A 142,851-nucleotide genomic window follows, 5' to 3' on the forward strand; every position below is an offset into this window, starting at 1 on the left:
TCTGATGTGGGCCTTGAGCTCACCAACCGTGAAACCACGACCTGAGCTGAAGTCTGACGCTTAAGGGACTGAGCCACTCAGGCGTCCCTGGGGGGAACATTTTTAGGTAGGACTTCCTTTACTTTCTTCCCTCCCTCCCTGGTCTCCTTCCTGCTCATTTATTAAGTGTCTACAATGGCTCCGGCATGGTGAATATAACAGAGGAAATTTAGATATGGTCCATGCTGTTGTGGCTTTTACATTTCCTTGGGGGAGGCAGTCAGTCATTAGCAGGTTTCCCCTGCTCTCCCCCAAAGTAGAGGACTCTTAAGCCCAAGTGGCATAAAGTGAAGCAGTGATCACCATTACTTTGTGTGGAAAAAAATTTTGAGCATTCTCAGACCCCCCCCCCCCAAAAGCCTTTCTGACACTTCAGGACACACCCTGCTAACGGATGCACAAAATAAGTTGCGGTAAAGCGCTGATGCTCCCAGACAGGTTCAAAGCTATGGCGGCTTGTGTGTGGTGTGAGGAAGGGATCAGGTTCCTTCTGCAGGTCGCTGTCCAGCTTTCCCAGCACCACTTGCTGAAGAGACGGCCTTTCCTCCGCTGGATATTCTTTCCTGCTCTGTTGAAGATCAGTTGGCCACACGTGTTTATGCGGAGATGCTGAGAGTAGTTCCCAGGGAAGGAGCTTGGCAGGGAGACTTGCGATGCATGGGGTGCGTGCTGCCTCTATCGCAGCTCGCTGAGAAACAAAAGTCGAATGCCATTTTCACTTTGTGCCTTTTTTTCCCCCCATCAAAGCAGAAATTGTCTTCAAATTTCCTTTAATTATCAAAGACAGATACCAGTGTAGGTCTTTCCTAAGAGTGAAGTGGTATAATGGAAGCTTTCGGAAAGCGGGGGATACTTGTAACATAATCCCACTAATGAATATAAGGTTCATTAAGATAAATCTGCTGAGATGGGGGGGAGGGAGTGTGGTTCCATGGGAACTTGAGCCCAACCAAGAGTACTAAGGGATCTGGCAAGGCTTCCCTGAGGAAGGGACATGCCCAAGTGGGTGTCTTCTGGTTGAGGCATAAGATGGGGGTGGGGAATGAGAAAGAGTGGTTCACGTTGAGAATCAATGTGACAAAACGTGCTGGGTTGGCAGAGAAGTCCTATGGGAGGGACGAAGGGGGAGGGGTCCTAGATGGGAATGGAGTGAGACTTTCCTCCAAGTGAAGCGGAATCAGATTTTCCCACCTTGACCTCCAGTACTGCAAGTGGCAGTGCCGGGACTCAGAGATGTGTTGTAGCTCCAAGATCACTCAAAACAAACCCAGAGAAGCCTTTCCCCAATTTGTAAGGCATTAGACTATATGCTTGGTGAGTGTCCTGATGGAGTGAACCTCTTCAGGAGTCTGTTGATAGGGGTGTCTGAGTGGCTCCATTGGGTAAGGGTCTGACTTCGGCTCAGGCCATGATCTCGCGGTTCGTGAGTTCGAGCCCTACGTCAGGCTCTGGGCTGACAGCTCAGAGCCTGGAACCTGCTTCGGATTCTGTGTCTCCCTCTCTCTCTGCGCCCCCCCCCCCCCCCCGTGCTCTGTCTCGCTCTCTCTCTGTCTCAAAAATAAACATTAAAAAAAAGAAGTTTGTTGATAAAGATTGGGTACTCAGGACGGCTGATCCTGACAGTCCTTGAACCCTCAAGTATACTGATGGACCACAGAATTTTCCATCAGCGCTAATGAGCTTCCTAATGGAAGAAAGGGACTTTCCAACAGAGACCATGTGAGGAAAACAATGAGGGATGTGCAGAAGAAGAGGGAGGTCCTAAATTAAATACGTATAAGGGACAAGGCATCTGGACCACATCCAAACAGGAATCTGATCTGTCACAATGCGTCCCTGGCTACCTCTCCGGCCTCGACCACCGCCACCCTAAAAATATTTTTCAGCTTCCTGAAAATGTACCACTTTCTTCCTCCCTCCCTCCCTCCCTGCTTCCCTTCCTTCCTCCTTCTTTCTCATGAAATGTCAGATCTTTGTTGATAAGCCTCTCCTGAAATCTAATTTTTTTCTATATGCAATATAATATTAGTTTCAGATATACCACATAGTGATTTGATATTTGTGTATACGACGAAATTATCGCTATGATAGGATTAGTTACCATTTGTCACTACACAGTTATTTCAATATTATTGACTATATTCCATACATGATACCCCTGTGGCTTATTTATTTTATAATTGGAAGTTTGCACCTCTTAATCCCTTTGCCTATTTCACCTGTCTCCCTTATCCTTCTCTCCTGTGGCAGCCACCAGTTCTCTGAATTTATGAATCTGTTTCTGTTCGGTTTTGTTTGTTCATTTGTCTTGTTTTCTAGCTTCCACACATAACTGAAATGATATGGTGTTTGTCTTTCTCTTTCTGATTTATTTCCCTCAGGATAATACCCGCTGGGGCCAGCCATATTGTCACAAATGGCAAGATTCCATTATTTTTCTATGGCTGGGTAATATTCTTTTGTTTGTACGTGTATATACCACATTTTCTATACCCACTCTTCTGTAGATACACACTTAGGCTGCTTCCATATCTTGGCTATTGTAAATAGTGCTGCAGTGAACGTGAGGGGCACATGTATCTTTTTTACTAGTGTTTTCCTTTTCTTCAGGTAACGAAAGTGGAATTGTTGGATTGCATGGTAGTTCTGTTTTGTGAGGAACCTCCATACTGTTCTCCAGCGTGGTTATACCATATATACTTTCATATATATGAAAGATCTTTGTTGATAGACTTTCATATACTTTCTTTCTTGCCCCAGGACCTTTGCCCAGACTGTTCATTCATTCTAAAACATTCTTTCTTACTTTCCTTTTTTCTTTTTAAATATGATTGATTCTTGTTCATATTTCAGGTGACAGCTTTAATGTCAGCTTCTTTAGGGCAGCCTTGCTTGACCTGACTTCTCTCCTGTAGGTAAGATCTCCTTAGTTTTATGTACCATCACAGCTTGCTCCTGTCCTCTTTATCATGCTTCTAATAACTCAGGTCAAATTTGTCCTGTCTGTTTATGGAGTGCTCACTGTGTGCCAGGTACTATCCTCAGCACTTTAAATATATCGTCTCTTTTTTAAAATAAATATTTAAAAAATTTAAAAATGTTTATTTATTTTTGAGAAAGAGAGCATGAAGTGGGGAGGGGCAGAGAGAGAGGGAGACACGGCATCCAAAGCAGGTTCCAGGCTCTGGGCTGTCAGCACAGAGTCTGATGCGGGGCTTGAACCCACAGACCAGGAGATCATGACCTGAGCTGAAGTCGGAGGCTTAACTGACTGAGCCACCCAAGTGCCCCAATATAGGATCTCTTTTAATTCTCATAGCCCTGTGAAGAAAGAACTGTTTACTATGACCAATGTATGTATGCATGTATGTATTTTTTAAGTAGGTTTCATGTCCAGCATGGACCCTAACGTGGGTCTTGAATTCACAGCCCTTGAGATGAAGATCTGAGTGGAGATCAAGAGTTGGATGCTTAACCGGCTGAGCATCCAGGAGCCCCATGACCACATTTCATGTTGGGGAAACTGAGACATGGAGAGGTTAAGTAAGTTGGCCCAGGTTTCTCAGTGAATCCTTGGCTGCACCAGGGTTTGAACTGGTATCTGATTCCAGCAACCACGTTCTTCACTACTTTTTGCAGCATAGAAGGAAGAAGGGTAAGGCTGGAGAATTATGCAGGGGCCCCTCAGAGCAAGATGAGCCTGCTTTTTCCTGGCCACCTGACCCTCAGAGCTTACCCCAGAAAACAGCATCATTAAACCTCATGCTAGAGATATGATGATTCGCAGGGACATAAGGGTTGAGTTGGTAAGCAAGTGATGAACTGGGGGAGGTGGGAGCAGATAGCTGCTCAGTGGTGGAGGGTTATGTCTCTGGAAGAAGGAGACATAGGGGCCTTGGGCTTCTCATTCTAACACAAAGTGGGAACCAAAGGCATCATATATATATATTTTTAAAAATGTATTATTTAGAAAAAAGTGTGGTTGTTGTAATTGGCTCAAGAACTACAAGGCCATTTTTTTTCTTTCAGGTAAAAATAGAAGTAGATGGTTCAGAGCTGGAATGGAAACTCAGCAACCAGGGAGCCAAACTCACTCTATTGTGCTGCTCTGCTTCCCTCAATATGCAGCCTTTGTCTTGTGGCCCAAAATGGCTCTTCCTGCTCCCATCATCACATCCTACCTTCCAGTTTGTTGGAAAGAGGAAAGGGGAAGGGGAGAGCATGTTCCTTTCCTTTAAGGGAATGAGGGAATTAGGGATATTGTGCGTATCACTTCTACTTACATTTCATTTGCCAAAATATTGTTCTATCGCCACACTGGCCTCTCTGGATTCTTCAAATCATCCTCAGCTTAGATCTTCCTTTTCAAGGATCTAGTGGTGTCCTCCTTCATACATGTCAAAGCCATAGCCTCCTGGTTTAATTCCTCAGACCACAGCTCTAGAGAATGAATGGGGATTTGAAGAGATCTCTGAGCAGGGATCCAGGGGACCTCAGTTCTAGCCCAAACCTGCTACAAGCTCAATTTGAGACCTAAATTTAATTGCTTCTCCTTTCTGGGTCTTAGCATCTCCTTTTGTAAAATGAGGCAATTGGACCCTTTCCCTCTCCTCTCCTTCTAGGTTCTAGAAAGTTCTTCACCATTTTCCACAGAATTCCATGGGGTAACAACTTTGTTAGGACTGAGATGCTTACTCCCAGACCACCTGTGGTTATTCTGATCACTCAACTGTTTATTCCATCTTTCAAGCATTCCCTCAAGAGGTGCACCTTCAGGTAAACCTTTGTTGATGGCCGGAGAGTGTCACAAAAGATTCAAGTTTCCCCCAAACCCATACCCCATTCTGAGTGCAGAGAAACATAAACGTGAGCTGGCTATATGGCCACCAATGTAGGGATTACATTGCCCAGTCCCCCTTGCAGCTAAGCGTGACCATATGAGTAAGCAGTGGCCAATGGGAATGCACAGGACTTGTAGGTATGACTTTTAGGTCATACCCTTAAAGGGGAGGAACATACCCTTTCCTTCTTCCCTCTTTCCTTCTGCTGGCCACAGGTGTGAGGAGGGGCACAAGGTGAAAGCTATAGCAAGATAATCACGAAGCCCCCCAGCCATCCTTCCTCCAGTCTTGGACTGCGTACCTGAAATTTTACCTTGCTATTCTGTTGTACTGGACTTATGTGCTTTAAAAATCACATCTGTACCCTAACAAATACAGAATTTAGTACCAGGAGAAGGATGTTACTGCAACAGAACTACAAATATATGACATGGGCTTAGCATAGTGATTTTCAATCAGGGACAATTCTATAATTCTGTCCCTTCCCCAAGGACATTTGGCAAAGTCTGGAAACATTTTAGATTGTCTTGAGTTGGAGGGAGATGTTACTGGCATCCACTGAGCCAAGGATGTTGCTAAATATCCTATAAAACACAGGGCAGCCCCATAATGCAAAGAATGATCTGGCCCAGGGGCACCTGGGTGGCTCAGTTGGTTAAGTGTCCCACTTTGACTCAGGTCATGATCTCACGGTTTGTGCGTTTGAGCCCCACATTGGGTTCCGTGCTAACCGTGCAGAGCTTGCTTGGGATTCTCCCTCCCTCTCTCTCTGCCCCTCCTCTGATCTCTTTCTTTCTCAAAAAGTAAATAAACACACTTAAAAAAAGAATGATCTGGCCCAAAATGTCAACAGCCCCACCATTGAGAAATTCTGGCCTAGCAAGAAGTGGTGAGGACACATGGGTACATGCTGAAAAGCTGGTAACTCATGTTCTGCTCTGATAAAACTTTTGATAAGGCTGTTAATTACAATGTGTGCAGAGCCTATAACTCTAGAGGAAATTGTTTTAAAATTTAGAATGTTGGAGTAGTGTGTTGACTGCTTCTCGCTGCTGTCAGCAAAGTCTTGTAAAAACAAGATGGACTCAGAATGTGCAAAAGCAGAAAGAGGAGAAAACACGACGAGTGAAAGAAGCTAGACACAGCAGGTCTCATATTGTATGATTTCTTTTACATGAAATGTCCACAACAGGCCAATCCATAGAGGCAGAAAGTAGAGTGCCAGGGGCTGGGGGAGGGGGTTGGGGAGTGACTGCTTAATGGTCATAGTGTTTTATTTTGGGGTGATAAATGTTTTGGAGCTAGACAGTGGTGATTGTTGCCAACACTGAGGATGTAGGAGATAAGGCTCTGCAGTAGGAGGGTTTGATGAGAGAGGCCGTCTAGAATCTTTACGCATATTAAGCATATTTGGATGAATTTGTTGGCTTAAGTTATTCATCACAGACGGAACTGACCAGAAATAAACAGACTGAAAGTCTACTAATTTTTTGGGAGAAACCTGTTATTGAAAAAAATTATGTGTGGCTTGTGTCAAACAGCCTATGATTGTTTAAATCCCCAAACATCTCTGGCTCTAAGTTGATACTAGCAGGAAGTAAACTTTGAAATCTGTACCCTCCTTCCCCAAGGTTCCATTTCTTATGTCCACCTAAAATGTATTTTTGGAGAAAGATAGACAAAGAAGACCCTTACTGAAGCAAAGCAAGAAATCCTGGAGACAGTGGACAAGGAAATTTCTCCAAAAAGAAGAGTGAAGGAGGAAAGTGAAACTTTCAATCTATCCTTAGCGTATCCAAATTTCCATCATGGCTAAATATGTACATCATGTCATAGCCAGAAAAACACCTTGCATCCTGAGAAAACCACCCCCAAATTGTACCTTATCTTTTCTTAAACTGTTCAATGGTTTTGCTTAACAGTCTTCAAATAGATTAAATATTGGGCCCTGCGGTAGGCACCTTCTGACATCGCTGGCAAGACTCCCTGCCTCTTGGTATTCACTTCCTCGTGTAGCTTGCTCACCTCCAGTGTGGGCTGGACCTAGTGACTTGCTTTTAATGAATAGAATATGGGCAAAGTGATGGGGTGTCATTTCTAAGATTAGGTTACAGAAAGACTGCGACTTTTGCTGTCTCTGACTGTCTCATGTGCCTTATTTTTCACACGCGAATGCCATGAGTTGCCTTGTTGGGGAGACCTATGTGGCCAACAGCCTGGGAGGGAGGGACTGAATCTTTCTACAACTTGGTGAGTTCAGTCTGGAAGCAGAGCCTCTCCCAGTGATTCACCACTTACGTATAATGCTCGGTGCTCATCCCAAGGGTTACTTCCCATCACCCATCTGGTCCATCCTTCACCCCTTTCCCTCCATCAACCCTCAGTTTGTTCTCGATCTTTAAGAGTCTCTAATGGTTTGTTTCCCCCCTCTCTTTTTTCTCCCCCTCCCATATGTTCCTCTGTTTTGTTTCTCAAATATCCCATTTTTGTGAAATGGTATGGTATTTGTCTTTCTCTGACTTATTTTGCTTAGCACAGCACACTCCAGCACCATCCGTGCTGTCGCAAATGGTAAGATTTCGTTCTTTTTGATGGCTGAGTAATATTCCACTGTATATATGCCATATCTTTATCCATTCATCAGTTGATGGACAATAGGGTACTGTTTTAGTTCTACGTGAGTCTTCCCCACGACAACATCCCTGGTAAATTCTAGCTCGTGCTTAATTGCTTCTGGGTCAAGAGACTCACTACTTCACAAAGTCTCTCCCCCTTCCATGGCTATACATCTCTGAGAAGCAGAGTAGAATGGGAATGATTGCTAATAGATATGGGCTCTCCTTTTGGGGTGATGCGGATGTTTTAGAATTAGATACAGATGGTGGTTCCGTAACACTGTTCACCAATTGCCACTGAGTTGTTCACTTAAAATGGCTAATTTTATGTTATGCGAATTTCACCTCCATAAAAAAAAACCTTGAGTTTCACCATTTATGGAGACCTTCCTATATAACAAGCACTGGGGAGGAATGGCATACAATATTGTCTCAATGAGTCCTCGTAGCAGCCTGGTGAGAGAGTGCTTCTATTATCTACAGTTTTACAGGTGAGAAAGTGGAAACTCAAAGGGGTTAGGCAGATTGCCTAAGAGGACACAGCTAGGAAGGGTTGCGACCAGGTTTTTCTCTCTTCCCAGCTTCCTCTGCCAGTCTCCTAATTACTAGGCAAACTGGAAAGAGAATAAGGAAACAAGCAAAGTTGTGGTGAGCTGGAGAAGTACCAAGGAACCTTTCCATTTCTTTTTCTTTTTTAAAAAAGTTTATTTATTTATTTTGAGAGAGAGAGAGAGAGAGAGAGACAGAGAGAGGGAGAGAGAGAGAGAAAGAGAATCCCAGACAGGCTCCACGCTGTCAGCACAGAGCCCCACGTGGGGCTCAAACTCACGAACTATGAAATCATGACCTGAGCGGAAATCAGGAGTTGGACACTCAACCGATGGAACCACCCAGGTGCCTGGAAACTTTCCATTTCTAAAACTGAAACTTCAGTAAGGCAAGGCACATAGAAACACTCTGCAAACTTTAAGTTAATCCGTTGATTTGTTCACTGTTCATGTAACAAATATTTGCCCCATGTTTGCTGTGTGCCAGGTAGTGGGGCTACAGAGGGAATCAGATAGGATCCCTCCTTGCAACAGGTGCTGTTGGTGTCCCACTCAAATCCTCCTGGCATCATTCCCAGGCACACTGCACTGGCCTTCCCAACTGCTAACGCCCGCGATTCCATGCCTGAGGGCTATCTCTGACCATTGAAGCTGGGTGGGTCTCCCCATCTTCCCAGAGCTGCCCTCAATCAATGATTGACTAGGGGTGGTGGATAAGCACCAGCTCCCTTGACCCTTGATTGGAGTAACGGAGACGCATGGTCTCCATGATTTCTGAGAGGTCCCCAGCAGGACTGAGCCTCCGTTGCTCATGGTGGTACCTTATTTGACACCTGTTACTGGCTGCTTTCTCTCCCTGCATCACTGCCCTGCTTCTAACTTAGGGCTTCTTGGGATCACCTTCTTGATAATCTTCTTACACTTGAATTCTTGCTTTGAGGTCTGCTTCTAGAGCACCACACTAAAGCAGTACCCTCAGGGAGCTTACAGTCACTAGACTGTCACACACAAAGGATTCGAGGATTATGAAGGAAAAGTGCAGGGTACCATGGGCATGTGTGACTGGGGCTTTGACCTAGTGTATAGGGCCAGAGAAACTGAAGATGTTACACAGGAGAAAGGGTAGGGAGATAACTTTCTCTTCTTTTTTTCCTCTCAGTGCAGCTTGCGAGTTGCATTCTTTCTTTCTTAAAAAATGTTTATTCATTTACTTTGAGGGAGAGAGAGCAAGTGAGCAGGGGAGGGGCAGAGAGAGGGAGAAAGACAATTCCAAGCATCCTCCATGGTATCAGTGCGGAGCCTGACTGGGGCTCAATCCCACAAACCTCGAGATCATGACCTGAGTGGAAATCAAAAGTCGAACGCTCAGCTGACTGAGCTACCCAGGTGCCCCACAAGTAGCATTCCTAGAAACATCTTTATAACAAATGTTCTTAAGCAATGAAATACATGCTTTGCACATATGTATAACATGAATGGTATAACTTCCATTCGCTGATACAACACTTAAGAGAGAATTTTCTAAGCAGAAGCAGTAACGTGTGCAAATGCTCAGAGACAGAAGAAAGTTTTGTCTGTGAAAGAAACTGATAGGCCGAATAGTGCCCCCCTCTTACCCCCAAAGATGTCCATGTCCAAATCCCTGGAACCTGTGCATGTTACCTTACATGGCAAAACGGACCCTGCAGATGCACCAAGAATTTTGAGATTGGGAGATAATTCTGGATTATCTGGGTGGGTCCAACGTAATCACAGGGCTCCTTATAAGCAGCAGCCAAGAGGGTCAGGGTCAGAGGGAGATGTGATGACACAAGTAAGGAGTCAATCAGAGGGAGATTTAAAGATGCTGCTACTGGCTGAGGATATGGAGGAAGAGCCACAAGCCAAGGATGCGGGTGCCCCTAGAAGCTGGAGAAGACAAGGAAATGGGTTCTTCCTTAGAGCCTCCAGAGGAATTGTGGCCTTGCTGACACCTTGGCTTTGGCCAAGTAAAATCCAGTTTGGACTTCTGACTTACGAAACTGTAAGATCCAAATTTGCGTTGTTTTAAGCCTCTAAGTTTGCGATGCTTTGTTACAGCAGCAACAATGAACCGATACAGAAATGAAAATGGCGGAACTGAAAAACACTGGAAGCAAAGGGTGTGGCGTGGTGGGGGAGAGTTGCCTGAGAAGGTGGTAGAGTAGGATAGGGATCAGGCAGTGAGGTCAGATGGATGTGGTCTGAATGGTTGTGTCCCCCCAGAACTCATATGTTGACCTCCAAACCCCCAAAGATAGCGGCATTAGGAGGTGGGGCCTCTGGGAGGTGATTGGGTCCTGAGATTGGAGCCCTCCTAAATGGGATTAATGTCCTTATAAAAGAGACCCCACAGAGCTCCCTTGCCCTTTCCACCACCTGAGGACGTAGTGAGAAGGAACCAGCTGTGAACCAGGAAGGGGGTCCCCGGGAATGTGACCATGCTGCTGCCTTGATCTTGGACTTCCCAGCCTCCAGAACTGTGAGAAGTAAAGTCCTGTTGTTTATAAGCCCCCCAGGTGTGCTATTTTGTTATAGCAGCCTGAGTGGATGAAGACAGTAGGACTGTGTTCTAGGAGCCATGCGTGGTGGCGGCCACATGCCATGATGTGCTCTGGAGACTAGAATGCCCACACTGGCTGAGATATAGTTTGTGCATTCCAGAGAAGACAGCACGAGCAGGACCAGTGAGGAAGTTGTCAGAAACCATCCAGGCAAGAAATGATGATGCCTTGGACTAGAAGTGGAGGAGTGTATGGGGCAGGGGATGGAGAAAAACAGACAGATTTTAAAATTATTAGGAGGAGGGCCACCCGGCCGGCTCAGTCAGAAAAGCATGTGACTCTTGATCTCGGGGTCATGAGTTTGGGCTCCACACTGAGTGTGGATATACTAATAAAAATAAACTTAAAAAAATTATTAGGAGGAAACTCAACAGCGTGTTTGATTGCACAATACATCTCCCAGGGCTCAGCGGAATCCTGGCCTCAGTTGATGCTACTGAATTACCTCGACTGAGTGACTCGGGGATGTGCCCGATATCTAAGGGAGAGGTTGAAAGGCTTTCGTGGATCTGAGGCACTTTCATCCGGGGGCCCCTCCCCTCATAAAAAGAAACTTCAAGAATTATTTGACAACGGCATTGGTGTAACTTGTGTGAAGTTCCCAGAGTAGTCAAAATTAGAGACAAAGTAGATGGTGGGAGCTAGGGGCGGGGGGAGGGGTGATAGGGAGTCAGTATTTAATGGCGACAGGGTCTTGGTTTTGCAAGATGAAAAAGTTCTGGAGATGGATGATGGTGATGGCTGAGCCCCTATGGGAATGTGTTTAATGCCACTGAGCTGGGCGCTTAAAAACGGTTAAGCCAGTAAATTTTGTGTTATGCGTATTTTACCACAATAAAAAAATTTGAAATAAAACTCTGCATTGGTATAAAGATGATATAATCCAGACTGGATTTATAGTTTCAATCATTTTAATTTTAATATTTATAATGTTATATATTATATGGTATATACTATAAACTATTGTCTATAGTATAAATAACATGTAATGTTATGCATTCTACATTCATACGTTTTTTTTTTTCTGACTTTAAAAGAAATTAAAGTGAAAACATTTTCATGGGTCTCTCCATTAGTGTCTGCTGTGGCCAATGCAGAAGTCAGCCCCGGGGAAATTGGCAGGAGGGAGAGGGTGCATTTCCAACATTGGTGTGCCGCAGGCATCCCTGGGAAACTCATTAGAAAAGCGCATCCCCAGCTTCTGCCCCCTGAGGTTCAGATTCTGGAGGTCTGGAATGTGGCCCCCCAAGGTGGCATTATTGACAGGCATTATTGACCGTAGATATTCTCATGCAGATGGTATATGGAGCTTTCTTCTGGGCAGTGGCATATCCCCTTGTAGACACATCCCCACACTTAAAAAAAAATTTTTTTAATGTTAATTTATTTTTGAGAGGGAGGGACAGAACGGGAGCAGGGGAGGGGCAGAGAGAGAGGGAGACACAGAATCTGAAATGGGCTCCAGGCTCTGAGCTGTCAGCACGGAGCCCGACGCGGGGCTCGAACTCACGAGAGCCGTGAGATCACGGCCTGAGCCGAAGTCGGGCGCCCAACCGACTGAGCCGCCCAGGCGCCCCTCCCCACACTTTTTAAAGTCCAGACTTAACCTCTTGCCCCTTCTTGGAATCTGTTTCTTCATCTCTAGCATGGGATGATGACCCCCACATTATAGTGTCCCTGAGAGCCTCGCTGGGTGCGCATGACGTGACCTGCGGCAGCAGCTGAAATCTCAGTTCTGAGGCAACCTAGGGGGTTGTGCAATCACTGTTGGGGAATAGTGGGTGAGCAGAGGTGACAAACCGGGGCTGTGTCAGGAAGGATGAGGGTGGCAGATGGCAACCCAGAGTGTGAGGCATTGTATGCAAATCAATGCTTGCATCCCTATGTAAGGTTTTGGGGTGTGGTGGACGGACAAAGCTGCAGCCAAACGGACAATTCCCAGCCCCAGGAAGGATCTGCAAGAGCCTCAAAAGTCAGCGGGGTGATGGCAGCTCTGTGTCCCGGAGCATATATGGACCGCATCAATGGGTTTCCTTTCTCACTGGCTTCAACCAGTAGGGAACCCTGGCCAAGGGAGAGAGGTGGGTAGGGGCATTTAAGTCCCCAGCATCCACAGGACAGCACTGTAAGGCTGGCTGCCTTCGACTACCTTGTCCCTTTGGATTTAGGAGTGACAAAGGCGGCTCTCCACAATTACCAGCACCTTGGTCCCCTGCTGTCTGTTGAGGTTTTCCTGTATCCTGCCTCCACCTTTGCAAATACAGTGAATTCTCATTCTTTGTGGTAGTTATATTCTATACCTGTGTGTGTGTGTGTGTGTGTGTGTGTGTAGCGTTAATAACAGCAGCAAGTGTGTGTGTGGGCGGGGGGGGGGGCCTGCATTCATCTAAGAGGGGAGGACAGAGGGGAGCTCCAAATTTTGCTCAGAGTGCAGGCTTTAGAATCAGGGCTTACAATTTCAGCTCGTCCGCTTTTCCCCGGCGTAACATTGGGCAGCTACCGTTCTCACAGGCCTCACACACGGACTCATCTATCCTTCCTACAAGCCTTTGAGATGGGTGCTGTAATCCTCTCCGTTTTACAGGTGAAGACACTGAGGCCAGAGAGGGGGGCAGGGACTTGCCCAAGGCCACACAGCTTGAGTTTGGGGGGCTGCGATTCGAATTCGCCCCGGGAAATCTGGAGCCCCAGTCCAGGCTGTTAACTCCCAGCATACACTGCCCATCAGGTGGTGTAGGGTAAGTGAGTGATATACAGTAGGTGCCTCCTACGTGGTAATCAGTGTCCTTTTTAATTATAGTTCTGCTAGAGGATGCTTAGAGGGAAGGCAGGTCAGGCGAGAGGCAGGGAGGGAGGGCCACGGAGCCGTCCAGTCTCTGCTCCGCAGGCCCCGGCAGGCAGAAACGCGCTGGATGGATGGCCGGGGCAGAGGGCCCGCCTGTCACTTGGCGGGGGCGCTGGACTCCGCGCGCGGCGGCGGCGTGCGCGGGTCCCAGTCGTTGACCAGGCGCTGCGCCTGCTGGTGGTACACGCGCGGGTGCCCCTGGCGCAGGCGCAGGCGCACCACGTTCAAGTCCACTTCGTACCCGATCCTCTTGCACTTGAGGCTTCGGGCGAGGTTCTGGCGCGTGGCTAGCAGCTCCTGCAGGTTTTCCTCCACGCGCGAGATGTGGCGCTGCAGCTTCTCAGTGCCCTGGGGGGTGCGGGGACCGAGCTGGGAGCTAGGCACTGTCTGGGGTGGGCGAACCCAACCGGGCCGGTGCGGGTGTGAAAGGAGCACACCTCTAGGAAGGGGCGGGCCTCCGAAGGGCAAGGGCACACCTGGGCCACGCGTGCCTGCGGGAGGTCCCCTCCTGGGAAGGGGCTCGAAGAGATCGGAGGGAGGGGGGCACACACTGGGGCCAGAAATGCTGGAAAGGGAATCGGAAACAGGCAGGGGATGGAGAAGGGGACGCACCCGGAGAGCGAGGGGCAGGGGCGGCCGGGACCTGGGAGGTGGGGAGCCTCTGGGCGGGCGTGCCTGAAGCAGCTAGGCTGAGAGAGGGCCTTACGGGGACTCTTGGATACTGAGAACAAACTGTGGGTTGATGAGGGGGGGGAGGGAGAGAGGAAAGTGGGCGATGGGCATTGAGGAGGGCACCTGTTGGGATGAGCACTGGGTGTTGTATGGAAACCAATTTGTCAATAAATTATATTAAAAAAAAAAGAGGGAGCGAGGCAGGCAGAGATTGAGGGCACTCTCTCTCTCTCTCTCTCTGTACACACACACACACACACACACACACACACACACACACCATACAACACCCAATGCTCAGGAGGGCACTTTTTCTGAGACAGGTGTGGGTACCGGAGGGCCTCCTCCCGGAGCTGAAGGACTGACAGCCCTGGGTGAGGGGGTCTTACCTGGGTCAGGTGTGCTTGGGGCAGCAGTACCATCGGGATGCGGCTGCACCTGCAGAGGGCGGGAAGGCGCGGAGGGGGCCACGCAGGAGCATACCTGGGCGAGGCGCGTGGCTTCGGGCAGCTGGGTGCCCACGTGTCTCTGGTACACGCGAACCAGGGGTCTGTCCAGCTTCTCTCGGGTCTCCAGGTGACGTTTTGACAGAGGACCCTGGCGGAGTGCGGTGTGCGGGGCAGTGAGGCCCCCGGGCCGGCCTGGCGAGCGACCCTGGTCCCACCCCGCACGGTCTGGCGCCAAAACCCACCTTGATGAGGCCGTGAGTGATGTACATTTCCTGGTTGAATTTCGTGCATCGCTGGATAGTTCCCCGCATTAGTCCTAAGGTCATATTCATTCTTTCCTGGGTGGGGTGGGAGCACAGGGGGATCACAGTGGCTTCCTGGCTCCTCTGCTCCCGCGCCCCTCCCCCCCTGTAGTCCCGCGTGGTCCATCCTAGCCCCCCCCCCCCCCACCAACGGGCAGTCGCATCCGCCGCGCCCACCTTCAGCTCCAAGGTCTCCCGCATCTTCTGCGCCAACAAGGCGCACACGCGATCGCTTATCTGATGTTGCTGCGCCCGGATGTCCTCCACGTTCTTTGCCATTTCCAGCAAGGTGTCCTTGGACTCCATCAACAGTCGCTTGGCTTCGTACAGCGCCGTGGCGCACTCTGCGGGCGGCGTGGGGACACTCGTTGGAGAGTCAAGGCCTTTTCCCGGACCCTGGCGACCCTGGCTCTCTGAGCCCCCCTCCTCTGTGTTCAGGTTGTGTTGGGCCCTGGGCGAGGGGACTTTATTGAAGGACCTGGACAAAGTCCAGGGGAAGAGTTCGTAGAAGTAGCGTCCCGGACTGACTGAGGGAGTGCTGGCAGGCAGGAGTGTGTGGGAAGCAGGAGTGGGTGTGAAGAGCCAATCAAGCCAATCAAGAACTTGGGCTCAGTGGAGATGAGCTCTCAGCCCCCCTCACTAGGGGGGCAATTCCCCAGGGATGGCAGTGGCTGAGCAGTGGAGGAGGAGTGGGCACCCGAGGGTACCTACTGCAGTGCACTCCTTTCTGTGGAGGCCTACCTGGGGTATAGGTGCCCACAGGGTCTGGAGGCGGCGTTTTTTGGCCCTGAGAGCTCGGGGAAGGGATGCGGGAGAGGTTCACCCAGGAGTGGCAGCCAGCCTGCTCCAGAACCTTATCCAGCGGCTGGTTCATAAGGTCCACAGCTTGGAGCCTTTCCTTACAGCAGAAGGCCAGAGTATCTCGGCAGGAGGCCAGGGCCTGGGAGCGAGGAAGCAGAGGGAGCAGAGAAAAAGGCAGAGAGTGAGCTGGGAGGTTGGGAGAGGCAGCCAGAAGCGATTTCTCCGCTGGAGGCTGCAAAGCGTTGCCACCTCCCTCCCCGCACCCCTCCCCTGTCCAGAAGCCTTCAGTGATCCCTGGGTGGAGAGGGGAAGAGCAGTAGGGGCTGGTGGTAGCTTCCCTGTCCTAGGTGTCATTTTCTTCTTGGGTTCTGTGCCTGGCTTTGCTCTGGCACCCCAAGAAAGCTCCTCCCCCCATCCACTGCCCCGTCTATAAAGAGGAGAGATCGCACTGGCTATATCTACACCAATAGTCTTCCTGTATCAGCCCTTTGCTCCCCAGCTACATTCAGGGCTGATCCCCTCCCCTAGCCTCAGGGTCTCTCCTCCTTTGCTCTAATTAGTACCAGAAGCCCTCCGCTGTCCTCAGAGTATCTCCCCCACCAACATCTATCTGAACTCCTCCTCCCATCCAAACCCTACTTCCACCATTATAAAATGAAGTATATCACATTTCTTTGATACTTGTGGTTATTTAAAAGTTATATCCATTATATAAACACCACCCTCATCAAAATATAGAATATTGCCATCATCCCAGAAATGTTCCTGGTGCCCCTATCGTCGTCCTCTCCTCTAAGCTGCCCTGCAGATTATTTTTGCCTGTTTCTTTCTTTCTTTTTTCTTTTTTCAAGTTTATTTATTTATTTTGAGAGAGACAGAGACAGCACAAGTTGGGGAGGGGCAGAGAGAGAATCCCAAGCAGGTTCCGCACTGCTACCACAGAGTTTGATGTGGGGCTTGAACCCATGAAGAAGCCGTGAGATCATGACCTCAGCTGAAACCAAGAGTTGGATGCTTAACTGACTGAGCCACCCAGGCGCCCCCTGCCTGTTTCTTAAGATGTCCATAAGCTACAGCCTATGGACTGGCTGCCTCTCTTTGTAACTAAAACTTTACTGGAATACAGCTGCACTTATTCATGTACGTGTTGTCTCTGGCTGTTTTGTGCTACACTGACCTAATTTTTTTTTTAATTTTTAATTTTAAAAAATAAATTATCCCCTTATTTATTTTAATATTTTTAATATAATTTATTGTCGAATTGGTTTCCATACAACACTCAGTGCTCATCCCAATGAGTGCCTCTTTAATGCCCTAATTTTTTTTAAAAATGTTTTTTTTTTTAATTTTTGACAGACAGAGAGAGTGCCAGTGGGGAAGAGCAGAGAGAGAGGGGGACAGAGGATTTGAAGCAGGCTCTGTGCTGACAGCAGAGAGCCCGATGCGGGGCTCGAACTCACAAACTGTGAGATCATGACCTGATCATGACCCAGGTGCCCCTACACTGGCCTAATTGAATAGTTGTGATAGAGACTGCATTTCACGCAAAACCTTAAATATTTACTATCTGGTTCTTCAAAGAAATTTGCTTTTGAAATCTAGAACTTTATATAAATGGAACCATACCATGTGTACTTTATGTCTAGCTTCTTTTTTGAATATTGTATCTTTCGGATTCAACCATTTGAGTAAAAAATAGATTTGAAAAGTCTTTCATTCATTAATTCAAATATTCATCAAGCCCCTCGTGTATGCTGGGCAGTGTATCAGGGAGTGGGGATGCAGTGGGGAAAACCAGTCCAATTCCTGCCCCCCAAAAGTGACAGGGTTGGGGTGCCTGGGTGGCTCAGTTAAGCGTCTGAGTTCGGCTCAGGTCATGATCTTGAGGTTCTTGAGTTTGAGCCCTGCATTGGGCTCTGTGCTGACAGCTCAGAGCCTGGAGCCTGCTGCTGATTCTGCCTCCTTCTCTCTGCCCCTCCCCTGCTCATTCTCTGTTTCTCTGTCTCTCTCAAAAATAAATAAACATTAAAAAAAAAAAGAAGTGACAGGATCAATATATGCAGACAAGACTGGTTAGTGAGTGGATCAGAGAAATGGGGATTACCTGGAGGGGAGCATGGGATCTAGAGGTTTTTGTTTTTGTTTTGTTTTGTATTGTGGTAAAACAGACATAACAAAATTTTCCATTTTAACCATTTAAGTGCACAGTTCAGTGACATTAATGTATAACCACCACCTCTGTCCGTTTCCAGAAATTTTTTTTTTATTATCCCAAACAGATCTGTACTTGTTAGAGAATAATTCCCCATTCGTTCACTGGTGAGAATGATCCAATGAAGATGGAAATATTGGTGATTCAGGAGAACGGGGAGAAGGTGGGTGCAGAGGTAGACGGAATTACAGCATTGGCAGAGGAATAATGAGGTTCCCTTCAGTGACTCCCATGAGTTGGGGTCATTCATTGAGAATGAAGAAAGCAGGAATGGAGAGGTCTGAAGGAAGAGAAAGAATGAAATAACTTGCCCAGTGGGACAACAAACCTTCTAGACACACGCAGTGAGATCCCTGGGAAGGTTCTGAGTGTCAATTTGAATTCATTATCTTAAGTTGAAACAGGTCTGTTTGGATGTAAGCATTTTTCTCCAGAAATATGTACATTAGGCCTCTCCAGTGGCCCTTCTCAATTTCCATCTCTGTTTTTTTTTCCCACCTCTCCATTCACCTTTCTCTCTTGCAAACCCTTCCCTACTGGGGCCAACCTCAGGGTCTTCTCCCTTGTCAGTTTCAGACTTTCTCAAAGGATTTTTCAGGACTCACCAGATTTAAAAGAATATGACCCTGGCCTGGGGGGTGTGGTGGGTGAGCACAGCTAAGGTTCAGCACCAAGGATAGTGGTGCAACCAGCTCTTAAATTTCCTCTCCCAACCTCACCCAGGACCCTGGTCTGTCCCTTATTTGAATGTTCTTGTAATGTGAACTCTGTGAGGGCAAGGCCGTCTCTGTCCTCTTCATTACTTTGTCTTCAGTGCCAAGCATGGTACCCAGACACCGGGGTACTGGATTAATAGTTGTTAAATACATGAGTCAAAAGCACACACAAGTTACTAGCTAACTTTAACTGGTCCCAAGGGTTCCATCAAACCTGGCTGCCTTTTCGTCTTCATTAGTGCCCTCATAAAGAAACCCTTGTTGCAAGAGTGAAGGATGTAGTGAGAGACCGTCTCTGGCTGGAGGTGGCAAAGATTGAGCACATATTACATGTAAAGAGCTAGGCTCAAGACATCTGAGCTGACTCACAAGGTGGTTCTCCCACTTCTGGGTATATATCCAAAGAAAATCAGGATCTCAAAGAGATATCGGCACTCCCATGTTCATTTCAGCATTACTTACAATAGCCAAGACATGAAAACAATCTAAATGTCTGTTGATAGGTTAGTGAATAAGGAACAATGTGATATATTATACTATTATCATATTAATTATATAATATTGATGTATTATAATCAAAACATTGATATCTTAATATACTATAATATATAAAATAATTATGTAATATAGAATATATTATAACATGTAATATTTTACAATATGTTGTATATTTACATATATCATATATAGAAATTATGTTATATAATATGATATAATATATAATTGTATAATATAATTATGTAAATGTAATACAATATAATATAATTATATAAACATATTATTTATTATATAATAATTATATTATATCATATGCAAGCTATATAAAATTTATAATAATTATATAATCATAATACTATATAATGATATAATCATAGTTAATATATATTAAAAAGATACTTAATAATATATATTATATATTATACATGCTATGTATTATGTATTGTATTACAGTACATAAGATATGGCATATTAATATATATAGCATATATTATATAGTTTATATGCTATAATATATAGTATATAGCATACAATGTATAATATATTGTTATAGACTATATTACTATGTAATGTAATATATAATATACATATTATAAATTATATAACATACTAACAGATAATAATCAATGTTTTATAACATTAATATCATGTTATATTAATAATATATAATAATAGTATAATACATGATAGATAATATAATATGTATATAATATTATATATGCAACAGAATATTATTCAGCCTTGAAAAAGGACATCTTGCCATTTATGACAACATAGATGAGCCTGGAGGTTCATTATTATGCTGAATGAAATAAACCAGATGCAAAAAGATCTCACTTATATGTGGAATCTAAAATAGTCAGATGCATGGCAGCAGAGCATAGAATGGTGGTTTCCGGGCCCTGGGGGGGAGGGAGAAATGGGGGAAATGGTCAAGGGGCATAAAGTTTCAGCGATGCAAGATGCTTAAGTTTGGAGATCTAATAGAGAACAATGTGACTGTAGAGAACAATATCGCATTTTATAATTGAAATTTGCTAAGAGTTTAGATCTTCAGTGTTCTCCCACACATACATAAAGGTAACTATTGAGGTGATGGATATGTTAACTACCTTGACTATGGTGATTATTTCACAATGTCTACATATATCAAATCATCAAGTTGTAAAAGGCGAAAGATTTATGCGCTCTGAAGAGAAACCAGACCATTATCAAATCATCAAGTTGTACACCTTGAATATATACAATTTTAAGTTGTCAATTAGGGGCGCCTGGGTGGCTCAGTCGGTTAAGTGTTCGACTTCAGCCCAGGTCACGATCTCACAGTTAGTGGGTTCAAGCCCCGCGTCGGGCTATGTGCTGACAGCTCAGAGCCTGGAGCCTGCTTCAGATTCTGTCTCCCTCTCTCTCTGACCCTCCCCTGTTCATGCTCTCTTTCTACCTCAAAAATAAATAAATGTTAAAAAAAAACTTTAAATAAAAAAAAATAAATTGTCAATTATATCTTGATAAAGATGGAAGCAAAAAGACCTGAGCTTGACCCACAGCCCTGCCACTGGCTAGCCCTGTGCCTTGGTTGAGTCTGTGTCTCTCTGAGCTTCAGTTTTCCTGTCTCTAATGAGGGGATCATCGTTTCTATTTCACAGGAGTGTTTTAAGATGTTAGCTCAGTGACTGCACAGGGCTCGGCTCAGAAGGGGTGTTCATTGTTATTCTGAGGCCCAACTCCATCTCTCAGAGCCTCAGTTTCCCCATTTCACAAAGTGGAAATACAGTGAATGTCAGGTTAGGGTGGGCAGGGGTGTGGATTGAGGGTTTGCTGTGGCTACGGTCCCCAAGGTCAGAGCAGTTCACCCGTTTGGATCCACCTGCAGCCCTCTTAACTTGACCTGAGGTATTCCCAACCTTGAGCAGGGCCTCGGATTTTTCCATATCTCTTTCCATCTTCCTCTTCATGCTCTTAAGCTCCTCCTTCTCCCAGGTAAGCATACTGTCAGCTTTGTCAGGGACCTAGCAGACAAGGAGAGACTCTCTCACCCCTTTGAGAGGGCTGGACGGAGATTTCTCCTTCCAGGGTAGTAGAGGGTTTGCCAAGTTCGTAAGCTCTCGGTTTGGAGAATGGAGTTGGGGGTGCTCTTGCCCATTGGGAATCTCTCTGAGAAGCCTTTATTCTTTCAGGGGGCTGTCACCGGGTGGGGTGTCTTACCCTTTAGAGGGTGGAGGTGGGAGCTTCTCCGTGGGGTCTCGTCGTCCCCTGGGGAGGCTGGAATGTTCCCCACTTTTGGGGTGAGGGTCTGCGGTTTCACTTTACGGGGAGGACGTCACCAGGGCTGAGACTAGGGGGTCTCGCTCTTTCTCTGGCTGGGGACGTGACTCCCAGGTGCAAGGACTCAGAGTTTGAGGGTCTCAACCTGTAAGCAGGACCTGTTCCTTTCTCCCCAGATGAGGCCAGAGGAGGGGTTCTCACTCTCGGAGGCTGTGGTGGGGAGGACTGGGGCTTAAAAAAAAAAACATTTTGAGGGGAGTTTCAAGGGTTGGGACCAGGACATCACCTACTGTCCTCAGTGGGGCTGGGGGGGTGGGGGTGGGGGTTTGGGGTGGGTTTACATCACCTACTCTCCTCAGCGAGGTGTGTGTGGGGCTTTGGATGTGTTTTCACTGGGCTTTGAGGGTCTCACGCCCACGGGAGGGCCTCACCTTCTGGGCTCAGAATCGAGGCACCCCGTCGTGGGGGGTGGGGGTGTCCTCACCTTCTGGTGCCCTTACTCCTGGGGTGGAGGTGGGGGTTCTCTCTACGGGGAGGGGTTTTCTCAGGCTGAGCATCTACCTGGGATCGGAGGCCTCGGGCTTTGCCACTGGGCCTGGGGTGGGGTGGGGTGGGGCGGGGGGGGGCAGCGTCCCACCTTCTCAGACTTGGGCCGGTAGCCCCGAAGCTTGCTGCTCTGCTGGTTAATAAGCAGGCCTTTGCGGACTTGGGCGAGCCCGCGGTCGGTGGCCTCGCGCTGGCGCTGCAGCAGCCACAGCTGTCCATTGACCTGGTGCTGCGCGCGGCACAGGCGGGCGGCGGCGAGGCGCGCCCCGCGCGCGTGCGCGTGCACCACCTCGGCGCTCTGCAGGGCCCGGGCGTCGCGGTGCAGGGGCAGCGGCAGGCGGGCGTGCCAGGCGGGGGGCTTCACCTTGCCCTTCCACAGCTTGACGCCCTCGCCCGGCGGCGGCTTCTCCACGGTGCCGCCGCCCGCGAGCATCTCCACGCGGAAGCGCCAGGGCAGGATGTAGGCGGCGCGGCAGAGGTGGCGCGCCACGTGCGGCTCCCGCACGCTGTCCTCGGGTTGCCACATGGTCACCGCCTCCTGCTCGCAGCGGTCGGTCAGCTGGCGCGCCTTCTGCAGGGTGGCCGTGGCCGCCTGGCGCCACGCCGGAGCCCCAACGCGCGGGTCCTGGCTGCGCTCGGCTGGGGGGATCAGCACGGGCATGGTCCCGGCTTCGTGTCTCCCCACGGGGAGAGGCAGGGACTCCCAAAGACGCGCCGCTCGCTCCTGGCCCGAACGGGGAGTGAAACAGAGTGCCCATCACCATGGCGACGGTGGCAACAGCGCGCAGTTCCGGCAGTGGGGGAGGGGAAAGGCTGGAGAGAGGCGCGGATGGAGTCTTTGCTTTGGAACTTGGCCGGGGTGGCTTGGCATCCTGGCTCCTGCGGGAAGCCGGCCTCATCTAGCGCCTCTCTCGCTGGCGCTTCTTCCCTCCAGCAACACAGGCCTCCTTCCAGCTTCTGGGACGCGCTAAGCTCTTTCCCGCCTTGTCAAAGCCTCGGATTCGCTGTTCCTTCCGAGTGGCATCCTCCTTTGCCTGTCCTTCCCTCCCAGGGCTGGCTCTTTTCCAGTCTTCAGAACCGAGCTCAAATATCACTATCTTAAAAGGCTCTTTCCTTAAAAAAATAAAAAAAAAATGTTTATTTTTGAGAGAGAGACAGAGCACAAGCGGTGGGGGCGCAGAGACAGAGGGAGACACAGAATCTGAAGCAGGTTCCAGGCTCTGAGCTGTCAGCACAGAGGCTGACCCGGGGCTCGAACTCACCAACCGTGAGAGCATGACCTGAGCTGAAGTCGGCTGCTTAACCAACGGAGCCACCCAGGTGCCCCAAAAGGCTCGTTCCGTAGTACCATATCTCAGCTCTACTCTTTCTCTACTCTACTCGCTCAGGACTTTTTGGTGCAATCCAGAGAAACAGAAAAGATGGCCATACAGTCAGAATCACAGCCCAAATCCAAACAAACAAACGGCCCCAAACCAAAACCAACCGCCTCCCCCCGTGGCGCCTACCACTGCAGAACCGTTCAGCTGTGTGGTCTATCTTGGAGGCTGCTGCTGGAGGCAGCCCCCCCCACCACTCAGTTCTCCGTGGCACCTGCGTCTCCACCTTTCTGGTTCCCAGGGTGTAAGCTGGCTGCATCTAATTGGTTGAGCCTGTGTCACGTGGCCATGCCCCAGCTGCAAGGGAAGCTAGGAGAGTGCGCCCCCCGCTGAGACTCTTGTTTCAGTGGCAGAATGGAGAACGTTAGTTCCTACGGAGACGCAGCTGATGTCGATTTCCTTCAACATAGGAAGCAGGTTCCAGTCTGGGGAAGAAAGAGACGGCTGCCCTCCACGCCTCCCCCCCAGTTCTCCATCGCGTCATCTCCTTTGTTTCTTTCTAGCAGTGGCCTGTTTACTTGAGCATTTGGTAGGCACCCCAAACTTTTGATGCATCGCCCCAATCTTTCCCTCCACTAGTTTTGCTTGACTTGATAGCTGGCCCACCAGCCACCCCAGTCGCTTATGTTAAAAACTTTGCAGCTTCCTTACTTTTTCATGTCTGCATCCAGCCCATCCACAAGTTCTGCCAGCCCTGTCTTCAAAATTTATCCCCAATGGGATCATCCTTTCTTCCGCTGCTACCGCCAACATTCTTAGTCTCACTGCCGTCATCAACCCTCATCACATGATCTCTCTGCCTATACCTGCTTCCTCAGATTCATTCTCCACACCACGGCCAGCACTATGTTTTACACTAGAGCACATCCTTTTCTTACTTAAAGCCCTTCAGTGAACCCCGTGGTACTTAGAATAAAAGTCCAAACTCTTTACTCACCAGGCTCTGCGTGATCTGGGTTTTCTCACTTCCCTGAGCTAACTCGTCTGCTACCTCCCACCCCCAGGTCCACTAACTGTGCCCCAGCCTCCCTGGCTGTCTTTGTATTCCTCCAACACATCATGCTAGTTCCTACCCCAGGGCCTTTGCATTTGCTGTTACCTTTTGGTTGGATCTCTTTCCCTTAAGATTTTGCCTGGCTTGGTTCTTGGTGTCCCTCATGGAGGTCTCACCTCTTAGGTCTTCCTGGACTACTTGCTCAAAAGTAGCTCTCTTAGGCTTACGGGCTTCATATAGTGTCACTCATCACTACCTGAAAGCCTCTTATCCATTTATTTACTTTAGAATCCGCCCCCTCCCCCAATCCTAGAAAGAACCTTCCTCTCAAGTGTCCAGCGTAGCTCATGGCATATAGTAGGTTCTCAAACGCATGTGATGAAAGAATGGATGGCAATCATAGGCTGTGATCATTTTATTTGTTTCCTTTTTTTTTTTTTTTTGGAGAGGAAATTCTCATAAATAAAACTACTGATGCTAACGTGCACAATTCAGAGGCATTTAGTAGCATATTTATGATGTTGTGTCACCGCCAGCTCTATCTAGGTCCAAAGCATTTTCATCATCCCCCACGTAAAACCCCATACCCATCAGCAGTCACTTCCCATTTGAGCTCCCCCCCCCACCCCCCACCAGCTCGGGGCAAACACTAGTCTCCTTTCTGTCTTCATGGATTTGCCTGTTCTCATATTTCATGTAAATTAATCGTACGCTGTGACCCTTTGTGTCTTTCCTCTTTCTCTTAGCACAATGATTTCAAGGTTTGTCCATGCTGTACCATGTACCAGCGTTTCATTTCTTTTTATGACCAAGTTCCATTATATTTATACGCCAGAATTTTGTCTATCCATTGATGGACATTTAATTTGTTATTTAAAAAAATTTTTTTTTAATGTTTATTTATTTCTGAGACAGAGAGAGACAGAGCATGAGTGGGGGAGGGGCAGAGAGAGAGAGGGAGACACAGAATCAGAAGCAGGATCCAGGCTCCGAGCTGTCAGCACAGAGCCCGACGCGGGGCTTGAACTCACAAACTCACTTGAATCTCACAAACTGTGAGATCATGACCTGAGCTGAAGTCGGTCGCTCAACCGACTGAGCCACCCAGGCGCCCCTGATTCTTTTCTTTTCTCCTTTTTTCATTTTGCCCATCAGGCTGTGAGTTTTAGGAGGGTAGTGACCTTGCCTCTCTCATATGCTACCGTACCCGGGATCCAGTACAGATTGTGGCTCATATTAAGCACTCAGTAAACATTTATTATTAAATGAATACATGAGTGAAGGGCTGAGTGTGTATTTTCTTGTTAAGTGATTGAGAGGCATAAGGATGAAGAAGGAATGAATGACCCTGGCTTTGCAAAAACAAAGGACACATTCAGTAATGGCGAGGAGTAAGACAGTCAACCAAAGCCTCCCAGTCCGGCCATGCTGGAGACCCAGCAGGGTCACCAGGAAGCAATGGAGGCAGGTAATCTTCAACAATGGAGGCTTGTGTCCAGGACCTACAGGAATGTGGGTTTAGCGTAGTCGCTGGGCCCAATGGTGTCTGCACAACAGATCTTCACTAGAGTCAGGATAGTGCCATGGTCAAGACTCTGGAGCTGGATGACTTGGGCTCATCTTATGATTCAGACACTTGGGCAAGTCCCTTACTTCTCTGTGCCTCCGTTTCCTCATCTGTTGACTAGGATAATAGGATCGTGGCATGGATTAAATGAGTTAATATGAGAAAAGAGCTTAGGGGCACCTGGGTGGCTCAGTCGGTCAAGCGTCTGATTCTTGATTTCAGATCAGGTCAGGATGTCAAGGTTTGTGGGATTGAGCCCCACATCGGGCTCTGCACTGCCAGTGCAGCCTCTTTGTCTGCCCCACCCCTGCCTGCCCCACCCCTGCTCTCTCTCTCTCTCTATCAAAATAAATAAATAAACATTAAAAAGGAGAGAGAGAGAAAACACCTTAAGACGGTGGCTGACAGAGAATAAGCATGATGCAATTGCTTACTTTAAAAAAATTTAACGTTCATTTATTTTGGAGAGAGAGACTGAGCACGAGTGGGGGAGGGCAGAGAGAGGGAGAGGGAGACGCAGCCTCCGAAGTAGGCTCCAGGCTCCGAGCTGTCAGCACAGAGCCCGACGCGGGGCTCGAACCCACACACCGTGAGATCATGACCTGAGCCCAAGTCGGACGCTTAACTGACAGAGCCACCCAGGCGCCCCATGCAACTGCTTACTTTTCATGTTTATTAATTGAGTGAATAGATGAATGGGCTATTGTAATACCAAGAGAGGCAGAGAGGGCTTCACAAAGACCCAGGGGGACAGTCCACTTGGGACAACATGCTGTACCCAACCTTTGCTTTGTTCATTTAGTGCTTCTGTTTTCCCAGCCAGAGGGTTGTACTGGGTTGTTTTGCTGCCTGACGTACAGAGCACTTCTGTTGGGCACTGTTCCTGCCCAACTACCTGTGGGACACCCGTGGAAGCTTTCTTGCGCCCGGCCACGTATGGAGGATTTGGGCTCTAACAAGCGCCTCTGGTGGAATTCATCAGGGCCATGAGTCGGGGTGTGGTCTGTTCCATTCTGGCTTTTTATTGGCTCAACCCATTGGGGCCAACACACTCCTAATGCATAGCATCATTGTTTCAACTTTGACATCGGTGCGTTCTGTGGTTCAGTGCTCAGTCTGCCAACTTCTCATTTTCATCCTCTGACCCGAGCGTGACTATATCAACTTCTAAAACTCATCTCTAGTTCCTGGCTCTGATGGATACTTTCCGGTAGCCCGACACATATATGCGTGTGTTTGAGAAATGAGTGAACTGTCGTCTGCTCTGCTTTCAAAGCCTGTTGGTCACAGCCTTGGTTGGGACCTGCTAATCCCAAACGGGTCTGTATGTAAAATCCTAACGCCCAACGTGATGGCATTAGGAGGTGGGGCCTTGGAGAGGTGATTAGGTAATGAGGGTGGAACTCTTATAAATGAAATTGGTGCCTTATGAAAGAGACCCCAGAGAGCTCCCTTTCTCTTTCTTCCATGTGAAGGCAAGGCGAGAATTTGGCTGTCTATGAACCAGGAAGTCCTCATGAGACAGTGAATCCAATGGCATATTGATCTTGGATTTCCTAGCCTCCAGAACCGTGAGAAATAGATTTCTGTTGCTTATAAGCCACCGTGTCTATGATATTTTGTTATAGCAGCCCGGCTGGGGTCAACTCTCAGTCTCCAAGAATTCAACTATGTGCGGCTGAGCAGAAATGATGAAAGCCAGAAAATGCCTCAGAAACATTCATATACATGACCAGAGGGGTAGGAAGAATTCTCATTACTTTTCAAACCCAAATACCTCTCTTGAGCTAACAAATAAGCCTGTTTTTATGCTATGAAAGTAACAGGTACACATTGTGTAAACGCGTGTAAAATGCAGAAAAATATAATGAAGAGAATGAGAATCATCTATAATTTTATCATCCAGAGAGATCTGTTATGAACCCGTTTTGATTCCACTCCAGTATTTCCCTCCACTCCTCCTCCCATATATATAGTTATGGTTAGACACATCTCCCTCCTCCCAACACACCAAAGTTCACATATTTCTAACTCAGCCCAATGGGGAATAATATTTGTGAAATTAACTCTCTGATTTTTATGATGAAGAACGCTTTACAGCAGCTCCGATTTTTGTAGCCATCTTTGCTGGGACCACCTGTTCTGCCTACCAAGTGCTTCCAAGTGGGGGACAGAATTTTGCCCTTGGATTAAATAGTGTGAAATTGCAGGGTGTATGAGGAAGGAGGACCTTCTAAAACTTCTGGCTTTGCGTTCTTTTTTTCCTTTGGTATTACATGGAGATGCCCTTCACTCTGAAATTTTGGCAGGTAATTATCAGAGATCCCTTTTTAGGTTCCCCGATGTCTTCCCTTCTGGGGCACCAGGTTCTACTTTTAGTAGGTGCCCCCCTTTCTCTTGGAGATAATCACATCGGTTGGTCTTTTGTTCCAGGGGGATATGACCTAGAATCAATTTTGTCTTTGAGAAATGAGGTCACTCTCCTGGGGGAGGTGTCAGGAGACAGTGGGAAGCCCCGGGGCTGGGAGAGGAGGTTCTTCCTGGTTCTTCCCAGTCACCTCCTGCAAAGGTGGTGACCATGCTTGTTGGTGAGGCATACGGACTGGTCCCTATGACTCTGGTCCCCATCAGTGCCCTGAAATGCCATCTTGCAATGGACAAATTCCAGGGTTTCTTTTCTGTCCCATTCAACTGGATCTCTAGGTAGCATTGGAAATTATCAACCACCTGAAATGTGAATCATCCCCCATACTCGTTCACACTTTCCCCTTTTGCCTCTGGTCCTGGCCCTTCACTGGCTGGTTGTCTGCCATCCACCCCTCAAGTGTAGAGTTCTTCAGGTGAGTTTGGTAGCCTTGAAGGTGGCCCCCAATGGTCTCCACATTTTGGTCTTCATGCCTTGTGTAATCTCTTCCCTTTGAGTGTGAGCTGGGCCTAGTAACTCACTTCTAATGACTAGAATATGGCAAAAATGATAGGATGCCACTTCTGAATTAGGTTATAAAGAGATCATGGCTTTTGTCTTGCTCACTTTTTCAGAAATGGAGAAGCCCACATGGCAAGGAACTGAGGGATCCTCTGGCTATCAACCAGCAGCGACCTGAAGCCCTCAGTCCAATAACCCACGAGGGATTGAATCCTGCTGAGAACCGCATGAGTGAGTCTAGAAGCACACTCTTTCCCAGTCGAGCCTTGAGCAGAGATAGCAGCCCCAGCCAACATCATGTCTGCAGGCTGGTGAGAGACTGAGCTGATGGATTCAGCTAAGCTATGCCCTGATCCACAAGAACCCATTTAATAAATATGTGTTGTCTTAAGCTGCTGAGTTTTGGGATCATTTGTTATACAACAATAGCTAACTGACACATTCGGTTTCCATCTTCCATTCACTTCTCATTCCTCATCTTCTCCCTAGGAAAGCTCATTCACATTAGTGGATTTAGGTATTACTTGTTAGGTTAGGATGACTATGGCTTTAAGTCTAAGGGGGTGGATTCGGTGAGGTGAGCCTTAAGTTCAGAATAGCCAAATTTCTTACCATGCTCTACAAAGTCCCAGTTCCTTACCATCTGGCTCCTGTCCAACTTTCCTTCCCCATATCCTGCCACTCTGCCCTTGAATCATGAAGGGTCAGCCATGCTCTGCTCAGGCTCACTGAGCTTCCGTAGTCTCGTGGTCTTTGCTCTCGCTTTCCCTCTCTCTGGAATGTTCTTCTCCCCCTGGGATGTTCTCCTGTATTTTCATACGGTTTACTCTCTCTTACCCTTTATGTCTCTGTTCAAATGCTATTTCCCAAAGGGCCCTTCCTTGACTATCTGATTGGTAGCATTACACTGTCATGCCACACTGTAGCCCTCCTCCTCTTCATAGCACTTTTGGTTTGTGATTCTCACTCACCTCCTTCTCTAGATGTTAGCTCCTTGATGAGGATCTCATCTGTCGTAGTCATAACTGAATCACGTTGCCTAGCTCATTTCCTGGCACAGAGAAGACCCCTCATGCTTGTTTGTTAAATGACTGAATGATGGTGGTCCTGCCACACTTGGAAATAATCCATGGACATTCCTGTTCTGGCTAGCCAACCCCCAAACATCCTTTGCATTTGTGGGGGAACCCAAAAAAGGGGAGGAGCAGGACCGATAAAGAGCTCTACCTACTGTTAGGGTTGAATTGCCCCCCCCCTCCCCAAAGGTATGTTGAAGTCCCTACCCCTGGTACCTGCGAACGTGACCTTACTTGGAAATAAGGTCTTTGTGGATGTAGTTAGTTAAGTACAATGAGATTATGCTGGATAGGATGGGTCCCTGTCCAATGGAAGAGGTCTTTACAGGAAGGCTATGTGAAGACACAAACACTAGGCCATGTAAAGAAGGAGGCGGAGACTGGCATGATGCATGTACAAGCTGAGGAACACCAGTGTTTGCTGGTAACCCCTAGAAACTGGAAGAAGCAAGGAAGAATCCTCTCCTAGAGCCTTGGAGGAAGCGTAACCCTGCCAACACCAACACTTTGATTTCAGACTTCTGGTCTCCAGGAGTGTGAGAGACCATTGCTGTTGATTAAATGCCCCCAGTTTGTGGTGATCTGTTAAGGCACTCTAGGAAGTTGATATCATGGTATCTGTCCTTTTCATCTGTGGTCCCCTGCCTACTCCTGATCGATCTCTGTGGCATTCCCTGTCACTTGGGCACATGGCAAGCACCTTTTCGGTGCTCCAATGACAGAGCCAGAGAGAAGTCTTTTCCTCTCCCAGCTGTGTGAGCCCACCTTCTAATTTCCAGGTTTCCCTCCCTAATCCTCTTCCGTGCTCCCATCTCCTGCTGGAGACTTCTTTAAATGGAACCTTCCAGATTTTCCAAAACAGAGAGTCTATTGATATGGTCTATAAAGATCAGCCTCCTGCAGTGCAGAGCAAGTTGGAAATAGATAGTGGACTTGGGGGTCCACCAGAAAATCTCTCTTTCCTGATGGATTGATTGATCTGACAAATATTTACTGAGCACCTGCTCTGTGTCAGGCAGTGAGCTAAGAACCACGAAAAGAGAGTGACAAGACAAAGCCCCTTCTCTCCTGGGGCTTCTCATCCAGTGGGGGAGACAGAATATGATGAACTAAAGTAAACCACTGAGATCATGGCAGATAGACGTAATCGCTTAAGGCGTATGATGAATAATAATAAAAATCCAGTAATCACTAGAGACAGGACAACAAAGAGGCAAAGTGACATGATTCTAATTCTTTTTATTGTGGCAAAATATACATGGCATAAGCATTATCATTGTAACCATTAAAATATATTTGTATATATATAATATATATATATATAAATATATATAATATATATATAAATATATATATTTAGAGAGAGAGCATGGGGGAGGGGCAGGGGGAGGTGGGGGAGAGAATCTCAAGCAGTCTCCGTGCCCAGCGCTGAGCCCAATGTGGGGCTCGATCTCACGACTGTGAGATCATGACCTGAGCTGAAATCAAGAGCTGGATGCTCCACTGACTGAGCCACCCAGGGTCCCCCCCTTTGAGACCATTTTTAAGTGCATGGTTTAGTGGCATTAAGTCCATTCACACTGTTGTGCGGCCATCACCACCATCCATGTCCAGAACGCTCTCATTTTACAAAATGGAACTCTGTCCCCATTAAATACTACCTCCCATTCCTTCCTGCCTCCCCCTCCCCCCCAAACCCCGGAAGTAGGCAAAATATCCCCACCTGGAAAGCAACCCAGCCTTATCATGGTCATGAGGGATAGGATTAGGATTCTATGTTTTCTGCATTACAGAAAGTTTTCCACAACGAGCACGCATTACCGTGATCATTAAAGAACAGTCTTTAAAGTTTCTGCTCTCCGTTCCTCCTCTCTCTCTTTCCTTCGGTGCTGCTGCCTTTCCTGTGTTCCCAGCTTTTCCCACTTCTGCTACTGCAGTCTAACTTCTCACAGCCTGCTTCTTTATATCTTATGTTTCTTGAGTGGTGATGGCCAATTGTATTAATTTGTTTTTCATGGAGACGCAATGGACATACGCTGGTCCCCGCTTTCCTGCGGCCTCGCTTCCCACGGTTTCGCTTACGCTCAGTCAGCTGAGCCCTGGAAGCAGATGGCCCTCCTTGTGACATACTGTCAGAAGTGCCCAAGGCTGTGTCACGCGCCCGCGTCATTTAGCCTCACTTCACGTCATCACGTATGAGTTTTATCATCTGGCATCACGGCAAGAGGAAGGGTGGATACAGTATACTGAGATATCTTGAGGGCGGGGCAGAGAAAGCAAGCATATTCACACAAACATTATGGCAGCACATTGTTATAATTGTTTCATTTTATGTTAGTTCTTGTTAATCTCCTTTTTTTTCAATGTTTATTTATTTTTGAGAGAGATGGAGACAGAATGCGAGTGGCTTAGGGGCAGAGAGAGAGGAAGACACAGAATCGGAAGCAGGCTCCAGGCTCCGAGCTGTCGGCACAGAGCCTGATGCGGGGCTCGAACTCACAAGCTATGAGATCATGACCTGAGCTGAAGTCGGTCGCTCAACCAACGGAGCCACCCAGGCGCCCCACTTGTTAATCTCTTAATGGGCCTGACCTACAAATTAAACTTTATCATGGGTGTGTACGTATAGGAAAAAAACATAGTGTATATAAGGTTGGGTGCTATTTGGGATTCAGGCACTGGGACTCTTGGAATGCCCAGGCAGACAAATAAATTTGATACATTTATATATTGCAATATGCTTGCATTCGCCAATGCCTCTATCATGTCACATACTTACCATTTTGTGTGTGTGTGTGTGTGTGTGTGTGGTAGGAACAATTAGGGTCTAGACTCTCAGCAAGTTCAAAGTTGATAATACAGTATTGATGTCTAACATCATTCTGCTGTGCCTTACATCCCCAGGACTTATTTATCCGTGCCTATATAGTTTGCTAGGGCTTTCCCCAAATGGCTTTCTTACAGGAAGTCTCAGCAGGAAGTAGATGCATCCTCAAACTGGGCGGTGTGGTGACAGTTTGGTGATCGTGTGGTGGGGAGCGGGTAAGGAAACCACAAGGAGGGTGCAGTAGCCTGGGGCCAGTGATGCCTGTGCAGAAGCAGAGTGAGGAGGGAGCATTTAGTGCCAGGGCCTGGAGAGGGCCACCTCCCCAGGACTGGAGGGCTGCAGTCCAGGGGCACAGCCATCTGCAGTGTGAGTATGGGGAAAGGTACCCTGGCCTCATGCTTCTCTATCGGTCTCACCTCCTGTAACGTCTCCCTTTGCCTAAACCCAACCAGAAGCCAGAGAGCAAGGGAGCCTGTTGGTGTGATCCATGACGGTCAATGTCCTAGGACACAGAACAAGGGGAGGGTAGAGAGTGTCTCAGGAGGTCATACGGAAGTTCTCCGGGGCCGTTTGTCAATCAGGCGGAGCTCTGAGGACAGGGCCGTGCTTTCCTGCCCAGTGCAATGCTGGGCACCAAGCAGATGTTCATATATGTTGAATAAATATTCATGAGCCAGAAGGAGACTCGATTAAAAAAAAAAAGGTTTTTTAACATTTATTTATTTTTGAGAGACTGAGAGAGACAGAGCATGAGCAGGGAGGGGTAGAGAGAGAAGCAGACACAGAATCCGAAGCAGGCTCCAGGCTCCGAGCTGTCGGCACAGAGCCCGACGCGGGGTTCGAACCCACGAACCGTGAGATCATGACCTGAGCCGAAGTCGGACGCTTCACCGACTGAGCCACCCGGGCGCCCTGAGACTCAGTTTTTTTTTTTAATTTAATTTTTAATTTTTTTAAATTTACATCCAAATTAGTTAGCATACAGTGCAACAATGATTTCAGGAGTAGATTCCTTAGTGACCCTTCCCCATTTAGCCCATCCCCCCAACCCCTCCAGTAACCCTCAGTTTGTTCTCCATACTTATGAGAGACTCAATTTTTTAATTGTAAACGACACATAACATCCCCTGCAGCCATTTCCCCAGCTTTACTGAGATATAATTGACACGTAACTTTGTGTAAGTGTATCCTGTACAACGTGCTGATTTGATACATGTATACATTGCAAAAATGATTATCGGCATAGCCCTTGTAACCACTGCAAAGTCACAGTTCAGTGGTATTGAGTTCATTCACCATGCGGTGCAACCACCACCGCTATCTACCTCCAGAACATTCCCATCTCCCCAAAAAGAAAATCGTGCACACCTTAGCTGTCACTTTCCATCACTCCTCTGCCCAGCCGCAGGCAACCACTAATCTGTTTTCCGTCTTTCTGGATTTACCTATTCTGAAGATCTCATCCCAACATAAGTGCAGACTTAATTGGGAGGGGGGAAGAAAACTCATTCCCTCCTGTCTTTCTTCTTCTTTCCCCCACTGTAATTCTGCTCGGGGTTTGCATATCAGGCCACTCTGGTGGTAACAAGGGTGGGTTTCGGAGAAGGAGGACCTGACCTTCCTCTCCCTTTTCCTTGGCTCCCCCCGGGGCCCTGGGAATGATGGGGAAGCTGCTAGCTGATAATGAGACCCCCTCTTCCTTAATGACTCTGGGGGCTGCGGGGATGCCGCAGGCCAGCTCTGCCCTAATTAATTAATAGGGAGCGCTTCCCACAGAGGAATTAGCCTCGATTCCTCCATCTCAGGCTCTTCTTGGCTCATCCCCTGCACAGGCCCCACCCGACAGCCAGGCAGTCATCTGGGACAGCCTGGGGATGCTCCCCCGGCTGGCCTGCCCTCCTCACCCTATAGAACCAGAGCTGGAGCCGGTGGTCAGAGTGGACCTGGGGTGAGCTCACCCTCTGACCCCGCCATGTCTTAACAATGTGGGCTGTGACTTAACCTCGTTGAGCCCCTTTTACATCTATAAAAGGGAGCCAGTAGCCTTTCCCTTGTTGAGAAAACAAGAGTCATCTCAGGGCCAGGGTGAGGACTGTGAGAGACACTTGTTGGGGGTGTGAAATCTACAGGAGTGCCCAAACACTCTGTGGTTAAGAGAAGTGGTGTTGGGATGTTATTATTGGAAGATCATTGGAATATTAGCTTTGAGAGGTGACGGATATGTTTATGGCCTTAACGGTGGTGATGGCTTCAGGGCTGTATACTTAATCCCAAGCTCATCGAGTTGTATACATTAAACACATTCAGCTTTTTACGTGTCAAGTGTATCTCAATAAAATCGTTTTAAAAAAAGAAACGAAGAGGGCAATGAGGTAGATAGTGACTCTGTGTTTACCTAAATTTCATCGCAGCAAAAGATATCAGGTTTCTTTTTTTCTTTGTGTGTTATTCTCTGGGCAGTAGTTATGTTATCTTTATCCATTCAGAGGTAGTAAAGATATTCTCCTATAAAAAGGATAAATAATATTCCAATGTCGACAATTCACCCCCATCTCTCCCCCCACCAAAATTAGTGCAAAAATCCAGTGAGCAAATGTAAAAAAAGACAGCATCTGTAAGAGTGTTGAGCCAAGCCATATGGGGGCCCGAGAAGGAGTAAAAATCAGGAATTCTGATCCTGTCTCTATTTGGAAAGTTGCTATTTCGTTTATGGTGCATTTTGCATTCACTTGGGTTTTTTAAAATGTTGTGTTGAAACGTTATTTATCTTAAATACTGGGGTTTTGGTACCACTATTCTTTCTATTGAGGTGGAACAGCATAAACTTTGTACAACATAGGGGGCGCCTGGGTGGTTCAGTCGTTTAAGCATCTGACTTCGGCTCAGGTCCTGATCTCACGGTCTATGAGTTCAAGCCCCGTGTCGGGCTCTGTGCTGACAGCTCAGAGCCTGGAGCCTGCTTCGGATTCTGTGTCTCCCTCTCTCTCTGCCCCTCCCCTGCTCATGCTCTGTTTCTCTCTGTCTCAAAAATAAATAAAAACATTAAACAAATTATTATTTTTTTAAAACTTTTTTTTTTCAACGTTTATTTATTTTTGGGACAGAGAGAGACAGAGCATGAACGGGAGAGGGGCAGAGAGAGAGGGAGACACAGAATTGGAAACAGGCTCCAGGCTCCGAGCCATCAGCCCAGAGCCTGACGCGGGGCTCGAACTCACGGACCGCGAGATCGTGACCTGGCTGAAGTCGGATGCTTAACCGACTGCGCCACCCAGGCACCCCAAAAAACATTAAACAAATTAAACAAAAATTCATGCAACATACAATTCAGCATTTCTTTTTTAAAAAAAAAATTTTTTTAACGTTTATTTATTTTTGAGACAGAGAGAGACAGAGCATGAACGGGAGAGGGGCAGAGAGGGAGGGAGACACAGAATCGGAAGCAGGCTCCAGGCTCCGAGCCATCAGCCCAGAGCCTGAAGAGGGGCTCGAACTCACGAACCGCGAGATCGTGACCTGAGCTGAAGTCGGAGGCTCAACCGACTGAGCCACCCAGGCGCCCCCAATTCAGCATTTCAAAGAGTACGATTCAGTGGCCCTTTGCACATTCACAATGTCGTGCGGCCATTATCTTTATCCCATCCAGTTCCAGGACATTTTCATCCCCCCAGAGGACATCAGCGCCCATCAGCGGCCACTGCCCACTCCCCCCAGCCCTGTGTTGGCCTAGCCTGTGCTCTCACGGTTCGAAAGCAATGGTGAGTAAAACAGCCGCTAGCACCTTCGCGGGAATCAAGCTGGCGACCCCACGCTGTGCAGAGACCTCATATTCTTCACCACCACACTCACGGCTCAAAAACCAAAAGCCAGTTTTCCTGTAGTGTGTCCTCGATGAAGCAATAAAAATTGTGTGTTTCATTCGGCCTCAACTCTAGAGTTCAGTTGTTTCTTGATTTTAATGGAGTGTTTTGTTTTTTTTTTTAAAGACTTTTGTCTTAAAGAACCGTTTTAGATTCACAGCCACGTAGAGCAGAAGGTACAGTGGTTTCTCAGATGCCCCTGCCCCCCCCCCCCCTCCAGGCGCAGCCTTGACCACCATCAACGTCCCGACCAGAGCGGATCACTCGCTACAACTGATGGGCCTGCACAGACACAGCGTCCTCACCCAGAGTCCACAGTTCGCATTAAGGATCACCCTTGGGGTTGTGTATTCTGTGGGTTTGGACAAATGTAGAATGACATGTACCCATCCTTACAGTCTCAGACGGAGTAATTTCGCTCCTCTGTGCTCCCCTTACTCTTCCCTTCCCTTCCCCAACCCCTGCCACACACGGATCCTTTCCCTGGCTCTCTGGTTTTGCCTTTTCCCAGCACATCATACAGTTGGGATCATACAACATGTAGCCTTTTCAGATGGGCTTCTCTCAGTAATACGCTTTTAAGTTTCCTCTGTGCCTTTTCATGCCTCGAGAGCTCATTTATTTTTTATTTATTATTATCATTATTTTTAAGAATGTTTTTATTTCTTTTTGAGACAGAGAGAGAGCACAAAGTAGGGGAGGGACAGAGAGAGAGAGAGGGAGACACAGAATCTGAAGCAGGTTCCAGGCTCCGAGCTGCCAGCACAGAGCCCGATGTGGGGCTTGAAGCCACGGACTGTGAGATCATGACCTGAGCCGCTGGTTACAACATTTTTTACAAGCAATCATCAACCAATCAATACTTCACTCTGTTTTATGTGTGTTTCTGTTTAAAGACACCTTATGGGGGCACCTGGGTGGCTCAGCCGGTTAAGCTTCTGAACTCTCGGTTTTGGCTCAGGCCGTGATCTCAAGGTTTGTGAGTTGGAGCCCCGTGTTGGCCTCTGTGCTGACAAAGTGGAGCCTGCTTGGGATTCTCTCTGTCTCGCTCTCTACCGCACTGTCTCATGCTCTCTCTCTCTCTCTCAAAAATAAATAAACTTAAAAAAAAAAGACACCTTATGCAATATAAATTCTTGATTCATTAACATTGAATTCACAACCAACAGCCCTGCAACTCCTGTCTGAGTAAAACTCATCAAGCACACGTATTTTCTCAGTGAGGCACAACACAGACTTCTCTTGCTAACCAACCTTGGACGGCGCCCAGCCTCATGCCTGAGGCCATTTTAAACAGTCAAATCAACAAAAAGCACCCAAAGTGAAAAACATGGCACTAACTAGACCGTGAGAGGGATGTCTTTTACAGCGGAACATCTCAAACGAGTAGGCAGAACATAGCCTTGTTCAGCATCAGTGGGGAACACGCACCCCAGCCAGCTCAACCTTTGCATCGCTCTGACTATGTTTGCCAAGGGCCGCAGAAGTGCCACACGTATTGATTTGGGGGTTACACGTAAGTTTGGGTGAGTGAGCTCATCAATATGGAATCCTCACATAATCAGGATCAACTGTATGAGAATCCCACTTTCTTTTTTTTTAGTTTTTAATGTTTATTTATTTTTGAGAGGGGGAGAGAGAGAGAGAGAGAGAGAGAGAATCTGAAGCAGGCTCCAGGCTCTGAGCTGTCAACACAGAGCCTGAAACGGGGCTTGAACTCACGGACCGGGAGATCATGACCTGAGCCGAAGTCGGACGCTTAACCCACTGAGCCACCCAGGTGCCCCAAAGCTTTCTCCGGCTTGACTTCGAATTCAATAAAGATCGATACATATCATCTACATGGATGAAAGCTTGCAGAGTCTCCCATGATCTTTTTCATCAACAGACACAATTTCCTAGAATAGTTTTACATCTACAGAAAAACTGAAGAGATGTTACAGGGAGTTGCCATACTCCCCCCAATAACTTCCCCTCTCTTCCATTAGTACAATACGTTTGTTTCAATTAAGCAGCCAATACTGACACATCATTACTAAAGTCCACACTCGGTTGAGATGGCCTCAGTTTTTTCCCTAATGTCCTTTTTCTGTTCTGGGACCCCCTGTGGGATCTCCCATTATATTAGGCTACTCTTTGCTGTGATAGTTTCTCAGACTTCCCTTGTGTTTGATGGCTTGCCAGTTTAGACGAGTACTAGCTCAGTATATCCTAGGAACCTCTCTATGGGAATTTGATTTCTTAAAATCACGATTATTCTGGGGTTTTGGGTTTTGGAGGGGCCACTCTAATTGTTAGAAAGCGTAGGGGCACCTGGGTGGCTCAGTCGGTTAAGTGTCTGACCTCAGCTCAGGTCATGAACTCCTGGTTGGTGGGTTCGAGCCCCGTGTCGGGCTCTGTGCTGTGGACTCAGAGCCCGGAGCCTGCTTCCAATTCTGTGTCTCCCTCTCTCTCTGCTCCCCCCTTGTTTGCGCTCTGTCTCTGTCTCTCTCTCAAAAATAAATATTTTAAAGAAGTGTAAAGGGGTTCTGAGACCCAATCATTTCATTTTACTTACTTATTATTTTGTGTAAAACAGCAAGGAGGGGTCTGTCTTCTTCCCTACTCAATCTCCAGCTTCTAGCGCAGCTTAGCTCACAGGGGACACGCACTAAATATTTGTGGAGTGAATGACTCCAAGAGCCAGGAGCTCTAGGCTCGGACTCAGAGAGGGACGCACAACCAGTGTGCGTGGAAAAAGAGGTGTGGGAAAAGAGGGAGTGGGGAGGTTTGGGGGGGGGAGGGGGTGACAGGTGTTTGTGTGGTCCAGGAGAACCCGACATCTAGGGCAGGGTCTGGACCTTAGCCACACGTTGAGATCACTCGGGGAGCACTAAAATACGCTGATGCCTGAATCTCACGCCCGAGGACACTGATGTGATTGGTCTAGGGTGCCACTTGGGGATTCTAAGGTACAGTTAAGTTTGAGAGCCACGTCCCTGTGGGGACAGTGTCAAGGAGGGGAGTCCAGGCAGTAGGTTGAGGTGGCTGCTCCCTGCCTGGGTGACTTTGGGCGAGTTACCCAACCTCTCTGAGCGCCTGTCCTCTCTTCCAACGGGGGCAGTGATATCTACCTCATCGTGCGGAGACTATGAGCAAAAGAGACCGCCCACACCAGCACGTCCGGATCAACAATTGTTGGATAACAACAACAACAACCACATACTGATTTTTATCACAGGTGCGGGGCTGCGCCCTCAGCTCTGGAAAATGACACTTAACTGTCAGGACAGACGGGGGGTGCTGGAAGCGACCAGTGCCGGGTCTTTCGAGAAGAAACGCAGGACCGGCCTCGCCGGGTACGGATTCTAGGGACGGCAAAGGATAATATTAATTACAAGAGCACAGGAATTAGTGATCTCCCATTCGCGCGAGGCCTCACGCTGCACGAAGCCTGTCCACACCCGCGCGCTTGGATTTTTCTCAGTTTTTAATTTTCTGCGGGGTCGGCGGAGTCATCTCCGCTGTTTAAATAAGGCTAGGCTCAGAGAGGGAGAGGGGTCAGCCCAAGGGCGCACAGCGGCCCAGAGGCCAAGGCCGGGCTGTGCACCCGAAGGGAGACGCGCGGGGCGGCGGAGCCCACGTGGCGGCTGCGGGCACCGGGCCCAGCGGTGGCGGGCGGGTCCCCGCGCCCTCCAGAGACGTTCAGGCCTCAGGAGGGCCGCGGAGGCGCGGGAGGCGGGGGCTCGGAGGCGCGGGGCGGGGGCGGGACGCGCGAGAGGCCACCCACCCCGCCCACCCCAGGATCCCCCCCCCCACCCCGCCTCCCTCCCTCTCTCCCCTCCTCCCTCCCTCTCTCCCCTCCTCCCTCACCACCCGCGCCCTGCCCCTTCCTCCGGCGCGCGGTGGCAGAGCCTGGGTTCGGCGCGGGGGAGGCGGGGGGCATCCCGGAGGGGATCCCGCCCCCTCCCCCGGCCGCCCCGCGCCCCCGCACCCACGTGAGCGCAGGGCCAGCCCGGCTCCCACCCGCCGCACAGCGCGTCCCGGCTCCCTGCCGGTGCCTCCGCCGTCCCGTCCCCGCGCCAAGCGCTGCGCCATCCCTGGCGGGTCCTCGCTGCTCGGGCCGGGCGCTTCGCCGGGCTCCGGCACCTGCATCCGGGAGCAGCGCGCAGGCCGAGGCGCGGGCAGGCCGCCCCCGCCGCTCCGGGCGCGGGTGAGTGGGGGGCCCCGCGGCCGCGCTGGGGCAGGGGCTCCGGGGTAGGGGCGGGCGGGGTCCGAGGCGGGCTCGGCCCCGCACCGGGGTCGGGCGGGTGGGGCGCCCCGCGTCCCCCTTGCCACCTCTCGGCCGCCTTTGTCTCGGCTGCTCCCTGCCCCTTAGCGTGGTCGCCGCCGCTCCTCTGGTCGCCTTGGTGAGTTTCCTACCACCTCAGTCACCCGAGGGCTCGGTGCCCATCGCCCCTCCTCCCCCCCCCCCCCCCCCCCCCGTGGCCTCAACTCGCGGGTCGGTGTCCATCTCTGTGCCTGATGCTTCCTCCATTTGCAGGGCTCGGTTCCCTTTCTTCTCGGGCGTGTATGCCTCCAACTCCGGGCAGACTTGGGTTGTGGCTGAGACTTCGGCCACCGCTGCGCTGCGCGGGTGCTGGGTGTGAAGGGTGCGTGGGGGCGGTGATGGTGGTGCGTGCGTGGGAGCCTGAATTTGTGAGTGGGCTTGTCTGCCCAAAGAGGCGCGTGGGCTGGGTGTTGAAATGTGGGGAGGGATTTGAATGTCTGAAGTTTTGTGTCTGGAGCCCCAAGTTGTGTGTGTGTGTGTGTGCGCGCGCGCGCGCGCGTAGGAACTGTATGGCCGTCACTGTATGGAGTTTCATTTACGAAGGGGAACTGTGCGGGGTCTTGAAGGCGTGTGTGAGGTCGTATGTCTGACGCTGTGCATGGATGTGTGTGCATGTGTTTGTGTGTGCAGGGATTGTGTGATGGACGCGGCATGAGTGGAGTTGCATTTCTGAAGGCGTCGTGTGGGCTTGTGTGCCTGAACAGTTGTGTGTGTGTGTGTGTGTGTGTGACCGCGTGTCTGTGCGGTTGTATATGTGTCAGTTGCACACAAAGGCGTGTGAGGCTGTGTGTTTGAATACGTGTGTGATACGTGATGTATGTGACTTTTCTTTTTCCTTCCCCCGCTCGCTGCTCTGGCTAGCAGAGTGTTGAGATAAAATGGAGAGGAAGCATACGGTTGCCAACCAAGCTTGCTTCAGCTTTAGGATGTGGGAGGCCCTTCCTTTCTTTCTTTTGGATCCAAGGGAGGGGGGGGCCAGTGCATGCGGTCATCTCTGAGAGTCTGGAGGTTGGGGGAAGCGGGTGGGACACCCATGCTGGAACCCTTGTGGAGACTGGGGACACTAGAAGGGCCCCTTCCCCAGTGGCAAACCTAAGAAACAGAGTCAAGAGAATGCCTAGGAGCAGGAGACACTGGACAGGCTGTCCGTCCCCTGGCTGTTGGGTTTCTGCTTTTTTATTGACCCCGGTTAACGTTTCACGCTAACCCTAACGTTTCACGCTCACCAGGTGCTGTTGTAAGCCTCATGCGAATAGAGCCCTCTAAGCCACACAGAAAGTGACCAGTTCCAGCAAGGTGGAGGGGGGTTTGAGACAAAGCGCTCAGGTATGCGGTTCTGCTAGGTCAGGGGCTGGTGGATTTTGTCAGTAAAGGGCCCGAGAGATTGCACTGCGGCCCATGCGATCTCTGTCCCAACACCCCAGCTCGGCCATTGTAGCATGAAAGTACGCCGTAGACAATGTCAGGAATGAGCATGGCCATATGCCAAGAAAGCTGTTTACGGATACAAGCAGCGGGCCGGATTTGGCCCTCAGATGATGGTTTGTCCATCCCTGCTTTGTGCTGTGCTGCTTCTTGTAGGGAAGAGGAAGGAAAGAGACAAAACGAGCCCTGGAGCTTTTGTGGCTGGTTTGGATCTCAGCAGAGCACTCCCTTGGGACCCATGGGCAGTTTCGCAGTACTGCTTGGTGACTGGGAACATAAGACAGAGAGGGAGAGGAATTAAGAGTTTCCGGTGTAATCTGTGGTCCCATGTCTGGGATTTTTTTTCACAGCAAGGTGAGAAGCAGCACTGGGGTTTCAAAGCGGTGGACCCATTTGGAGCAGGACCCCAACTGGGATCTGGCATTGAGAATGCGGGCCTGGACCCGGAGGAAGCGTGGCTTGGAAAGTTGAGGCAGCTGTCTCATCTTTTGGTTATGGGGGGTGGGGGTGGGTCAGGGGAGGGCAAGGAAGACGGTAACCCTGGAAAAGAAGCCGCACAGCTATCGGCAGCAAACAACCTCACTCCCCTCCCTCCAGGGGTCTACCTACTAGAGGAACTGACATCTGTGAGACTCCCAGCCCATCCTGGGTGGATTTTGGCACTGAGACTGGGGGGCAGCCAAGGGGAGGGGTTGGAGGCCACGATCCCTCAGAGAGTGGCAGGTGTAACACCAGGCAAACCAAACGTGCACAGAGTTCAGCACAGGAACAGTATTGACTGTCTGCCTTTGGCTCGCTCCTTTTTATTTATTTATTTAAAAAAAAACTTTTTTTCAACGTTTTTTATTTATTTTTGGGACAGAGAGAGACACAGCATGAACGGGGGAGGGGCAGAGAGAGAGGGAGACGCAGAATCGGAAACAGGCTCCAGGCTCCGAGCCATCAGCCCGGAGCCTGACGCGGGGCTCGAACTCATGGACCGCGAGATAGTGACCTGGCTGAAGTCGGACGCTTAACCGACTGCGCCACCCAGGCGCCCCTGGCTCGCTCCTTTTTAAAGAGTGAGAGCGAGTGTGTATGAGCCAGGGAGGGGCAGAGAGAGAGGGAGAAAGAGAATCCCAGGCAGCCTCCGCGATATATGCACAGAGTGCTGACACGGGGCTTGATCCCATGAACCGTGAGATCATGACCCTGAGCTGAAATGAAGAGTCGTACTCTTAATCAACTGAGCCTCCCAGGTGCCCCTTGGAGAGTTTTTTCTAAGAGCCTGATCAATCTGTTGTATTTGTCAGGAAACAGCACACTCCAAAAGCGGAATTGGAAAGAGTTTAACTTAAGGAGTATTTACAAAGATCGGAGCAAAGTGAAGGGAAACCAGTAAGGGTGGTGTAGTAGCAGTCAGGGACCAGCAAGAGTGGGGGAGGGGAGGGATCAGGAGGGAGGCAGGGAGGTAGCAGGATGGGAGCCTTGGCTGTAACAAAGGATTGTGTTTCTTTTTTGGTTGAAACATACTTGATGTATAACATTGCCTAAGGGTAAGGTGTGTACCATGTTGTTTTGATACATTTGTGTCTTGTAATACCATCGGCATTAGCAAGAGCACCTCTATCACATCAAGGGAGCCAAGAACACCTAATGGGGAAAAGGATGGTCTCTTCAACAGGTGCTGGGAAAACTGGATAAACACATACAGAACAATGAAATTGGTCCCCTATTTTATACTCCTCAGAAAAAGTAACTTGACATGGGCCCAAGACTTAAACATAAGACCTGATACCTAGAAGACGAGGTAGGGAAGAAGCCCTGTGACATTGGTCTTGGCAATGATTGTTTTGGCTAGAACACCAAAAGCATAAATGGAAGCCAAAATAAACAAGAGGGACCACATCAAACTAAAAACCTTCTTCGCAGCAAAAGAAACAACAGAATGGAAAGACAGCGTGCAGAATGGGAGACACTTTTTGTAAACCATGTATCAGATAAGAGGCTAACATCCTAAATCTGTAAAGAGCGCATGCAACTCAACAATAACAACAGCAACAAAAACCACCTGACTAAAACATGGACAGCGGAACTAAATACGCATTTTTTTTTTCAGAGAAGATGTCCGAATGGCCTACAGGATGCCTGGGATATGGGCACCTGCCACTTTTTTTTTTTTTCCCCCTGTGAGATCATTGTAGGCCAGGCTGCCTGTCGTTCTGAAATAGTAGGTCCGGTGCCCAGGGCTCATGATACTTTTAGGACCCACAGAGATGTTTTCACTTCTTTTAAAATCAGAAGAAAGAACTACGCTTTTATTTATTTATTTTATTTTTTATTAAATTTTTTTAATGTTTGTTTATTTTTGAGAGAGACAGAGACAGAGTGCGAGTGAGGGAGGGGCAGAGAGAGAGGAAGACACAGAATCTGGAACAGGTTCCAGGCTCTGAGCTGCCGGCACAGAGCCTGACGCGGGGCTCAAACTCAAACCGGGAGATCATGACCTGAGCCTAAGTCGGACGCTCAACCGACTGAGCCACCCAGACACCCCTACTTATTTTTTTTAAATAACAATGTTTTATTTATTTTTGAGACAGAGAGGGAGAGAGAGAAAGAGAGTGTGAGCGGGGGAGGGGCAGAGAGAGAGGGAGACACAGAATCCGAAGCAGGCTCCAGGCTCTGAGCTGTCAGCACAGAGCCTGACTTGGGGCTCGAACCCACGGACTGTGAGATCATGACCTAAGCTGAAGTCGGACACCTAACCGACTGAGCCACCCAGGCGCTCCAAGAACTGCACTTAGTAAAAGAAAACATTAAAAAAATTTTTTTTAACATGTATTTATTGTTGAGAGACAGAAAGAGACACCGTTAGCAGGGGAGGGTCAGAGAGGGAGGGAGACACAGAATCTGAAGCAGGCTCCAGGCTCTGAGCTGTCAGCACAGAGCTGGACGTGGGGCTTGAACTCACAAACTGTGAGATCGTGACCTGAGCCGAAGTCGGATGCTCAACCCACTGAACCACCCAGGCGCCCCTAAAAGAAAATATTTTAAAGTATAATGTTCGGTGAAATTCACAGAACAGAAACCCAACCATTTTAAAGAGGCATCAGGGGCATCTCGGACATTCTCAGTGTTGTGCAACCACTATATTCACCTTTATAACAATTCAGTTGTAAAATACAACTTAATACTTTACTTTTTTTTAATGGAGGAAGAAGTCCACAAAAGCAAAAGTTCCTCTGGCCCACAAGAGTCACGTTTCCAAGCTGCCTGAAACTTGTAAGGTATTTAGTTGGTAAGAGGATCGACAGGTTTTTATTTTTGTATGCACTTCATTTAATGTGTGTTAAAATATAATTTGCATTTCAAGTAATGATCTAAAGCTTCCGTTTGAGATATATTTATTTCAGTAAGCAAATAAGGTTATAGGGAAGTGGTCAGATACAGAGAAGATGCAAAAGTCTGGTTTTGGAAATAGTGCCTGGCACCCCAGAGAGAACTCTGAACATCACATTCCCCTTCAAAGATGAGTCCTGAAGAGCCACTGGGGACAAGGTCACCATTTCCTCCCTAAGGAACCGCACCTCCAGCTCCTTTTTTCACCTGAACACTCATGCAGACCAGTTGCATTTGTCGGGACCTGACTTTTGCCAGGCTCCTGATGATTTTGTCATTGTGGACCGTCCACTTGTCCGCACCTCCAGGCCAGACACGAAACCACATTAATTTGGGGGACTAACCCCAGGGGCCTTGTCTAGGGCTCTGCATGCACGTGGTGCTCAGCAAAGGCTCTTTAGTTTGGTTTGTGAGCTGGGGCAGCCCCCACCTCCTCCTGATGGTGTGAAATAAGGAGGGATCTGGAGCCAGGGAGTGGCAGAAACCTCCATTACCTTGTGATCTCCCACCCCACCTCTCCCCAGCCACGTCCGGGAGCGATTCAGGCGGGAGTGATTCAGGCGATCTTGACCTCTTTCTCCCCGGGGCGTAACCCTGGAGCCCCAGGCGGTGTTCTCAGGTGTCTCAGGTTGGGCGTGTCCCAGCAGGTGGACGACTGCCCTCCGCTGGTGCCTGGATTCTCTCTGAGCCCCTCGCTGGTTTCTTCCACCCTTTCCCCTCTCCCTACAGCCGCCCTCTGTCCTGCCCCTCACTGGAAGGCCCCTGTGGCCCCGGCAGATAGACGATGAGCAGCCACGGGAACAGCCTGTTCCTGCGGGAGAGTGGCCAGCGGCTGGGCCGGGTGGGCTGGCTGCAGCGGCTGCAAGAAAGTCTGCAGCAGAGGGCACTGCGCACGCGCCTGCGCCTGCAGACCATGACCCGTGAGCACGTGCTGCGCTTCCTGCGCCGGAACGCCTTCATCCTGCTGACCGTCAGCGCGGTGGTCATCGGTGAGCCGGCTTGGGGGGGGAGGGCGGGGTCCCCGGGGAAATCTCCTGCCCGCTAGTATATTCACTCCACCTACCGGTTGTCACCCACGCGAGCGCATCCCGCCGCCCACTGCGTTCCCCCCGCCCCCACAAGGACACATTCACACAGATGGGGCTGAGTGACCCGAACCACTCCACAGAGCCCCTCTTTCGGTCCTAGGGGTGAGCCTGGCCTTTGCCCTGCGCCCGTACCAGCTTACCTACCGGCAGATCAAGTACTTCTCTTTCCCCGGAGAGCTTCTCATGAGGATGCTGCAGATGCTCGTGCTGCCGCTGATTGTCTCCAGCCTGGTCACAGGTGAGAGAGCCCAGGCCAGTGGTGGCTTCTAAGACCCATCCAACAGTCCCAGCTCGAACCTGGAGCCAAAGCTACCCCAGGCATGAGATCACCTCCCTACCTCAGGACCTGGAACGCGAAGCCGGCACCTAGCCCCGAGTTCTTGGGCCAGAGCCCGGATCTTCGTCAGACTCAGGTTCCAGACCCAGTGTGACCTATGCCACTTAGTAACTTTACCGGACTTCTCCATGGAGGTAGAATACCAGCCCGCCAGGGGCTTAGCATCATTCAGGGGGGCAGCCAGGGAAGAGAGTACGGCACGGATGGCCAAGGGGTGGGATGCGGGTAAAGGTGTTTGAGATGGAGGGGACAGGATGGTGGGTGGGGGATGGGGTAGCAATATGGATGGGCTATGCAGAAGTCCGCGAATTCTTTTGGAAAGGGCCAGAGAGTGAACATTTTCAGCATGGGGGGGGGGTGCGTATGATCTCTGTCATAACTACCCAGTTCTGTTAAGGTAGTATGGGAGCAGCCGCGGACTCCTATGTAATCAAGTGGGCATGGTTGTGTTCCAATAAAACTTTATTTGCAAAAACAAACCTAAGTGGTTGATTGCCAACCTCCAGACTTGATTGGCATGAAGGTTGGCATGAAGAATGCTTTCTTGGGCTGGGTTTCCCAGAAGCAGAGCCTAAGATGGGGATCTTTGCACAAGCGATTGGGCAAGGGATGGCATTCAAGAGAGACCTACGAGCAAGTGAAGGAAGCAAGATGAGGCAGGGAAAGAATCTCAGCAGAGATGTGGGTTCGGAAGAAGGTTGGCCTCCCAGCCCTATCCCACGGGTAGCTGTGGAACAGGAGTAATGCTACAGGATTGTTCTTCTCACCTCTGCCCCCACCTGAGTCAAAGGGGCTGGCCCTTTGAATCCCAGTTCCAGGCAGCCTTTGGCTTGAGACCTTCCATGGGGTGTTTCTGGGCAAGGCAGCTTTTGTTCTGCTGAGGGCAGCTCTCAAGAGAGGGGGGCAGCACGAACTGTTAGCAGCCAGCAGACGCAGCAGCTGAAGGACAGGTGCATCAGTCTGGTAAAGGGCATTTGGATGGGGCACCAAAAGATGTATCTCTCGGAAGTAGTTTACAGTGAGGTGAGTTGGAGGGAGGTACGATCTTGGGGTCAATAGCAGAATGAATAGTGGGATGACAATGAAGTCATGGTACAACATAGGGATGGATGGAGGCCGGGGTGGGGGTTGAAAAGGGAGGGTTGGTGATGTGGTGTTTGGGATAAAGGACGGGGTGGAAGGTGTACACGGAAAACGGAATGGGGGTTGAAGAAAGATGAGTGGGTCGAAGGATGGTGGGGTGGGTGCTGGCGTGGGGCCCAGAAGAAGGAGATGCCTGGTGGGATGCTTGTTGAGCTGGTGGTATGAGGAGAGTAGAGCTGATGGATGGGTGAGTGGGTGGTGGGGTGTGGACGGGGCTGCTCAGGGCGGCACCCCCTGTCCTCTAGGTATGGCGTCCCTGGATAACAAGGCAACAGGCCGGATGGGGATGCGGGCAGCTGTATACTACATGGTGACCACAGTCATTGCTGTCTTCATTGGCATCCTCATGGTCACCATCATCCACCCTGGGAAGGGCTCCAAGGAGGGGCTGCACCGCGAGGGCCGCATTGAGACCATCCCCACAGCTGATGCCTTCATGGACCTGGTCAGGTGACGTCCTTTCTAATTTTGATGGGCACTCTAAGCCTAGATGCAACAAAGTGTGCTCAAGGAGAGACTAGGGAACAGGCTGATTCAGCCTGGAAATGCAACACCCAAGTTGAACCTAGTCTCTTGGTGCCTGCTTTCTGCCCTGGAGCATTGCACAAATGCTCTGAGAGTCGGTGACTTCTAGGGTATGACCTTTTGGCCCTTAGGCTCCGGAGGCTAGAGCTGCATGTTGCGACAGGCTCAGAACAGGTGGTGGCTGGTGTTCCCAAGCTCCATCGGGGGATGAAGGATTCTTTTAGAGAGGCAAGATTTCGACAGCCAGAATCAAGGCTCACCATGGTTCTTCCCTGGTGCCTGACTTGGGGGAAACGCACACGTTGTCTGGGTTTTTTGAGGCATCACTGGTTCGTGTGTGTGAGTTGAAATCCCCAAGGTGGCTCGGTAGGGGATTTCTCCTCCCCACTGAAGGGCTTGGAGAGACCTGGATTTGAGGTCCATCTGTACCTCTCAGGAGCTGTGTGGCTTTGGGCACCTTCCATAAAGTCTCTGTGGTTTGGTTTCTTTGTGCATAAAATGGGGACATCAATAGTGCTAGAAGGGACACTTCTAGAGGTTGTAGGGTTTAGATCATACAGGTCACTTCGCTCAGTACCTGGCCTAGAGTAAGCATTCACATGTTGACTGCCATTATTATTGTTGGTGCTGCTGCTAACTACCTCCCTTCCTCTGATGTTTTTCTGCAGAAATATGTTTCCACCCAACCTTGTGGAGGCCTGCTTCAAACAGGTCAGGAGGAAGTACACAGTTTGCTCAAGGAGGTTTGGAGGGTGGGAATGGTGATAGGGGGCTTGCTGCTGAGTGAATGGTCCCCGAGTGAGGGATGGGAAGAAGGGCCTGACAGAGCAATGGGCAGGGGCTTTGGGAAGAGTCTGGGGGAGAGAATGTACCTCCCATTGGTGGGATGACCAGCTCTTAGGCCATGAGCTTCCTGGGGATGGTTCTGGAGGAGGAACCAATGTGTCTCACCATAGATGGTTGAGGAGAGAGGCCTTCTAATCTGTTGGAGCAGGGAGCTTTGAAAAATGTGGAATCTACACGTTGGTCGTTCACTCCTCCATTCATGTGTTGCTTCACTCGTTCTTCTACGCGTTGGTCAAGTACTTCGTTTACTCACTCAGATCCACTGAATAAGATTCTCCAGGGTGTGGCAACCAGGAATTGGTGTTCTTGGTAAATTTCTCCAGGAGGTTCTGATGCATCGATTTTGGCCCCGATCTCTCCATATTTCAGTTCAAGACGCAGTACAGCACAAGGTTGGTAACTAGGACCATAGTGAGGACAGAGAATGGATCTGAGCCGGGCACCGCCATGCCTCCCCCGTCCTCGATGGACAACGGAACCAGCCTCCTGGAAAATGTCACATGGGCCTTGGGCACCCTACAGGAGGTGCTGAGCTTCGAGGAGACTGTGCCTGTGCCCGGCTCAGCCAATGGCATCAATGCCCTGGGCCTCGTGGTCTTCTCTGTGGCCTTTGGGCTGGTCATCGGTGGCATGAAACACAAGGGCCGAGTCCTGCGGGATTTCTTCGACAGCCTCAATGAGGCTATTATGAGGATGGTGGGCATCATTATCTGGTGAGTGCTGGGCTGTGACAGTGTGGGCAGGTGACAGCCCGCGGGAAGGGCGGAGCTGGGGCTGGGAAGTCCGGTGGTGGGGCAGATGCTCAAGGGGCCATTGGGGCCTTTTGACCCAGATCATTTATATACGTATTGGTGAATCGACTCATTCATGTGTTCACTTATAAATTCACTCATGGACTCATCTTCACATTAATGAAACCATTGATTGATTTGTTCATTTATTGACTCACTGCACCATCGATTCATTTGAGCTCATTCTTTGGCCTGCTCATTCATCTCTGCATTTGCTATCCTCCCATTGACTGGCTCACATATTCCCTGCATTCATTCACCTCTTTGCTTAACACCCTCATTCATTCACTCACCCCTTCATTTGTGTCTCATTTGCTCCTTTTCTAACTCATTTAGCCCCTTGCTAATTATTCCTTAATCAATATATGCACGCATTCATTCATTCTTTACGTGTGTTTGTTCCTTCACCAATTCCTTCACTCATTCAGCAGACATTTTCCCAGGCTAACTCGGTCTTGAACTCTGGAATACGGAGATCCGTTGAATTCAGTCATGAAGTCTTGGAGGAGACAGCCACATACTAGATAAATGTGATTCAAGGCAGAAGGTTCTAGAGTAAAGGGACATTTAAAAGGTGTTGAGAACGTGGAGAAGTGAGTAGCCAGTGGACAGATAGGTAGTGGACTCTGCTTGGGAAGCCAAGGAGGGAGTCATAGAAAAGGTCACTTCTTAGTTGGGTCTTGAAAGGTACGTGGGAATCCAGTAGGACAGGGAGGGGGAAGAGGCCCTTCAAGCGGAGACGAGAGAACACGCAAAGGCTGCAAGGACCTGAATTGTCTGGAGAATGGCAGGGAGTTCAGGGAGGTGGGAGCACAAGGTGAGTTGGGAGTGGCCATGAAAGATGTTAACAAGACCACGGCGCCTGGGTGGCTCAGCCGGTTGAGTGTCCAACTCTTGGTTTCAACTCAGGTCGTGATCTCACAGTTCGTGGGTTCAAGTCCCGCGTCGGGCTCTGTGCTGACAGCGCGGAGCCTGCTTGGCATTTTTTTCTCCCTCTTTCTGCCCCTCCCCCGTTCTCTCGGTCTCTCTCAAAAATAAATAAACTTAAAAAAAAAAAAAAGATGTGGACGAGACTGTCTGGTCCCAAACTGGAGAAGATTTTGTATATCATCCCCAATAACTAGAAAGCTATGTAGGGGGCTAGAGGCCAAGGTGAAAGCTTGGAAAAGCAGTGGATGGTGAGCTTGTCAAGGATAAATAAGACCAACAAGACTGAGTTTTGGAAGCCATAAATCTAAAGTGGTGTTGTTGGCAGGTTTGGGTCAAATATCCTGATGTACCGGGTGGCTGAGGGTAGAAGGAAAGAAGCCCTGTGCAGTTGACCTGAAGGTGAGGAACTTTGTTGGGGGATCAGGAGGAAGGACGAAGATGGGGAGGTTGGGAAGGGCGTTCATGAGCAGACACAGAGGTAGGTCTAGGCTGGGAGACAACTCTGCACCTTCACATCGGCTGTCACCCTGAGCCTAGCTGAGCCCAGCTGGGGGGGGGACAGGTGAGCCCCCGATGAACTCACTTCTTTCTCCTCTCTTTCACTCGCTGCTCTAGCCGCACAGGTCTGCTCTCCACTCCTTTACTTCTTCCAGCTCATGCTAATCTCAGGGTCTTTGCACTGTGCCTGCAATGCTTCCCGCGTGGGTGGATGTGTCCCTCCTCACCACTCGGGTCTCTGCGTGAATGTCAGCATCTCTAGAGAAGCCCCTCCTTGATCACGCATGTTTCCACAGCCCCACTCAGGGGCTCTGTTTTGCGGCGGTCGCCCTCTGAAGTTTTAAATTAGGCGTTTCTATGTGTACCGCCCGTTTCCCCATCAGGATGTGGGTGCCACAGGGGTAGCGACCTTGTGACCGGAGCAGAGCGGGTGCTCAGGAGAGAGGTTGAATAAGTAGATGATTTGACAAGACACGTGGTTTGAGATGTCCATGGGAAATTCAGGTGCAATAGCTCAGGGCTGGTGAGTGAGTGGGAGTATGCACTTACAGAAAAGGCAGTAGGGGCCTAGAGGTTACCCACTTAGCGCAAAGAGTTGGAGGCGGTGAATAAGGGGCATTCAAAGGCCAGCGATAGGGACCGTCTGGGCCACGTCTAGGGAGAGAGTCCCAAGGGCAGTGATTCTTTGGGGAGGGACTTGAATGGGAATGGAGATAAGAGAGACCTCATAAGATTGTATCGCGTGGAGTTGTAGGAGCCTTTCCCCACTGTAGTGGGCATGAGTTCTGGGTGAGTGGGAAGAGGAAGTGGACTGTGCCTGTGGGGCCCTTCCCTGTTTGTGAGTGTGTGGGGAAGGTTGGGGTGGAGTAGGGTGCTGGACCATGGGCACTGCCTGGCCCCAGGGGCTTATATGGGCAAAGCCTTGGGAATGCCAGCTCCAAGCCTTAGGGGAAGTCATGAGGGAGCTCTGACAGGCCTCTGGCTTGGCCTAGGTACGCACCCGTGGGCATCCTGTTCCTGATTGCTGGGAAGATCCTCGAGATGGAAGACATGGCCGTCCTGGGGGGTCAGCTGGGCATGTACACCCTGACCGTCATCGTGGGCTTGTTCCTCCATGCTGGTGGTGTCCTGCCCCTCATCTACTTCCTCATCACCCACCGGAACCCCTTCCCCTTCATTGGGGGCGTGCTGCAGGCCCTCATCACTGCCATGGGCACGTCTTCCAGGTACGGCCCAATCCCCCACCCCTGGTGCTTTTCCGAGGTTCACTGTTGTCCACCTGCTCTCCTACGAGCCCTGCCTTCCTTCACCCCCTACTGAGCCTCGTCTGCGCTGTGCGGTAATGTCAGTGGCTCCGGAAGGTCTCCAGGTCGACCAACACCTCAGAGCTGATCTCTGTCCCCGCACTGGCTCTCCTGACCTCTTTTCCTCCTTGTCTATTTCTCTGTTGTGTGTGGAGGAGAACTAGCTGCCAGTCTTGAGGTTAAGCCCAAGCTTCCCACGGGCTCCATGTTCTCGGTCGTTTTTCTGGCTCAGAGAGTTGCATTTCCCCTTGGGGTGGTGGCTGGGAGCTCTCTTGGCCTCCTTGTCCTTTTCTTGTGGTTTTAGGGGGTTGGTAAAGAACTTCCCTTTTCCCCACCATCTAAATTCAAAACAGTTTGAGAAGTGTCACAAGGGCCAACCAGCTGGAAGAATGGTACCATTTTCATTGCTCGCAATGCTGCCTGGAGATTTGGTCTGTGGCCAATAGGGTGGGTGCCATCACAGCCCAGAATTAAACTCAACCTGGTCATCACAGGGCTGGATCCCCAAAGGCCTTCTCTGTGGGTCCAGGCTTCTCACTGCATGGCATCAGATTGACCAGGCAGAGCTCGTGTTTTGTGGACAGACGGACTCCCAAATGAGACGGCCGCTCCTTCAGCTAAACTCCCCCATCAGTTAAGCCCCCCTTCCTCCCCTGAGGGGCGGTGGGAGAGAGGCAAGGAGGGTTAGCGTAGCTGGGGTGCCCCATGAACTACAGGAGTGGGGGACTAGGGGTCCCTGCAATACTTCTCTCTCAACCTTGAGGGTGTGGGTGGGAGGCCAGAAGACCGTTAATCCCCTCCTTCCTGGAAGTGGAAAGTGCACTAGTGACACAAACACGTGCCTAGTAATCAGCCTTAAGCTATTGGCTTTAAGCGGGTCCAGAGACCTTCACCCTAGGGGACTGCCATTGCTGTGTGCTTCTGGCAACATGAGGAATCCCTCTTCCCTGTGCAGTTATCAGTCTCTGAAATGTTACACGCCTGCCAGCCTCTCCTCGCTCTGGCTCCCATCTGGGCTCTTAGTGTTCTCAGCAGACTCTCTCTTTCGACTCGTTGCGGCCCCGGCCCCCACCCTGCCACCCCCCGTTCTCAGTCTCCTGGGCTCTCTCCCCTAGCTCTGCAACGCTGCCCATCACCTTCCGCTGCCTGGAGGAGGGCCTAGGTGTGGACCGACGCATCACCAGGTTTGTGCTGCCTGTGGGGGCCACCGTCAACATGGACGGGACCGCCCTGTACGAGGCCCTGGCTGCCATCTTCATCGCCCAAGTCAACAACTATGAGCTCAACCTGGGCCAGATCACAACTATCAGGTGAGGTGGTCTTGGGTGGGCTGTGCCAGCAGGTGAGACCTCAGAAGTCGTTAGCTTGGCTAGGGGTGGGGGGGGTGCTCAGCTTGAGGTCAGGGGAGTCTTTGAATGTTGGAGCGGGGGGATGTGGGATGAGCCCAGTCACCCAGGCCAACTGAGCTTGTCAGGAGCTGGCGTGATGTTTTAGTCCCCATTTCCTTTCCCATGCTGTTGTGGGACATCCCTTTGCCCAGGATTTTCCAAAGTATGGCCTGGTGCAACCTAATGACACGAGGCTCTTACGTTGGATTCCTGGGCCTCGTCACCCAGAGGTTCCAACGCGGTCATTATAAATACAACAGCACACATTATCACCTCCTTTCGGTCTTTGCTTCGGGGTCACACTTTCGGGGAAGTGTTCCCTGAATGTTCGGTTTAAAATCGCATGGTCTGGACCCTCGTAGACTGACCCGTTCCTCCATAAAGCCATCTGCCTTAGTATATATGTTAAGTACTCATCTTGCTCGTTGCCTGCCTCCCCCCCCCTAGAACGTGAGCTCTGTTTGGGCAGGGGTTTTCTTCTATGGGAATTTCTACTAGGCCTCTAGCTTGTAGCATAGGCTCCGTAAGTATGAGTTGAAAGAATGCATTTATTGAAGGCTGCTTTTCGTTTTCAGTAACTTAATTTAAGATGTCCCGGGGAACCCCTCTCCCCTTCCATGGTGTCCTTTCTCGCTGTCCGCCTCATCTTCCCCTTCCCTCCTCCTGCCCCCCTGTGTTCTCTTTCCATGTGCAGTATCACGGCGACAGCAGCCAGCGTTGGGGCTGCTGGCATCCCCCAGGCGGGTCTGGTCACCATGGTCATTGTGCTCACATCGGTGGGCCTGCCCACTGAAGACATCACGCTGATCATAGCGGTGGACTGGTTCCTGTGAGTCCCTTCAGACCCTGGTGCTCTCGCTCCTCAACCCTCACTTCCCACCCATGTTCCCCGTGAGACCCCCAACCCGTGGGCCCTCAGTCCAGCAAGGACACAGAGTTCTAGAATTTGAGAGCAGAAGGGAAGCCGTGGAGCACACTCTGGGCCGTGGCCCACAGTTCCCAAATTCCAGAGTTAACCTTGGGGAAGTAGGACAGGAAAGAGAGGAGCAATGGGGGCTTTAGCTCTCAGCCTGAAAAGCCCCTGCTTTATGTAGAAGTCACAAGAAGGCGATCTGTGGGACAGAACTGGCTTCCCAGTGTTTTTTGTGTGTTTGTTTTTAATTCTCAACTTTGAAACACGGGAGGTTTACATTAAGAAAAAACCCAAAAAACTCTGGTCTTTCATCCCCGTTTGGGAGCTCTGTGCCGGACCCGAGTCCCATTTAGACAGCCTCCAATCTTGCCGGGGAAGCTTTGGCATCTTTCCCTGGTTAGGTAAAGTTAGGTAGTTCACTTCGGTGAGCTGATTTACTCATGGTGGTTCCCGTCCTCCTCCTGTATGCCGTTCAGCCCACAGCCTCTCATTTTCTCCATCAGATGTTTATGTCCTTAAAAAGAGAGAATTACATTGCTGAGATCAAACGTGAGCACATCAGCATTGATCCAACCTGTGTTTGGTAGGAGGGGAAACTGAGGACACTGAAGGGGAGGGACCTGCCTGAGGTTATGTGGTTGTGGAGGGGACGTGAGCCCCAACTCCCAGCACAAGGGACCCCCCCCCGACCCTGCTACACCCACTCTTCCATGAACTCTTGAAACTTCGACTAACCGTGGCTTCTCTCTCCCCTCCCCACCCCTCCCCTCCCCAGTGACCGGCTTCGCACAATGACCAATGTTCTGGGGGACTCTATTGGAGCAGCCGTCATTGAGCATTTGTCTCAGCGGGAGCTAGAGCTGCAAGAAGCCGAGCTCACCCTCCCCAGCCTGGGGAAGCCCTACAAGTCGCTCATGGCACAAGAGAAGGGGGCGTCCAGGGGCCGGGGAGGCAACGAGAGTGCCATGTGAGGGGACCCCAGCCCTGCTGCCCATAGAGGAGGGAACGGGGCTGGGGAGAGGGGGTCCTAGGGAAGACCCACTGCCCGAATGACTGTGTGCTGAACACACGTGTTCTGTCCAGCTTGTTTGGTGGAAACTAAGATAAAGGAGCAGGAACCAAAGTGTGTCCAAGGCCTCCATTTCTCTCTGGGCGCATGCAGAGAACTCGGGGAGGGCAGTGAGCTTCGGGTCCGACAAGCGGAGGGGTCAGCTCATGCCCTTTATTTTCTCAAGGAGTGGTGCAATTGAAGGAAGTAAGGGATAACCGCCATTTATCATAATAAAACAATGTGTATGACCTCCGTGTCGGGGGTCCCCGAGACCTGAAGGCTCAATGATTTGCTAGAAGGACTCGTGGAACTCAGAGAAGCTCTGATGCTCATGTTTATAGTTGACTGCAGTGAAAGATGACAGATTAAAAATCTGCCACGACCAAAGTTGCCTGGGGCAGGGTCCAGAAGTCACCAGACGTGGGCTTCCCATGGCGCCCTCTTAGTGGAACCCCATGGACTCCGTTGTCTCCGCAACGATGTGTGACAGCACGTATAGAGTAGTGTCAGCCAAGGAAGTTCACCTGAGCCTTGGTGTCCAGGACTGTTATCGGGGATCTGTTGTGTAGGCGTTCTTGGGTCCCCACAGAAGTCAAACGAATATAGCAGGTGAACAAAAGCAGGCATTCGCCATAAGTTACATGGTCAACACGGACCACGTGGAGTGGATCAAGGTCCCAGATATACCAAGATGCTTTTATGAGGCAGGATATTCCGAGGGCTCAGAGGTACTTCCCAGGAGCCAGTCAAGGGCAAGTCTTTTCTCTGGAACGTGCAGGCTTTCAGCTCCCCTAAGCCTTCCGAGTCAACTCTTTACTTCATGCACCCATGGCTGGGAATAGAGGAAGCAGCTTCCCGTGGGGAAGAGTAACTGTGTCTTGTAGTCCAAACTGCTGACTCCTGAAACCAGTTGTCTCAGACCCCCCCCCCCCCCCCCCCGCTGGCCTCAGGAAGCGCTGTGTCTCCTTAGTGCACAAGGGTGGATGTTGGTCATTTAACATTATTTTCCTTCAGCCTAATAAACCAGGTGGGACATGAAATGAGACTTTAATAAAGGCTTGGGGAAAACACAAGTATATGGAGAGTAGCAGGATTCCAGATGTCACGGGTATAATTCAACTCTCTGACCCTTTAGTCCCGGAAACACATTAGTTTTTTTTCTGAGTCAAATTAAACTTCCCTTGAGCACCTGCCTCTCTCACAGCGGGAAGAAACCTTTCAAGCACAGGCGTGTTTCGGGGATACTCCCTCCCCCATTCTTTAGGATCCAAAGAGAACCCTTGGGCATATGTACTTGAGAAAACTGGGAAGTAGGGATCCAGATTTCTTTCGTCTATTTGCAGTCACCATGGCAACGTTTGTGTCAGAAACTAGAAAAAGTCCAGGCAAAGGCAAGAAGCTTATAAAGCATCCTACTCCACAGTTGACCCTGGGGAGCGTGGCCGGGGATCCCGGTCTCAAACCGGAATTTCTGCCTCTAAGGTGTGGTCAATGGTCTGTGTCTGCAGAAAGCTCCTCGTGGGAGTGGGGTGTGGCAATTTGCTAGGTCTCCCGTGACAAAGGGCCGCAGACTGGGTGGTTAAACAACAGATGTTTATTTGCTCCTAGTTTTGGAGGCGTATCTTTGACTTGATTCCATTCATGTAACCCCAGAAAACATCTCTCTAAATGTTTCCAAAGTAGGCATGCATCCCATCACTTTGAAGGTAGATATTAAACACATGGGATTCGATTCAGCTGTTAAGAAATCCAGACCATTACTGAAGCTAACTGAGAAAATAGGTTCTATTCATATAAAGTTAAAGCGACTGGTTACAAAATGAAAAAAGGAATCCAAGGCACAACCTGAAGAAAAATAGAGGGCAGGAAAGAAACACGGAAGATTTTGCTCTAAGACATAAAATTTGGAAAAATAAGGTTTTGCTCTAGAACATAAAGTTAGGAAAAATAAAAATATTGCACAGAGGGGGTGGGTGCCTGGGTGGGTCAGTCGGTTAAGCATCCTACTTTGGCTCAGGTCATGATCTCACAGTTTGTGGGTTCGAGGCCCACGATGGCAGTCTCTGTGGTCAGCACAGAGCCTGCTTGGGATCCTCTGTCCCCTCTCTCTCTGCTCCTCCCCTACTTGCATGCATATGCACTCTGTCTCTCTCAAAAACAAATAAACATTTAAAATATTTAAAAAATAAGGCACAAAGGAAACTAAGATTTCTGGTCCTCAGGATTGTGTGCCCAGTTACTCATGAGAATCCTGTAATGGTCCCCCAACACTGAGAGGCACTGCCCTGCTGAGGAGTCTCCCCAGGGCCCCCTTCATGTCCCTGTTCCTCAGACTGTAGATGAAGGGATTCAGCATGGGGGTGACAATCGTGTACATCACCGAGGCCACCAGACTTGTCCTAGAGGATGAAGTCGCTGCAGAACTGAGGTAGACCCCGAGGCCAGTGCCATAGAACAAGGAGACCACCGAGAGGTGAGACCCACACGTGGAAAAGGCTTTGTACTTGCCCCTGGCTGATGAAATTTTCAGGATGGAGGAGAAAATCTGAGAATAAGAAAAGAGGATCCCAGAGAGAGGAAAAACACCTAGGACAATAGTCACAAAATACACCACCATGGTGTTGACGAAGGTGTCAGAACAGGCAAGCTTCAGGACTTCAGGAAGATCACAAAAAAAGTGTGGGATTTCCATGTTTGTGCAGAAGGACAGCCTCAAAAGGGTCAAAGTCTCGAGCAGGGAGCCCATGACACTGATGCACCAGGACCCCACGGCCAGCAGCCTACAGAGCTGGGGGTTCATGATGACCATGTAGTGCAGGGGGTGACAGATGGCCACAAAGCGGTCATAGGCCATCACGGTCAGGAGTAAATTGTCCAGGCATCCAAACACGATGAAAAAAAAAATCTGGCTGAGGCAGCCTGCACAGGTGATAAGTTTTCTCTGCGCCTGGATGTTCCAGAGCATCTTCAGGACGGTGGTGGAGGTGAAGCAGATGTCTACAAAAGACAGGTTGGCCAGGAAGAAGTACATGGGGGTGTGGAGGTGGGAGTCAGAGCTGACGGCCAGGATGAGGAGCAGGTTCCCAGTGAACGTGACCAGGTACATGGACAGAAATAGCCCAAAGAGGAAAGGCTTCTCTGTGAATCTCAGGAGGAGAAAGTGTCCAGCTCCTGTTTGGTTTCCTCTTTCCATGGGGCTACTGGCCTTGTCCAGAAAGAGACAAAAAGCAAGACACGATTCACTCCAAATAAGCATTCCCCCGAATGCCCGAAATATCCTTAATCCAAACCCAGGGGAATCATGAAGTTGTTTGTTTTGGCTAATGATTGGCTTTCTTTGCTGACAAATTATGGTTACCATCGCTACCTGGGAAAATTGTCCCTAAGATCAGTGGTTCTCCAGTTGTGGTCCCTGTACAGCACCATCAACATCACGAGGGAACCTGTTAGAAGTGCCCATTTTCAGGCCCACCTGACCTACTGAGTCAGATGCTCTGGGTGTGAGGCCAGCACTCTGGGCCTTGACAAATCCTCCTGGGGATCTGATGCACACCCAAGTTTGGGGAGCATTGCTCTAGTGCTCCCCTGCATCCCTAAAGCAGCCATCCACGGGGGCTGCTTTTCACTTTGTGCTCGGTGCTTGTGGGAATGGGCAATTCCCTAACCCCAGGCAGATCATCCAACCTCTGAGAGGTTCTTTCACTGTGCTGCCTTTCCGCGATTTCTATATCTTAGATCCTCTGCACCATGGGTGTGCCTTCTCATAAAAAAATAATAACCAATATTATTGTTGTTAATAGTCTTTTACGTTTCATTTGTATTATCAACGACTAAATAGAAATTCCACCAAAATTGCATTTCTAAATGTACCACTCTAGAGTTTTTTATTTATTGATTTCAAAATTTTACGTTATTTTTTTAAAATTCCGGTCTAACTTCTCTAAAGAAGACATCCGGATGGCCAACAGGCACATGAAAAGATGCTCATTGTCGCTCCTTATCAGGGAAATACAAATCAAAACCACACTCAGATATCACCTCGCGCCAGTCAGAGTGGCCAAAATGAACAAATCAGGAGACTATAGATGCTGGAGAGGATGTGGAGAAACGGGAACCCTCTTGCACTGTTGGTGGGAATGCAAATTGGTGCAGCCGCTCTGGAAAGCAGTGTGGAGGTTCCTCAGAAAATTAAAAATAGACCTACCCTATGACCCAGCAGTAGCCCTGCTAGGAATTTACCCAAGGGATACAGGAGTGCTGATGCATAGGGGCACCTGTACCCCAATGTTTACAGCAGCACTCTCAACAATAGCCAAATGATGGAAAGAGCCTAAATGTCCATCAACTGATGAATGGATAAAGAAATTGTGGTTTATATACACAATGGAGTACTACGTGGCAATGAGAAAGAATGAAATATGGCCCTTTGTAGCAACGTGGATGGAACTGGAGAGTGTGATGCTAAGTGAAATAAGCCATACAGAGACAGACAGATACCATATGGTTTCACTCTTATGTGGATCCTGAGAAACTTAACAGACACCCATGGAGGAGGGGAAGGAAAAAAAAAAAAAAGAGGTTAGAGTGGGAGAGAGCCAAAGCATAAGAGACTCTTAAAAACTGAGAACAAACTGAGGGTTGATGGGGGGTGGGAGGGAGGGGAGGGTGGGTGATGGGTATTGAGGAGGGCAGCTTTGGGGATGAGCACTGGGTGTTGTATGGAAACCAATTTGACAATAAATTTCATATATTGAAAAAAAAAATAAAATAAAATTCCGGTCTAATGAAAGTACAATGTTACATTAGTTTCAGGTGTACAATATAGTGATTCGACGATTCTGTGCACCACTCAGTGCTCATCACAAGCGTGCTTTTTAATTCCCATTACCTGTTACACCCCTCCCCCCTCCCCCCCCCACTTCCCTTCTAGAACCATCAGTGTGTTGTCTTTAGTTAAGAGTCTGCTCCTTGGTGTGCTGTGCTCTTTCTGCCCCGCCTGATTGTTTTCTTTCTTTCTTTCTTTCTTTTTTTTAATTGTTTTTTTAACGTTTGTTTATTTTTGAGACAGAGAGAGAGAGAGACAGAGCATGAACGGGGGAGGGGCAGAGAGAGAGGGAGGCACAGAATCGGAAGCAGGCCCAGAGCCCGCACGGGGCTTGAACTCACAGACCGCGAGATTGTGACCTGAGCTGAAAATCGGACGCTTAACCGACTGAGCCACCCAGGCGCCCCTGTTTTCTTTCTTAAATTCCACACAGGAGTGAGATCATATGGTATTTGTCTCTCTCTGACTGACTTATCTCACTTAGCATGATGCCCTCTAGATCCCTCCACACTGTTGCAAATGGCAAGATTACATTCTTTTTTTTTACGGTCGAGTAATATGCCATTGTATGTATACCTGACATCTTTTTTATCTAGTCATCAGTCGACTACAGTGTCCTAGACTTTCTCAATATTGGCTTTTTCTTCACCTAAGTTTGTCTTTTCTTTTTAGTTTTATCAAAGTATAGTTGGTTACAGAAAATTGCCCTTTTCTGATATATGCGAGTTGGTAAGTTTGGACATACGCTTCATGCCTGGTATCACTACAACCAAGGTAATAAACATATCTGACATCTCCCAAATTTTTCTTGTATACTCATACAAGAATACTCATAATTTATCCTCTTACCATATTTTATTTAAAACATTTTTTTAATGTTTATTTATTTATTTATAAATTTTAATGTTTATTTTTGAGAGAGAAAGAAAGAGAGAGAGAGGCAAAGCATGAGAGAGAGGGAGACACAGAATCCGAAGCAGTCTTTAGGCTCTGAGCTGTAATACAGAGCCCAATGTGGGGCTTGAACCCACGAACCGTGAGATCATGACCTGAGCCGAAGTCGAACGCTTAACTGACCGAGCCACCCAGGTGACCCTAATGTTTATTTATTTTTGAGAGAGAGAGAGAGTACACAAGCTGGGGAGGGACAGAGAGAGAGGGAGACACAGAATCCAAAGCAGGCTCCAGGCTCTGGGCTGTGAGCACACAGCCTGATGTGGGGCTTGAACTCAAGAACTGTGAGATCATGACCTGAGCAGAAATCGGACACTCAACCAACTGAGCCACCCAGGCGCCCCTATTAAAATTTTTTAAAAATGTTTATTTAAGAGAAAGAGAGAGACAGAGAGTGAGCATGAGCAGGGGAGGGACAGAGAGAGAGAGAGGGAGACACAGAATCCGAAGCAGCTTCCAGGCTCTGAGCTGTCAGCACAGAGCCTGACGTGGGGTTTGAACCCACGAATGATGAGATCATGACCTGAGCCAAAGTCGGATGGTTAACCTACTGAGCCACCCAGGCGCCCCTGGATTTTATTAAAAATTTTAAGTTTTTTTATAATATTTACATACTTTCTCCAAATAATACTAACTTACAACACCTATTTATCTTTGGATCTTATTGCATTGGTATGAAATTCCACAACCCTGCTCAAATTGATGGTAAGAGTTGGTATTCTCAGTTCTTCATATCTTTCAAAGAATTCTTTCCGAGAGGGGCGCCGGGGTGGCTCAGTCAGTTAAGGGCTTAAGCCTTAGGCCCAGGTCGTGATCTCACAACCCGCCTGGGGCTCTGTGCTGACAGCTCAGAGCCTGGAGCCTGCTTCCTTTTCTCTGCCCCTCCCCCCACTCATGCTCTGTCTCTCTCAAAAAGAAATAAACATTAAAAAAAAAAAAAAAAGGAATTCTGTCCAAGAATAATCTTGGAGTTTTGTAATTTAATAAGATGTTCATTATAATTTAGGTTACACAAACATATTTTCATCAACTTAACTAGCATTTTAATTCCTAGATACCTTAGAGGGTCTTTGAAAGCATAGTAAGTGTTTAGTGATTAACAATTTAGAAAAAATAATGTTAAATCCGATCTCCACATTGCCTGATAAATTTCTTTTTAAAAAAGTTTTTGTTTAAATTCCAGGCAGTTAACATACAGCGTGATACTAGTTTCAGGCGTACAATTTTGTGATTCTAATATTTACTTTTTTTAAAGCATGTTCTACACCCACCGTGTGTTATATGTAAGTGGCTAATCACTAAATTCTACACACGAAACCAATTTTACCATATGATAACTAGAATTTAAATAAAAACTTGGAATAAAGAAAGAAAAGTAAGCTCTACACCCAACGCGGGGCTCGAACTCATGACCCTGAGATCAAGAGTCACCTATGATTTCAATGTTTAATGTTAAGTGTGGAGCAAGAGACCATACAAGCTATGGAAAGAAAATAAATAAAAAATATAGATAACATAAATTAATAGTGAAAATATGTAATCTTTGAAAATAGAAGTTCTCTCTGAATAAAAAGTCTGGAAATAATCCAAGAAAGAGAAGAGAAATAAGAAGAAAATTTCAATAATTGTACCATTAATTGAAAAAGCTCTTAATGATAAAATGTGCTGTACAGAAAATTAGAATATTAAAAATAATAGATTTGATTGACAAAATGTAATATATTTAACTTACCAAGTCTAACTATAAATCATAGAAATATTAATGTATTAACTGGGAAAAGTTACGGGATATTAAGGATTCATACAAGAAAATATAAAAAAGGCAATAAATGTTTGAGAATATTGGCACAAACCCAAGGAAAAAAATGAGCTACAAGGAGATGCACAAAATGTGGACAGGGATTATCCTTGAGTGGTAATATGAATCCTGATTTTAATTTGAAAAAATTTTAAAAGTTTATTTATTTATTTTGAAAGAAAGAGAGAGAAAATGAATGGAGGAGGGGCAGAGAGAGAGGGAGACTGAGAATCTGAAGCAGGTTGAGGGCTCATAGCAGAGAGCCTGATGTGAGGCTTGAACTCATGAAGTGTGATCATGACCTGAGCCAAAGTCGGATGCTTAACTCACTGAGCCACCCAGGCGCCCCTGAATCCTGATTTTTGGATTCATTTTCTTCTATTACATCTTTCAAAACCTGCAAATGAGCACACATGTGGTCTATCTTCAAGAAATAAAACACTTTAAGATTTGAACATGTTGAGACTAAAATATAAAATAAAGCAAAAAGCCTATTAGTCAAGCAGAAAAGTAAGGTAAAAGCAGAGTGAGGGAATTAGAAGAGAAATTCCACAACGGAGAAAGAAATTGCAGGATCAATTCTTTGCCCAAAGCAAACATACAGACAAAATTAGACAGAAGTCTAACGAAAGGGATAAAAAGAAAGAAAAAGAACAGAACTGCCTACAATTAGGAATGAGCAAAACGGACACAGGTTTAAGGATACACGCATCTTTGCAAGGTAATATTGATAACTCCGTGGTAAAAGTTGGGAAATCTCGAAGAACTGAATTTATTTCTGGGAAAATATGTGTTAGAAGTCGATTCCGAAGGATAACAGATCAAAATGAAGGAGGGAATTAAATGAACAAAGCTCACCTCCAAAAATGCCCTGGGGAGGGTCCCGTGGCAGGAACCATAAAAAAATTCCCCCTTTAAGTATTAAAGAAAAGCGAGTCTACTATTTGGAATGTTGCTTATCAACACGTGGAAAATTACAACCAATGCAATTCTAGGAGAAAAAGACAGAAGTAAGAGAAGCTAAGTATGGAAAACACAACTCTTCACCATTGGAAGGTCATGGATTGGTGGCAGGGTGTGAATTGACGGCCGACCTTTTAACTGAGTATGATTTTCGTAATGCAGTGGATACAAAACAAATATGCAAGGACCAGTAGCCATTTTAAAGTGACGTTCGGTGGCACGAAAGTACACTGGCATGTTTTGCAGTCATTGCTTCTATCTTGTTCTAAAACGTTTTCATTACCATGGGAACGCTGAACTATTTTTGTAGCTTTTCTGTGAATGCAACATTATTCAAAAATAAAAATTAGCAAAAAAAAAAAAAAAAAAAAAAAGAAAGTGGGCGCGCGAGAAAACTCCCCCAGCAGTGTTCATATGTGCAGTGACATCCGTTAGAAAATAGATCACAAGCATTTCACATGTTAACACAAATATAAATGGCCAGGAATAGGGACTGGAAACTTGCAAATACATAATAAATGAGAGCAATGCATTCATTAAATTAGCTAAAATTTCTCGAGGACCTCTTAAGGACCTCATATTAACCTCCTGAAGTGGATACTGCAATTATCCTAACTTTCCAAATACGGAAACTGAGACCCGGAACATTAAGTGACTTGATATACCAGAAGATGTATGAATGGACTCCTAAGTGTTAACGGTGTGGAATCCCAGGGTATATTTGTTGTTTGAATGAATAAATGAGGAAGATTTTCCAGATGAAAGAATACGAGAGTGTCTTTGGTAGAAGAGAACAGAGGCACTTATCATGGCTTCCAAAAACCTGAGGGGAAGAGAAATCGACAGACACAGGAATGGAATTGTGTAGAATGTTTTAAGTAAGTGGACTCTCACCCCAAATCCAGCCTCCAAGAGCTTCGCCCGTCTCCACGCCTGTTTCCCACAGCAGATACTCTGATAGCATTAGGGCACCTCTAGCTCTGTGTGTCCTGTCTTCCCCGGGTGACAGATATTCAACTTAGCTCCAAGAAAGGACAGGAGGGGTGCCAGGTACCTGTTCTCTGAAAGGGCGCAGCTGAACTCTCTCCTTCCTGGGACAGCTGAGCTGTAGTGAAGGGAGGAAAGGGCATATTTACTACTTCTAGGTCCTCAGAGGTTGAATTCTGACAATTCTCATTAAGTTAATTGTTCTATTATTACTCTATTCTCTGGGCAACTTGTTTCCCATGGGTGAGGGAGTCAAAGTGGAAAAGAACTTTTCTTCTAGGCTTGTCCTCTTGGGAGCATCTTGGATGTCAGCTATGTGTATGACATCCCATGGCCTCTAAGTTGTGGTGTTCTTTTTATTTTATTTTTTATTTTTTAATGTTTATTTTTGAGAGAAAGAGAGAAAGAGAGAGAGAGAGAGAGAGGGAACACAAGTGAGGGAGGGGCAGAGAGAGAGAGGGAGACACAGAATCCGAAGCCCATTCCAGGCTCTGAGCTGTCAGCACAGAACCCGATAAAGGGCTCGAACCCATGAACCGTGAGATCAAGACCTGAGCGGAAGTTGGATGCTAACCGACTGAGCCACCCAGGAGCCCCTAAGTTGTGGTGTTCTTTTCTCCATGGGCCTGACCTTCACTGTCTTCTTTCATGAACATTTCCTCAACATCTGACATAGAATTTCTTTGTCTACCAAAGGCATAAACAGGCATATTTTTCAAGACTCTGTGAGTCTCAAGCGCTTTGATTTGGGACTGTCAACAGGGATCTGGACCACACCCAACTCCCAACAAGTATCCCATAGTTACATGGAAGAAGGGTGGAAATAGATCATCGTGTTTGGTGGAGTGTCAAAAAATTGCTTATTGTTGGGCTGCACAGGTAGAGTTTCCTTTGCAAAAGTTGCCCAAGTCCACTTACCTAGTTTTTTCATTTGGAGTAAGCACATTCATCCCTTTAAAGCTGATGTGGACAATTGTTGGGGTTCGGAGCTGAGGGCCAACAAAGAATTCTTGAGACATCTTTGGTGCAAATATCAGTTGGATATCGATGGATATACTGGAAGCTGGATATCATTTTTGGAGGTCACCATTCATCCCACTACACTGTGTTCCAGTAAAACATCTTTACAAAAAAGGCCGTGGGTTGGATCTGGTGTACGGGTCGTGGTTTGCTCACCCTTCTTAATAGATTTCCACAGAAGGAGCTGATAACATTGTAAAATTAAAAATTGAATGTGGCTTATTTTATGACAGTGGGGTTCGCCTACTAGAAGGTCAGCGATGTCTACATTATTCAGGCTCTGCACAATCTCCCCAGACCACGGTTGCTCTGTCAGACCCATCCACTATCCTGACCCCTCTTTCCAACAGAGTTCCATCCTATGCTAATGTACCCCATTAAAGTCAATGTACAGACCTTCAAACCTTAGTTCTAGGAGAAAGCCGAGCGGAGACCCAGCCATGAGCCTTTCCTTGGTTCTTGTGCTGATGGCTCCAGTAGCCTGACAAGCAATTCCCGTACTAAGATACCTGGGAGTAGCCCTTCTGGACCACCTCCTTACACTAGACTGAAGCCTAATGTAAGGAATGCAGGCTTCCTGGATGAAACTGTGGCAGCCTTGACCGGGGTGTGGGAGGAGAAAGGAGGGGCGAGGCTGTGTAAGCCTGGTCCCTTCTACTTAACCGGTAAGATGAGCCATTCTCCATTCCTGGGTTGGTGGGAAGCCAGAGAGTCATGAGTAAGAGAACTGTATGTGGTAATTTCAGCTGTGGCTTTGAACTTGAAGGTGCCCAGGTATGCCCAGGTGTGCCCGTGACTGCGCAATATGTGGGTCTGAATCAGGAGCGAATTCTGCCATGCCTACATGCACGGGATCGGGTTCCTCTTTGGGTTCCTCTTTGGATTCCCGGGCAGCCTAGGTGAGCACTATTTTCTCCGGTGCTGTCTGCAATTTACCAGCGGTTCAGCTTGTGTTTCCCCTCTGATGCCTTAGGTTTCCGGAAGGTCGGATGCAAACCCATTTCTCCTCTCTTTCCCCCCCAGGGTTTTCTTTTAGCTCAGGGATGGCCCCTTGGGGGGCAGGACCAGGATTAGGAAAGGAATGTACTCATGAGGAACAAAATGTAAGGGGTGTCTCCTTGGGTCCTGGGCGCCTTACCCTGGTCCAGGCCCCGTGCACCAATTCTCAGCCTAAGCCCTCCCCTTGGTAGCCAGACTTTTCCTTTTAGGCTTTCCCTGCAATGCAGAGTCATCCGTGGAGGTGGAGTGTGCTCCCCTCCCTCTGGGCGCCCTCGCGTTTCCCCCTGGTTCAAATGCAGGGACTGCGTCTTCCTCTGGGTGGAGGGGCGCATCTTTCCCCTTGAGTTTCCTTTGCTTTTCCTCTGGTATCAGCCGCACGCGATGTCCCCAGGCCTCTGGCCGGCTCGGCCACACACCTCTAACTTTGTTTCTTTTCCAGGCCTCCCCTCAGCTCAGGGCCGCCCCATTCCCCTGCAGGGCCCTCGTGCCTCAACACCTGGAGGTTTCCTCTGGTCGCCCGGGTTTCCCCTCACCATCCACCCTGGTTGCTGGATTTCCTCAAGGCTCTGCAGCGCGCGCGGTGAGGTCGGCGCATCCCCGCCCAGCTACCTCATCCCCTCTGGGCAGCACACCCACATTTGCGCTGCATCAAGCTGTGTACCCCCCTCCAGCCGTCTGGGCAGGTTTCCTCACAAATTCCTCCCACGGTCTGCGTTTCCCACTTGGGTTCCCTGCGGCCCAACCCGGTGCTCTTTCCTCTGGCTTTCCATTTGACAGGAGTGCTCTCAAACCCAACTTCTCCAGGTCTGGGGCGCACTGAACCCTCTGTTCTCAAGACCCCAGCTTGGCCTTAGCTCATGCGGGAGATAGTAAAAGCCTTCCTGACCTCCGCAGTACTAGGAAATGTGGGGTTTTTGCTAAAAACACCGGCAACCACAGGTTATGTTACCCAAGAATTTGTCCCAGACACATTTTTAAAAAGTTTTTATATTATTTTATTTTAGATCTCAAAATGAAAAACTCAATGGTAATAATAAAGGACAGAAGGCAGGCAGGCGGGATCAGGGCAGATACCGCTGGACGGCAGGTGCTCTAGATGCTTCCATAGTGCCAGGGCCCAAAGGCTTCCTGGGCCAGACTCTCTGTCCTGCTCAGAAACTCGCAGATTGGAGACGTGGGCTTGATTGCTTGAGGAGACTTGCCCCCTGTGACAGACATCTCCTGGGCAGAGATTGGGAAGGGGAGCCCGTGCGTGCGACACCGTCTCGCTTTTCCTGGGTCTCACCACGATCCCTGCCGCCCGTCTGATGGTTTTCCATGTTGCTGCCTTCTAGGTGGCAGGGCAGTGCACTCGAAAGAAAATCACAGCCGTGCCTCTTTTGCACGCCCAAGAAGTCTGGCAGCTCCAGAGACAATGCACCGAATCTTTTACATTTAATCTTTTCTTTTCTTTGGTTTGTCAGTGTTTCACGTCCGCTTCCATTGGACTTAGAGCGTGTTTACAAAGAGGAGGCAACATGGGGCTCTGAGATAATAGCAAGACGGGGAAGAGGTGATGGAAGAGAAAACGCACCCCCTTGCTGACTTTGGCCACGGACCTGGGACCCGCTACGAGGCTTGCCTTGGAGTCCACCTTGGGGGCTGCTCTCTGAGGGACCTTATCTGTGTCCTCCCCTGCAGCCATGTGATGTCCACCAGATACAGACCATCAAGGCGACCACGCGTCTCTCCTGATCAGTGTCTCACTTTATGGACTCAGCATCCCGAGCAGACTGTCCCGAGTCCAGATGACATGCCAGAGTGAGATGCTCTGCATTTTCACTTTGGATTTAGCTGATGTGACAATAAGATGGAGGCTGAGGCCCACGGGGGACCACACACAGCAGAAGCAGAGCACTGGGGATTTCACTTTGCCACGCTGTCGGCCAAAGGAAAGAAATGCCAACAAAGCAAGTTTCCTCCGCTGATTTCTGCTGGTGGCTCATGGCTCAATCTGCTCATTTCTCCCCATTTATTTTCTTCTATTTACATGTTGCTGGCACTATCTAATTTTATCTGGTTGCAATCACAGAGAAGAATTGGGAATTTGGTTTTGGAACCATCGGTAAAATAAGCATTGCTATCATCTGGACTATCTGCTCCCTGTGCTTGGGGCTGAGCTCACACGGCAAGAACTTTCTCTGCACTCAAAAGGGCCTTCTTAACACGAGAAGCTCTAGGAAACACCAAAGCCTCCCTTGTTTTCTGTCTCAGCTGTGTGTGTGTGTGTGTGTGTATTGAGGAAAGGGTTGTAAAGGGTGAAGAGTATAGGTTTTAGAATCAAAAGTCTAGTTCTTGGACCTGCTGTTCAAACCTGGGCTTCCTAAACTTAAAGTCACTTCATGTCACAGATGGCGACTGGAGCTCCAACAATCACAACCATATTCCAGGAAGGAACAAGGAAGATGAAGGGTTAAATATTTTATTATTTTTTAAATCTTTTTAAAAATATTTATTTATTTTTGAGAGACAAGAGAGAGACACAGCATGAGTGGGGGAGGGGCAGAGAGAGAGGGAGACACAGAATTGGAAGGAGGCTCCAGGCTCTGAGCTGTCAGCACAGAGCCTGATGCAGGGCTCAAACCCACGAACTTCGAGATCATGACCTGAGCCGAGGTTGGACGCTTAACTGACTGAGCCACCCAGGCGCCCCTATTTTATTTTTAAGTAATCTCTTCACCCAAGGTGGGGTTTGAACTCACAACCTCGAGATCAAGAGTTGCATGCCCCACCGACTGAGCCGGCCAGGAGCCCCCCTGGGCAACTTAGAGTATACTCTTACCATCTCACGTCTGAAATATGGATTTCAGTCTTGAGTATTGCAATTTAAGAACAACCGTTGCAGACGCAAGGTAACTGAGGCACAAATATGATGCTACTGCAATTAGTGAAATAGAGTGGGAGAGTGGGGAGCATCTGGAGGGGGAAGGGGAAGTCATTCCTTATGGATAAATGTTTAGTCAGCATCTGAGGAACGATTTACGACAATGTTACAAAACACGTCCTGCGATGAATTTACAGATGTTTACTTTTTCATTTTGGAGACTCAATCCAGGCCTTTCTCTAATACTCTATGGAAGAAGGCAGTATACTAGCCAGGGATTGCTTTGCTCTGTTGCATATTGGGGGAATTATAGAGGAATTCTCCCACTTGAGAGCAAAGTTCTTTCCATCCGGGCTACATAAAGTCAGCACGTTTATTTATAATTATTTTGGGGTGTGTCCTCCATTTTTGGGAGGATCAGCTCTACGCCCGCTGATGGACAAGACGCCACAAGAGGACTTGGCTGACGTGAAGGTGTGCACCGTTGCAGGCATGACAGGGGGGTAGGGAGTGAGCCAGAGGGGGTGAGGGCGGACACGACAGAGTCGGCCCCATCCCTCTTCTCAGCCACAGGGTCTGAGCAGACTCCCCAGGTGGTACTTCCATCTTTGGTACCAAACATCTCTTACACGTTCTGGAGCTAATTGGGAAGAAGGTGATGTGTTAATCATGGGAGAGAAAGGTTTTTGAGAATCCCGTGTGATTATCTGAGATTGTGGAGGTTCCCTTTCTCTTGATGCATGGAACGATCCCCCAAAGTAAGCGGCTTAAAACGCCAATCAATGTTTATTGGTCAACATTGGTTCTTTGTGTCAGGTGTCCGGGAATGGTTTCACTGAAGTTCTGGTCTGAGGTCTGTCATGGCCTCGTGGGTCGAATGTTGGTTGGTGTGCCAACATCGGAAAGCCCGGTGTGGGCTGGAGGGTCTGCTTCCGGCTGTTTGCAGGAGGCCTCGGTCCCTGACCGTGTGTGCTTTTCCACACATGGGCGGATTGAGTGTCCTCACAACGTAGCCACCAGCTTCCCTCAGAGAACGGCAATGAGGGGGAGAGTGAAGGGCAAAGCCTCAGTGTCATTTGTAAGCCTTGGAAGGCTTACATTTCTGTCATATCCTATGGGTTTCATAGCCCTAGTCAGTGTGGGAAGAGAGCCCATGGGGAGGTGTGTGTGTGTGTGTGAATATCTGGGGTCCCTAGAGACCGTCCTGAAGTTAGCTCCCATGAGCCTCTTGCTGCAAACATAATTATGAGAATGATGGATGTCAAAAAGGAAAAGAGACTGAGATCAGAACTGCTTGGACCACAGGGGGGCAGTCCACAAAAAAGTCTTTGAGGAGTGATTGGTTAAAGGGAATAAAAACAAACAGATCATTGTCAAGGTCATCCCCTGCTTTGAGGGAATAGAACAGAGTTTTCTCTGGTATATGAAAGTCTGGTCCCATCGTATGAACACAGCACATTTAGTTTACCTGTTCATCAGCCATGAAAAAGACAAAGCACTGACTCACACTACAACGTGGATGAACTTGACAACATTATGCTGAGTGAAAGAATCCAGACACAAAAGTCATATACTGGATGATTCCACTTACATGAAATATCCAGAACAGGCAAATCATAGAGACAGAAAGCAGATTGGTGGTTTCCGAGGACTGGAGGGGGAAGGAAATGGGGAGTGGCTGCCGAAGGGTCTCCCTTGGGGTGATGAAAATGTCCTGAAACTGCACAGTGGGTGATGGTAGCACAATACCGTAAGTATATTTAATGCCCTTGGTTATACACTTTAAACGGGTCAAAATAAGAAATTTTATACTGTGTTTATTTGACCACAGTAAAAAAATGTATGATCCCTCTGGATGTCAGTTGACTGCCACACAATAATTATAATGATAGTAACAAAATGAAAGTCACTGAACCTGCCACCTGAGTTGACTACCGTTGGCCATGGCAGCCTTCACGGGGCATCTCATGGTAGCCTCTGCCCGCGTCAGGGTGAATGAACCTTTGCTTTGCTCTCTTGGTGTGGACCACCTCTGTGGTCCTCTCCTACTGACCCAGCCCCAACTTACTTAGCCCCTTTCAGCCCTGCTGAACTTTAATCATCATGAGTCATCCATCTATCCCATGGCTGTCCACAGCAGACACTGGGTGGAATTATCTGATCTCTCATCTCAGGGGCTAGCTTCCAACCTGAAGATGTTGAGCTCAGTCTTCTTTGTCTCTCTTTGGGCCCTTGGGAACCTCGTGACCCTTCTGTGGGACCCATGGAGTCCCATAGGAGCCAAGGAGGTTGCGATTGAAACCCGGTGTCCCTCTTAGGTTGATCACACTGCATAGACCTTCCACCTCTGCTAGAGCCATCCCACTTTATTCAGGACCAAACAATGTGACCTTAATTCCCAAGATTCCCAAACAAGAGGTGAGAGATATAATCCCCCATTTATTCCTTTTCATCCTTCAGCACACGCCCTTGGGATTTTTCGTAGGTTCTCTTCCTCTTTGCAAGACACTCCCCTGTGGTTTTCAAGTGGGGGTGATTTGGCGTCTGTGGGGCATTTGGAGACATTTTTAATTGTTGCAACTTGGCTGGCAATGTTCCTGGCACCTAGTGTTTAGAGGCCTGAGATACCGCTAAACATCCTACAATGCATGGGACAGCCCCACAGCAAGGAATGATCCAGCCCCAAATATCAATAATGCCAAAGTTGAGAAATTCTGCCCTACATCAAAGTCTCTTTCTTCCTGGGGACACTGAGATTTATGACTTAGCCATAATGGAGGACAATGCACAGGAAGAGAAACCAGCTGAAGCATCATAAAAAAATGAGCTGACGTTTGCTTAGGACTTGCCTCTAGCATTCCCCGTGCTGAATAATAGAAATTATTCTATTTAATCCTTCTGTCACCCTTATGAGGCATGCGCTGTTATAGGTCCATGGAGAAATTGAGGCACAGGGAGGTTGAGCATTTTTCTCAAGCTCACCATCTGTTGAAGGGTGGCACCAGCCTTTAAACCCCGTCAGGGAAATTCTAGAGTCCTCACTATTAAGCGCTCTGTTCCATTGCCCTTGATCACACTTGTCCCGGCACAGGGTCATTGTTGTTGCCCCTGGGGGGACGACATGCTACAGAGAAGCTTTCTCAGGGCCCTCTTCATGTCCCTGTTCCTCAGGCTGTAGATGAAGGGGTTCATCATGGGAGTGACCACAGTGTACAGGACTGAGGCGAACGCCCCTGTCTGGGAGGCACGTGTCCAGGTGGAACTGAGGTAGACCCCCAGGCATGTGCCATAGAACAAGGACACCACTGAGAGGTGAGACCCGCAGGTGGAGAAAGCTTTATACTTTCCCCCCGCCGTTGAGATCCTCAGCACAGAAGAGACAATTCGGGAATAAGAGAAAAGGATCCCAGTGAGAGGAACAAAGCCCATCATGCCTGTCACAATGTATAATACAACATTATTGATGAAGGTGTCAGAGCAGGCGAGCTGCAGGACCTCAGGGAGTTCACAGAAATAGTGCGGGATTTCAATTACTGCGCAGAAAGAGAGCCGCAGCATGGTTAAACTCTCAGGAAGGGCCCCCAAAGTGCTGATGAGCCAGGTCAGGGCGAGTAACTGGGCACAAAGCCGAGGGTTCATGATGACCGTGTAGTGCAGGGGGTGACAGACGGCCACAAAGCGGTCATAGGCCATTGCAGTCAGGAGTAAATTGTCCAAAAGTCCAAAAACCGTGAAGAAATACATCTGCGCGATGCAGCCTGCGTAGGTAATCACTTTGCTCTGCGTCTGGATGTTCAGCAGCATCTTCGGGACGGTGGTGGAGGTGAAGCAGATGTCCGAGAAGGACAGGTTGGCCAGGAGGAAGTACATGGGCGTGTGGAGGTGGGAGTGTGAGATGATGGCCAGGATGATGAGCAGGTTTCCAAAGACAGTGACCAGGTACAAAGACAGGAACAGCCCAAAGAGAACAGACTGAATCTCTGGCTTCTCAGAAAGTCCCAAGAGGAGAAATGCTGGAAGCCTTGAGTGGTTTCTTGGCTCCATCTAAAGGAGTGTCTGCTAAGAACACAAGAAGCCTTCAAGACTAAATCGGTAACCAACAGGCATCTCAGAAACGTAATCACCTTTACCTTGAATCCGATATTGAGGACAGAATTATTTACTCAGTGGTCTCTTCTTTTTTGCTTGTCAATTTGGGCCTTCCAAAGGCCGCCAAATCCCCTGTATTGCCACCACCAGCTGGCTAACCTACCCGCGAAAACTAACTTTGCACTCCAAGCTGACCTCAAGTTGTTCAGCTGTACTGACACCTGGTTACCCTGCCTTAGCCCTCTCAGATTTCTTTGCATTAATTCATACTTTACTTTCAAATGCCTTTAGAATAAAAGCATAATTGTTATTATTATTCTAATACAGATTGAAAAGGCCACGGTCCAGGCGTACCTGAGTGGCTCAGTCGGTTAAGTGTTCAACTCTCGATTTCGGCTCAGGTCATGATCTCGTGGTTCGTGAGTTCAAGCCCCTCGTTGGGCTCTGTGCTGGTGGCACAGAGCCTGCTTGGGACTCTCTCTCCCCATCTGTCCTTCCCCTGCTCGCACAGGTGTGCTTTCTCTCTCTCAAAAATAAATAAACATTAAAAAAAAGAGGCTAGGATCTGTTTACATAATTTACATAAGCTATGGTAATGTCCTGATATTTTTCCACTTGACCATTTAAAATGTATGACGGGCCAATCATCAAAGAAGAAACTGAGTCATCAACCAACTTTATCTCCCAGAAAGGATGCCAAATTACTAATTTTGAAATCTCTCAAGACCTACTTGCCATAAATAAAAATTATTTGGAAGCATGTGAAAATAAACGTCCCAGTGAGTCTTCTGAAACTATTTTAATCATGATACAAAAACCAACAGCCCACTACAATAGCAGCAAGACAACAAAAAGCACAGATTAATCTCTTTAATTAGTATATTAGGAAAACTCTCAAAGACAATAGCAATAAAATATACTCAGCAATTTATCAAGCAAACCAAATGCCATGACCAGATAGCATTCAACCTTGGAACGCAGTCAGCATTTCATACTGGTGATTTATTGATTGTCATAGAGCAAATGAGTAGGAAAAAATATCCAAATATAATCATCCTTTTTTTTTTTAATGTTTAGTTATTTCTGAGAGAGAGAGACACCAAGCACAAGTGTGGGAGGGACAGAGAGAGAGGGAGATGCAGAATCTGAAGCAGGCTCTGGGTTCCAAGCTGTCAGCACAGAGCCTGATGCGGGGCTCAAACCAATGAACCATGAGATCATGACATGAACTGAAGTCAGATGCTCAACCGACTGAGCCACCAAGTGCCCCTAGTAGGATCATATTTAAAAAATTATTTTAAGATTATCTTTTAAAAAAATATTTTTTTTGACTTATTTTGAGAGAGACAGAGGCAGAGAGAGAGAGAGAGAGAGAGAGAGAGAGAGGGAGAGAGAGAATCCCAAGCAGGTTCCACACTGTCAGCGTAGATCCTGATGCGGGGGTGGGGCTTGAACTAAAAAACCATGACATCATGACCTCAGCCAAAATCAAGAGTCAGACACTCAAACGACTGAGCCACCCAAGTGGCCCAGGATCATCTTTTTAAATGCTAGAGATACTGCTTGAAAACAGTTCTGAGGAAACTGTAAATAGAATATTCTGAACTGTGGTAAAATGGTTTCCTTGACCATCAGCTAATATCAACCCTGACCGGAAAGTATTTGAGGAATCCCCATGAAGATGATACAGAAGACAAGTGTGCCTGTCACTGCCAGTATGCAGCACTGCTCTGAAGTTTCAAACCAAATAACCAAAGAAGACAAAGCAAAGACAGGTTCATGTCTTGGGGAAAAGTAAATCGATCACACTTTTCAGAGGATAGAATTGGTTTACACGAAATCAGTTGGAAAACTGCGACAGCTAAGAAGTCATTCTGATAAGGCTGGATTTAAAAACAAACATGTAGGGGGCCCCTGGGGGGCTCAGTCGGTTAAGCTTCCGACTTCGGCTCAGGTCATGATCTCGTGGTTCGTGAGCTTGAGCCCCACATTGGGCTCTGGGCTGACAGTTCGGAGCCTGGAGCCTGCTTCGGATTCTGTGTCCCCCTCTCTCTCTGCCCACCCCTGCTTGTGCTTTGTCTTTCAATAATGAATAAACATAACAAAATTAACAAACAAACAAACATGTATCATTTTCTTCTCTAGTTCCAGCAATAAGTAGGTACATAAGAGGAAAAATATCCTACTGAAAATTGTATAACACTGTAACATACACAGACCAGGGTCTGGCTCATTGAAGGTGCTGGGCATGGGGGGGGGGAGGGGCGAGAAATACTACAAATAGTAACTGATTTTTTTGGGGGGGGGTGACTTTTAGGACATTTTAGCAATTATATATTTTATATCAAGTACAAATGGAAGTCATTGAAGAGTTTTAGGTAACACAACAGTAACTAACATTGATTAACACTTACAAGGTGCAGGAACCGTGCTAATCTCTTCTGAATGGTCTCGCTTCATCTCTGTAGAAACAGGCAGAATGAGAAGGTGCCATTGTTCATGCACCTGGCAGAGACAGCTGAAGGTGGCTGTGGATGCTTGTTGGGTGCATGAGTCTGCAAGGAGCGTGGTCCCTCTGATGTGCAAGTGCCCGTAAGGTGAGCAGGGGGAGACCGGGCACTGTGTACCGTGTTAGGGGAAGCCCAACCCTCCCCCACCGCCCTCAGAGAGAGAACTATGAGGAAGATAATTCCCAGGAAGGTGGGAGAGGGCCGTGGAAATGCTGGACCAAGCCCGGGATGAAGAACATGCTAATAGAGAGGCAACCGCTATGCCTGAAGCTTCCTTCTTGGTGAGCCAGTTAGACACTTCAACTGTATTGAATCGTTTTGAATGTCTAGACTTTCCCAGTTTCCTTACCCCTGGCTGTGCAGCTGGGGAAACTGCTCCTTCCTCTTACTTCATTTCCCAAGAATGTGCTATGTTGTTCTTCTCACTCAGACGGGGTCACCTACAGGAACTGTTTTGTGAATCTCGTCTTCCCAGGCAGGTGAAGGGTGGAGGTGGCAGGGAAATGGCACCAGGCGTGGATCCCTGGACCAGGGAGATGTTTCTAGGAGGCGTGAGGAGGTTTCTTTCTTTCCTCAGATTTGTGGGCTGACGGTGAGGGGCAGTTTATTGAACTCGATGCTGAATTCTCGTAGTTTCCCCTTAAGTAACGTTTTCCATTGTACTCTTAGGGCAGTACAATTGCTAGGAATCTGGGGACTGGAATCAAAAGGGAAAATTTTCAGTCAGTTGTGTCCTCTTGGGGGTATCTCTGATGTCAGAAGAATGTGTCCCCTCCCATTGGGATCATTAAAAACCTTTTTTATTATGGAAAATCCAAACACACAGAAGTAGAAAGAAGAGTCTAATGAACTCCCATCCATGTGCTCATGTGCTCACTGAGTTCTAACAATTGTTAGCCTGTGGCCTGTCTTATTTCATCAGGAACCAGGCCACTCTACTATTTACCATGAGAGGATTATTTTCAAGCAATTCCCAGATAAAATATAACTTTGCTCATAAATATTCAAGCCACTTCAGCATGTATCTCTTAAAGAAGAGATTAAAAAGAACAAACAAATAGGGGTTTCTGGCTGGCTTAGTCGGCAGGCACTGTGATTCTTGATCTCGGGGTTGTAAGTTCGAGCCCATGTTGGGTTTAGAGATTATTTAAAAATAAAATCTTTTTTAAAAAAAAATTTTTTTTAACGTTTTATTTATTTTTGAGACAGAGAGAGACAGAGCATGAACGGGTGAGGGGCAGAGAGAGGGAGACACAGAATCTGAAACAGGCTCCAGGCTCTGAGCCATCAGCCCAGAGCCCGACGCGGGGCTCGAACTCACGGACCGCGAGATCGTGACCTGAGCCGAAGTCGGATGCTCAACTGACTGAGCCACCCAGGCGCCCCTTAAAAATAAAATCTTAAAGGCAAACAAAAATCAAATAACCCTTCACTATCCAGACCTACTTAGTTCTTGAATTTTGAATGGCAGGAACAATTGGATTTCAGGTACCAACGTGTCCATGTAGTTATTTTGATTGTTATTCTGATCATCATTCTTATTCAGTTGTAATAAAAAATGTGTGGAGACTAGAATAGAAGAAATACAGTTATATTTAAGACCAATTGGAATTTATTACTTTAAAACATTTTTTTACGTTTATTTATTTATTTTTTGAGACAGAGACAGAGCATGAATGGGGGAGGGGCAGAGCGAGAGGGAGACACAGAATCCGAAGCAGGCCCCAGGCTCCGAGCTGTCAGTACAGAACCTGACGCGGGGCTCGAACTCATGGGCCATGAGATCATGACCTGAGCCGAAGTCGGGTGCTCAACTGACTGGGCTACCCAGGCGCCGCTAGGCCAATTGGAATTTAAATAAAAATTTAACAATATACTCTTTAAATATATTTTTAAAATGAATACAGTAAAACCTTGGTTTGCGAGCCTAATTGGTTCTGGAAACATGCTTGTAATCCAAAGCACTTGTATTTCAAAGTGAATTTCAAGAACCATTGGCTCAGTTGTGATCATGTGACATTCGGCATCATGTACTACTCGTATTGCAAGACATCGCTTGTTTATCAAGTTAAAAATTTTAAAAAGTGTTTGCTTGTCTTGCGGAACTCTCACAGAATAAGTTACTCACAATCCAAGGTTTTACTGCATTTTCAGTGTCTCAGGTTTCTAATTTTATTTGTGAATTTTAAAATTCCATATACAAGTTATCTGGAGATACAGACTTAAAAAATGCTCTAGATTTCTATGCTATAACAATCAAAATTCTCTGTATATTCTTCCAGATTTATAGATGTATATTTTGCCCATGTAAAGGGCTCTGTGTTTGACCTATTCTTCTCCTTTAAAACATTATTTTAAGTTTTCATAAGAAGTCCATAATAAGGGGTGCCTGGGTGGCTTAGTTGGTTGAGGATCTGACTCTTCTTTTAAATGTTTTATTTAGTTTTGAGGGAGAGAGAGAGACAGAGAGACAGAGAGAGAGAATGAGCAGGGAAGGGGCAAAGAGAGAGGGAGACACAGAATCTGAAGCAGGCTCCAGGCTCTGACTTGTCAGCACAGAGCCCGACACGGGGCCTGAACTCACAAACCATGAGATCATGACCTGCGCCCAAGTCAGACCCTAACTGACTGAGCCACCCAGGCGCCTCTAGCATCTGACTCTTGATCTCAGCTCAGGTCTTTATCTCAGGGTCGTGACTTCAAGCCCTGTGTTGGGCTCCGTGCTGGGCATGAAGCCTACTTAAAAAAAATACTTATAATAAAATTTACCATCTCATCCATTTTTTTTTTTGTCAGAGAAAGCACTAGTGAGCAGGGGAGAGGGGCACAGAGAGACAGAATCTTAAGCAGGTTTCATGCTCAGCGCGGAGCCTGATGCAGGGCTTGATCCCATGACCCTGGGATCATGACCTGAGCCAAAATCAAGAGTCCAAAGGTCAACCGACGGGGTCACCCAGGCACCTCCAACTCATCTATTTTTAAGTGCACATTTCTGTGGTAGTAAGTACATTCACATTATTGTGCAACTATCAGCAATATCCACCCACAGAACAGTTTTGTCTTTCAAAACTGAAATTCTGTCCCCGTTGAAAAAGGCCTCCTCTCCCCTTTGCCCACAGCCCCTGGTAATAACGATTCTGCCTTCAGTCTCTATGAATTTGACTGCTCTAGTTACCTCATATAAATGGAATAATGCAGTATTTTTGTTCAGGTTCTCTGCCCATTTTTAATCAGATTTTTTTTTTTTGGTGTTGTATTGTATAAGTTCTTTATATATTTTGGATGTTAACCCCTTAACAGATATGTCACTCGTAAACATTTTCCATCATTCGGTAGGTTGTCTTTTTGTAATAGTGATGTTATTGGGACAGATAACTACACTTGTGGTGAATGTAGCATAACGTATAAACTTGTCAAATCACTAAGATGTACACCTGAAATTAATGCTAACTATACCCAAATTAAAACAAACAAAAAACCAAAAAAAACCCCCACAAGTCCACTACTAAAAAACACAGTATTTTTTGTGACTACCTTATTTCACTTAGTATAATATCCTGAAGTTTATCCATGTTATAGCAAGTACAAGAATTTCCTTCCTTTTAAGGTGGAATGATATTTTACTGTATGTATGCATCACATTTTGCTTATCCAGTCATCCATCGAAGAATGTTTGGGTTGCTTTCATGTTTTGGCTATTGTAAATAGCGTCACTATAAACACGGATGGGCAAATATCCCTTGGAGACCCTAATTTTAATTCCTCGGGGGATTCCGATTTCAACCACCCTATATCTTTCAATCTCTTCAGCTGTGAGTTAAATCTTTTTAGTAGAATATTTTATTTTTATTAGAAGGTCTCTGAGTTGTCTTGTCTGAACATGTGAAAATACAAACTGAGCTACTATAAGACTTTTCCCTATGATGTTAACATCCAGGTAGAAACAGTCTATGCCTGAAGGGAGTATTTAGGAAGTTCCCACTTTATTCTTAAAAAATTTTTTTAAAAAAATGTTTATTTATTTTTGAGAGAGCTAGAGACAGAATGTGAGTGGGTTAGGGGCAGAGAGAGGGAGACACAGAATCCAAAGCAGGCTCCAGGCTTCGAGCTGTCAGCACAGAGCCTGACGCGGGGCTCGAATTCATGAGCTGTGAGTTCATGACCTGAGCCGAAGTCGGACGCTCAACTGACTGAGCCACCCAGGCGCCCCTCCCACTTTATTCTTTAACAAAATTTTATGGAGATATACTTAACATAAAACATGGTATAAGTTTAAGGTGTCAATGAGTTGATTACAATATGATTTCCACTGCAGCATTAGCTAATACCTCTAACTTGTTACATGATTATCACTACATTTTTGTGGTGAGAACATTTAAGATCTAGTCTCTTAGAACCTTTGAAGTTTATAATACAGTATTGTTGACTATAATCCCTATGCTGTGCATCAGACCTCCAGAACTTATTCATCTTCCAGTTGCAAGTTTGTACCCTTCAACAGTATCTCCCCAACTTCTCCACCCTCCTGCCCCTGGTAACCACCCTTCTACTCTCTGTTTCTATGAGTTCAGCTTTTTTTTTTTTTTTTTTTTTTTTTTAGATTCCAAGGAGAAATGAAATCATACAGTATTTGTCTTTTTCTGTCTAACTTATTTTATTCAGCATAATGTCCCCAAGGTCCATCCTTGTTGTTGCAGATGGTTGGATTGCTTTAGTTATCAGGGCTAAATAATATCCTACTGAACATATATACCATATCTTCTTTATCCATTCATCCACTGACACTGGGTTGTTTCCATATCTTGGTTATTGTGAATAATGTTGCAATAAATAAGCATGAGAGTGAGGATATCTTTTTCATAACCTGTTTTCATTTCCTTTGGATATGTACCCTGAGGCAGGATTATAGGATCATATGGTAGTTCTAGTTTTAATATTTTTTAGGAACCTCCATACTGTCTTCCATAGTGCCTGAACCAATTTAGATTTCTACCAACAGTACATAAGTGTTCCCTTTTCTCACATCCTCACTAGTACTTGGTATCTCTTGTCTTTCTGATGATGGTGATCCAAATAGGTATGAAGTGCTATCTCATTGTGGCTTTTTGATATGCATTTCCCTGGTGATTAATGACGTTGAGCATCCTTTCATGTACCTATTGGCCATCTGGATGTTTTTTGTTTTTTTTTTTTTTTGGAAAAATGTCTATTCAGTTCCTGTGTGCATTTTCAAATCAGATTGTTTTCTTTTCTTTTCTTTTCTTTTCTTTTCTTTTCTTTTCTTTTCTTTTCTTTTCTTTTCTTTTCTTTTCTTTCTTTTTTTGTTATTGAGTTGTATGGACCACAGCCCTGATACTCAAAGAGTGGGCATGGAACCAGGACCTATGGCATCAACAACGGGAAGCTAGATAAATGTGGAATTTCTGGGCTCATATTAGCCCTGCCCAATCAGAATCTGCATTTGGGGAAGATAACCAAATGATTCCCATACATACAAAATTCGGACAGGTGCTGGTCTAGTGTTGTGTTTCTCAACCTTCTCACTGTTGACATTTGTGGTGGATAATTCTTTGTGATGAAGGTTGTCCTGGGAACAGTAGGTGCTGTGCAGCATTCCTAGCCTCAACTGACAAGGGGGGCAATTGCACCTGCCCAGTTCTCACAACCAAACACTTCACTAGATCCTTCCAAGTATCCTGGGAGGCAAAATCCCCCCTAGATGAGAATGACCAGGCTAGAGCAAGAGGCCTGTAAACACGTTGAAGGAGTTCCAATCAAAGCCCATCCCTTTGGGTTCACAACAGTTCACAATGGTGGGTAGACCATTCCACCCTTCTGAGCCCCATTCTGCAAATGTGAAATGAGACTCATAAGACTACTCACCTCGGCAAATGGACTTTTATAAAAAATTAAATGAGACAATTCACAGAAGGTGCTAATCTCAAGGCAATGTGCATAAAAGATTCAAATATATATATTTTTAGTTAAAGATTTTCTTGTTGTGCTAAAATACATGTAACAGGATTTACCATTTTAACCATTTTTTTTTCTGTTCACTGTCTATATTTTTATTATTTTATTTTTAATGTTATTCCAGTATAGTTAATGTACAGCATTACATTAGATTCAGGTGTACAATACAGTGATTCAACAATTCCATGCATCCCCCAGTGCTCACCATGACAAGTGCCCTCCTCAATCCCTGTCACCTATTTCACCCCCATCTTAACCACTTATTTTTATATTTTGACATTTATTTATTTTTGAGAGACAGAGACAGAGCACAAGCGGGGGAGAAACAGAGTGAGAGGGAGACACAGGATCTGAAGCAGGCTCCAGGGTCTGAGCTGTCAGCACAGAGCCTGACGCGGGGCTCGAACCCACAGACCGTGAGATCATGACCTGAGCTGAAGTCGGACGCTTAACCGACGGAGCCACCCAGGCGCCCCCCAATCTTAACCATTTTTAAGTGCACAGCTCGGCGGTATTAAATACATTCATGTTGTTGGGCAGCCATCACCACCATCCATTCCAGAACTCTTTTCATCTTTGAAACTGAAACTCTATATGTAACTATATACCTTTTAGTTACAAAATGTATTATAAATTAAGACTCAATGACAGCTCTGAATTTCTGTCAAAGCATTGAACTCTTAACTGTTTTGGCAAGTGTCATGAAAGCCCAAGACGGTAGTCAAAGGAACACAGTTCTTCACCTTGTTGAAAGAGGGAATAGTAATCCTCTGGGGGTATCAGTGCTGTGTCCCATCACGAATCAATATTTGGGAGACGCAAGGAACCTAGTAAAGAAAACCTCTTTATTCTTAGATTTGGAGAAAACTTCAACTCAGGGTTGGGGTAAGGTACTAGGAGGTTAGATCCCTGGGAGACATGTGAGTTCAGGGAAGAGTAATAACCAGATTCACCTGACTTGTAAGCTGGTCTCCTGGGAACAGGGAAACTACAGGGAAAAAATTCCTATCTGTGCAGAGCAATGTCCCATTGGGGATGATGCCCTCAGGGATGGGAGCAAAAAATCTCTCTTCTGCTGTTGTCCCTCAGCATGTGCAACCGTGGGCTGAATGGACACGGTTATTTCTATTGGAGTCCTATGTATGGCTAAGAGACTCCTGCTGTATTGTTTGAGAACAGAGCTTCAGTCTCCACCATCAACTATTGAGGGAGGAATTCGGACTTTCCCACAGAGACCTTGCTCCCAGAGACCCCCATGAAGGTGAGTCCAAAAACCCAGTAGGTACTGCAGGAAAGGGCCAGAGAGAATAGGATGAGAACATTTACCTGAAGCTACTTGAGAGCCAAAGCAACCTAGCCCAGCACTGGGACATCACTGTGGTTGTTGGCTTGCTTGATTCACTAATTAACGTATTTATTTATGATCCAAAAAAGAAAGGAAACATTGAAATCAGCAATGTGGGGAGATGGTTGAGAATTAACTAGTGGCAATGGAAGAGTGGTAATGGGTGGAATAAGATGGTCCCAGTAGAAGTCAAACACAAATCCAAGAATCTTTGCATTTAAGGGGAATAGAGAAATAGGGCATTAGCTACGAGGGATATGCAGTAAGCCAGGGAAAATTTGAGTATGTTTCCATATTGATGAGAAAGATCCAGACCAGTGGATCATGAGACATACATTTCATGGTGTCGTTTTTCATGTTGCATATTCTAATCAATTGAAAAAAAATTTGAGGGGCGCCTGGGTGGCTCAGTCAGTTAAGCGTCTGACTTCAGCTCAGGTTATGATCTCATGGTTTGTGGGTTCGAGCCCCATGTCAGGCTCTGTGCTGACAGCTCGGAGCCTGGAGCCTGCTTTGGATTCTGTGTCTCCCTCTTTCTCCACCCCTCCTTTGCTCACGCTCTGTCTCTCCCACTCTCTCAAAATAAATAAGCATTTAAAAAAAAAATTAATAGGTGAAAAAAGAAATACTAAAAAAAAAGCTTTACATTGCAATTACTTCCTTACTGGTGAGGATGAGTATATTTGTGGGTTTTGTAAACATTGGCTTTCTCTATTGAAAATTGTCTGGGCCAGGGGTGCCTGGGTGGCTCAGTCGGTTGAGCATCCGACTTTGGCCCGGGTCATGATCTCACGGTTTGAGTTTGAGCCCCGCGTGGGGCTCTGTGCTGGAGGCTTGGAGCCTGGAGCCTTCTTTGGACTCTGTGTCTCCCTGTCTCTCTGCTCCTCTCCTGTTCATGCTCTCTCTCTCTCTCTCTCTCAAAAATAAACATAAAAAAACACAAAGAAAATTGTCTGGGCCAGTTCTGTGCTTTTGTTTGGTGGGTTTGGAGTGTTTATATTCCTGTTTTTGACTGCATTTTTTCAAATATAAGAATTGGAGTTTCCCCACCAGCTTCATGGTTTGATGTTCGGTTCTTTATGCATATTTTCTTCCCATCTCTTACTTTTTTAAGTGTAGAGAGTTCTTCTGCATCGTTTGAATTAATAAATCACTTTTTTTTTATTTTTTATATATGAAATTTATTGTCAAATTGGTTTCCATACAACACCCAGTGCTCATCCCCAAAGGTGCCCTCCTCAATACCCATCACCCACCCTCCCCTCCCTCCCACCCCCCATCAACCCTCAGTTTGTTCTCAGTTTTTAACAGTCTCTTATGCTTTGGCTCTCTCCCACTCTAACCTCTTCTTTTGTTTCCCTTCCCCTCCCCCATGGGTTCCTGTTAAGTTTCTCAGGATCCACATAAGAGTGAAACCATATGGTATCTGTCTTTCTCTGTATGGCTTATTTCACTTAGCATCACACTCTCCAGTTCCATCCACGTTGCTACAAAAGGCCATATTTCATTCTTTCTCATTGCCACGTAGTATTCCATTGTGTATATAAACCACAATTTCTTTATCCATTCATCAGTTGATGGACATTTAGGCTCTTTCCATCATTTGGCTCTTGTTGAGAGTGCTGCTATGAACATTGGGGTACAAGTGCCCCTATGCATCAGTACTCCTGTATCCCTTGGATAAATTCCTAGCAGTGCTATTGCTGGGTCATAGGGTAGGTCTATTTTTAATTTTCTGAGGAACCTCCACACTGCTTTCCAGAGCGGCTGCACCAATTTGCATTCCCACCAACAGTGCAAGAGGGTTCCCGTTTCTCCACATCCTCTCCAGCATCTATAGTCTCCTGATTTGTTCATTTTGGCCACTCTGGCTGGCGTGAGGTGATACCTGAGTGTGGTTTTGATTTGTATTTCCCTGATAAGGAGCGACGCTGAACATCTTTTCATGTGCCTGTTGGCCATCCGGATGTCTTCTTTAGAGAAGTGTCTATTCATGTTTTCTGCCCATTTCTTCACTGGGTTATTTGTTTTTCGGGTGTGGAGTTTGGTGAGCTCTTTATAGATTTTGGATACTAGCCCTTTGTCCGATATGTCATTTGCAAATATCTTTTCCCATTCCGTTGGTTGTCTTTTAGTTTTGTTGGTTGTTTCCTTTGCTGTGCAGAAGCTTTTTATCTTCATAAGGTCCCAGTAATTCACTTTTGCTTTTAATTCCCTTGCCTTTGGGGATGTGTTGAGTAAGAGATTGCTACGGCTGAGGTCAGAGAGGTCTTTTCCTGCTTTCTCCTCTAAGGTTTTGATGGTTTCCTGTCTCACATTCAGGTCCTTTATCCATTTTGAGTTTATTTTTGTGAATGGTGTAAGAAAGTGGTCTAGTTTCTACCTTGTGCATGTTGCTGTCCAGTTCTCCCAGCACCATTTGTTAAAGAGACTGTCTTTTTTCCATTGGATGTTCTTTCCTGCTTTGTCAAAGATGAGTTGGCCATATGTTTGTGGGTCTAGTTCTGGGGTTTCTATTCTATTCCATTGGTCTATGTGTCTGTTTTTGTGCCAATATAAGTCACTTTTTATACATATTTCCAACCAGTCTCCACATTTCTGTTATTCCTTATTGTACCTTTTGGGCTTTTGTAATTAGATCTATTTCTCAAAGTCACATCACCTTCAACCATGGTTTGGAAGGCATTCTTCTTTGTCATTTGACTAAAGTTCCTCTTTTCTTCTTACACAAATATGAATTAATATATATATCTGTATATAAGATAAAATCATAATTTTAAATAATGCTTCATACGCACTTTTTAAAAAGGCTTTTTGTTGTATTTGTTATATTCTTTTATTTCCAGGTTTTTGTTATTTATTTATTTATTTATTTATTTTGAGAGGGGGAGGGGCAGAGAGAGGGAGAAAGAGAGAGAGAGAGAGAGAGAGAGAGAGAGAGAATCCCAAGCAGGCTCTGCACTATCAGCATGGAACCTGACTTGGGGCTCGAACTCACAAACCATGAGATCACAACCTGAGCTGAGATGAAGAGTTGTATGTTTAACTGACTGAGCCACCCAGATGCCCTCCCCCAAGTTTTTATGTTGTTTAAAAGTAATCTCTATGCCCAATGTGGGGCTCGAACTCCTAAGCCCAAGATCAAGAGTTTCATGCTCTACTCACTGAGCCAGCCAGGTGCCCTTATTTCCAAGTATTTAGCACCTTAATCTTGAATTACTGATCCACAAGATGTCACTACATTAATATTATTTTATACCTCTCTATAGTTTTAGACTGTCATGGTGTTTCATACAGTTGTGTGAAGGAGGTCCATGGCTAACCTATTATCACCCTCCCTGCTAGGCTTTGTTCCGTAAGCTCTGAGTTTCTTTTGAAACTTAAACTTCTATATTATGCACACACAAATATTCACACACTTTTATACAAATTCATGAACAGAATCTTACGCACATTGTAAATGGCCTTTAGGGTCTGGTGCTGTCTTTTTCTAAATAGCTTGTCTACTTTAAATAGCTTGTCTCCCTCAACTTTACAGACTTGCCTCCATCAGCTAGTATAATGCTAATTCATTATTTCAGGGATCGCCTAATATTTCAGGGTGTGTCCGTGTCATTCATGCTTTTCAGGACTTTTCATATTCTTTTTCATTAAATTGCCATTATATAAATTTTACAAAAATATTTTGAGTTTGAGTTAAAATGCTGGTTCTCCACTGGGGGCAATTCTGTCCTCCAGGGGACATTGAGCAATGTCCAGAGACGTTTTAGGCTGTCAGACTGGGGAGGTGTCACTAGAGATCAGAGATGCTGTAAACATCCTACAATGCCCAGGACAAACTCCACCAGAGAATGATCTGGGCCAGAACGTCAACAGTGCTGAGATCGAGAAATCCTGAGTTAAATAACACATATCTATATTTTTAATACTTAGAGCTGTCTTCAGATAATTTATCTCAAATGTTATAGCACGTCACATTTCCGCTATGAAAATTAAAGAGTACCGTGTTGCTGCCTGTTTAACAGTCCCAATCCCAACTAGTGTGGCAGCTCTTTAATTTTTTGACAGGAAGATGGATGTAGAAGAGATTTCTTGTTTTTGTCGTAAACTGTCAGTGAGTTTGAACAAAATTCATATACTTGGTGGCCATTTTGATTTGCCCATTGTAATTATATGCCCACATATTATATGCTCATTTGCTATAGCTGTCAGCATTTCAAATTATTTTTAGTTTATTTTTCTCTGTTGAATTATATGGAGATAATTTGGCCATAAAAGTGTTTTAAATTCTCTTAATGTATAACTTCTTCTTTCTCAGTTTCTTACCTGAATGAAGACAGTTTTGTGGTAGATTTTATTTTTTTTTAGTTCATTATATTTTGGGATTTGTTTTGGTAGTTTAAAGGATGTTGGGTGATTTTTGTATTTTTTAAAATTTATTTTTTAATTTCAGTATAATTTACATGCATTGTTATATTAGTTTCAGGTGTACAATATAGTGCTTCCACAATTGTATACATTACTCAGTGCTCATCATGATGAATGTACTCTTAATCCCCTTCCCCTATTTTACCCATCCTCCCACCCACCTCCCCTGGAAGGTGGGTTTCCTCCCCTGGAAACCATCACTTTTTTTCCTATAGTTAAAAGTCTGTTTTTCCTTTGTTCATTTGTTCTGTTTGTTAAATTCCATTGATGAGTAAAATCGTATGGTATTTGTCTTTCTCTGACTGACTTATTTCACTTAACATTATACTCTCTAGGTCCATGCATGGTGTTACCAATGGCAAGATCTCATTTGTACCTCTTAATACCCTGTATCTACCCCCGCTCCCACCCCACCTACCCTCTGGCAAGTACCAGTTTGTTTTCTGTATTTAAGTATCTGTCTGTCTGTTCTTGTTTTTACATTATACCTATAAGTGAGATCATATGATATTTGTCTTTGTCTAACTTATTTCACTTAGTGTAGCATCCTCTAGATTCACTTATGTTGTTGCATATGGAAAGGTCTCATTCTTTTTATGGCTGAGTAATATTCCATTATATATATATATATATACACACACACACACACAATATATATATATATATCACCAATATATACTTTATCTATTTAGATATATACCAATATATATACACAAATATATACCAATATATACTTCATCTACTTAGATATATACCAATATATATATTAATAGATACACACACACACACACACACACACTATATATATATACACACACACTAATATATACTTTATCTACTTAGATATATACCAATATATATTTTATCTACTTAGCTATATACTAATCTACGTTAGCCATTCATGTATCAGTGGACACATGAGTTGCTTTCATACCTTGGCTATTATAAAAAAGGCTGCAGTAAACATGGGGTGCACATATATTTTCAAATTAGTGTTTTTGTTTTCTTTGGGTAAATACTCAGTAATGGAATTACTTGATCATGTAGTATTTCTATTTTTAATTTTTTGAGGAGCCTCCATACTGTTTACCACAGTGGCCGTACCAGTTTGCATTCTCACCAATGTGGATGAGTGTTCCCTCTTCTCCACATCCTCACCAACATTTGTGTCTTTTCTCATTATACTAGCCATTCTGACTGGTGTGAGGTGACAGTCTTCTTCTTTTGGAGGTCACATAAAGGGAATTGTTTTATTTCCTTTTCAGATCATTCATTCTTCATATGTAAAAATGCAACTGATTTTTTCCGGGTTGGCTTTGTATCCAGTTACTTGGCTGAATTAATTTATTGGTGATACAATTTTTTTGGTGGCATCTTCAGGATTTTCTACATATACGATCACATCATCTACATACATAAATTTATTTCTTACTTTACAGTTTGGATGCCTCTTCTTTCTTTAATTACTCTGGCTAGAACTTCCAGTGTTGTGTTGAGTAGAAGTTGTGAAAGCGGGCATCCTTCCCTTGTTTCAGATGATACAGGAAAATGTTCACTGCATCACCTTTGAGTATCATGTTTGCTGTGGGTTTTTCATAAATGGCTTTATGTTGAGATAGTTTCCTTTTTTTCCCTAGATATTAATATTCTTGTCTAGTTCCATCCACAAGTATAAAAATTAATTTCTTGAGTGCAGAAATGTACCAGCCAGGTTAGTATCAGCCAGGTTAGTAATGCATGGTTGTGTCATCCTCTTTTTCTCTTATTTTGATAGTCACATCGACTACATGGAACTAGGCAATGATACACGAAATTCAGAATTTCTTCTTCTGGGATTTTCAGAGGAACCAGAATTGCAACCCTTCCTCTTCGGGCTGTTCCTGTCCATGTACTTGGTCACCATACTTGGGAATCTGCTCATCATCCTGGCTGTAAACTCTGACTCCCACCTCCACACGCCCATGTACTTCTTCCTCGCCAACCTGTCCTTTGTAGACATCTGTGTCACTTCCACCACCGTCCCTAAGATGCTGGTGAATATACACACACAGAGAAAAATAATAACTTACGAAAGCTGCATCATGCAGATGTACTTTTTCATACTCTTTGTAGGTTTAGACAACTTCCTCTTGACTGTGATGGCCTATGACTGCTTTGTGGCCATCTGTCACCCCCTGCACTACACGGTCATCATGAACCCCCGGCTCTGTGGACTGCTGATTCTGGTGTCCTGGATCATGAACATCCTGCATTCCTTGTTAGAAACCTTAATGGTGTTGCAGCTGTCCTTCTGTACACACTTGTATATCCCCCACTTTTTCTGTGAACTCAATCAGATGATCCAACTTGCCTGTTCTGACACCTTTCTTAATAACTTGGTGATATATTTTGCAGCTGTGCTGTTGGGTGGTGCTCCCCTGGCTGGGATCCTGTACTCTTATTCTAAGATAGTTTCCTCCATACGTGGGATCTCATCAGCTCTGGGCAGGTATAAGGCATTTTCCACCTGTACATCTCACCTCTCGGTTGTCTCCTTATTTTATTGTACCAGCCTAGGAGTGCACCTCAGCTCTACTGCTACCCAGAGCTCACTCTCAAGTGCCACAGCCTCGGTGATGTACGCGGTGGTCACGCCCATGCTGAACCCCTTCATCTACAGCCTGAGGAACAGAGACAGAAAGGAGGCTCTAAAAGTATTTTTCAGAGGGAAGTCATAAAAGGGCCATTTTCCCAGAAGTACCTGTGATTGCTGGCTCAAAGCTTAACAGCCAGAGATTGTGATCCTTTAATCGGATCATGGAAGAACTTAATCCCTCTATTCATATCCTGGAATTTCAATTTTTCTAAAGTTCAACTGCTTTATTGAATTTAAATAAGTCCTTTTGTTTAACATCCTGCTCCTCCTGATAGCTAACAATTTTCCCTTTCTGGTTTTCTTAATTTCGTAATTTAGTCCCAGCCTTGAATCAGGAGAAATTTGGAGATTCCCATTTGCCTCATATAGTGACGAACTGTACTAGTTTTATGGAATAAACTACATTTGGCAACTGAGGCCCTTTATATAATTTTATGGTAGAGAAATTCTGAGACCACAGTTTTTTCACTCTGTGTCTGCCATTCCTTTCTACCTTACCGCCTTAAATGCTCCTCCTGGTAATGTAGACTTTAACATACTAGTTTGTTTTGTCACTAGTTTGTTTTGTCATGAGGTTTTATGATCCTCCTTAGGATCCTGTTCTCTCTCTTATCAGCTCAGCATCCACAGTACCCCTGATATAGAATAGTAAGGCAAAAATTGCTTATGAAAAACATGTTCCACATGTAATCTACAAAGACATAAATTTGAATAAACCGAGTGACTTGACTTGGGTTTAGTGTCAGAGAAGACCTGAAATATGATAAAGTAAAATTTTGAGTCACGTCATATTTCGTGGTGGAAAATATGTTTTTGATGATGTACATCTACTCATTGAAGTGAGGGATATTTGGTGTCCATATTTAAAGTGTTTTATTCACTGGAGTGAAGATTTTAGTGGCAGATTTTATATTATTTAATTGGATGATGATATTATTTCTTCCATTGCCCTCACCTTAATATCTCATCTTTAAAAATTCTGTCATAAAATTATAGTGTGAGTGAGTGAACAATACGTGCATTTACACTGCCATTAATTTATTTACCTTTTTTATGCTCTAAACTCTCTTCAATCCTCATGATCAAAGGATTACTCAGACAAGAACTTGAATTCCTGCCCAGTAATGCTCTGGGAATTGAGATTTGTGACAGAAAGTCCCACAAGTTATCCCTGCAAAAACAGACAGGTCTTTCCAATCTCTACCAGTTACCTAGAAAAGAACCTGAGTGGTGGTCACTTTTTAGTACACTTATCTGAAGTAAATGTGAATAACCAGGTCATTATGAATGCTTCCTTTGAATATCAGAACAAATGTCAAACATAAGGAGCAGCAGGTTATTAATATTCTCAGCTCTGTTTACTTTGATTATTGTATCAATAAGCTATTGCTGCATAACAAGCTATGACAAACCTATATGATTTAAGATAACGCTTTAAAATTTTTTAAACTTATATGTTAGTTAGTTAATAGGTTGTGCACTCTTGGTTTCAGAGGTAGAATTCAGTGATTTATCACTTATGTACAACACCCAATACTCATCACAAATGCTCTCCTTAACCCATCACCCATCCAGCCCATCCCCCCCCACCCCCTTCCTTCATCAACCCTCTGTTTGTTCTCTATCATAAGAGTCTTGCTTGGTTTGTTTCCTTTATTCTCTCCACCCCCCCACCCCCACATTATGTTCATCTGTTTTGTTTCTTAAATTCCACATATGAGTGAAATCAAATGATATTTCTCTTTCTCTGATTTATTTCGGTTAGCATAATACATTCTAGCTCCATCCATCACATGGGAGTCTGTGTTGGGGAAGTCTTTTGGTCTCTGTTGGTCTCCTCATGAGGTGGTGGTCAGCTGTGGGTCAGCTGGAGGAGCTCTGTTAATCTTGGCTGCATTCCCACATCTGGGAGCTTGCTGGTGATAAGCTAGGCTAGGCTAGGTTGACCATCCTTAGAGCAACAGGGCTCTGCTCCACGTGATTTCTCTTCTTACAGCAGGCTAGCTTGGACTTGTTTCCATGGCAGAGACAGGGTTCCAAAAGCGCAGCAGAAACACACCAAGGACCCTTGAGGCACACTGTCATTTTCACCATACACTCTTAGCCAAGGCAAATAAAATACTGAATTTAGTCCAGATTCGAAAGTGGAGAAATCGGCTCCACCTCTCAATGGGAGGAGCTTCGCAGTCACATTGCAAAGTACATGGATACAGAGATAAGTGGTGAATTGGGGCCATCTCTGCAAAAGGTCTGCCACATGTGTAATTTTCAGTTCAGTAAAGTTTTATTGGTACAGGACATAAAATCAACATACAGAACAATATAGTTCAGTATAACATAGTGATTCAACAATTCTATACATAACTTGGTGCTCATCTCAGTGAGGGTGCTCTTAAGGGTTGAGTCTGCAGGATTTTCTATATTCAATTTGTATCATATGTAAATAAAGACAATTTTACGTTATTTAGATAATCCCATTTGATCATGAAATATAATCCCTTCAATGTGCTGTTTGATTCAGCTTTCTAATATTTTTTGAAAAATTTTGTGTCTGTGTTCATCAGGGATATCGGTCTATAGTTTTCTTTACTTTTTTTTTTTTTTTTGTACTGACCTTTTCAGGATTTGGTGTCAGGGTCATGCTGACTTTGGAAAATAAGGTTGAGAATGTGCCCTCCTCTCTAAGTTTCTGGAAGGGCTTGAGAAGAATAGTAATTCATTCTTCTTTACATAATTAGTAGAACTCACCTATGAAGCTCTCTGGTCCTGGGCTTTTCTTTGCTGGGAGATTTTTGATGACAGATTTAATACCCTTACTCATTTTTGATCTGTTCATATTTCCCATTTCCTCCTGATTTAGTGGTAGTGTGATATGTTTAGTGGTGGTAGTGTGTATGTTTCTAGGGATTTATCTATTTCTTCTAGGTTGTCCAATTTGTCGGAGTGAGATTGTTCATTGTGGTCTCCTATGATTCTTCCATATTCTATGGTATTGATTATAAGGCTTCACCTTTTGCTGCTGATTTTATTTATTTGAGTCTTCTCCATGTCCGTTTTTTTTTTTTTTCTGGTCTAACTAAAGGCATGTCAATTTTGCTTAGATTTTCAAAAAATTGGTTCTTCACTTTGTTAGTCTTTTCTCTTGGTTTTCTGGTCTATATATTATTTGTGTATGCTCTGATATTTGTTATTTCTCTTCCTCTGCTGCTTTGGAATTGGTGCTTTTTTTTCTAGGTCTTTGAATCATAAAGTTAGGTTATTTACTTAAGATCTTTTTATTTGTCTTAATGTAGGCATTTATTGTTATAAACTTCTCTCTTAGAGCTGCTTTTGCAACATCCCATAAGTTTTGATGTGCTGTATTTCCATTTTCATTTGATTCAAGATTTTTAAATTTCTTTTTTGATTTCTTCTTTCATCCACCAGCCATACATGAGTGTGTGGTTTAATTCCCACACATTTGCGAACATCTCATATATCTGTACTCTTGCACTCACTGCAGCATTATTCACAATAACCAAGACATGGAAACAGCGTGGCATCCATCGACAGATGAATTATTAATGATGGCATATCTATACAATGGACTTCAGCAATAAAAAAGGAAGGCATCCTTTCCTTTGTCCAAATATGGACGGAAACCAAGGTAATTATGCTAACTGAAATAAAGACAAATACTGTATAATCTCACTTATATATGAAATATAAAAGTTTGAACCATAGAATCAGATAGTAGGTTCATGTTTGCCAGTGGCTGGCATTGGGGGAAAAGAGAAGATGCTAATGAAAGCCTATCGCCCCTCAGATATGAGATAAATAAGTTCTGGGGACTTAATGTACAATATGGTCATTATGCTTAACTCTATTATGTTGTATACTTGAATGTTGCTAACAGAGTACATAGTAAATGTTCTTGCAACAAAAGGAAATGGTCACCATGTGAAGTGATGGATGCATTCACTAAGCTATTGTGATGATCACTTCACAACAGATATGTATATGAAATCACCAGATTGTATGCTGAAACTTCTGCAATTTTATATGTCAATTAAATTTCAATAAAGCTGGAAAGTGAAGAAAAAATATTCCTATGTCTCTGTCTTCCATTTGCATTTAAAAATGTCACCGCCACCCAGCAGAATCCTCCCCATGAAAAAAAAAACAGTATCAGAATGAAAAGCTTTGTGAGTATGTCAATGGGAAGGTCAATCAATAGGAAAACAGTATCAACAGAAGGGTGCCATGAAGATCGCATCAGTGATACAGCAATTCTTAGCTCCATTAATCATGAGTTTGATATGAGGTCCCTGGTCTCTCTGAGGCATCTGGAAAGAAAACCTTTAATTTCTTTGATCTTTTCTAGACTAGGAATGGCGATCTAAAGGCAAGGGGTTATATCTGGAGGAAAGCCTGACCCCCAGGAGTAGAATTTCCATAACTGCTCATTATGCCCCTAATTCATTCTCACTGTCTTCTCTGAGATAATTGCATTGATGAATGTGGAAGTGGAAATTAAACTTTGCTTTTAGTGTTTATTTATTTATTTGGAGATAGAGACAGAGAGAATATGAATGGGGGAGGAGCAGAGAGAGAGAGAGAGAGAGTGAGGGAGAGAGAGAAAGAGAGAGAATCCTAGGCAGGCTCTGCACAATCAGTGCAGAGGTGGGGCTTGAACTCACAAACCACGAGATCATGACCTGAGCTGAAGTGGATGCTTAACCAACTGAGCCACCCAGCTGTCCTGGAAATGAAATCTTTTGAATTGAAATTTACAGCAGTTGTAGACTGTTTGCCATGATGGCCCCAAATGCCGGTCTTTCTCTGTAGCCATGTCTCTGGCCATGTGCGCAGCACCTACCATCAGGACGTGGAGACTACTCTTCCATCTTAGAATTGGGATGGGTTAGGATTTTTTATTTAGTGTGGGCAGCAGAACTTGATAGAAGTGACAGGGGACCTCAGAGGTCTTTGTGCATTTCTGCTGCTCTCTCTTGGAACTCTGCCTCCAAAAAGTGAATAAAACAAGGTGGGCTACCAGAAGTGTGGACATGTGGAGCATAAACAAGTTGTCCAAGCCAAGGCCACCCTGGATCAGCCACAGGTAGCTAGCCTAGCTCCAATTATACTAGAATGCCCTGGCGAGATCAGCAGAGCCTCCCCGAGCTGACACACGGCTGACTCAAGTCCCTTGAGGAGATCAACAGAGATTAGAACAACTCAGCACCATACAATTCTACTGAATTCTAAAGACATTCTACCAAGCCATTTGCTCTCAGGATGGTTTGCTACGGAGCAACATTCATGATCATTCTGTTACTCAAATTCATTTTGGATGACTATTAAAAAAAATCTTCTCCACTGAGGATTCTATTCAGGTAACCAGTAGAGGTTGGTCTCCACATCCATTTTTGTGGAGAAAATATGGTGACCTGGAATCACATAACTGGGCAGGAATTCAAGCTCTCTTGTGTCCTGCAGAGGCATCTTTATTTTAGCCCTATGAGACTCATTTTCAACATTGACCTCCAGACCTGGGAGAGTAGAAATTGGTTTCTTTTAAACCCTTAGTGTGGTAATTGGTAATAGAAAAATGACAAAAACATTTATCCCATACAACTGTCTCTGAAAAAATGGAATTTACATCTTTCAACTCCTTCACTTAGTTTCCTTGAGTAAAAGGGCATTTTGTGTTGAAAGCCAACTTGAGTAGAAGAAACAAAACCTGAAGTCAGTCTGGAGATATTCAGCCCTATTAGCTGGTACAGAGAATTTCTCCTTGCATAAATGTAAATGTGTCTCTGTCTTTGATGCTTCTGGGACTAGGATACGAAAAGAGATTCATTGTTAAAATAAAGACCACCTGTTCTACTCTAATTTTTTTTTGTCTACATCTCCACATTCCTAGAACTTCATGTTAATGCAAACCTTCATTCTCTTGCTTTCTTTACCCTCCAAGTTCTCTCAAGCTTTCTTTCAACACAACAGGTAGGTTATAATGAGTTATAATGAGAGTTATGGGTCTTACACATGTACATATGTGTATGTGAGTGGTTGAAAGAAAAACGTACATACATACACATACATTTGTATACACACAACCCTTATTCTTGAACATTCTTTGGACCCAGCAAAGTATTTCTGCCCATGTCATCTTTCCTCACCACATCCTTTGACGATATGTTCATTATTCCACATTGCCTTCAGAAGAAAATGAAGGCTAGGGGGATTACATCCTAACGATTACCAAACAAAGCAGTTCAAACTTACTGTGCACCTTCCTGAGTTCCATATACACGGCACCATGCAGAAGGTATCCCTGATTTTTCAACAATTCTTTCAATTTCGAAAATTGTACACTTTATTTTTTTTTAATTTTTTTAACGTTTATTTATTTTTGAGAGAAAGAGACAGAACGTGAAGGGGAGAGGGACAGAGAGAGAGGGAGACACGGAATCAGAAGCAGGTTCCAGGCTCTGAGCTGCCAGCACAGAGCCCGACGCGGGGCTCGAACTCACGAACCATGAGATCATGACCTGAGCTGAAGTCGGACGCTCAACCGACTGAGCCACCCAGGTGCCCCATGTACACTTTAAATATATACAGTTAACGCCCGTGCTAATGTTCCAAAAAACCCAATTGGAATTTAAACATCTAGTGGTGTGTGACTCAGGGCCTAATTGGTGTACAGTTAACACCTAATGGGGCGGGAGATCTCATGCTACCAACTGTGAAAAAACAAAAGTCGACATGTGAATATTGAAATAGTAGGATTAAAATAAGACAATTCACGTTTGATAGTGTCATTTTTTTTGTAGATTAGAATATTAGTATATATATATATATATATATATATATATATATATATATATGGAGTAAAATGACATAAAGTGGTTCAAGACAGAAAAGCACGACAGCCACTCACATCACGGATGAACCTTAGAAAATCAATGCAGAGACTTGCACCTGACGATAGACTCATGAGGAGCCCAGCAGAGATCAGAACAACCCCCACTCTACAATCCCGTTAGATAAAAAAGGCATTATATTAAGCGACTTTTTTTTTTAAAAGATGCTTTGTATGCAGCAATAGCTAACTGATATAATAATCAAATCAGGCGGAACTGAGGGCATTTGTCATAATCGGATTCTTTTCATTCTAGGCATTTGTTCTGATAGTTGAAGTGAGTGTTATGATTATTCTGTCCTTTAAGGTTATTTCGTGTAACTGTATTAAAAAAAATGAATCAATTGAAGCCCTTTGAAATAACACGGAAAGGCTGGAAGGACATGCATATTTGCACAAAACTTGTGATTCTGAATCACATACCTGGACGGGAATCCATGCTTGCTGGTGAGTCACCCAGTGATTAGGAGGAGGATGTTTAATGGTTGATACTGATATTGCTCATCAGCTGCCCGTTTAGTGGTTATGGCAAAATGCCAAGTAGTGGGAGATACGTCATTTAGAGAAATGGAAGAAATCATATTTGTATGGAGCACTGGGAATTCTTGAACAGAAACCAGAAAATGATTTAATAAAACCCCAACATGCCACCCGCCTTTCATCTTAAGGAATTCACCTTACAAATGGACCTTGATATTCCATAATTCAATGAGTAGATGAAGTGCCTGAGAAAGAAATATTTTGCCTAGTAATAAATGTATGATTTAATATTCTGCTTCATCATACTTAAAGTCAAGTTTGACCCTAAGGCCATATTATATCAATCTGTTTTTTCCATATTTGTCTTTCTGTGTAGATTCCACTTGGAGACATGTATTTTATTATCATTTTTTTTTTTTTTTTTGCCAATGACTATGGTAGGCATGGTGACAAAACTGTGTAATGGAACAGGATTGGCTATAACAACTAGTACATCAAAGTCTGCATCATCAGGAAGAGCAGTTAAGGTAGTGACATACAAAGGAATGATGTTCACAAGAGTGAAGCACAGTGGCCTCAGATCTTTCTCTCTTATAAACTTACATAACTAGCTGTGGTGGCCAAGAGTAGACTTTCCATAGGAGTAGTATAACTCATTACTTTTTTTCAGTCAAACAAAAGAAAAATACTCACCATGATATATTTTGAGAAGAAATTATTCTTTAAATTTTTTAAATGTTTATTTGTTTTTGAGAGAGAGAGGGAGAGAGAGAGAGAGAGAGAGAGAGAGAACAAGTGGGGGAGGGGCAGAGAGAGAGGGAGACACAGAATCTGAAAGCAGGCTCCAAGCTCTGAGCTGTCAGCACAGAGTCCGATGTGGGGCTGGAACTCATGAACTATGAGACCACGACCTGAGATGAAGTCCAACGCTAAACCAACTGAGTCACCCAGGTGCCCTGAAAAGAGATTATTCTTAACATATCCATCTAGTCCTTTGAAATAAATGAGAAATGCCAAATATTTCACATCCAAGGGGAGGAATAACATTGGGTGAGTAGGAAAATGACAAAGGAAAAATTTCTTGGATATCAAAGATATCACGAAGCTTGATCAAGCAAGTTGCACAATTGTACAGAGAGGTTGGAAAAAAATAGAAATTCCAGGAAAAAACAGAAGAGGAATATTTCACTTCCACAGTCTGATCAAAGATTCTCAACATTTGGCTCAGGCTTGGAGCCCTGCAATCATGTCACTTCTTCAGCCCAGGACAATTGGCCCTTTTGTAGCTGCCATCCCAGAGAATCTCAGCAGAGCCTCCTTTATGTCTCTGTTCCTCAGGCTGTAGATGAAGGGGTTCAGCATGGGTGTGACCACCGTGTACATCACTGAGGCTGTTGCACTTGAGTGGGAGCTCTGGGTAGCAGCAGAGCTGAGGTACACTCCCAGGCCAGTACAATAAAATAGAGAGACAACTGAGAGGTGAGACACACAGGTGGAAAATGCTTTATACTTTCCCTGAGCTGATGAGATCCCACGTATGGAGGAAACTATCTTATAGTACGAGTAAAGGATCCCAATGAAGGGACCACCACCCAGCAGCATAGCTCCAAAATACATCACCATGTTATTGAGAAAGGTGTCAGAACAGGCAAATTGGATCATCTGATTGAGTTCACAGAAAAAGTGGGGGATTTCCAAGACTGTACAGAAGGACAGTTGCAACACCATTAAGCTTTCTAACAAGGAATGCAGGACACTCGTGATCCAGGACACCAGAACCAGCAGTCCACAGAGCCGGGGGTTCATGATGACCGTGTAGTTCAGGGGGCAACAGATGGCCACAAAGCGGTCATAAGCCATCACAGTCAAGAGAAAGATGTCTAATCCTGCAAAGAGTGTGAAAAAATACATCTGTGTGATGCAGCCTCCATAGGTTATGACCTTGCTCTGGGTCTGGATGTTCAGAAGCATCTTTGGGACGGTGGTGGACGTGAAGCAGATGTCCACAAAGGACAGGTTGGCCAGGAAGAAGTACATGGGGGTGTGGAGGTGGGAGTCAGAGCTGACGGCCAGGATGATGAGCAGGTTCCCAAACACAGTGATCAGGTACATGGAGAGGAAAAACCCAAATATGAGGAGCTGCTGTTCTGGTTCTTCTGAAAATCCCTTAAGAAGAAATTCTGAAATTCCTGTATCGTTTCCTGGGTCCATGTGGTGGAGGTGACTACCAATAAAGGGGAAAATAACATGACAAAACTTCACATCAATGGGCATGGCCCCACATTGTTCAAAGGCTACAATTTATATTTTCTGATCAAGAAAGTAACTTCAATATTTTGTGACTGGATTTGGGCCCCTTCAGGGGATCCCATTTCCTCTCTGATTAGGAATTTTCATTCCCAACATTGGATGTTCCCCTACAGGCCAGGTATTGTACAGGTTTAATAAGAAATTGTTTCATGCATTTGAGGACTGTATATAGTGTTGACCATGTTTTCAGTATTTCCACGTCATTAAGTAGAGGATGCTGAACAGCAAAAATTCCTACGATTCAATGATTGTGATAGGATATATGCATATATAAAAATTGAATTATCCTGAGTTGGTGTCAGAGGCTATGAAAAAAATGAAAGCAGGTAAAAGGAGAGAGTGGATGGGCTGCTATGTTGGGTTTTCAGTCAAGATTGGCTAAGAAGGTGACATTTGAACAGAAACTTCAAGGAAGAGAGAGTGGAAGACAGGAAGCTTCCTGGCAGGGGGAAGGCCAGTGCAAAGGCCCTGAGGATGTGCTTCTTTCAGAAGAACCAAGACTCAGAAGGAAGCCAGTGTGTTGAATGGAATGGACAAGAGGGAGAGAGATGAGAGATAGTTGCAGTGAAATTTGTAGAACCATGTGACCTCACAACTGCTCAAAGTCAAGACACAGGGACTTCCTCAACCACACCATGTACCTCTTGCACTTTATTAATTTCGTTATAGCAGCGTCCTGTCCATTGAACATCCCTCCTTAGTATCATCTGTTGATTGAGTCTGGCCTGTGTGTTACAACAGTGGCCTTGGAATAAAGGATCCCATGTACCCCTGCTGTGACTGCTCTCACAGCACACACACACACACACACACACACACACACAGCACACACATACACACAGCACATGCTTTCGCATACACACAACACAGACACTCTTCCTGGTGTGTGTTACTTCTCTGTCCTTCTCACCTCCCCCTGCCTGCCTTAACACACTGTTTAGGACATGAATGCAAACACATCACATTACCTTTCTCAGAAAGAAGGTAGAAGTAGTACCCAGAAATTCCTATTCATAGCTTCCCAAGGACAAATAGTCTTAGGGCTCCATTTTGGAATGGTCGCTTTCAGATCTGTATGTAAAAAAACATAAAAAAAATTGGGTTCAATGAACAGAGAAAGAAGGAGAGAGAGGGAGAGAGAGAGAGAGAGAGAGAGAGAGAGAGAGAGAGAATGGCGCTGGTGGTATTCAATCTTGGTTATATCCCATTTATACCCTGCAAAAATAATTAAAGAGCAAAAATAAATTTGTCCATTGGACAAAACTAGCGACATCTCTATGGTGTGAAACACCTTACAGATTGAACATAACAAGAGAATAAAGCAACAGTGCACAAAATACGGGCATTTTTCTTACCAGATAGCAGAGAGCAGAAGGCTTAATTTTCCCATGTGTATTCCATATTCATTTGGCTAATCAGTTTTTATATGGTCCAACAGACGATGAGGTAAGCCTCTTTATCACTTGTCTTATGTGACATATTTTTTTTTTCATGTGTTTGGTATTCTTAGGCTTTGGGTTTTAGTCATTTTCTTGACAAGTCTGATGAGCACAACTAATCATGGTTCTGTTCCTTGTTCAACACGTAAAGTCCTCCCCAGACTCTGAAATCCCACATACCCCATGACAGTCTATCCTCTAACTCTGAATAATCTTTATGTAACTTATCCAAATACATTACTTGTACTCACATTTATTTCGCTGCACTCCTGGCTGTCGTGACGTTGATTACCAAAGGAGCAGGAACTTCTCTTCATCTTCTTCTTTACAAAAGTATGTGGGTGTATATGCTCTTATATAGAAACACATTTGAGAAAATGAGACACTATGAAATACAAAGAATGACTGAGGAAATAAAATCAGGTTAAAAAGAGCAGTTTCAGTGCAGCCATATTAAGAACAATTGAATGGAGTTTTAAAAAATGTTTTTAAATGTTTTATTGATTCTTGAGAGACAGAGAGACAGAGTGTGAGCAGGGAGAGGCAGAGGGAGAGGGAGACGCAGAATCCGAAGCAGGCTCCAGGCTCCGAGCTGTCAGCACAGAGCCCAATGCAGGGCTCAAACTCACAGGCTGGGAGATCATGACCTGAGCTGAAGTCTGATGCTTAACCGACTGAGCCACCCAGGTGCCCTAAAATTGAATGGATTTTTGAGCAGTAACTGAAACATGATCTACAGGAGCAGTAAGTCAACAAAACCAACCCAGATGAATAATAAAACTCCACAAGACCTGGAAATAAAAGAGTATAACATATAAAGTTCTTAGAAATTTCTGGCATATAGCAGATGCTCTTTTAGTATCTGTTGAATGGATGAAGAAGTAGGTCTCATTATATATGGGCATTTAATACTTGACAAAGCTGCATTTAAGTGTAATTGGAAAAGACTGGATTGTTGAGTGAAAGCTGGCATGAAGGCTTTCTACGTGGAAGGAAGTGTGGTGTTTCCTTACTTCACTCATCTCACCAAAAATCCAAAGGATTAAGTAAACCCCCAGTGTAAGAGTAACCATTCCATTTTAGATGCACATCTATAAAATTACATATAAAATCTACAGGTGGGAAAACTATTGTAATTAAGGCAGAAAATACCCTCAGAAGCAAGAAGATAGATACATTTAACTAAACAAAATTTAAAACTATTTTATGGCCCGAAATACCTAATGAAAGTCAACAGAGAAACTGTGATTTACAACAATTATTTGAAATGCTGATAATTATAGAAAAATAAACATATAATATGTGGACATATAATAATAATAGGGAAATGAACATGGTGATCAAATATATGAATCTTTGCTTGAGTTCATTAGTAGTTTAAAAAACCAACAAGAAATCTCTTTCACACCCATCACCCTGAGAAAACACTCAAAAGGCTGTCACATTGAGTGGGGTTGAAAACTTTAAATAAGTAGCAAGGGGGCACTTTCTAATATTGCTCTCAGAATCGTGAAGTGTTACAGTATCTTGGGGAGCTCTGAAGACAGTTAAAAATATTAAAAATAAAGACATTCTTTGGGTGCCTGGCTGGTTCAGTTGGGAGAGCATGTGACTCTTGATCCCAGGGTTGTAAGTTCAAGTCCTATGTTGGGTGTAGAGAGCACTTTAAAAAAATAAAATCTTTAAAAAAATACGGATATTCTTTAACTCAGGGTTTCTCAGTCTCTGCACTATGGACATTCTGGGCCAGATCTTTCTCTGTGGTGGGAGTGTCATGTGCACTGTGGAATGTTTAGAAACATCCCTGGCCTGTTGTGACAGCCCAAAATGTCTTTGAATATTTCTCAATACCCTCTGGGGGACAAAAATCACCTTTTGTTGAAAACCATGGTTTTAACCATTTAAAAATGTTTTGTAGCATTGATATAATAGTACTTTAATGAGAAAAAATATGAAAGACCATCAAAAGTGTAAATGGCACAGCCACACCATGAAATATCATGCAGGTGTTGAAATCATGAATCATGAATGGCTCAGTTGGTGGAACGTGTGACTCTTGATCTTGGGGTTGTGAGTTTGAGCCCCACGTTGGGTGTGAAGATGGATTAAAAATAAAATCTTTAAAAGAGAAAAGAACTAACGAATCAGCAGCACACCGGTTGACTAGAAAAACACGTGTAAGTTACTACTGACTCAGAAGACTGGGGGAGAAGAGCTGGGAAAAGAGATTGTGCAGAACATAAAGAGTATTTATGATATGCATGAGTGTCTTTTTATACACTTGAATTGAAAGTGTGTGAATATGTTTGTGTGCCTAACACAGAAAAGTTTGAAAATAAATGAAGACTTTTGAAAGAAAGAGAAACTTAGGTTTCTAAGTTCTTCTTTTGAAAGAAAGAGGCACTTTGGTTAAGCAGAGTGGTTCAAAACCACTGCAAGAAACGAAATTGAAGGAAGACCCCAAACCAACTTCTGAACCAAAGGATTTAAAAGAGTAATAATTAAGTGATACTGTCGTGGGTCCAACTCTACATTAGATCGCTAAGGACTTGGGAATAACAGAAAATGAAAAGTCTTTTATGCGGAGAGTAAGTGATACATAAGGTTTAAATTCATCTCACATAAAGATAGATGGGCCAGGTATGCTTATGGAAGGTAAAAGTGATTCTTAGTCAAACGTGGAAGAATGCCTTTCAAGTGATGGAATTTCTATTTTAGAAATAAATAAGAAATACAGAGAGCTGAAAACTAGTTAGAAATATATATAAGGGGGGGATTTATGAGAAGGATATTTACTTTCATTTTGTGGAAAGCAGTTCATCACAAGGGAAGACTATTAAGGTGACAGAACTATTATTTCGGCAAAAAATAAATAAATAAATGAATAAAAAGAGAAAAAACAGTGGAGGGCATATATTATGACTAAGTCAGACTTGGCCACTCAAAATCTATACACTCTCACACATTCTGCTCAAATACATCTACGCATCCATAAAAAAGAAATGCCAAGTAGCTAAGTGGGTGAAATAAATGCCAATTCTTTTTTAGGAAAAATGAAACAAAAAACAGGAATAAAACCATTCCAACCCCACTATACAAACTCCAAGGACTTCCACAGACAATTTTCAATAGAGAAAGTGGGCGGCTAGCTAACCCAGAATATATTCAGGCTCACAGGTAATGAGCTAATTGTGAAGGGAGCTCATTAGCATATCATTTTCACATAATACATTTAAAACCTTCTTTTAAAAAAATGTTTAATTGTTTATTTTGACAGAGACGGAAGGAAAGCATAACTGAGGGAGGGGCGGGGGGGGGGGAAGAAAATCACAAGTAGGCTCTGTGTTGTCAGTGTAGAGCCCAACTAGGGGGCTTGATCCCACGCACTCTGAGATCATAATCTGAGCCAAAATGAACAGTAGGTCACTCAACGAATTAAGCCACCCAGGTGCCCCTAAAAAAATTTCATTTGAATACTCAAGAGAGAAGGTACAGTGATATGTATGTTTCATGTACCCCTTTTGCAGGACGTACTTGGGAGACTTCTTTCATCTGGATTTTTCTCATCAGTATGGAAATGTAGTCTAATATGTCCTATCTTAAATATGAAAAGACATGTCCCCAGTTCACAGTGTATCCCTCCACAGCTAATACTTGACTTTTCTACCCTGGTTAATTGTGAAGATCCTTGGTCTTAGGTCCTACTTTTATGTTTCCCATCTCCCCCTAATTAAGTTTCCACTATTACCATCTAGTTGTTAACGTTGAACCTTGCATTTCTGAGTTCAATATTTACTTCTATTTATAGCATCATAAATACAACAATCGATCAATTTACTAATCAAGCCAGCAAACAACTACAGCAAAGTCTCAGCTCTGGTCAGGCTAGATTGGCTCTCAGATGACCTCAGGAAAACGTTCTTGACTTTCATTCTCTTGACCTTCTCCTGCAGCACTTACTGGGATGTAAAACTCATCTAGATGGGGTCTCTGAGAGAAAGGTCTCTGCATGGAAATCAAAATACCTATCTCGTTGGATGGTGGAGGATGAAGCTCTGTCTCCAGATGTGAGAGCAAGGATGGGTCAAACTTCGGTGTCCCATCCAGACTTAGGACTGCAAAAGAAATGACCAGGTCTTGTCCAGCCTGATGTTGTACACACTGTGGGGCTGCAGCAGAGGAGGCATTTACAGCCCTTAGGTCTGCTTATTAGGCACATTTCACTGTTGTTTCTCCCACCTTGAGGCACGTGATACCCCTGTGGGACTCCCGTGTGGACAGAAAGGAAATTATTCCTGTTGAATTCCTGTTCCTAGGGGACCAGGCGATAAGCCATCTGAAGCCAATCTTTCTTACTCTTTTTCTATTACTTCTGCTGCCTTTCAGAGATCTGAACTCCCAGCACCTTATCCCAATCCAGAGTGAACATTTTCTCTTGTTGGAGACTGAGAGATTGATCTTGACTAGGTCCCTTGGATTCTTCAAAGCATTGATTGTGGTGGAGACACAGCCCCTGACATCTCTAGAAAGTAACCTTTCCCCTTTTCAACAGAGATGTTAAGTTTTTCCTTTGATATACAACCTTGGGCACTACACCCATGGGCTTCATGACAATTTTGCAAAAACCATTAGGGATTTCATACTTATATCACAAGTTCAGAGCCAGTATTTAAAACGCCATTATAAAATGTTTGTTTATTGTAAGAGATATATTTAGATATTTTTATGCACTATCATCTGAGTTTAGCAACTTCGAGGAATTGCCTGATTTAATCTTTATAAAAGTCCATTCTGTGAGGAATACTGTTGTGAACTCCATTCCCCATGGAGAAGTGGGGCTTGAAGAATTTAGTGATCTTCTCAAGGTTATGGTTTCAGAAAGGGGTAGCTGTTGATTGGATTCTGTCAGGGTGCTCCATTTTTCAAACTCTGTGCCCATGGTTCCCACCCAGAGATGAGTCTTTCCCCCTGGGGGTATTTGACAATGTCTGAGGGATGCTACTAAACACCTGTGGTGAGCAGGACAGCTCCTAACACAAATAATCATCCTGCCTCAAAGGCCAAATTGAGAATGTGTGAAAACCTACTCTAGCCCAGTGCTTCTCCAACTTCAAGGTGCATATGAATCCCCTAGGATCCTAGTTTAAATGCAGATTCTGATTTTGCAGGTGCTGGTGGGCTCAAGATATGGTGTGTCTAACAAGCTCCTGAGCAATGTTGATGCTTCAGGTCCTGATTTGAGGACCTCTTTGAGTAGCAAGGCTGTGGTCTTGGGATAGAGCAAGGGGCAGGTGGTTGTAGGTCTTCTTCACAAAGCAAGTTGTGTTTGCATAGAATTTGGAATGACAAGTATATCCGGTCATTCTAGGGGCTGTGACAAATTCTGTTTGTTTCTTTTATTTAAGGGCCTTGGAGTGACATCAAATAAAATACTTTTGGAGAAGACTTTCTAGCAGGCAGAATGAGAACCTCCTGATATTGTCCACATTCTAAATCCTAGAAACTTTGAATATATTTTTTTTATAGTATGGGGCGAGATTGAAGTAACAAATGGAGCAAGACTTCTTTTTTTTAAAAAAGATTTTTTTTTACATTTATTTATTTTTGAGAAACAGAGTGAGACAACGTGTGAGCAGGGGTAGGGGCAGAGAGAGGAGACACAGAATCTGAAGCAGGATCCAGGCTCTGAGCAAGAGATCAGCACAGAGCCTGATGCGGGGCTTGCACCCACAAACTGTGAGATCATGACCTGAGCGGAAGTTGGACACTAAACTGACTGAGCCACCCAGGTGCCCCTGGAGCAAGGCTTCTAATCAGCTGACCTTAAACTAAGATTCCACTAATAGTGGAACTAACATAATCACCATGGTCCTTCAAATGTTGGAGAGGAAGGCAGAGTAGTTGGATCAGAGAGAGATGTGAGGACACCACATTGCTGGCTTTCAAGATGCAGAAAGAATGTTTGTTGTCCCTAGAAACCACAATAGGGAAGAAAATAGTCTCTCCTGGAGCATCCATGAAGGAACCAGGCCCTACAGACATCTTGATTTTAACCCATGGATACTTCAGGTCTCTAACCTCTAAACTGCAAAAGCATAAATTTGTTTCTTGTGAACTTCTTGTGTGGTAATTTGTAATGGCACTAAAGGGAATATAATATGGACATTCATCCAATAAAATTGTTTTGGAGGAAAATGAATTTTAGTCTCTCAGTTAATTCATTTCTCTTCTCTTGGGTAAGGGCATTTTGTGTTGAAATCCAACCTTAACTGGAAGAAAAAAAGTCAAATTGGAGCGTCTGCCCTATTGCTTAAATGGAATGGAAAAAGTGAACTCCTCATTGATAAAAATATAAATGTGATTCTCTCTCTCTCTCTCTCTCTCTCTCTCTCTCTCTATCTATCATCTATTTCAAAAGTTATCTCTTGCTAAATGTGGGGGCTCTAACTCATGACCCTGAGATCAAGAGACCCATGCTCAAGGCACCTGGCTAAGTCTGTGAGTGCATGACTCTTGAACTTGGGGTTGTGAGTTCAAGAAACACTTGGGTGTACAGATAGCTTAAAAATAAGATCTTAGGTCCAATTCTGGAGTCTCTATTCTATTACATTGGTCTATGTGTTTGTTTTTGTGCCAACACCATACTGTCTGATGCATAAAGCTTTGTAGTAGAGGCTAAGGTCTGGGATTGTGATGCCTCCCTCTTTAGTCTTCTTCTTCAATATTACTTTGGCTATTCAGGGTCTTTTGTGGTTCCATACAAATTTTAGGATTGCTTGTTCTAGCTTTGAGAAGAATGCTGGTGCAATTTTGATTGGGATTGCATTGAATGTGTAGATAGTTTTGGGTAGTATTGACATTTTAACAATATTTATTCTTCCAACCCATGAGCATGGAATGCTTTTCCATTTCTTTGTATCTTCTTCAATTTCCTTCATAAGGTTTCTATAGGTTTCAGCATAAAGATCTTTTACATCTTTGGTTAGGTTTATTCCTAGGTATTTTGTGATTCTTGGTGCAATTGTGAATGAGATCAGTTTCTTTATTTGTCTTTCTGTTGCTTCATTATTGGTGTATAAAAATGAAACTGATTTCTTCACATTAATTTTGTATCCTGCGACTTTGCTGAATTCATGTATCAGTTCTAGCAGACTTTTGGTGGAGTCTGTTGGGTTTTCCATGTATAGTATCATGTCATCCGCAAAAAGTGAAAGCTTGACTTCATCTTTGACAGTTTTGATGCCTTTGATTTCACTTTGTTGTCTGATTGCTGATGCTAGAACTTCCAACACTATGTTACTAATCTTTGACAAAGAAGGAAAAAATATCCAATGGAAAAAAGGCAGTCTTTTTAACAAATGGTGCTGGGAGAACTGGACAGCAACATGCAGAAGAATGAAACGACACCACTTTCTTACACCATTCACAAAAATAAACTCAAAATGGATTAAGGACCTGAATGTGAGACAGGAAACCATCAAAACCCTAGAGGAGAAAGCAGGAAAAACCTCTCTGACCTTAGCTGCAGCAATTTCAGATCTGGATATCGAACCGGATCCGATCTGATATCGAATGAGATATCACCTCATGCCAGTCAGAGTGGCTAAAATGAACAAATCAGGAGACTATAGATGCTGGCGAGGATGTGGAGAAATGGGATCACTCTTGCACTGTTGGTGGGAATGCAGTGGTGCAGCTGCTCTGGAAAACAGTGTGGACGTTCCTTGAAAAATTAAAAACAGATCTACCCTATGACCCACCAATAGTACTGCTAGGAATTTACCCAAGGGATGCAGGAGTGCTGATGCATAGGGGCACTTGTACCCCAATGTTTACAGCAGCGTTTCAACAATAGCCAAATGATGGAAAGAGCCTAAATGTCCATCAACTGACGAATGGATAAAGAAATCGTGGTTTATGTACACAATGGAATCCTACTTGGCAATGAGAAAGAATGAAATCTGGCCATGTGCAGCAACGTGGATGGAACTGGAAAGTGTTATGCTAAGTGAAATAAGTCAGGCAGAGAAAGACAAATGCCATATGTTTTCACTCTTTTGTGGATCCTGAGAAACTTAACAGAAGACCAGGGGGTAGGGGAAAGGGGGAAAGAGTTACAAAGAGGGAAGGAGGCAAATCATAAGAGACTCTTAAATACTGAGAACAAACTGAGGGTTGATGGGGCATGGGGGAGAGGGGAAAATGGGTGATGGGCATTGAGGAGGGCACCTGTTGGGATGAGCACTGGGTGTTGTATGTAAACCAATTTGACGATAAATTTTATTTATTGTAATTATTGGTAAAAAAGTAATTATTGGTAAAAAAATCTTAGAAAATAAAGAGTCACATACTCTATCAATGAACCCCATGAGTTTATATTTAAATATGAATCCTGACTTTGAGGTCTTTTGCACATTATGATAAGAAAAAGTAATTTACTATTAAATTAAGTTAGCCCATTCTACTTTAAATTTTGTGTCTAAGTTTCTACATTCTTTTAATTCTGTGCTAATTCAAACATTTTCTGGTTTCATTTATATCCCACCTAAATTTCCTTTCAACATAAAAGATGGCATTACTGAGTTTGTGTTATGCATTCTTATATAAGAGTGTATTTGTGGGGCGCCTGGGTGGTGCAGTCAGTTAAGCGTCCGACTTCAGCCAGGTCACGATCTCGCGGTCCCTGAGTTCGAGCCCCGTGTCAGGCTCTGGGCTGATGGCTCGGAGCCTGTTTCCGATTCTGTGTCTCCCTCTCTCTCTGCCCCTCCCCCGTTCATGCTCTGTCTCTCTCTGTCCCAAAAATAAATAAAAAACGTTGAAAAAAAATTTTTTTTAAAGAGTGTATTTGTATGAAGTAATGTACAAATGCACACACACACATATATGTGCATCCACTCACTACCCACTAAAGTGTTCTTGGACTCACCAAATATTGTCTTTTTTTTTTATTTTTATTTTTAAAGAAAAAATTTTTTTTCAACGTTTATTTATTTTAGGCCACACGGGGAGAGGTGGTTCTCCAACTGAGAGGACATTTGGTATAGGCTGTGTGGCCACCCCACAGGCAAAGGTCCCAGCAGACCCGGAGAAAAGCCACATGTGCTGGTGTTGGAACAAGGACGTTAAGGGTGAAACCGGGTGCTGGATGTGTGTTGTGATTTACCAAGATCCCTGGAATGCTGCTGCTATGTGATTGCATAAACTTTTTCTGGGCTGGGCAGGCACCCAGCCACAGTCTCTGGGCATCTGCAGCAGCACAGGTGCACAAACCTTCCTGAGGGTGGGCTGACACCTGGCCATTGCTTGGCGAGACCCTCCCCCAGAGGGTCTGAGCAGGTCAAAGCTGCAGGGTACACAGAAGTGAGAGGTTTGGAAACACAGCCCCATCTGAGATAAAACTTGGGAGGGAGGTGCTGCTTGGCAGGCTGACGGCTTGGATGCGGACAGTGTAGAAGCAGGGAGTTGATGGAAGCTGGAGACAAAGGAGGGATGCTTGATTGCTGGTGGGCAAGAGCACAGAGTTCTGATACTAGAGACTGGGTGGCTGGGTGATGCCATCCTCCTGTGCATGCACATACACAACAATCCACTCCAGTAAGCCAAGCAGCACCATCTAGTGCACAACAGAGCTGCTACACCAAGCCCTGACCAACTGCACCAACCATGCTCTAGAGGAATACCACAAGTCTCTCTGCTATAAAGACTATAAAGTGCTTCATAGTTTGACATCTTGGGGAAACGATATAATTTCTATCGTATTTCACTCTGTTCATTGGTCCATCTATTCAATGTTTTTCTTTTTCTTTTGTTTTCTTATTCTTGAATACAGAAAGAAAAAATTTATTTTTATTTTCTGTTTTTATAAAAAAGATTTTCTTTAATTTTTTCTATTATATTTTTTAGTTTTTTTTGTAAATTTTTTAAGATCCTGTTTTACTTACATCATTTCATTTTATTCTATTTTACTGTATTCATTTTTTAAAAATTTCCAAATGTTTTACATTTTTTCCCTTTTCTTTTCATTCTCTGTTTTCTCTATTCTATCATGCTTCTTTCAACAACGAGAACAAAACACACCTAGGAGCTAGCAACCTTTATTTGATTTTTTTGTGTTGTTTTAAATTTTTAAATTTTTATTTATTTTCTAAATTTTATTAATTATTTTTATTCCTCCAAAATGACTAAATGAAGAAATTCACCCCAAAAGAAATAACAGGAAGAAATGATAGCCAGGGACTTAATCAACACAGATGCAAGCAAGATGTCTATCCATAATTTAGAATTGCGATAATAAGAATACTAGCTGGGAATGAAAAAAGCAAAGAATCCCTTTCTTCTGAGATAAAAGATGTAAAAGCTAGTCAGGATGAAATTAAAAATGCTATAAATGAGGGGCGCCTGGGTGGCTCAGTTGGTTCAGTGTCTGATTTCAGCTCAGGTCATGATCTCATGGCTTGTGAGTTCGAGTCTTGTGTTGGGCTCTGTGCTGACAGCTCAGAACCTGGAGCCTCTTTAGATTCTGTGTCTTTCTCTCTCTCTCTGCCCCTCCCCTGCTTACACTCTGTGTCTCAAAAATAAATAAACATTAAAAAAATAAAAAATAAAAAAATGCTATAAATGAGATGCAATCTTGAAAGGATGCCACGTTGGCAAGGATGCATAAAGCAGAGCAGCGAATCAGTGATATAGAGGGCAAACTTATGGACAATAGTGAAGCAGAAGAAAAGAGGAACGCTAAGGCAAAAGAACACAATACAAGAATGAGAGAACTCAGTGACTCATTAAAAAGGGATAACATCTGAATCATAGGGGTGCCAGAAGATGAAGAGAGAAAAAAAAGGGATAGAAGGTTTATGAGAGCAAATCATAGCAGAAAACTTCCCTAACCCGGGGAAAGATACAGAAATCAAAATCCAGGAAGCACAGAGAACTGCCACTGGATTCAACAAAACCAACCAACAACAAGGCATATCATAGTCAAATTCACAAAATACACAGACAAGGAAAGAATCATGAAAGCAGCAAGGCAAAAAAAGTCGTTAACCTACAGGGGAAGACAGATCCGGTTCACAGCAGAACTATCCACAGACTTGGAAGGCCAGAAAGGAGTGGCAGGATATATTCAATGTGCTGAATCAGAAAACTATGCAGCCAACAATTCTTTATACAGAAGGCTGTTATTTAAAATAGAAGGAGGGGGCGCCTGGGTGGCGCAGTCGGTTAAGCGTCCGACTTCAGCCAGGTCACGATCTCGCGGTCCGTGAGTTCGAGCCCCAAGTCGGGCTCTGGGCTGATGGCTCAGAGCCTGGAGCCTGCTTTGGATTCTGTGTCTCCCTCTCTCTCTGCCCCTCCCCCGTTCATGCTCTGTCTCTCTCTGTCCCAAAAAAAATAAATAAACATTGAAAAAAAAATTAAAAAAAAATAAAATAGAAGGAGAGATAAAAGTTTCCCAGACAAACAAAAACAAAGGAGTTCATGACCTCTATACCAGCCCTGCAAGAAATTTTAAGGGGGACTCTCTGAGAGGAGAAAAGATGAAACAAAACAAAAAAAGGCCAAAAGCAACAAAGACTAGAGAGGACCAGAGATCACCACCAGACACTCCAACTCTACAGGCAACATAATGGCAATAAATTTATATACTTCAGGACTCATTCTAAATGTCAATGGACTAAATGCTCCAATCAAAAGACATAGGGTAACAGAATGGATAAGAAAACAAGATCCATCTATATGCTGTTAACAAGAGACCCATTTTAGACCCAAAGACACCTGCAGATTGAAAGTAAGGGGACGGAGAACCATCTATCATGCTAATGGTTGCCAAAAGAAAGCTGGAGTAGCCATACTTATATCAGACAATCTAGACTTTAAAATAAAGACTGTAACAAGAGATGAAGAAGGGCATTATATCACAATTAAGGGGTCTATCCACCAAGAATATCTAACAATTGTAAACATTTATGCTCCAAACATGAAAGCCCCCAAATATATAAATCAATTATTCATAAACATAAAGAAACTCATTGATAATAATACCATAGTAGTAGGGGACTTCAACACCCCACTTACAGCAATGGAGAGATCATCTAAACAGAAAATCCACACTGGATCAGAAGGACTTAACAGATATATTCAAAACATTTCATCCTAAAGCAGCAGAATACACATTCTTCTTGAGTGCACATGGGACATTCTCCAGACTAGGTCACATACTGTTTCACAAATCAGCCTTCAACAAGCACAAAAAGATAGAGATCATACCATGCATATTTTCAGACCACAACTCGAAATCAACCACAAAAATTTTTTTGGAAAGACAACAAATACTTGGAGACTAAAGAGCATCCTACTAAAGAATGAATGGGCTAACCAAGAAGTTAAAGAGGAAATTAAAAAGTATATGGAAGTCAATGAAAATGATAACACCACAGCCCAAAACCTCTGAGATGCAGCAAAATGGTCATAAGAGGGAAGTGTATAGCAATCCAGGCCTTCCTAAAGAAAGAAGAAAAGTCTCAGATACACAACCTAACCTTACACCCTAAGGCCTCGAAAAAGAACAGCAAATAAACCGAAAACCAGCAGAAGATGGGAAATAATAAAGATCAGAGCAGAAATCAATGCTATTGAAACCGAAAAAAACCCCAAAAAACAAAAAACAAAAAAACCAGTAGAACAGATAAATGAAACCAGGATCTGGTTCTTTGAAAGAATTAGCAAAATTGATAACCCCTTAGCCAGTTTGATCAAAAAGAAAAAGGAAGGGATCCAAATAAATAAAATCAAGAATGAAAGAGGAGAGAACACAACCAACATGGCAGAAATACAAACAATAATAAGAGAATATTATGAGCAATTACACACTAATAAATTGGGTAATCTCAAAGAAATGGACAAATTCCTAGAAACATATGCTCTATCAAAACTGAAACAAGAAGAAATAGAAAAATTGAACAGACCCATAACCAGTAAAGAAATTGAATTATTAATCAAAAATCTCTCAAGTAACAAGAGTCCAGGGTGCCAGATGACTTTCCAGGGGAATTCTATGAAACATTTTAAGAAGAGTTAACACCTATTCTTTTGAAGCTGTTCCAAAAAACAGAAGTGGAAGGAAAACTTCCAAACTCATTGAAGCCAGCGTTACCTTGATTCCAAAACCAGACAAAGATCCAACCAGAAAGGAGAAGTGGAGACCATTTTCCCTGATGAACATCAATGCAAAATTTCTCAACAAATTACTAGCCAACTGGATCCAACAGTACATTGAAATAATCATTCGCCACGACCAAGTAGGATTTATACCTGGGATACAGGGCTGGTTCAATATTTGCAAAACAACCAATGTGATACATTACACCAAAAAAAGAAAGGACAAGAACCACATGATCTCAATAGATGCAAAGAAAGAATCTGACAAAATACAGCATCATTTCTTGATAAAAACCCTCAAAAAAGTAGGGGTAGAAGGACTGTACCTCAAGATCATAAAGGCCATATATGAAAGACCCACTGCTAATATCATCCTTAATGGAGAAAAACAGAGTTTTCCCTCTAAGGTCAGGAACATGACAGGGATGTCCACCCTCACTACTGTTATTCAATATAGTGTTGGAAGTCCTAGCTTAGCAATCAGACAACACAAAGGAATAAAAGGCATCCAAATCAGCAAGAAGGAAGTCAAACTTTCACTCTTTGCAGATGACATGCTATTCCCTATGTGGAAAACTCAAAAGATTCCACCAAAAAACTGCTAGAACTGATCCATGAATTCAGCAAAGTAGCAGGATATAAAATAAATGCATAGAAATTGGTTGCATTTCTTTTTTTTTACTTTTATTTTTTATTTTTTAAAATTTATATCCAGATTAGTTAGCATATAGTGCAACAATGATTTCAGGAGTAGATTTCTTAATGTCCCTTACCCATTTAGCCCATCCCCCCTCCCACAACCCCTCTAGCAACCTTCAGTTTGTTCTCCATATTTATGAGTCTCTTCTGTTTTGTCCCCCTCCCTGTTTTTATATTATTTTTGTTTCCCTTCCCTTATGTTCATCTGTTTCGTCTCTTAAAGTCCTCATATGAGTGAAGTCATATGACTTTTGTCTTTCTCTGACTGACTAATTTCACTTAGCGTAATACCCTCCAGTTCCATCCACATAGTTGCAAATGGCAAGGTTTCATTCTTTTTGATTGCCGAGTAATACTTCATTGTGTGTATATATATATACACACCACATCTTCTTTATCCATCCATCCATTGATGAACATTTGGGCTCCTTCCATACTTTGGCTATTGTTGATACTGCTGCTATAAACATGAGGGTGCATGTGTCCCTTCGAAACAGCACACCTGTATCCCGTGGATAAATGCCTAGTGGTGCAATTGCTGGGTCTTAGGGTAGTTCTATTTTTAGTTTTTTGAGGAACCTCCATACTGTTTTCCAGAGTGGCTGCACCAGCTTGCATTCCCACCAACAATGCAAAAGAGATCCTCTTTCTCTGCATCCTCACCAACATCTGTTGTTGCCTGAGTTGTTAATGTTAGCCATTCTGACAGGTGTGAGTTGACATCTCAGTGTGGTTTCGATTTATATTTCCTTGATGATGAGTGATGTTAAGCATCTCTTCATGTGTTGGTTAGCCATCTGGATGTCTTCCTTGGAGAAGTGCCTATTCATGTCTTTTGCCCATTTCTTCACTGGATTATTTGGTTTTTGGATGTTGAGTTTGATAAGTTCTTTATAGATTTTGGATACTAACCCTTTATCTGATATGTCATTTGCAAATATCTTGTCCCATTCTGTTGGTTGCCTTTTAGTTTTGCTGATTATTTCCTTCGCTGTGCAGAAGATTTTATTTTGATGAGGTCCCAGTAGTTCCTTTTTGCTTTTGTTTCCCTTACTTTCATTGAGTAAGAAGCTGCAGCCAAGATCAAAGAGGTTTTTGCCTGCTTTCTCCTCAAGGATTTTGATGGCTTCCTGTCTTACATTGAGATCTCTCATCCATTTTGAGTTTATTTTTGTGTATGGTGTAAGAAAGTGGTCCAAGTTCATTTTTCTGCATGTTGCTGTCCAGTTTTCCCAGGGCCACTTGCTGAAGAGACTGTCTTTATTCCATCGGATACTCTTTCCTGCTTTGTCAAAGATTAGTTTGCCAGACGTTTGTGGGTCCATTTCTGGGTTCTCTATTCTGTTCCATTGATCTGAGTATCTGTTCTTGTGCCAGTACCATACTGTCTTGATGATTACAGCTTTGTAGTATAGCTTGAAGTCTGGGATTGTGATGCCTCCTGCTTTGGTTTTCTTTTTCAAGATTGCTTTGGCTATTCGGGGTCTTTTCTGGTTCCATACAAATTTTAGGATTATTTGTTCTAGCTCTGTGAAGAATGCTGGTGTTACTTTGATAGGGATTGCATTGAATATGTAGATTGCTTTGGGTAGAATCAACATTTTAACAATATTTGTTCTTCCTATCCAGGGGTATGGAATCTTTTTCCGTTTCTTCGTGTCTTCTTCAATTTCTTTCATAAGATTTCTATAGTTTTCAGTGTATAGATTTTTCACCTCTTTGGTTAGATTTATTCCTAGGTATTTTATGGTTTTTTTGTGCAACTGTAAATGGATCGATTCTTTGATTTCTCTTTCTGACGCTTCATTGTTGGTGTATAGGAATGCAACCGATTTCTGCGCATTGATTTTATATCCTGCAACTTTGTTGAATTCATGAATCAGTTCTAGCAGTTTTTGGTGGAATTTTTTGGGTTTTTCATATAGAGTATCATGTCATCTGCGAAGAGTGAAAGCTTGACTTCCTCCTGGCTGATTTGGATGCCTTTCATTTCTTTGTATTGTCTGATTGCAGAGGCTAAGACTTCCAATACTATGTTGAATAACAGTGGCGAGAGTAGACATCTCTGTCTTGTTCCTGACCTTAGGGGGAAAGCTCTGTTTTTCCCCATTGAGAATGATATTAGTGTTGGGTCATTCATATTTTTATGATCTCGAGGTGTGATCCTTCTATCCCTACTTTCTTGAGGGTTTTTATCAAGAAACATTGCTGTATTTTGTCAAATGCTTTCTCTTCATCTATTGAGAGGATCATATGGTTCTTGTCCTTTCTTCTATTGATATGAGTCACGTTAATTGTTTTGTGGATACTGAACCAGCCCTGCATCCCAGGGATAAATCCCATTTGGTCGTGGTGAGTAATTTTTTTAATGTATTGTTGGATCCAGTTGGCTAGTATCTTGTTGAGGATTTTTGCATCCACGTTCATCAGGGAAGTTGGTCTATAGTTCTCCTTTTTAGTGGGGTCTTTGTCTGGTTTTGGAATCAAGGTAATGCTGGCTTCATAGGAAGAGTTGGGAAGTTTTCCTTCTATTTCTATTTTTTGGAACAGCGTCAAGAGAATAAGTGTTAACTCTTCTTTAAATGTTTGGTAGAATTCTTCTGGAAAGCCAACTGGTCCTAGACTTGTTTTTTAGGAGATTTTTGATTATTACTTGGATTTCTTTACTGGTTATGTGTCTGTCCAAATTTTCTATTTCTTCCTGTTTCAGTTTTGGTAGTGTATATGTTTCTAGGAATTTGTCCATTTCTTCCAGATTGCCCATTTTATTGGCATATAATTACTCATAATATTCTCTTATTATTGTTTATATTTCTGCTATGTTGGTTGTGATTTCTCCTCTTTCATTCTTGATTTTATTTATTTGGGTCCTTTCCTTTTTCTTTTCGATCAAACTGGCTAGGGGCTTATCAATTTTGTTAATTCTTTCGAAGAACCAGCTTCTGGTTTCATTGATCTGTTCTACTGTTTTGTTTTGTTTTGTTTGTTTTGATAGCATTAATTTCTGCTTTAATCTTTATTATCTCTTGCCTTCTGCTGGTTTTGGGTTTTATTTGCTGTTCTTTTTCCAGCTCCTTAAGGCATAAGGTTAGGTTGTGTATCTGAGATCTTTCTTCCTTCTTTAGGAAGGCCTGGATTGCTATATAATTTCCTCTTATGACCACCTTTGCTGCATCCCAGAGGTTTTGGGTTGTGGTGTTATCATTTTCATTGACTTCCATATAGTTTCAAATTTCCTCTTTAACTGCTTGGTTAGCCGATTCATTCTTTAGTAGGATGCTCTTCAGTCTCCAAGTATTTGTTACCTGTCCAAATTCTTGTGGGTGATTTCAAGTTTCATAGCATTGTGGTCTGAAAATATGCACGATATGATCTCCATCTTTTTGTACTTACTTAGGGCTGATTTGTGTCCCAGTATATGGTCTATTCTGGAGAATGTTCCATGTGCACTGGATAAGAATGTATATTCTGCTGCTTTAGGATGAAATGTTCTGAATATATCTGTGGAGTCCATCTGGTCCAATGTATTATTCAAAGCCATTGTTTCCTTGTTGATTTTTTGATTAGATTATCTATCCATTGCTGTGAGTGGGGTGTTGAAGTCTTCTACTATTATGGTATTACTATCAATGAGTTTCTTTTTGTTTGTGATTAACTGATTTATATATTTGGGTGCTGCCATATTTGGCGCATAAATGTTTACAATTGTTAGGTCTTCTTGGTGGGTAGACCCCTTGATTATGATATAATGCCCTTCTGTCATTTCTTGATACAATCTTTATTTTAAAGTTTAAATTGTCTGATATAAGTATGGCTATTCCAGCTTTCTTTTGGCAACCATTAGCATGATAGATGGCTCCATCCCCTTATTTTCAATCTGAATGAAGGTGTCTTTAGGTTTAAAATGGGTCTCTTGTAAACAGCATATAGATGGGTCTTATTTCCTTATCCATTCTGTTACACTATGTCTTTTGATTGGAGCATTGAGTCTATTGACGTTTAGAGTGAGTACTGAAAGATATGAATTTATTGCCATTTTGATGCTTGTAGAGTTGGAGTTTCTGGTGGTGTTCTCTTGTCCTTTCTAATCTTTTGTTGGTTTTGGTATTTATTTATTTATATATATATATTCATCTTTTCTCTCCTCAGAAGTCCTCCTTAAAATTTCTTGCAGGGCTGGCTTAGTGGTCACAAACTCCTTTAATTTTTGTGTGTCTGGGATACTTTTTATCTCTCCTTCTATTTTGAATGACAGCCTTGCTGGATAAAGAATTCTTGGCTGCATATTTTCCTGACTCAGCCCACTGAATATATCCTGCCACTTCTTTCTGGCCTGCCAAGGTTCTGTGGATAGTTCTGCTGCAAACCTGATCTGTCTTCCCTTGTAGGTTAAGGATTTTTTTTCCTTGCTGCTTTTATGATTCTGTCCTTGCCTGAGTATTTTGTGAATTTGACTATGATATGCCTTGTTGATGGCCGGTTTTTGTTGAATCTAATGGGAGTCCTCTGTGCTTCCTGGATTTTGATGTCTGTGTCTTTCTCCAGGTTAGGAAAGTTTTCCACTATGATTTGCTCACATAACCCTTCTACCCCTATTTCTCTCTTCCTCCTCTGGAACCCCTATGATTCTGATGTTGTTCCTTTTTAATGAGTCACTGATTTCTCTAATTCTTAAATCGTGCTCTTTTGCCTTAATCCCCCTCTTTTTTTCTGCTTCGTTATTCTCTATAAGTTTGTCCTGTATATCTCTGATTCTCTGTTCTGCCTCGTCCATCCTTGCCGCCGCTGCATCCATCCATGATTGCAGCTCAGTTATAACATTTTTAATTTCATTCTGGCTATTTTTTACTTCTTTTATCTCTGCAGAAAGGGTTCTAATCTATTTTTTACTCCAGCTAGTATTCTTATTATCATGATTCTAAATTCTGGTTCAGACATCTTGCTTGTATCTGTGTTGGTTAAATCACCTGGCTGTCATTTGTTTGTGCTCTTTCTTTTGGGGTGAATTCCTTCATTTCGTCATTTTGAAGGGAGAAAAGGAATTAATGATGTCGAAAAATTGAAATTAAAAAAATTAAAATTAAAAAAATATTAAAATTAAAAATAAACACACACACACACACACACACACACAAATAGATGATGCTAGATCCTAGGTTTGTTTTGGCCTGGGTGTTGGAAGTGGTTTGACGGATTAGAGAAAAGAAAAGGAAATCGTTTGAGAATTTGAAAACATGAATACACTAAAGTAGATTAAAATGAGATGATGTGAGTAAAATAGAATTTGAAAAAATATACACAGAAGTAGAGAATATAGTAGAAAAAATTAAAGAAAACTATTTTTAATAAAAATTAAAAAGAAATATGAATTTTTTCATTTTCTGTATTTAAGAAAAAAGAAAAGAAATGAAAAAGAAAAAAAAGATAAAAAAGAAAAGAAAAAAAGAAATCGTTTGAAAATTTGAAAAAGTGAATACACTGTATAGACTAAAATAAAATGATGGGAGTGAGATAGAATTTGAAAAAATTTACATAACAAAAAATATAGTAATAAAAATTAAATAAAAATATTTTTAGAAGAAATTGAAAGTAAAACTGAAGTTTTCTCTTTCTGCATTCAAGAAAAAGAAAAAGGAAAAAGAAAAAAGAAAAAGAAAAAAAAGAAATTGTTTGAACATTTGAAAAGGTGGGTATACTGAAGTAGACTAAAATAAAAAGATGGAAGTAAAGTAGAAGTTGAAAAAATTTACACCAAAGTAAAAAATATAGTAATAAAAATTAAAGACAGATATTTTTAAGAAAAATTGAAAATAAAAATGAGTTGTTTCTCTTTCTGTATTCAAGAAAAAGAAAAGAATTGTAAAAGAGAAAAAGGAAAAAAAAAGAGAGAGAGAAAAAATTGGATAGATGAACCTGCTAACAGATTGAAGTAGGACTGAAATTGCTTCGTTTTCCCCTAGAATCAGTCCATGTAGCTCTTTATAGTCCAGAAATGAAGCCGGCGGTGAGGTTTGTGCTCTTGAAGAGCGAAGTTGGCCCAGTCGGGCCGGGCTCGGTGTAAAAACTCCGCTCTCCACTAGATGGCGCTGCTAGCTACTGGGGTGGATTGTTGCAGGGCTTGTCGGTGCGCAGGCGCATGCGTGGGAGCGGCGAAAAATGGCGCCACCCAGCCACCCAGTCTGTTCTCCCGGATCGGCAATCGCGCACCAGTCCTCCGTTTTCAGCTCTCATCCACTCCCTGCTTTTCCATTCTCCGTGTCCAGGCCCCAGGCAGTACCTCTCTCCCAAGTTTTGTCTCAGATGCGGCTGTTTTCCCCGGCCCCTTACTTCCGAAGGACTGTGGCTTTGACCCGCTCCACCCTTCTGCGGGAAGGTCTCACCGAGCAGTGGCTGAATGAGCAATGGCCGAATGTCGGCTGCACCCAGGAACGCTTGCCGGACCCTGCTGGTGCCAGTGCCGGTGCCTCGAGACTGCGGCCAGGTGTCAGCCCGCCCCCCCAAAAATCGCGAAACGGTGTAGCCTCAGCGTTTCAGGGACCGTGGAAAATCACAACACACATCTGGCACCAGGCTTCACCCTCAACGACCTCGTCCCAGCACCAGCGAGTGTGGCCGCCTTCCGGGGTCTGCTGGGACCAGGTGGCCTCAACAGTCTCTACCGAGTGTCCTTCCGGCAGTGGAACCGCTTTTCCCCATGTGGCCCGAGAACCTCCCGGACCCCACTCTGTTCCTGGGGATTCACCTTTCCCACCAGAGCACCGCCAGGTAGGGAGCTGCGGAGTTGCAGCCTTTGCGCTCCCCTCGTTTACAGTCTGAATGGAATTTAAACCCTCTCCTTTCTCCTTTCTCCCTTTGTCCCTTTGTCCCTGCGGCTGTTTCCAATTTTCCACTTTCTCTCCAGCTGCTTTTGGGGAGGAGTGTTTTCCTGTATGCTCCCCCCCACCCCCAGTCTCCGTCGTCTCTCTGCCTGCAAAAGGGGTTCCCTACCTTTGGGGCTTCTTGCTCCCCAAGTTCAGCTCTTCGTGCCGCGTACCTGCTGAATTCTGTTGTTCAGGTTGTGCAGATTGTTGTGTTAGTCTTCCAGTTTTCTAGGTGTGTAGGATGGTTTAGTGTTGGTCTGGCTGTACTTCATGGACGCGAGACACACAAAAAGCTTCCAGGCTGTTCTGCCAAAATGGCTCCTCCCTATTTGGTATTTCTGAAAATAAACCATCTCCCACACGTCTCACATTCACCAACCTGAAAGCTCTCTGAACCATCCTTTTGGGTTTTATGGAAGATTCACTATGTAGCCACAGTTGATTAAATCATTGGCCATTGGTGATTAGACTCAATCTTCAGACCCTCCTTCTTCCCAGGAGGTCAGGGGCTGGGATGTGAAGTTTCAGTCTTCTAATAACACGGTTGGTCCTCCTGGCCAGTAGCCCCTCTCAACGTCACTTCATTAACCTGACAGGAGACATTTTTTCCCCCTTAACTACATTGATTTATTTTGAGGGGGGTGGAGAGAGAGAGAGAAAGAGAGAGAGAATCCCAAGCAGCCTCTGTGCTAACAGTGCAGATCTCACAAATCGTGAGATGATATCAAGAGTTGGACCCTTTCCTGACTGCCACCCAGATGCCCCTCCCCCGCAACGCAAGACGTCTTTATGACTCCCATCACTTAGGAAATTGGAAGAGTTTTAGGAGCTCTGTACCAGAAATGGGGATGTAGACCAAATGATTTTTTCTTATTACAAATCATAATATCACAGTTATAAATTGTCGTGCTGGATGAAGCCTTGATTGGAATTTGGTCACAATGCTTCCAGTTCTCAAACCCTGGCACAGTGGTTCTCAACCACGCAGGAGTTTGCCCGTGGGGATATTTGGCCATGTGTAAGAGGATGTTGCCAAACACCTATAACCCATAGGACAGCACCCAATACAAATATTCACCCAGCCCCAAATGTCAACGGTGAGAAGGTGAGAAATATTACTCGAGACCAGCACTGCTCTACCTGCATTGTGTGTACAAATCGCCAGGGTTTGTAGTTAAAATGCCAATTATGATGCATTAGGTGTCCAGGGACTCTGTGTTTCTAATAAACTCCCCGGTGGTGTTGGTGCTGTGGGTCCTGGTCTGTGGAGCACAGCTTGAGAGCAAGGCTGTGCTCGTGTGTTAGAGACACGTGTAGGCAGTTTTAGGTCTTCTCCACCAGGAATCTTCTGTATATGTGATTTTGAAGGAAAAGTTTTTCACATAACTCTATAGGTGTTGATAAATTCTGTGTTCAATTCTTTTACCTAAGGGCTCTTGAGTGACAGCAAATAATTTATATTTGAGCAAAAACTATGGAGTAGGCAGAATAAGGGCTTCCAAAAGATGTCCACATCCTAATCCAAAGGACTTTTGAAAACGTTTGTTTACAGACTAAGAGGAATGTAGCCAGGAGGTGGAATAAGTCTGCTAATCACTGAATTTGATAAAAAAAAAATTAGCCTAGATTATCGGGATGGGATTAGAGCAATCACAGCGGTCCTTTAAATGTGAAAGAGGAAAGGGGTGCCTGGGTGGCTCACTAGGTTAATAGTGCAGCTCTTGATTTTGGTTCAGGTCATGATCTCACAGTTTGTGGGACTGAGCCCCATTTCTGGCTTTGTGCTGATAGAGCAGAGCATGCGTGGGATTCTCTCTCTCCCTCTCTCTCTCTGGCCCTCCCCTGCTCATGCTTGGTCTCTTTCTCCCTGTCTCTCTCTCTCAAAACAAACAAATAAACAAACATTTTAAATGCAGAAAATGGAAGAAAAGAATTGGAATCAGAGAGACATTTTCAGACACAATGCTGCGGGCTAGAGGAAGGGCCACTAGACAAAAAATGCAGGTTGCCACTAAAAAATAGGAAAGCCACTAAAAAATTAGAAATGGGAAACGGAGTGAATTCTCTTCTGGAGTGTCCAGAAGGATCACAGCCTTGACGATCTCTAAATTTTAGCCCAGCGAGACCCATTTCAGGCTTCTGACCTAGAAACTTTGGATAAATCTTTGTTTTAAGCCACAAGTGTAGTCATTTATTGTAGCAGCATCAGGAATCGAATGCAGAAGTTTGTTCAGAAATATATTGTTTATAGGAGCAGGATTTGAGCCTTTCAATTCATTCAGTGAACTTTCCCTTGGGTAAAGGCATTTGGTATTGAAATCCCACCTTAAATGGAAAGAATTTAGTTTCAGTTTGGAGATATTCTGCCCTACTTGCTGGACAGTGATTTCTCACTACATACATGTAAATGTGGTTTTGACTCTGAGGCCTTTGAAGATTTGAGATAAAAGACAATTCCTTTTTATTATTTATTTATTCTTAATATGAAATTTATTGTCAAATTGGTTTCCATACAACACCCAGTGCTCATCCCAACAGGTGGCCTCCTCAATACCCAATTACCCACCCCCCCTCCCTCCCACCTCCCATCAACCCTCAGATTGTTCTCAGTTTTTAAGAGTCTCTTATGGTTTGCCTCCCTCCTTCTCTAACCTTTTTTTTTCCCTTCCCCTCCCCCATGGTCTTCTGTTAAGTTTCTCAGGATCCACATAAGAGTGAAAACATAAGGTATCTGTCTTTCTCTGTATGACTTATTTCACTTAGCATAACACTCTCCAGTTCTATCCATGTTGCTACAAATGGCCATATTTCATTCTTTCTCATTGCCAAGTAGTATTCCATTGTATATATAAAAGACAATTCCTTTTTAAAATTGAGGTCACCTGTTCCATTTTAAGTCTTTGTGTCAAAATTCTATTCTTTCTAGTTCACGTTGACTTGAATGTTTATTCTTTTCATTACGATCCTCCCCACCCCCCTCCGCCATATTTAACATTTTCTTTCAACATAATAGATGGGATTTTAGTAAGTCCTCTGTGCATCTACATGTATGCATATTAATGTGTTTATTTGAGAGAAAGATGGACATAAACGAACACACACATATACATATCACACCCTTAACCTTGAATATTTTCTTCAGATCCAACAAAGTGCTCTATGCCTTTCATTTATTCCTCACACCGTCTGTCTGGAGTTAGGGCTCATTACCCCACATTACCTTCAGAAATAAGGATATGGAGGCTCAGTTGGATTACATCTTCACAATAATATAACAGAAATTAAAGCTTAGTGTGCATCTTCTTGAATTATACACAAATGGAGCCACATAGTCTACAATCTTTTTTTTTAACATTTCACCTTTTATTAAGGCAGGTGTGTGATAAATAATTTAATACAACCAGATCTCTCATGAACTTGCAACTTACGGTTCTTATTCCAGAAAATTCTGTTCTTATAAAAAGTCACCTCAGTATCTGAAAAGAGTAATGAAGGATTTTGAACCCAGTTTGCTTTTTGTTTTTTTATTGAAATCCATGTTAACGTTTGGTGTAGTATTGGTTTCAGGAGTAGAACCCAATGATTCATCACTTAATGTAATACCCAGTGCTCATCACAGCAGGGCACAGCAGGTGCCCTGCTTAATGCCCACCACCCATTTAAGCCATCTCCCCCCCACCCCCAGCAACCCTCTGTTTGTTCTCTGTATTTAAGAGTCTTTTTTGGTTTGCCTCCCTCTCTGTTTTTATCTTGTTTTATTTTATATCTCTTGACCTATGTGCATCTGTTGTGTTTCTTAAATTCCACATGAGCAAAATCACATACTTGTCTTTCTCTGGCTGACTTATTTAGCGTAATACACTCTACTTCCATCCACAAATGGCAAATGGCAAGATTTCATTTATTTGATCACCGAGAAATATTCCATTATATATATACACCACATCTTCTTTATCCATTCATCAGTCAAGGGAAATTTAGTCTCCTTCCCTAATTTGGCTATTTTTGATACTGCTGCTAAAAACATGGGGGTGTGTGTGCCCCCTCGAGTCAGCATTTTTGTGTCCTTTGGATAAATACCTAGTAGTGCAATTGCTGGATCGTTGGGTAGTTCTGTTTTTAATTTCTTGAGGAACCTCCATCTGTTTTCCAGAGTGGCTGCACCAGTTTGCATTCCCACCAACACTGCAAAAGTGTTCCCCTTTCTCCGCATCAGAGCCCCCTTCATGTCTTTGTTCCTCAGGCTGTAGATGAAAGGGTTCAGCATGGGTGTGACCACTGTGTACACCACTGAGGCTGTGGCACTTGAGTGGGAGCTCTGGGTAGCAGCAGAGCTGAGGTACACTCCCAGGCCAGTACAATAAAATAGAGAGACAACGGAGAGGTGAGACACACAGATGGAAAATGCTTTATACTTGCTCTGAGCTGATGAGATCCCACGTATGGAGGAAACTATCTTAGAGTAAGAGTAAAGGATCCCAACAAAGGGACCACCAGCCAGCAGCATAATTCCAGAATACATCACCATGCTATTGAGAAAAGTGTCAGAACAGGCAAGTTGGATCATCTGATTGAGTTCACAGAAAAAGTGGGAGATTTCCAAGACTGTACAGAAGGACAGCCGCAATACCATTAAGCTTTCTAACAAGGAATTCAGGGCACACATGATCCAGGACACCAGAACCAGCAGTCCACAGAGCCGGGGGTTCATGATGACCATGTAGTTCAGGGGGTGACAGATGGCCACAAAGCGGTCGTAAGCCATCACAGTCAGGAGAAAGATGTCTAATTCTACAAAGAGTAGGAAAAAGTACATCTGTGTGATGCAGCCTCCATAGGTTATGACTTTGCTCTGAGTCTGGATGTTCCAGAGCATCTTTGGGATGACAGTGGAGGTGAAGCAGATGTCCACAAAGGACAGGTTGGCCAGGAAGAAGTACATGGGTGTGTGGAGGTGGGAGTCAGAGCTGATAGCTAGGACGATGAGCAGGTTTCCAAACACAATGATCAGGTACATGGAGAGGAAAAGCCCAAATATGAGGGGCTGTAATTCTGGGTCATCTGATAATCCCAGAAGAAGAAATTCTGAAATTTGGGTATTATTGCCTGGTGCCATGTGGTGGTGGTGGTGACTAGAAATTAGAAAAAAAAAAAGATTAATATTAGCACAAATGGGCACTAGTAACATGGCAGAAATGCTATAATTACAATGATGTGTGGAGGGGAAAAGCAGGCATAAAAGAAAATGGTTGGGTTATTATCTTTACAGGGGGTTCAGGAAGACCTAAAAGCAAGGTGACATTTGAAGAGAGAATTCTGGGATATGTGCACGGAAGACATGAGGTTATCTGGGGAAGTGTGGGCTCTGCAGGAAGAAAAGCCAGTTCAAAGGCCCTGAGGAAGGCATTTGTTTCGGGTACCCAGGTATAAAAATGGAGGCAGTGTGGTCAGGAAACGAGTAAGAGAGAGGTGATGGCAGGGACTGTTGAGGAACGAGGTGGCCTCCTGCTACAGCTGAAACTTCACGACACAGGGAGCCCTTCCTTTGCCTAGTGTTCCTTGCACTTCATTAATTTTGTCCCTAAGGAATCCTGCAAATAAAAATAGATCTCCTTCTTACTTCCAATGATGGTTAACATTCTGGCGTCTGTATTTTGAGGGTTCACACTGGCCCACCACAGCCTTCTGGGGCCAGGTGACTACGGGTTCTTCTCACCCCTAGTTACAATATTTAGGAAAGAAATGATACAGGTGAAGTTCTCAATATCAAATTGTCATTACCCTAAAGAATATAGAAAAGTACCCAATTTCCAGTTGGTAAGATTCCCATGAACATGAAAACACGGTGCTCCATTTTAGTATGACCATTCTTCTCTTCTGCATTTAGAGAAGTATAAAAAACTCAGAAGGAGACAGAGCAAAGGAAGAGCAGGGAGAAAGATCTCATAAGCCCAGGTGGTCCCTGAGAGATCGTGATGATAAGAAAGCTTCCCTGGTTCTGGTTGCATTCCAATCCTAGGTTTACCCCCATATGCCCAGTATGACTAATAAAGCAACAAAATACAATTTCTCCAAGAGAAAAGAGTGCTGTATTTATCATGTCAAGACGCATAAAGTATAAACATCCACTGGAAATATGAGTAAAAGGAATAAATCCCCAACTGACAAAAGCAAATATACAGCATACAAAAATAGCGGGGATTTATCAAGATCAAATGGTAACAGGTTTTTCTATATGATAAACACACGCAACTTTGGACAACTTTGGGATCAGTTAATGAGCTTTGAATTTTAGATCCACCAAAAAATGTTAACTGTTTGAATTTGGGAAGACAAGCAAATCGTTCTAAAATGTTAATATTCTCACTAGTATAGTGGGGGCAGTGGTATCCACCCTCCAAGGTGCTCGACAGATTAGGTGAATATATATAAAAAGTTCAGCATAGATCCTTCCTGTTAGTTTATGAGTGGTCATTCTGTTTGTTCAGCCGTGTGTGTGTGTGTGTGTGTGTGTGCGCACACGTGGAGCATCCATGTGGATTTGTGTATTTGCATGTGCACACATTCTGGATCATAACGTCAAAGGCATGTTTCCTGTGGACAGTACAAAAAATGGAATCCACTGGTATAATGGGAAAAATAGTTTTAACAGAAGACCGTTGCCTGCTCATGTGGGAAAAAAGCAGTGTGAATGGCGAGTCCATTATAGGAGCCTGGTTGCCGAGAGAAAATGTGGTGAGTGTGGGTGTTGATGTTAAGTCAGACTCCAGGGAGCCCGGGCTGATGGCTCCACTTGCCTCATCATGGTGTCCACCTCGGGCCCCTGACCTGATTGTTATTAATGTACCTATTCCCTGTCTACTTGACCACGCCTGTTTTTATGTGGCCCAACAGTGGATGTGGCTGACCCTTTCCTCACTTTCCTTGGTGGTATTCTTTCCTTTGTCATCTCGGGCTCTGGGGTTTGATCTTTGTTTTGCCACATCCAGTGGGAACACTCCAGTCCCGTTACTCTGTTCCTTGTCTGACATGCAGAAACCTTCCCAGACTGTACTGTGCAAAATAATTCACGTTCCGTGACCATCTATCCCCTTTCTTTCTACGAGTTATCCTTGAAGACCCTATGTCATATAAGCACTTATTTCTTTGCTCTCTTCTCCAGTATAATTTAGGACCCAAAGGAGCAGGGGCCTCACCTGCTTTGTTTGCATTTTTTGGTCACAAAGGTGTGCATTCATACAGAAACAAGTTCTAAGAACATGAGAATGTATTAAAGTACAGTAGGGAAACGAAAATTGTGTTAAACATGATGGATTCTAGTAACTGTATTAAACAAAATTGAGCAATGATCCAACACTCATGTCTTACAGAAAAGATGTAAAAGAGCAATAATCATATCCACATGGGTCTCTGATTCAGGACGAAATGGGTAAAAGCTTGGAAATAAATGATGGGAAAATATAGTTTTTAACATACAGTGGAGGAAGCAGTAGCTAAAGCTATAATTTTATTTTTGTAACCATAAATGGACTCAATCATGCTGATGGAAAAGATGTAGGGAATCTTTAGTTAAATACAAAAGAACATGTTGCACATAAGGACAGGAGGTGATTCCTATTTTAAAAAACAGATCTAACTTCAAAATATAAAATGGCAGAAATAAGGAAAGTCAGATGTGACATAACACAGCAATATATGGAAAAGCACTTCTTACTAGTAAGGATGTGGAAGAATTTCGATGTTTAAAAGCAATGAGGGGAACACGATATGACCAACTGAGAGATTTGAGCACACACTATATCTAGACTCTCTCTCAATCCCATAAACACATCTACACACAACAGAAATATTAAGTGGCAAACAGCAAACTTGGTGAAAGATTGCAATTGTTTTTTGAAAGAATGCAATAAAACAACAATAAAAACACTCAGTTCCCAGTACAGAAAAGCAACATACTTACCAAAAAATTTGCATATAGGAAGTAAGTGGCTAACAAAGTCTAAAACCTATTCAGTCTCCTTGGTAATAAAATTGTGGCCAAAATGCTCCTTGGCATATCCCTTCAGTCATACTAAGTCTATTATTTCTTTCTGGTAAATACCAAAGAGAGAGACGATACTTGAAATGTGTGTCTCAAAAACCACTGTCGCAAGGGACTATTTACCTTCAGGAGGCTGGATCCTTCTAAGAGATAAAGAACAAGTTAAATGTACCCCAGATGAAAAAAAGTGTAAAATGCTCCCATCCTGCTGCTCATATCTCCAAGCCTCCTACTCTGTTTCCCTACTCCCGTTAGCTGCAAAACTCCGTGGATACGTGCTAATTTCACTGGAACCTCTTTACGCACCTGCCCCCTTTTCCTTCTTCAGTCTCATCCAATTGGACTTCCATTCCCACCGCTCAGCATCACCAGTGATCCTTGTATTGCTGAGTCCAACAAACACTTCTTTTAAAAAATGTGTTAAGTAAATTGTGTTCAAATTTTTAAAAGTCAACCTAACAAACAAACATGGTATCTCTTGACTCTGGGCCAGGCTGCTTAGGCTCTAAGGTGACCTCAAGAAAAGGTTCTCAAGTTCCATTCTTTCTGATCCTTTCCTGAAATACCTGCTGAGCTCTCAGACTCACCTGGATGGGGTCTACAAGAGGAGTGTCTCTGTGTGGAGGACTGAAATTCCCCCTTGATGGTCGATGATGGAAACCAAGGCTCTGTTCCCAGACAGGACAGCAGGAAGGAGTGAAGCATGGGTCCCCCAGCCAGACTTAGGAATCCGAGAGCAACAACCATGTCCTGTCCTGCACAAGGAGCACCATGGTTAGGACGGCAGAGGAGATATTTATAGCTCCCTGTGTCTGCTCATTAGGCGCTGTTTCCATTGTTAGTCCCACGCTGGAGCACCTTGTTTCCCTCTGGGACACTGGTCTGGACAGAAAAGAATTTTTTTTCCTACTAATTCTCTGCTCCCAGGAGACCAGATTAGAAGTCAGGTGAATCTGACTTTTGTTATTTCTTCTCCATGCTCTTGCTGGCCTTCCAGAGGTCTAACCTCCTTACATCTTACCCCAATTTTGAGTTAACGTTTTCTCCAAATCTAAGACCGAGGGACCTGCCTAACCAGGTGTCCTGGACCCCCAAAGTATTGTCTTAATGGCAGAAAAGACTTCCCGGTTTCTCTAGAAAATTGCTATTCTCCTCTCAACAAGAGAGAGAGGTATGTTAATTTGCTATAAGCCTATGGGTACCGTGCTCTTGTGTTCATGATGTTTTTGACTAATCAGTAAGGTGAGTCATGCTGGTAACACAAATTGAGAACTTCCATTTAGAGTCCCAGATGAAAAAGCTCGTTACTTATAAGATATATTTAGATCATGTTATGTACCATACACTGATCTTAGACTTCTGTGTGGATTGCCTTATTTCATTTTTACAAAAGCCCACTCTTTTTTTTTTAATCTAAATTTTTGTTAGTTCACATACAGTGTAATATTGGTTTCAGGAGTAGAATTCGGTGATTCATCACTTACATACAACACCCAGTGCTCATCCTAAAGTGTTCTCCTTCATCCTCATCACCCATCTAGCCCATCCCCACCCACCTGCCTCAATCAATCCTCATTTGTTCTTTATAGTTAAGATTTTCTTGTGGTTTGTTTCCCTCTCTTCTCTCCCCACCCATGTGGGTTGAGCTAGACTGTAATATGTTGAGAAAAATAAGTCAGGCAGAGAAAGACAAATATCATATCATTTCATTCATATGTAGAATTAAAGAAAAGTTCACACTTATTTTTAAAAAAATTTTAATGTTTTTATTCATTTTTGAGAGACAAAGAGATACAGAGCACTAATGGGGGCAGGGCAGACAGAGAGGGAGACACAGAATCCGAAGCAGACTCCAGGCTCTGAGCTGTCAGTACAGAGCCAGATGTGGGGCAGGAAACCGTGAACCGTGAGATCATGACCTGAGCCGAAGTTGGACACTTAACTGACTGAGCCAGCCAGGCACCCTGAAAAGTCCACACTTATTAAAGTACAGTTGTAACAGTGGGGCTCAGAAGTGTGGCATGAACTACTCAGAGTTGTGAACTGAGGGAGGAAGGAGCTTTGACTGGAAATCGACCAAGATATTTCCAGTTCTCATGCGCTAGGTCAGTGGCTCTCAACCAAGGGTGATTTTGCCTTCAGAGAACACTTGACAAGATAAAGGAGAAAGTTTTGGTTGTCGTAACTAGGGAGGTCCCACTGGCGCCTAGTGGGTTCAGGACAGGAATGGTGCCCCATGTCATACAGTGCACAGGACAGCCCCCACCACAGAGAATTATCTAGCACAGTGTCAACAGTGGAGAAGTTGAGAAACACCACTCTAGACCAGAACTTCTCCAACATTAATGTATTTATGAATCACTTGGGGGTCCTGTTGAAATTCGGACTCTGATTTGGCAGGACATGGGCGGGGCTCAGAGATCCTGTAATTGTAACCATTTCTCAGTAGGTACTGATGCCACCCATCTGGTCTGTGGACCCATCTTTGAGTAGTAAGGCTGTGGTTCAGTGTTTGAGTCAGAGGTAGGTATTTTTAGAACTTTTCTACCAAGAACTGGAGCTCTACCTCCAGGTCTGAGGTTAGGTGGTCCAATGATGGACTCAGTAGGCGAGCTTGTGCATGCTCAAGTTTATACGTGTCTCTTGAGTATTTCCCTCATGAGCTGTGCTGCCTTTGGGGAGGGATGACGCCAGATAGACGAGATGCACAGGGCAAGGTATGGGGAGAGGGTGTGGAGCTTCCATTCCTTCTCCAGGCATGCCACTCTACCTGTCTCCATGTGTTCACCAACCTGAAAGCTCTCTGAACCCTCCTTTTGGGTTTTATGGAAGCTTCATGATGTAGACGCAACTGATTGTATCATTGGCTATTGGTGATTAGACTCAGTCTCCAGAGCCTCCTCCACCCCTGGAAGTCAGGGTTTGGGATGTAAAGTTTCAGTCTTCTAATCACATGCTGAGTCCTCCACAGCAGCCCCTCTCCTTAGATGCTTTGCCAAAGTCACTCCACTAACCTAATAGAAGATATATATATTTTTGAGTTTATTTATTTATTTTGAGAGAGAGAGAGAGAGAGAGCTCACATGCACATATGAGAAGGAGAGGGGCAGACAGAGAGAGAGAGCAATAGAAACCCTACTGTCAGTGCAGAGCCCAACGCGAAGCTCAAACTCACAAACTGTGAGATCATGACCTGAGCTGAGATCAAGAGTCGGATGCTTAACCAACTTAGCCACCCAGGTGCCCACCTGACAGAAGACATCTTTATGACTCTCATCACTTAGGAAGTTGGAAGAATTTTATTATTTCTGTGTCAAAATGGGGATGATGGCCACATAGATATATTTTTATTACATATCATGTCACACTTATAAATGTAGTCCTGGATGAAGCCTTGATGGGAGTTCTGTCACGATGCTTCCAGTTGTCAAATCTTGGCACAGTGGTTCTCAACCAGGCATGATTTTGTCCTTGGGGATATTTGGCTATGGGTGAAGGGATGTTGCCAAACACCTATAACCCATAGGACAGCACCAAACACATATATTTATCCAGCTCCAAATGTCAGCAATGAGAAGATGGGAAATATTATTCCATTTTGTAGCTGTGCTGCTGGGTGGTGCTCCCCTGGCTGGGGTCCTTTACTCTTATTCTAAGAAAGTTTCCTGCATACATGGGATCCCATCAGCTCAGGCCAATTATAAAGCATTTTCCACCCGTGTGTCTCACGTCTCAGTTGTCTCCTTATTCTTCTGTATGAACCTAGGAGTGTACCTTAGGTTTGCTGCTACCCAGAGCTCCCACTTAAGTGCAATAGCCTTGGTGATGTACGCTGTGGTCGTGCCCATCCTGAACCCTTCGTCTACAGCCTGAGGAACAAAGACATAAAGGAAACCATCAAAACCCTAGAGGAGAAAGCAGGAAAAAACCTCTCTGACCTCAGCGACAGCAATTTCTTCTTACTTGACACATCTCCAAAGGCAAGAGAATTAAAAGCAAAAATGAACTATTGGGATCTCATCAAGATAAAAACTTCTGCACTACAAAGGAAACAATCAACAAAACTGAAAGGCAACTGATGGAATGGGAAAAGATATTTGCAAATGACATATCGGACAAAAGGCTAGTTTCCAAAATCTATAAAGAACTCACCTAACTTCACATCCGAAAAACAAATAATCCAGTGAAGAAATGTGCAGAAGACATTAATAGGCACTTCTCTAAAGAAGACATCCAGATGGCCAACAGGCACATGAAAAGATGCTCAATGTCACTCCTCATCAGGGAAATACAAATCAAAACCACACTGAGATATCACCTCATGCTAGTCAGAGTGGCTAAAATGAACAAACCAGGAGACTATAGATGCTGGCGAGGATGTGGAGAAATGGGAACCCTCTTACACTGCCGGTGGGAATGCAAACTGGTGCAGTCACTCTGGAAAACAGTGTGGAGGTTCCTCAAAACATGAAAAATAGATCTACTCAATGACCCAGCAATAACACTGCTAGGAATTTACCCAAGGGATACAGGAGTGCTGATGCATAGGGGCACTTACCCCAATGTTTATAGCAGCACTTTCAACAATAGCCAAATGATGGAAAGAGCCTAAATGTCCATCAACTGACAAATGGATAAAGAAATTGTGGTTTAGGGGCGCCTGCGTGGCGCAGTCGGTTAAGCGTCCGACTTCAGCCAGGTCACGATCTCGCGGTCCGTGAGTTTGAGCCCCACGTCAGGCTCTGGGCTGATGGCTCAGAGCCTGGAGCCTGTTTCCAATTCTGTGTCTCCCTCTCTCTCTGCCCCTCCCCCGTTCATGCTCTGTCTCTCTCTGTCCCAAAAATAAATAAAGGTTGAAAAAAAAATTAAAAAAAAAAAAAGAAATTGTGGTTTATATACACAATGGAATCCTACTTGGCAATGAGAAAGAATGAAATCTGGCCATTTGTAGCAACGTGGATGGAACTGGAGAGTGTTATGCTAAGTGAAATAAGTCATACAGAGAAAGACAGATACCATATATTTTCACTCTTATGTGGATCCTGAGAAACTTAACAGAAGACCATGGGGGAGGGGAAGGGAAAAAAAAGAAAAAGTTAGAGAGGGAGGGAGGCAAACCATCAGAGACTCTTAAAAAGTGAGAACAAACTGAGGGTTGATGGGGGTGGGAGGGAGGGGAAAGTGGGTGATGGGCATTGAGGAGAGCACCTGTTGGGATGAGCACTGGGTGTTGTATGGAAACCAATTTGACAATAAATTTCATATTAAAAAAAACAAAGACATAAAGGAAACTCTAAATGTATTTTTCAGAGGAAGCCATAAAAGGGCTATTTTTCAAGAAGTACCTGTGATTGCAGGCTTAATTCTTTACAACCAGAAATCGTGATTCTTTAATCAGATCATGAAGGATCTTAATACCTCTATTTATACGCTGGAATTTCAATTTTTTTCTAAAGTTCTGCTACTTTCTTGAATTTATTTATTTACTTTTAATTTATTATTTATTTATTTAATTTTAATTTATTGTTATATTTTTAAAATATAAATCCAAGTTAGTTAATATTAGTGAGATTTCATGGAATCATTTCATTGATTCCAAATCAATGATTTCAGGAATAGAATTTAGTGATTTATCACTTACATATTACACCCGGTGCTCATCCCAACAAGTGTCCTCATTAATGCCCATCACTCATTTAGCCCACCCCCCACCCACCTCTCCTCCAGCAACCCTCAGTTTGTTCTCTGTATTTAAGACTCTCTTATGGTTTGTCTCCCTCTCTGTTTTTGTCTTATTTTTACTTCCCTTGCCCTGTGTTCATCTGTTTTGTTTCTTAAATTCCACATATGAGTGAAATCAAATGATATTTATCTGACTGACTTATTTCCCTTAGCATAATACATTTTAGTTCCATGCATGTTGTTACAAATGGCAAGATCTCATTCTTTTTGATTCCAACTAATATCCCATATATATATATATATATATATATATATATATATATATATATATATATATATACCACTTCTTCTTTATCCATTCATGAGTTGATGGACATTTGGACTCTTTCCATACTTTGAGTATTGTCGATAGTGCTGCTATAAAAACTTGGGTGTATGTGCCCCTCGAAACAGCATTTTTGAATCCTTTGGGTAAATTCCTAGTAGTGCAACTGCTGGGTTGTAGGGTAGTTCTTTTTTTATTTTTTGAGGAACCTCTATACATTTTCCAGAGTGGCTGCATCAGTTTGTATTCCCATCAGCAGTGCATAAGGGTTCCTCTTTCTCTGCACCATTGGTAACAACTGTTGTTGCCTGAGTTGTTCATTTTAGTCCTTCAGACAAGTGTGAGGTGGTATCTCATTGTGGTTTTGATTTGTATTTCCCTGATGATGGTTGATGTTGAGCATCTTTTCATGTGTCTGTTAGCCATCTGGATGTCTTCTTTGGAAAAGTGTCTATTGATGTCTTTGGCCCATTTCTTCCCTGGAATATTTGTTCTTAGGATGTTGAGTTTGATAAGTTCTTTACAGATTTTGGGTACTAACCCTTTATCTGCTTTGTCATTTGCAAATATCTTCTCTCATTCCGTTGGTTGCTTTTTAGTTTTGCCGATTGTTTCCTTCACTGTGCAGAAGCATTTTATCTTGATGGGGTCCCAATAGTTCATGTTTGCTTTTGTTTCCTTTGCCTTCAGAGACATGTCAAGTAAGAAGCTGCTGCAGCTGAGATCAAAGAGGTTGTTGCTTGTTTTCTCCTGTAGGATTTTGATAGGTTCCTGTCTTATGTTTAAGTATTTTATCCATTTTGAATTTATTGTCGTGTATGGTGTAAGAAAGTAGTCCAGGTTGATCCTTCTGCATGTTGCTGTCGAGTTTTCCCAACTCCATTTGCTGAAGAGACTATCTTTTTTCCATTGGATATTCTTTCCTTATTTGTCAAGTATTAGTTGTTCATATGTTTCCAGGTCCATTTCTGAGTTCCCTGTTCTGTTCCATTGATCTATGTGTCTGTATTTGTGCCAGTACCATAGTGTCTTGATGGTTACAGCTTTGTAATATAGCTTGACGTCTGGGATTGTGATGCCTCCAGCTTTCGTTTTCTTTTTCAGGATTGCTTTGGCTGTTCGGAATCTTTTCTGGTTCCATACAAATTTAGGATTGTCTATTCTAGCTCTGTGAAGAATGCTGGTATTATTTTGATAGGAACTGCATAGAATATGTAGATTGCTTTGGGTAGTATTGACACTTTAACACTATTTGTTCTCCTAATGTATGAGCATGGAATATTTTTCCTTTTTTTTGGTGTCTTCTTAATTCCTTATATTTTTTACCTCTTTTGGTTAGGTTTATTCCTAGGTATTATATGGCTTTGGTGTAATTGTAAATGGGATCTATTCCTTGATTTCTCTTTCTGTTGTTTCATTATTGGTGTATAGAGATGTAACCGATGGGTGCCTGGCTGGCTCTGTCAGTTAAGCATCCAACTTCAGCTCAGGTCATGATCTTGCAGTTCATGAGTTTGAGCCCCACATCGGGCTCTGTGCTGACAGCTCAGAGCCTGGATCCTGCTTCGGATTTTCTGTCTCCCTTTCTCTCTACCCTTCCCCTGCTCATGCTCTGTCTTTCTCTCTCTCAGAAAAAAAAAATTAAAAAAAGAAATGCAACCGATTGCTGTACATTGATTTAGTATCCCGCAATTTTGCTGAATTCGTGTATCAGTTTGAGCAGCTTTTTGGTGGAGTCTTTTGGGCTTTCCACTGAGAGTATCATGTTGTCTACAAGGAGTGACAATGTGACTTCTCCTTGTTGATATGGATGCCTTTTATTTCTTTGTTTTGTCTGACTGCTGAGGCTAAGACTTCCAACACTAAATAATAGTAGTGAGCGTGGACATCCTTGTCGTATTCCTGACTTTAGGGGGAAAGGTTTCTGTTTTTGAGGATGATATTAATGGTGGGTCTTTCATATATGGCCCTTATGATCTTGAGGTATGATCCTTCTATCCCCACTTTCTTGAGGGTTTTTATCAAGAAAGGATCCTGTATTTTGTCAAATTCATTTTCAGCACCTATTAAGATCATGTGGTTCTTATCCTTTCTTTTATTGATGTGATGTATCACATTGGTTGATTTGTGGATATTGAACCAGCCCTGCATCTGAGGAATAAATCCCACTTGATCATGGTGAACAATTCTTTTAGTGTATTGTTGGACATGGCTGGCTAGTATCTTGTTGAGAATTTGCATCCATATTCATCAGAGAAATTGGTCTGTAGTTCTTTTTTAGTGGGGTCTTTGTCTGGTTTTGGAATCGAGGTAATGCTGGCCTTGCAGAATGAGTTTGGAAGTTTTCCTCCCCTTTCTGTTTTTTTGGAATAGCTTCACAAGAATAGGCATTAACTTTTCTTTAAATATTTGGTAGCATTCCACTGGAAAGCCATCCAGCTCTGGACTTTGGTTTGTTGGGAGATTTTTCATTAGTGATTCAATTTCTTCATACTGATTATGGGTCTGTTGAAGTTTTATATTTCTTCCTGTTTCAGTATTGGTAGTTTATATGTTTCTAGGAACTTTTCTATTTCTTCCAGATTGTCCAATTTGTTGCCATATATTTGCTTATAATATTCTCTTATTATTGTTTGTATTTCTGCAGTGTTGGTTTTGACCTCCCCTCTTTCATTTTTTATTTTATTTATTTGGGTCCTTTTCTTTTTCTTTTTGATCCATCTGGTTAGTGGTGTATCAATTTTGTTAATTTGTTCAAAGAACCATCTCCTGGTTTCATTGATCTGTTCTATTGTGTTTTTTTTTTGTTTTGATTTTGATATCATTGATTTCTACTGTATATTATTTCCTTTTTTCTGCTGGTTTTGGGCTTTTTTTGCTGTTCCTTTTCCAGCTCTTTTAGGTGTAAGTTTAGGTTGTGTGCTTGAAACTTTTCTTCCTTCTTTAGGAAGTCATGGATTGCTATATAGTTTCCTCTTATGTTTGCCTTTGTTCCATCTCAGAGGTTTTGACCTGTTGTGTTTCATTTTCATTGAGTTCCATGTACTTTTTTATTTCCTCTTTAATTTCTTGGTTAACCCATTCATTCTTTTTAGGATGTTCTTTCATCTCAGCGTTTTCATGGTCTTTACAATTTTTTTCTTGTGTTTGATTTCAAGCTTCATAGTGTTGTGGTCTGAAAACATGCAAGGTATGATCTTGATCTTTCTGTACTTGTTGAGGGCTGTTTTGTGACCAAGGATGTGATCTATTCTTGAGAATGTTCCATGTGCACTTGAGAAGACTGTCTGTGTATTCTGCTGCTTTAGGATGAAATGTTCTGAATATATATGTTAAGTCCATCTGATTCAGTGTCATTCAAAGCCATTGTTTCCTTGTTGATTTTTCTGCTTGTATAATATATCCATTGATCTAAATGAGTTGTTGAAATCCCCTACTATTATGGTATTCTTATCAATGAGTTTCTTTCTGTTTGTGATTAATTGATTTATATATGTGGTTTCTTCCACTTTGGGGGCATAAATATTTACAATTGTTGTATCTTCTTGGTGGATACAGTCCTGAATTATGATATTCATCATCTCTTGTTACAGTCTTTACTTTAAAATCTAGTTTGTATGACATGAGTATGACTACTCCAGCTTTCTTTTGATGACCATTAGCATGATAGATGGTTCTCTATCTCCTTACTTTCAATCTGCAGGTGTATTTGGGTCTAAAATGAGTCTTTTGTAAGCAGCATATATGGGTCTTGGTTTCTTATTCATTCTGGTACCCAGTGTCTTTTGATTGGAGCATTTAGTCCATTGACATTTAGAGTGAGTACTGAAAGATGTGATTTTAGTGCCATTCTCTTGCCTGTAGAGTTGGTGTTTTTCTAGTGAGGTTTTCTGGTCTTTTCTAGACTTTGTTGCTTTTAATCCTTTTGTTTTCTTTTGTCTTTTATTCACTCAAGAGTTCCCTTTAAAATTTCCTGCAGTCCTGTTTTAGTGGCCATGAACTCCGTTAGTTTTTGTTTTTCTGGGAAACTTTTTATCTCTCCTATTTTGAATGGTTGCCTGACTGGATAAATAATTTTTTGGCTGCATAATTTTCTGATTCAGCATATTGCATATTTACTGCCACTCCTTTCTGAACTGCCATGTCTCTGTGGATAGGTCTACTGTGAACCTGATCTGTCTTCCCTTATAGGTTAAGGATTTTTTTTTTACCTTGCTGCTTTCATGATTCTTTCCAAGTCTATGTATTTTTTGAATTTGACTATGATATGCCTTGTTGATGTTCAGTTTTTGTGGAATCTAATGGGAGTTCACTGTGCTTCTTGGATTTTAATGTCATTGTTCTCCCCCAGATTAGGGAAGTTTTCCATTATAATTTACTCACATAAATCTTCTGCCCCCTTTTCTCTCTCTTCATCTTTTGGGACTCCTATGATTCAGATGGTATTCCTTTGTAATAAGTCACTGAGTTCTCTAAGTCTTGAATCATGAACTTTTGCCTTTGTTTCCCTCCTTTTTTTCTGATTCATTATTCTCCATAATTTTATCTTCTATATCACTCATTCAGTGTTCTGCTTCATCCATCCTGGCCATCATGGCATCCGTTTGAAATTGCATCTTGATTATAGCATTTTAATTTCATCCTGTCTGGATTTTATTCTTGTATCTCCACAGAAGCTGATTCTATGGTTATTTCAACTGCAGCTAGCATTCTTATTATCTTGGCTCTAAGTTCTAGTTTTAACCTCTTGCTTATATCTGTATTGATCAAGCACCTTGCTGTTATTTCTTCCTGTTCTTTTTTTGGGGTGAATTCCTTCATTTTGTTATTTTGGAGGGAGAAAAATATTAATAAAATTTAAAAAGTTAAAAACAGAACAAAAAATCATAAAGGAAGGTAGTTAAGTGTGTTTTGGTCTGTTTGTTGAAACTAGCTTGATTGAATATAGAAAAAAGGGAAAGAAAAAAGTAAGAAAAGAATGGAAACTAAAGAAATTTATATAAAAATAGTTAAATAAAGAAAATGAAATACAGTAAAAAGTTAAAAAAATAAGTAAGAAAGATAAATTTTTCTCTTTCTGT

General features: G+C 44.4%; 7 protein-coding genes across 7 annotated transcripts; 2 read left to right on the forward strand and 5 right to left on the reverse strand.

Annotated features, from left to right (window-relative positions):
• Positions 1–13,393: 13,393 nt before the first annotated feature.
• On the reverse strand, positions 13,394–22,660 carry CCDC105 (coiled-coil domain containing 105). Its single transcript, XM_027050347.2, has 7 exons — positions 22,023–22,660; positions 21,025–21,129; positions 15,635–15,833; positions 15,071–15,237; positions 14,834–14,929; positions 14,626–14,739; positions 13,394–13,818 (listed from the first exon to the last, which is right to left on the reverse strand). Exons 1-7 carry the CDS (start codon positions 22,590–22,592, stop codon positions 13,567–13,569), a joined length of 1,503 nt encoding a protein of 500 aa, XP_026906148.1. The 5' UTR covers positions 22,593–22,660; the 3' UTR covers positions 13,394–13,566.
• A 17,757-nt stretch (positions 22,661–40,417) lies between these two features.
• SLC1A6 (solute carrier family 1 member 6) lies at positions 40,418–56,734 on the forward strand. The gene is made up of 10 exons (XM_027050182.2): positions 40,418–40,752; positions 46,402–46,661; positions 46,861–46,998; positions 48,486–48,690; positions 49,434–49,476; positions 49,981–50,324; positions 52,823–53,056; positions 54,250–54,444; positions 55,217–55,351; positions 56,211–56,734. Exons 2-10 carry the CDS (start codon positions 46,457–46,459, stop codon positions 56,404–56,406), a joined length of 1,695 nt encoding a protein of 564 aa, XP_026905983.1. The 5' UTR covers positions 40,418–40,752; positions 46,402–46,456; the 3' UTR covers positions 56,407–56,734.
• Positions 56,735–58,722: 1,988 nt separating this feature from the next.
• Positions 58,723–59,776, reverse strand: LOC106982906 (olfactory receptor 7C2). Its single transcript, XM_015081080.3, has one exon. It carries the CDS (start codon positions 59,740–59,742, stop codon positions 58,723–58,725), a length of 1,020 nt encoding a protein of 339 aa, XP_014936566.3. The 5' UTR covers positions 59,743–59,776.
• Positions 59,777–69,124: 9,348 nt separating this feature from the next.
• On the reverse strand, positions 69,125–74,989 carry LOC106982907 (olfactory receptor 7C1-like). The gene is made up of 3 exons (XM_015081081.3): positions 74,002–74,989; positions 69,606–69,630; positions 69,125–69,253 (listed from the first exon to the last, which is right to left on the reverse strand). Exons 1-3 carry the CDS (start codon positions 74,937–74,939, stop codon positions 69,125–69,127), a joined length of 1,092 nt encoding a protein of 363 aa, XP_014936567.3. The 5' UTR covers positions 74,940–74,989.
• Positions 74,990–91,027: 16,038 nt separating this feature from the next.
• Positions 91,028–91,957, forward strand: LOC106982925 (olfactory receptor-like protein OLF4). The gene has a single exon (XM_027050322.2). It carries the CDS (start codon positions 91,028–91,030, stop codon positions 91,955–91,957), a length of 930 nt encoding a protein of 309 aa, XP_026906123.1.
• Positions 91,958–100,516: 8,559 nt separating this feature from the next.
• Positions 100,517–101,497, reverse strand: LOC106982894 (olfactory receptor-like protein OLF4). The gene has a single exon (XM_015081067.2). The coding sequence runs from the start codon at positions 101,468–101,470 to the stop codon at positions 100,517–100,519; it is 954 nt and encodes a 317-aa protein (XP_014936553.2). The 5' UTR covers positions 101,471–101,497.
• A 21,895-nt stretch (positions 101,498–123,392) lies between these two features.
• Positions 123,393–129,029, reverse strand: LOC128315001 (olfactory receptor-like protein OLF4). The gene is made up of 2 exons (XM_053220303.1): positions 127,785–129,029; positions 123,393–123,529 (listed from the first exon to the last, which is right to left on the reverse strand). Exons 1-2 carry the CDS (start codon positions 128,908–128,910, stop codon positions 123,393–123,395), a joined length of 1,263 nt encoding a protein of 420 aa, XP_053076278.1. The 5' UTR covers positions 128,911–129,029.
• Between the last annotated feature and the right edge of the window lie 13,822 nt (positions 129,030–142,851).

Source organism: Acinonyx jubatus, chromosome A2 (assembly GCF_027475565.1).
Source record: "Acinonyx jubatus isolate Ajub_Pintada_27869175 chromosome A2, VMU_Ajub_asm_v1.0, whole genome shotgun sequence".
Taxonomy (NCBI): Eukaryota; Metazoa; Chordata; class Mammalia; order Carnivora; family Felidae; genus Acinonyx; species Acinonyx jubatus.

Excerpts from the sequence above, each read along its gene's own strand:
- LOC106982907 (XM_015081081.3), bottom strand. The coding sequence starts at position 74,939 with ATGGAGCCAAGAAACCACTCAAGGCTTCCAGCATTTCTCCTCTTGGGA. Across the intron at positions 69,631-74,001 it reads AGCATGTCGTCCCCCCAGGG|GTCCGTGGCCAAAGTCAGCA; the intron begins GCAACAACAATG and ends AGCGGGTCCCAG. Across the intron at positions 69,254-69,605 it reads TGGCCAAAGTCAGCAAGGGG|GAGATGTCTGTCACAGGGGG; the intron begins GTGCGTTTTCTC and ends ATCTCTGCCCAG.
- LOC128315001 (XM_053220303.1), bottom strand. The coding sequence starts at position 128,910 with ATGTTACTAGTGCCCATTTGTGCTAATATTAATCTTTTTTTTTTTCTA. Across the intron at positions 123,530-127,784 it reads AGGTATTTATCCAAAGGACA|GACACTCGGTAGAGACTGTT; the intron begins CAAAAATGCTGA and ends CACTGCCGGAAG.
- CCDC105 (XM_027050347.2), bottom strand. The coding sequence starts at position 22,592 with ATGCCCGTGCTGATCCCCCCAGCCGAGCGCAGCCAGGACCCGCGCGTT. Across the intron at positions 14,930-15,070 it reads GGGAGACCTTGGAGCTGAAG|GAAAGAATGAATATGACCTT; the intron begins GTGGGCGCGGCG and ends CACCCCACCCAG. Across the intron at positions 14,740-14,833 it reads TCACTCACGGCCTCATCAAG|GGTCCTCTGTCAAAACGTCA; the intron begins GTGGGTTTTGGC and ends GCACTCCGCCAG.
- LOC106982925 (XM_027050322.2), top strand. The coding sequence starts at position 91,028 with ATGGAACTAGGCAATGATACACGAAATTCAGAATTTCTTCTTCTGGGA.
- SLC1A6 (XM_027050182.2), top strand. The coding sequence starts at position 46,457 with ATGAGCAGCCACGGGAACAGCCTGTTCCTGCGGGAGAGTGGCCAGCGG. Across the intron at positions 46,662-46,860 it reads CGTCAGCGCGGTGGTCATCG|GGGTGAGCCTGGCCTTTGCC; the intron begins GTGAGCCGGCTT and ends TTTCGGTCCTAG. Across the intron at positions 55,352-56,210 it reads ATAGCGGTGGACTGGTTCCT|TGACCGGCTTCGCACAATGA; the intron begins GTGAGTCCCTTC and ends TCCCCTCCCCAG.
- LOC106982906 (XM_015081080.3), bottom strand. The coding sequence starts at position 59,742 with ATGCTTATTTGGAGTGAATCGTGTCTTGCTTTTTGTCTCTTTCTGGAC.
- LOC106982894 (XM_015081067.2), bottom strand. The coding sequence starts at position 101,470 with ATGGACCCAGGAAACGATACAGGAATTTCAGAATTTCTTCTTAAGGGA.